Raw genomic sequence first — 121,896 nt, 5'->3', positions numbered from 1 at the left:
TTTCCAATCATTCTTCCCATCCCTCTGGGTGAGGGGGAGTGAGCAAGTGGCTGTGTGGGGCTGGGTTGCTGGCCAGGGTTAAACCATGACACCCTGGTATCCCTCATGAAGATTTATGATGCTGTGTCTCACTGCTAACTTTGGACAAAACAGTGTCTTTGGTTCTTGAATTGTTCTTTCTCCACAAATGTGCTGTGTTGTGATGGTAGATGGCTAAACCAAGAACACAATAAAATTAAATTTTCTATTAAGATAGAACATAAAAGAACAATGGTATTTATCCATATCATACAGATTTATTCCATTCTCCCAGACATGATGTAATGGTATGTAGCTGTAACTTTTCAGTCAGCTCAGCCTGTTCCAACCTTAAGCCCTGCACAATCTACAAACTTAAAGACAAACCCAAATATGAAACTTCTGGATGGAAAAGCAGAAGTCTATGCAAAGGGTACATTTGGGAAAAAAAAAAAAAAAGTGCAGATATAAAACATAAAACATCAGGGAGTACAAGATATATGTTGAAATACAGTGCTTTCTTTTTTGTCTGCATCAAATGTTGATGTCAGTTCACTGCTACAAAGCAGACTTTATGTATGCATGGTCTGAGTTGAAGTAGAAACACAAAATAATGACAGCCACAAAGAAGGTAATATTGCTTTATATTTCTTTACTAATGCTTACAGTGTGAACACATAGCAATGCTAAAGATTAGCTGCTGCTAGAGCATCATTTGAGATCAATCATAAGACATATAAAGGAATTTTTAATCAAAAACAGAAATGGAGGGAAATAAAATGAGCTGTCTTCTTACATCCTTGTTTCCTCCAATGGTCTGTTCATGAAATCTTGGATTGCCTGGTGTAGAGGTAACCACTTATTAATTGAAGCTTTCAAAGCTGTAATCCACCTAGAATAAATGAAAGAACAACAACCATCCCTGATCAAGTGTTATTCATGTGTTTTTATATTCTGTGAAACACACCTTTCATAAATGGTGTTTGTACAGCTCTGTTCTATGTATGCTGGTAGTAAGTGGAGAGACACAGGAGATGGAGGAGTTGACTTTAAGAATAATATACCCTAAGACCAATTTCCAACATATCAAAAAGATTTTCCCTTTGTTCATTACATTAAAACCCAAATCATGTAATTACTAGGCTTTAGATGAACTCCCACTGACAGCCATGGAGTTTGGCTGGATTTTGATGTGGGAATTCACCTTCAGAATGTGATTTCATAAGCCAATTTTCTTTTTTAATTCTAATGGTCATTGTTGGAAGTAAATAATTCTTTGGAATAAGGAGGTTATACTTTCCATTATCTCTAATGAGAAGTATAATAGCTTTTCTGTTTAGTGTAATCACCCACACGTCATTGTGAAAGATACCTTATCCAGGTTTCTTTCTGAACCTCCACACACCAGCTTTGCTGTCGTTCCAGCACTGACAATAGCAGAACTGATGATCACAGTGTTATGTTATACTGCAGTTTAACTAAAGCTACAATTACAGGGACATTTGGGGGAACAAGTGAAACAGAATTAAAAGTTGTCACTAGATCTTCCCAAGCTACAGTGTTCCCACTTTCCTAAAGTCTGGCAAATAAAACTGGAAAAGAAAGTTTGGTTTACCTTTTGTTTTCATTCACATTCTCTGCACATAAGTAGAAAGTTTTAAATTCTTCAGATGGAGGTTTGAGTTCAATTACAGATCTCTTGGAGCCCAAAGACTGTTCACTCACAATATAACCCTGCAGGTAAAGGCCACCTGGACAAAATAAAATAGCATGCATCATGTGTATTGCAGATACCATTTATGAAATCACTGCCAATCTCAAGCATACCAACAATTCTTGCAAGTTGGATTTTCAGATGCCTTGTGTTGGATGTTTCAACAGAGTTGTACAGAAATTACCTGTAAAATATTTAAAAATGTGAAAGTTCAGGGTTTTTTTTTCTGAAAATTGATTTGAAAATAGTGTAAAATATGCTTCCTGTCCAGCAAATGACCAGCAGTATAGTTTCATTTACCTTTTCATTAAATAAGAAGTGGCAAAATATTTTTTCTAGCTTTTGATGTTCTTTTCCTTCCTTTAAAAACTAAACGGATATAGATTTCAACATGAAAAAAATTCTAGCGTCAGCATTGGTTTCACTTGCTGCCATCAGTAGCTGGAATGTCATGGCAGGCCACACTGGCCAGCTGTGATAGAAAGACATTAGACAGAATTTGGTCTTCAGGACCAAATTTTCATATCAGCTGGCAGGTTTTTTGATTGTCTCCCCCTTTCTCCACACCTCAACCCCCACCCACCCCGACCTCACTTGGCTGCAACAATACATATGTTCACTTTATACATGCTGATGAGCCAAAAAGACTGTGGAGCTGATTAACTGCAGCTTCCTCTTACTGTCTGCAGGGTATGTATTTTTTTGGGTCTCACATTTAGTGACAACAGCATCAAATTCATGCTATAGCATTGAGAATTATATAAGAGGGTGAGAATCTGTAGTGAAATTGGAAAAAACAATAGTTGCAATAACGAGAGAGGAAACACTACTGTATACAAGACTTCGTATGTGGTAGGAAATTTAAACACCAAAGTGACATATTTAGCAGTAGAGGCATAGGCTTGGGTGTCATGAGCATATAATACTTAATTTTTGCCTTTCTGCTAACATATTGCTTAGCTCTGGGCAAGTCTTAGCTTCAGTTTCATGTAGAGAGGAAATCAGTGGTCATTTCATATGTATAGCCTTTAGCAGATGAAAAGTGCTATGTAAATGGTATGGACTATAAAGTGTAACACCTCTTGCATGATCATGAGACAAACAGCATTAACCCTAAGATAACAGTTTTCCCTTTTGATCTGAGAGCTGGCTTGTAAGTGAAAGTACAAACAGCATTTTATTTCTGATTCTTCTGACTGCCAGCTTCCTTAGCACAGGGAGAGTGCACTCACATGTCCTGACCCATCCCCTCTCCTTGGGCCACCAGTTATTTTTAAAATACTGACTTTCACAGAGCTATGTTTGCAGGCTCTCCTCAGTGCCTGAAACTTGGATCCTCTACTTGCAATTGGTCCTGGTAGCCTCACATTGCTGCTCTCAGAGAGTAGCCAGACACTCTCTTCTGGCATGGGGAGAGCTGCTAGATGACCATGGCTACACCCTCCGGAGCATCAGCCTCTGCTGGAGTGGGGAAGTTCTGCCTGTTGATGGATGATGTGAAAACCTGTTAGTGGCAGAGAAACCAGTCTGAGTTTATGATGTCCCTCCCTGCAAGGATGCTCGCCATCATGCAGGAGCTTTCAGCACACTGCCATCAGTGGGACTGTCTCAAGCCACTGTGAAGTGCTTTGGAGGGGTGGACCTTGTCGCTGATTCTTACTCCTGAGATAATGTGCACAGATCCTGACTAGCGCCATTCCAGAAAGAAAAAATCATACTGTGTGAGGAAGAGGAAAGAAGACGGAGGGGAATGAGATAGCTGTTTTATGAAAAGAGGCTGAGTCTGGTCTTCCTTCACTTGCTTTGACAGATACAGAGTGAGTTTGCTGATAAGAAACTCTCATTAATGGTAAAAGTTCTATTTGGAAACTGCAGTGAAACATTTCTGCTTTAACAATCAAAATCCAGCAGCTGCCCCTACCTTGGGCAGGTGTAGACCGGAGAGTGGCATAAAAGTACAAACAGCCATCCTTCAGAATGCAGTAGTGCTGAATCCAGATGTCTTTGCTTCTGTCCAGCTGGTGGAGAAGCCCCAGACATTCTGGGTTTTTGATAGCCAAGGGCGGAAGTGTAGTGTTATGCAGTGTTACATCTACCCACACATGGTTCTGTAAAGCAAGCATATAATGAAAAGTTCTGGTAAGAAATTAAGGAGAACTTGCTGGTATGAAAAGACACAAGCTGTAGTCCCCTACTAGGAAATTAGCTTTTGTTGCAAAAATAATTTGAAAAGTTGTGCTGATTTTGTCTGGGATAGAGTTAATTTTCTTCACAGTAACCAGTATAGGGCTATGTTTTGGATTTGTGCTGGGAACAGTGTTGATGATACAGAGATGTTTTTGTTATTGCTGAGCAGTGTTTTACACAGTCAAGGCCTTTTCTGCCCCTCACACCACCCCAGCGGTAAGTGGTCTGGGGCTGCACAAGAAGCTGGGAGGAGACATGGCCAGGACAGCTGACCCCAACTGACCAAAGGGATATTCCATAGCATATGATATCATGCTCAGCGTATAAAGCTGGGGGAAGAAGAAGGAAGAGGGGCACATTTGGAGTTACAGTGTTTGTCTTCCCAGGTATCTGTTATCTGTATCAGATGGCTGAACACCTGCCTGCCCATGGGAAGCGGTGAATGAATTCCTTGTTTTGCTTTGCTTGCGTGCATGGCTTTTGCTTTACCTATTAAACTGTCTTTATCTCAGCCCACAAGTTTTCTCACTTTTACTCTTCTGAGTCTCTCCCCCATCCCACTGTGGGGGAGTGAGCAAGCAGCTGTGTGGGGCTTAGTTGCTGGCCAGGGTTAAACTATGATAAAAGTCAACGCTGAACTTGAAATTAGAAAAACATATTTGATGGCAAATGACCAACTTCTACTTTCTTCTTACAATAATAACTTGTCTTTTCTGCATCTATTTTGGGTTTCAGTACAAGTTTTTCTGGTAGAAACAGGATTACTTCAAAGCTGTATGAAGAAGCTTTCTTTAAAAAATTGTCTTGCTGAATGCCTGACTTCAGCAGCCTTTACTGTGTGTATTCTGCAAGACAGGGTTCACTGTCTGCTCTCCAGGTTCCAGAGAAAATGTGGTGGTGTCTGAAGTCAGAACACAGTACTCAAACTTGGAAGGAAGCACCATGACACAGAATTTTTACAGATGCTTTCCCATTCCTTTCTGGAAAGCAGAGTCTTTTTCATTACTAAAATTATCCTATTGGAACTTACAAGTGAAGAAAAAGCTCAACCCATGAAACACTTTCATTGTATAGAGTATTTGTAAGATAAGAGAATCCAAGCAGAAATCCAGGAAAAAGTACACTGTTGTTTAATAAGAACAAGTTGTCTAATGTAACATTTCTTCTTCTCTTCTATATCTGAGAGTTGTGAGGTACTCAGCTCCTCCTAGTGTTTGTTACTTGTCTACAATATATATTTCAAACCCTGCATCAACCAGTGTCATTGTCATTGTCATTCCACAGGGGATTTCTTTTGCATTTATTTATGATATTTCTTTAGTATCCTTGACAAGGCTATGACAGAAAAAAGACCTGGCACATTATACCTAGCTGTATTCTTTGTTATGAATGGGAAATCTGCTGAGACTTACTGCAGGGAAGTGCAGAGGAGGATATTTCAGTAATCCTAGATGTACTCATAAAATGGTTATCCTTGTAGATTCATTAAGACAACATTGTGTCAGTATGTTGGTCTGTTAATTCACTGTGTTGTGAGCCATATTGTAACACACTGCCTATTGCAAAGCAGTATAGCAAACAAAAAAAAAAAGGAAAATACGAGCTTTTTCTGTTCAACTGAACTGATAGTTCAGTTAAAAGAAAGGAACAGGTATAGTGTTCATTAAAAGCACAAGTTAAGCAATGAAAGCAACATTTTAAATCAAACATTTCCTCTGAAAAGGATACTGTTTGCTCAAAAACAGAACTAAAAAAGATAAAGCAGTCAAAACCAAGATGCAGTAGCACAGAAAGGAGCCAACTTATTAATGGGTGCATGCATGAGATATAACATTGGAACTTTTTATCCAACAAGTTATTTTTGTGTGTTACAGTAAAGAATTACTTTTTTGACGTGTTTCTTTTTGCATATATGTGCCTTTATCCTCCTATTTGGCTTAGGCTATTTTTTGTTTCTTTTTGCTTGGGCACACACTTTAAATTGTTTGATTTATTTTTGCGGTTTTCAAGTATGTGGATTCCTTTGTATTACTTTAAGAAACACTGCCAGGTAGAATATACTTGGAAACAAATTTGGTTTTGCACTTGCAATCTCATCTGAAAGCTGAAGCCAAAAGAAATATATGTTTTGATCAATTTTAATTTGGTGGAAGAGTTTGGTAAAAATTAAAGCAACAGTAAATACCTCCTTTCACTGTTGGAAACCCATCTGTACACCTGTGTGCCCTGAGTTGAGAGAAGGAGGAAGATAAATGTGTTTTTCTTTTTTTCCAATGCATTAATACAGGTTATAATTTGTACCTTGCAATTTTCTCATTTTTTTAATTGACGATTTTATTTCATCTGCAAAAAAAAAAAGGCAGACGTTGATACTTACTCTGCATTTGAGCTGCACATTCTTTCTGCTAAAAACCAAGCTGGTTCAGTAGCTAAAACTTTTTAATAAGTATTTCACAGATCAACAGCACATTTTTACAAAGGTGGTCTTCCTGTAGGAGGAAAGAATAAGAATTGTGGGGCCAGGGAAGGGCAGGCTAAAGTGGCTTTGCCTCCTATGTTTTCAGCCCTGGAAGTACTGAAATTAGCTTTGCAGTTCCCAGTTCAGGGCTCAGCCAGGGACTGTTCATACAAAACTGGGCTGAGCAAGGCCTGTCTGTAGCAGCTCGAGATCAGTTTGTGGCTATGTTTCTTACAGCCATAGGTGCTAGCAGAGAGCACAGCTGTATGAAAAGATAGATAAGTCACAGTTCATCTGCTAACTTATCTCTTTCTTCATCTCTGAAAATACAGGAAAGAAGAACGCAGCAGCACCCCTCCGCCTTCCTAATACTCTGTCAGAAAAAGCAGGTAGCCTGCAACCAAGGCAGACTTGCAGGGAATCCTCAAGAAGACATTGTCCTCCTCTCCCTTTACTCCAAACAGTATTACCTGTTGGTAATTACTATTTGGTAGACAAAATGTGGTTTGGGGAGTTGTCTCTCCCTTCCTCCCTTCCAACACCCTCATTTTAGGTTATGGTTCTGAACCAGCTTAAAGCTGCTGACGTTCGGAGAGGAAGCACTCTGATGTATTCCAACATATGGCTGCAGAGCTTATTTGCTGAGTCACCATAATGTTTGTATATGGCTTTTAGACTGGAGCTGATTCATGTCCCAGTAGCCCAGAACAAAACTATGAAGCTTCCATGTTGCTGTCTGCACCTGACCATGTACAAATACATCTACTGTCTCTCAGGCTTCTGCACAATCTGGTATGCACGTGCTTCTAATATAAATAAAGGATTACCTGATGGACAGGATGCACTGCTTTATCCATAGCCTCCAGCCACCTGTAATATGACAGAAAAATGAGGATAGCTTAGTTTCGTAGACCAGAATAAATGTGCTTCACTGCCTCTTTTAACTCATGCTGACATAGACAGCATTTAAAATGATGTGCAATTTTCAGGACATATTCAAGGCTTCAAGGTAGAAAAGTGGTGGATTAATTCTAAATAAACATTGCTAACTCTCAGAGGAATAAGTCTCAAAGCTTGCTGTGTAACATATTGTAATAATTTCAGGCAATACTACAGACAAGGGATTCTACATATTTTGAATTTTGTTCAACATGTCAGGCTAAATGATCACTCTTCACGTGTCTTTCTTATAACGCAGATAAGGAATTTTTGGGAAACATAAAGAATCCTGAAATTGGAAACTACAGAATAAAGCAAGCTGTTTGTTAGCAATGTTATTCTTTTTGCACTGTGAATGGTATAGAATATGGAAGTGGAAAATACTCTGATACTACAATGGTGGGTGTTATATTAAGTAGAAAGATGTTATAAAAAGATTGGTGGATGAATACCAGTTATCATCCTACTTCATAGCCTTATGTTTTTAATAATTCACAATAAAACAAAGAGGAAAATAAGATTAGCTTTCAGTACATTCTGAAATTAAAGCCTTACAAGTTTGTTACTTGTCTTTTGGGTAATTTTAGTCTCTTTGTTTTGTCATCTATAGTCTTTGGGAAATGCAAAAAGTATATTTCTAACTATTATTCAAACCCAAACTCACTGCCTTTTACCAGAACCAATATGCTTTTGTGGTGCACTTGCATTTTAAAGTACTAAAATGATAATATGACAGAATGACAGAAAAGGAAATGGAAGATAAGATTGTATTTATTGCTAGCACTGTCCTGGTTGGGTAGAAGAGAAATAATTCATGTGAAATGACTGATAAGCAACTTTACATCCACAGGAAGATTTACACTTCCATTTGATATAACAGTGGGGGAGAAGGCATGAGAATATAGGTGAAGATTTTTTTCTGGAGGTATATCAGAATTTCAGGGGGATCTTGAACAAAGAACAAACATTAAAGACTTTATGAAAAAAGAGTGTCATCAAAAAAACTGTGAAGCTGAAAAACAGGTTTTGAAACTTTTGCAAATGAAAACTAGAATCAGCATCTTCCTATAAGTAGCTGACAGATTTTTTACTTTTTTTTCCTGCTGATCAAAGCAAGTATGTAAACACCCTCCAAAAATTCTGACTCCCTCTAACCAAACTGACACTGTAAAATGAAAGATCACTTACCTCTTCATTTCTTGGTTGGAAGTTGCACAGAAGTAGAAAATCCTGTTTCCACTTTGAGGTATGCATTTAAACGCAAATGGTTTACCCAGGCTGGTGTCAACACCAATTTCCGCTCCTTCCAGCTTTGTCACTTCCAGGGGTCTGCACTTCCCTTCATCCTGCAATTAGAAAGAAAGGGTGCCAAAGTTCAGAACTAATATGAAACCGATTCCTGTGAGATGGGGATAATCTCAGGGACTATTCAAAGTTGTAGAAATTAGTGACATGCTCTTACGCTTTTGAACCATCATATGGTTTTAATGATCAGCAGCCCCAGAGAATACAGTGCAGTCACAAAAGACAAACTAGTCAAACACCCTCTAAATTTGCATCTCTGTTTATCTCTCTTAATTGTTTTTTGCTCATCAGAAGTCATACATGCATGCGGAAACCTCACTAGGTATTTGTAAATATTCCAACTTTTTAGGCTGCAGCTGAGTGAGAGTGGGAAGCATGCATCTCTTCACGAAGCAATGCTGCTTGCAGTCTGGGTTTATGCTGAAAACCTCAACTTACATGTGCAGATAGAGGGAACAAAGGTTTAAGTTCAGAAAATAGTGAGCATAGTCTGAAAGGCTGTATTTCAGTTCCTTTGCAAAGTTGCCCTAAATATCGTTATGTTCATAACCCTTCCCATTCACTTCAGACAGCTTTCAATGGTAAGCATTTCAAAACCCCTTTGCCTGTTCCTGATTGAGTTAAAGCTCTTTGAGACTGAAGGGCATTGTCAGCGTCTTTCTCTGTGGTTAGTTGCAAGAAGCCATTAAGCTTCTTAATGTAAGTAGGTAGGCGAAGCAGTTCCTCCCCCTACTTTCCCAGCTCAGCTCCCCCCAGGTACATGTCTCAACTTAAAAAAAAAAGTGCACACATCTGGATAGTGAACTCCAGCTGTGTTTTAATCAATATTCTTAGACCCTTGGCTTTGAAGAGCTGTGACTGGAGCTCTAACAATTGCATCAGATTTGGCAGCAATAAAATGGAAAACATGAGTTAATGCTGGGACATATGAGGAGCTTTACTGTCATTTGCAAAAGTCACAGATGGTAGAATCTCACAGAATAAAATCAGTTGGTTATTGGGAGTTAATTAAATGTTGTCAGTAGGAGCTGAATTGCAAATGCCCCATGTAATTTTTTTATTAGCCTGAAAATAAATATACATATTCTTCCACAAACAAAATATGCACCTGTGGGTATTAGATAGTTAAATACTTGCTTATATGCTCATTGGCACATGTAATTATCCCTTTGTTATACATGAATTTTCTGTAGGAACAAAATAACCCATAATATTGAAAAAGTGTAAATAAACATTCATGAATGTATTTCCTACATTCTGCTTTTTTCTTCTTCTTTGTTTGTTTGTTTGTTTTTATTTGCAACCCTGAAGTCAGTACAGAAGATGAAGGGAATCCTGAAAGTCATCAGTGCTATGTGACCTACTTTGCTTATAACGCCTTCAGACACAAAACTACATTGCAAAGACAGCATAACCAAAATACGTGTTTAGGACCCAAATTCCATTCCTAGTGTAAAGAATAATGAGCTCTAGGTTGATGAAGTGTTATTCAGCAGGATTCTGTCCATGGTCTGGGTTCTGCTGACTGTCTTAGCCTGAAGGTGACAGTCACTGCAGACACTGAAATGGCTGTGTGACCACGATTATTGCACATATCTATAAACTCCTTTTCTAAACACTTTCTGTGCTGTCTAGAATGAATGCAGATAGAGCTCTGTGGCATCAAGAATGATTTATGTCATCTCCATTTCAAATGAATACATCTAGGTAAGGAATAAGATGGATTTGAGACATTCAAAGAGAGACCAAATGTCCTTCATCAACTAATAGGCAGCCATGCTCCCCTAATTCTGATAAGCCAGATGTAAGGGGCGTTTCTTTTTACTCATGTGGCTTTCATGAGTAGTAATTTGAGAGCATTGCTTTGACACATATCCCTTTGCTACAAAAAGTGCCAAAGGTATATTACTGAAAAAATAATTATAAAAGTATTTCTTATGTCTCTGACTGGAGAGTAACCCACTGGCAATACTGCCACTCTGGAACGTAATATAACTATGTGATGTTGCTTGAGTTGATGATATGCATATGTATGTAAATGAACTAACTTAGATTTTAGCTACTACTGTTCCATTCTGCACTTAAGTAAAAGAGATTTTTTTGTTCTCTTAAGGTTGCTATCAGCTATTTCATGGATTCTTGGCAGTCTGTGGTATCTAATATGGATGAAGTTCTCCAGATAGACTGCAGAAAGTGAATGCTTTTTGGTAAATGTTATTCTAAAAATATTAGAAACATCTGAAGTAACCCTTTCCCTTGCTGCTAGTTTTCTTAAGATGGCCTGTGTTTTAAGGGAAATGTTTCTGGGGAAAAAAAGAAAAAAGGAAAGGAAAGGAAAGGAAAGGAAAGGAAAGGAAAGGAAAGGAAAGGAAAGGAAAGGAAAGGAAAGGAAAGGAAAGGAAAGGAAAGGAAAGGAAAGGAAAGGAAAGGAAAGGAAAGGAAAGGAAAGGAAAGGAAAGGAAAGGAAAAAGAAAAGAAAAAAGAAAAGAAAAGAAAAGAAAAGAAAAGAAAAGAAAAGAAAAGAAAAGAAAAGAAAAAAGAAAAGAAAAGAAAAGAAAAGAAAAGAAAAGAAAAGAAAAGAAAAGAAAAAAGAAAAGAAAAGAAAAGAAAAGAAAAGAAAAGAAAAAAGAAAAGGTTAAGCAATGTATAACTATGAGAGACTGAAATAAGGGAGAAATAAGAATAGAAAAGTAGGCAACTCCTTCATTTATTGTTTGAAATGGTCATTGAAGTACTGTATGTAGCCTGGGGGTGTGTCACAAATCAGCCTTATTTAATTTGGTGTAAATACTTCCAGAAAATAAATGACATTCACAGCATTTCCTGAATGAGTCACTCTGTTAAAAAAATTTTGTTTGAGCAGAGTTATATTTACTATTCTAGTTAAGCCTCTTTGTCTTTTAGAAGGGAGAAGCTGAAAAGATATATGAACTTTTCATGCTATTTGCAGTGAAAGAAATCAAAACCATCAAGAATAACTATGAAAAGAGATTAAAATTAAGCTACACAAGAGACTGCAAGTGCTAGGAAAATGGAATAAAAGTAACTTTATAGAAAACAAAGATCAAATCCTTGAAGAGATAATAGAAAAAACTAAAACACAAAGTGAAAACTGAGCATTGCTAGAATGCAGAAGTAAAAGACTGGTTAGCTCAGGAGACTGGCAGTGGGAAGCATAAGACACACCTTCAGGTCACTGGTTCAGATTGGTTTCAGGTCAGTAGTGACATGATGAAATTTCTGATTGTCTTTCATAAATGTCTTCCTGGATGTGTCCCTGTGTTCTTAAACTAGACATCTTTTAAATGAAACAAGAAAATGAACTCCTTTTTCTTTTCGCGTCTTATTTCTCATTTGCCTAACTTTATCACAGCTGATGTGGCCACAAATGTGGCCACAACCCTCCCTGGCACTCGGGCTTCCAGCATTTTCACTACCTGTTATTTTCTGGTTTTCTCTGACCAGCTTCTCCCTGAGGTTTGGTGCTGCTTGCTTAGTAGTACCTCTAAAATCTTCCCCTCCCTGTCTCCTTCCCCCATCCCCACCCCCCAATCATTGTGCTTGGTGGTAGGCTCATTGTTCAGATATTTACAAAATTATAGCTATAACCCATTTGCATTTCTTCTTTGGGCTGGGGACATTGGTGCAGAGGAGAGACTAAGGCTTTTAAATCTTTTTTCCCCTACATCTTTTTCCTTTCCCCTTGAGTAAAGGACTTGTATATATCAGCAGAGAGCTTTAGACTCCAAAACTGTTTGTATGGCATTTTCCACCAGTAGAACTGAATTAATTTAGTTTTTAATTTTGTTTTTGCTTTAAGCAATTTAAATCTGAAGTAGAGAGAGTAGAAACATACTGAAGAGCAAGACAATAGGGGAAAAAAGATGTAAAAGCTCTTCTGATTTGAAGAAACTAATTATCCTACACCCAACTGTATTGGCTATCAGACAAAAAAGTACAATCAGGTGGTCTTGGATATGATTAATCTTCACCTTCCAACTGGGTCTTTTGTTGAGGTTGAAGAATTTGCTGCAATTAATTGCACAAAAGGTAATGCACAGTTTGCAGGGCTAAGCCCCACAGGAAGAACTACTGATTGTCTTAAAACTTTGAACAACTTAAATCAGGTCAAATAATACATGTGATTATGACTCTTTGCCTGGGTCAGGGTATGCAATCTGTTAGTAGGCCAAAATTAATTTGTGTATCCTATCAGCCAGTGTTATTTCTCATTTATTAATAGAAATAATACAATGGAAGTACTGGAAACCTTGGATTCAGCAGATTCTTAAATGTAAATTGAAAATTATATCCTGCAGCCACGGGAGTCATAGAAAATGTAGAGAAGAAATCAGGTGGTATACCAGCTCTAAATAACGTGGCAGCTCCAGACTATGATGATAAAGCTCCAAGCAAGAATGAAGAACAAATAGAAACTGTATCTTTATAAGCAATGGCTCAGACCTAAATCTATTTATAGCTAAGCCTTTTATGTAAAGTGCTTAGGCTTAGCGATGAACACACAGAGGCTTGCTCAAAAGAACAAAGGACTGAATGTTTGCCATAGATTGAAATGATGTGAAGGGTCCACACATGGGAGGCAGGGGATTTCTTTCTTTATAATAATTGGACTCTGTATATACCATAGAAAAAGAATAATTTAAAGTATTATTTTCCTCTCTATACTGTCCCACTGGGAACAGTCTTAAGGGTGCACACAAGCAAACAGAAGCATGCACTGTAGTGTCTGAGTCACACAATAAATATACTTTCTGTAAAATGCCCTGTTTCCATGTAAAGAGAAGACAACTGCAGAAAGAAAAGGGAACATTAAAGTCTGCATTCAAATTTCTTCTCTGCATTTAGGAAGGGCTTTCACTTGTTCCCTGAGGTATGGGTGCAAAGTGATGTGTCTTGTTATGAATAAAGGGTAAATGGAAGACTGGTATCCAGCTGGTTATATGAGGTGTGTAAATGTTACTGTTGAATCTTATTTGGAATAAAAAGAAATAGTAAATCGTGGTACAGTTTCCAGGTGTTCTGGATAAGGCAGGAGGTGAGCATGGAATGATTTACACACACAAATATACCCTAATAGAGACAAATAAAGAATAGCAATTTTCTTTACAGAGACACTGCTAATTAAAGAATATACAATGAGGAAAGCATTCTGCTATTGAGAAAAAGTGAAGGTTATTGACCTCTTTGAATGTAAATAGCACTGTATAATTATCTGAGCAATACTTAATTACCAGTGTGCTGGCTGCATTGAACTGCAATAAACAGAGAAGGCAAGATTTGGTTGAGCTATTGAAATGGACTAGTTTCATATTGGAAACAGGAATATGACCTAACATCTGATAAATTAGGTGATATCATAATTGCCTACCAGGCTGGGGTCTAACTGCTTTTGGATGTTAAGAAATGCACATCTTTGTTCCCACTGCCCTTACCTCAGCCTTGAGCAGCTTTGCCTTAGTCACTCACACGGTGCCTGAGGGCTTCCTAGAGGCATTAAACTTTTGAGCTTAAGAAATGCAAACCATAATTACTTTTTAACCTGACATTGTTATATATAATCACAATGAAGACTGACAAAAAGCACATCCATCCCCTTTAACGCTGTCACCACCATGTTCAGTGAGAGTACTTCCCCAGAGTAGGTGTTCCAGTTTTCTCACAGCATGTTTCAGAGCATTATAGCTATGAACTGTCATGAAGGCCATTTCTCTGAGGCCTGGGTGGCACATGAAGGTTAATTCACTCCTTATTTACAGTTCCACCTCTTTCTACGTCTGAATCTCTAAATCTCTGAATGCTCTTTTCTACTGTCAGGACAGTGATATCCAACCTAACTACTGTTTCCAACTTAAGTGCTCCTAATTCCTGTTAGTTTCTTCCTTTGACTTTCCTACTTTGAGTCCGTACAGAATGCTGGCAACAGACTCATACTCTTTAGGCATTTATTCCTAATTGCTGTTGTTCCATGTCACTCCTAGTTGAGGGAATTAGAGAAAGAAATGGAATAAATGGCAAATATAACAAAAGGACTTGACAGACAGAGCTGATTTGACTAGAATACATAGGTCTCTGATTTCTGGAAAGGAAGATAGATTGATGACTTTTTGGACAGATTTCTGTTTGGAGCCAGTAGTCCTTATAGCTTATCCTAAACCACAACCTGAATGATATTTACTTCGTATTTTCCTTTGCAGGGACTAGATTGGTTATTTGTCTCACTGACCTCTTTCCCAGGGTCTATTTATGGCAAAGAGACAGGAAATAGTTCCTAGGAACATGGCAAGACACAAACCAGAGAGGAGCTAGGGCATTGTTGCAAACATGATCTTTTGTTAATTCTTATAATTTTATCAACTCTACCTTTGTTTTTTCTTCTTTGACCCACAAAATCACTAGTTATACATGCTTTTTAAACTACTCTTACATAGCAAGAAAGCAATGATAAACTGAAACTAGGAAATTCTGGCTTTGGCTGGCATTTTTAGTGGATTTGTACATCCCAGCATTTAATTAGCTGCATTCTTTACATGATGAATATTTGTAATGAGGAATTTTGGGAAACATGTTTGGAAACACTAATGCTTTCTTTATCCTTGTGCTTTCCTATTGATCCTAAACCACTGTTTGCTCTCTAGGAGCTATGTCCTCATGACAGAAGAATGCATGCTCCACAGACTTCAAACCCCTTATTGGCCCATTTGTTCCTGGGTCCCAGGAATTATATTCCTTCTTTTTAATGGGTTTGAGAGACATAGTATTTTTTTTATCATGAAGGCTGCAGCATGTTGTAAAGAAGTTAGCTGTCAGGTTCTGAAAGATCTGAGTGAACTTATGGCTAGATTGCTTTTGTTATTTTACTGGTCTCATGTTAAGCTGATAAAAGTTTCTCTGTCTGACTCTGAAGTCTTCACCATAGACATTTTGTGGTGACTTTGCAGTCACTTTACTGTGCTGAGCAGCAAAGGCTAGTTCTACAGGAGCAGACATTGGTAAAGAAAGGATCAGTGCTTGACTAAGCTGATGTGCTTTCAATACATCACTGTCTATCTCCACACAGTGTCCAGATAGCTTTCCTTTAGCAGAAAAACTGAGCACATTGGCAAAGAAGGAAATAGCATGTTTGAGAAGGTCCAGTGATCTGGACAATGGGGGATCAGAACTGTGGAGTGTATAGTGGAACTCCACTGTTGCTAAGTGTAAGCAAAAATATTATAAATAGTTATACCTCCACTGATCTCAGTAATTTACGCAAATCAGTGTTCTAACCCAATGGGGGAAAACTACTTTGGGGAGGAATTAGAGAAGACTGGGACCTAACAGAAGCACAGTATTACAGAAAGCTTTTCAGGGTAAAATACAGCTGTTGCTTTCAGAACGGTTGGCACGCAGGGAATCTACACCACCACAGCTCCCCAGGCATCACACTGCCAGCTCAGCACCCTGATGGGAGTGACGGAGGCTGGAGCGGAGTGGAGACCCCGCGATCAGGCTCTGCTGTGCTCCCTGCAGGAGTGGGAATTCGATGGCAGCACACAGCTGGTAAGCCGTGTAACAGTTGTCACATGAAGGATCTATGAGATGTCCACAGCTGACCCAGCCACTGTGGTGAAATGACTTTCCTCAGATGAAGTAATGTCATTGTAATACTAACGCACGGCTCCCTCCAAAAGTTACCTGCCTCCAAGGTACCACCACACCTCACTGGGCACATGATACCAGTCAGTAACAGCAACACGTATGGCTGGAGTCGCTCAAGCACCACCTAAATGTGAAGGAAATGGACTGGACTTGGGCTGAAATAAGTCCAAAGAGGGGGGAACTGCTGTCTAAACTCCTGAAATACCACAGCCTGATTCAGTATTTCTATAAAGTGGTTACAAATGAAGGGACTTCTAATCGAAGGAGTCTGCCATGGGAAGGATAGGAAACAAAAAATGGATGGTGAAAAGAACACCATTATCTTAAATTGTGCAGAAAGAAGCCTCCAAATAAGGAAGTTCTGGCTGCAAGAGTAGACAAGTTGATAAGCTGTGGCAGTCCACAGAAAGTCGGTTGAAAATAGGACAAAGGTAATAGTGGTGGTGAGAGATCATGACCTCCAACTCAAATAGCCCCACCACAAGAGAGCAAACCCCCACGTGGAGAGCATGCGTAGTTAGTGAAGAACTTCAGCAGTGCTGTTTGAGGGTGTGCACTAATTTACAGTAGAAGTGAGAAACTTGCAACCTGTTCTGTGTATGATAAATGAACATGCAATGTGCTATGAAGTATTAAAAGTGGACAACTGAGAGAAGTTAGGGGAGACTCCATCATGACTTCTGGGATCAGTCGACGGGCTGAACCTGTCTTCTCCCCCATCCGGACGCCTATTGGGTAAGAACTTTATTCTACGACTACCTTATGTTAGCTGCTATTGTGTTGTTTTAAGCTTGTTTTGCAGTCAGTGTATTATCAGCAGTGATCCTTGAACCTTGCTCTGTCACAAACCTGTATTTTGTAGAATAAAAATCTTCAGCTGAACTTCATTTTGTGCAAGGCTCCAGAGATTTGAGTAGTTGTTGTCAGGGATTTGACTCAGTGACTCTGTCAGGAGGGTCCCTGCCCAGGTTATCACCCTCCGATACGGTGGGCTGTCAGAATGCAGGGAGCGGGCAGAGTGGTTGGGCACAAGCGTCTCGTCTTTCATGGGAAACTGACAGCCTGATCAAATATAAAGGGTTAGAGGAAACTCCCCCTTTTTAATGTGACATCCAATGTGCCCAATATTTCTGTTACGAGGTGGCAAACATGGCTATGTCCACTGAGGTGAAAAATATGTTGAAGTTACATATATGGATGGTAGAGTCAAGGCCAGTGGTGGCACCTCTTTCAGGGAAAATGAAATGACCTTGTATTAAAGTGACTGAATCTGTTGCAACAGTGATCGCTTCACCAACATGTGACTGGACAGAGATGAGTCTAAACCAGCAGCAATGAGTTAATATGTAAAAATCTCTTTCTTAGTATAGGTAGGAAAAGGAAAGCTCAGGATGGATAATTTCTGCCTGTAAATACCAATGATAAGGAAATGTAGCTCCTTCTGTTTGTTGATATGGTCTAAAGCATGTGAAACACCCTTCCCTTTCTCCATGACAAAACATTATATGCACCCTTTCAGGCATAAATAAAAGGCCTGGTTGTCTTCTTACATAGGCGGAAATCAGGCGTGACTTCGCCAGAGTCACTGGAATTACATCAGTGTAAATTGTTGTTAACATCAGAATAATGACCTGAAAAATTATGACTCTTGTTAGTTCATTGGATACTGACGTGCAAATTGCTCTGAATTGTTTTTGTCTCCCTGAGTTATTCTTGCCTTCAATGAACAGTTTCAAAAAACATACTATATCCACCAAGTGGAAAAACCTTTCCTCCTGAGAGAGGCAAGACCTGGAACATAATGTTTCTAACTTCATAATGCTGCTGACATGTTACGTAAATACTGTGTTAAACTCAGAATATAGTTTGAGATTCCCTTAGAAAAGAAAGTGGTATGAGCACCATCTGTGTGCATTGTTCTTCTTATGCCCTGATAGAATTCACACCCAAAAAAAAAAAAGTGCCGACATGTCCATTTGAGCTCCCTTTTACTTCATTTGTGCATTGGATCTTTAAGTAGTGAAGAAGCATATTTGTATGTAAGATCTGTCTTTCTGTTTTACTAAATGACACTGCAGGGTACACTGTGGGCACACAAGGCAGTGAAAAAGGTCCTTGTGCTTTCTGTTGCTAAGATAGTACTGCAGTATTTCAGTATATTCTTTGGAGTCCAGAGACAGAGAGAGAGCAGCTAGCAAAAATATAGTATGAAATAATTTAAAAAGTGGTTGAATGGCACTAGTCTTGGATACTGCAAGAAAATAAGTAATATTTATTACTATAAAATGTTTATGCAGTGCTTTAAATTTATTTACTCTTCTTAGGCCAAAACAAATGCATGCTTTTAGTGGCTAAACATCCTACTATCAAAACATAAGGTTTGTATAATTCAATAATATATTGATAATTAATTATTAATTAATGTAAGATTATGGGGCACCTTCTAATCCTCAATCCAATTTATCTAACACTCTTTGTCTTCAGAGGTACTGGAAAGATTGGAAAGTGGAGAGTGTTCAAAAGACATAACTAGTTTTTTGTTTACATTTCAGGAATTTGGTGAAAGACTTGACTGGGATAAAATAAAAACGTCTCTCCAAACAAAACTTCCTATCCTTTGTATCCTTTTTAGTGTTTGATTTGTTTGTTTATTTGTTTTTGTTTTTAGACCAGGACAGGCAGTGTTGAAATAATGACCATGGAAAGCCAGACTGCTTTGTTGTATACCCAGTGGTTCTACAACACAGCCCTGATTAGATGGTTAGTATGTATGTCATGGCACATGCAGGGAAATAAGCCTCCTAGATTTTCTGCTGGAAATGTCAGGTGGCTACAGAATCGTAGAAAAGCAAGCTCTTTCTATGATTTTTCATTACTTTTCACAAAATGTTTTTTTCCCATAGAAGTGCTTGGTTTTGATCAGGAAGGTTAAATGCTAAAAACTTAATTAATTTCAGTTTGGATATGAAACTGTGCAGTGCCTCATGTGAATACATTTCTTCATCTTAACAGTATTGTCCATGAAAAACTATGCTTAGGATCACCAGGAGGAGGGATCAGAATGCATTGTTGTTAAATTGCATCAAGATCTTTCAGGTAAAAATAATTTGGTTTCTAGTTTCTAGTCTTCTTTTACTAAAAAGGAGAAATTTTCAAGTGAGGATTTTACTGGAGTGGCTCTACTATTCATGGGAAAATGACCAAACAGGCTAATATATATGAGCAAAAAATGAAATACAGAGATGGGAGATTGATGTACGAAATGGAGATGACAGTAGGGAAAAATCAATCTGAAGGTTCATTCATGATCAGGAGCAAAGCTACTAGTATCAGCTTCCCTATTGTTTTCTGTTGTTTGAACTTCCTTGACACCATCTTGTTGTCTACATTGTATCCATGTTTATTGCAAAATTGTGCTGGTATGTCTACATATGTATGTGTATACATGTACATCTACATCCTTCATATGCTGAGTTGACCAAAAGGTGTGTGACCCTGCTAGCAAAGGTAAAAACTATTTACAGGGCAAGGACTTGGTGCTATGCTTAGGTTTTCATGTGTTTTTTGAATAAGGGTGGACACGGGTGTATTTCACTGGTATGTGTTCAACTTGTGTGTTAGAGACAAACCCATTTCTACCTGTTTCTAGCCAGGTGATATTTCCACTGGTGCCTTTCCTAGGTTAGCTAGGAGATACCCTGGAAGCTGCATGGGCTGCTTCTAGTGATAAATCCCTCACCAAGGCAAATTTTCTCAGCTTCATTAAGTTTTCTTGAAATCAGGTTAAAATGTATGCTAAGTGAACCTTTTCTACAAGCTGTAAAATGTTTTACCCTAAAAAGCCCTGAACAGACTACAGTCTTGGAAATCAACCTGATTTTATAGATGTAAATTTATCAGTGAATAACTTCATCATGAAACTACACAGGGGAAGGGATTAGTAACTTGTAATTACATGCAGCACCTGCTGACTCACAGACTACAGTAAAACACGATTGTAGGGCAGGTGAACTCACCGGCTCCGCTGTGGCTGGGGCTGTGAGCCGTGCCCACTGCCTGCTGCTGCCGTCTGTGCCCCCCACACCTAGAGATACTCACTTGAATAACTCAAGGGATTTTTTTTCCCTCTTTTTTAGTATCTTGTCTTTATTTATTAGTTTATTTAGTGGTGAGTAACTGAGAATACTGAAAAGTTTGTAGCTGAGGTAACTGTGAAGCCACTGATTTAGGGCCACTAAGACTCACTATACAACTAGAGGGCTGTAAATTATGCCATACCAAAATGGAGCCTCAGGATAAAGCCTAGTAAAGTATTTCTCTTCATGAAGTACCTGTTTTACTCCTTTTTTGGATGTCTACTGTTAGATGAAGTCAAAGAAGTAGTAAGTACTATACAGGTTCCTGCTCACATGACAGTGAATGAAGCGCTAAGCAATGCTACTCTGAAGAAACTGAGCCTTCCCAGTACTCTGTGCAGGTCTATAGCTTATTCACACACACAAAGAAATATCATGGTCATACCTGTTTAAGAAAATATATATAATGGTAGACGGAATACAGAGCTCCTACACATCTAAAGCTACTTCATCTCATCAAAAACCTCCTAGAGCCTATTCAGTTCATAGACTTCTTGATGATCAGAACTAAGAGATTAAATGTAAATCCATAAAAGCCTGACAGGGTCTATGCCTATGACTAGGATATAGGAAGGCAGAACTACTCAACAAGCCTCTTTTATATACTGCATACAAAAACATCTTCAGTGCTGCTGTTATTCTGTAAATACAAGTCAAGATAACGATCTGAAAATCTTGAGCACAGCAGTGCTGCACTTAACGGTTCAGGACACAGGTTGTTTCCTCACCAGCCTCTATCCTTACCTTCTTGTGTTTGTAATAATGCAGGTAGCCATTATGTTTCAGCACAAACCACCTCTTTCTCCAGCCCTTCAGTATCGCTGACTGTGTTCGTTTATGCAAATATCCTCTGCAGGTAGGTCTGGGGGTGTTGGGGTAACGGCTGATATCTGATCCCACCACCATAGTCAGGATATCAGGACCTAAAATATTACATAAAGAATGTGAAAACATAGGTCAAAACAATAGTCCAGTCTGTCAATATTTTTGGATACCCCTATAGGGTAGGGAGGAGGAAGGCAGTATCCTGTCCTGTGCCCTTCTCCCAGTGTAGCTTCTGGAAGCAGCAAGGAGCAAAGCAGCCTAGGAAATGATGAATTATATCAAGTGATATCTGGCCTTCTTTCAACAGAAATTCAGGAATGAAACTAATTTTTTGTTAAGGACTAGTAATGGAGCCAGCTTTCTGAAGATACCTCTTAAAACAGTTTTTGTGACCCACCTTTGCATAGGTGCTTGCATATTTTATCAGTTTAGAGAAGTGGTTGGATTTCATTGCTCAAATGTGCGTACATAAATTGGAGTTTGTACAAAAGTTGCTGAGAATGCTCTTAGGGGCACCTTCAGCCTCTGTTATCTTACTCATGCTCTTGAAAGTTCTTTCTTTTCTATGTCTTCAAGTCTACTAACATTTTCTGCTAACTGTACCCCTCACTAAGGGGGACTTGCTGTTGGAGGCTAACCTATTGTGGTGGTGCCTCTTGTCCCCTCCCCTGGGACACTCTATGATCTCAGGAACTGACATTACGTCTTCACTTCTGTGTAGTGAGTTGGGTGGTTAAACATCCCATGACCACACTAGCAACAACTCTTGCATGACTGAGGTGGGAAACTGCAGTGGCTGTACTAGCAGCTTTCCTTATCTGAGCACCACCACCACCTGACAGCCATGAACATCCCTAAACAAGCCTGGGAACACTCTTCATTGCGACTCTGAGTAGTACGATACCACCACCACCAGTGGAATTTTTAAAAATTTCCATTAATTACTGAATCTGATATCAGCCAGGATGGCTAAAGCCAATAATCTCCAAACCTATAAACAGTGGGGCTAAGTGAGGCCATTTGAGCTCTTCTGGACTACAGTGTGAGGTGAAGAGCATCTCCCCCTGAGTAGGGTGCCTCTCAGAGCCTGCAAACTCCCAAGTCTGCGATACCAAGGGTACCATTGCTGAAACCTGACAATGGGGCCTGGGCTGATTTTCCGGCTTCTCAGGGCTCAACCCTTCACGCGATGAGAAATGCAAAAGCATTCAATGTCAGTATTTCACTGAACTTGAGGGGAACTTTTAACAGGTATACCTTTGTACATGTATCTATACTTCTGTTCCTTTGTGTCTGTGTCTGTGTTCCTGTGTGTGAATTGATTTTATAACTTCATAATAAGTATAGTACAAGTATTAACATTTTTAATTAATAGTTAAGCCACTTTTATAATTTAAGTAAATCGTATTTGAATTACCTTGTAAATGATAAATTCGTCAATGACTAAGTGCTGCTAAAATCCTATGATCAGCCTTAAACTGGATACTCCTTACATCATTTAGAAACTAACTATTGATCAGGTCCAAGACTAGGATTGGATCTAGCCACACCTAAACTCTATGAAGAGTTTAGAAAGCAAGAGGGTCCACTCTGAACCTTGGACTCAATGGGAGGGTCTCCCTAACTCTTTTACATTTTTAGTCTCTGTGTAAATCATTCCAGCTTAATTTTAATATTATTTTTCTTTGTGTGATTTATCTGTGTAGTAAGTAATAGATAACCTTGGCATTGAACTTTTTGAAGTTGCACTCTAATGAATTCCTATTAAAACTTTTTTGCTCATACCTTTGATGGTGACTCTTTGAGTGACTTAACCTAAACCACTCATTTGTGACACCTGTGCTGAAGTGCCTACTTACCATTTGCAAAAGCTAAGTGCTCAAAGGATGTTAGGTTGTAAGATTGTTTAGAAATGTGTTATTGTCATCAACAATGAGGTACAATTTCATAAAATTCACTTATGTTATCTATCAATACATCTATGGTTTTGACACTAAAGGCCTGAAATTCTGATTATATCAGATACATCAGAGTAGATGGCAACACCTTAAAGAGGACTGAGAAATGTGACTGTGACACATTCTTATTTGCAAAACATTTGCTGGATTACTCTTTTGGGGACATTTGGCTTTGGGAATGCTGTCAGTGTGCCAAGATTTAGGCCAGGGGGTGTTCTCTGAGGAGTTAAAATACTCAGTAATCAAGGATTTATCTGCTAAAAGACTCGACATACTCAAATATAACAGCGTGAATGGCACCTCTATAATTAAAGAACTTGGTATGTGTCAAGTTAAATTTGTTACAGCCTTGAAAAAGCATTTTAATTTATTGAATTTCCCGTGAGCCCTTGTCAAAACCATATTTGGGATAAATGAAAGAAAGGCAGTAGATTAACTTTCAGCATGCAAACATGGGTATCTTTGGGCTTTAGTCATCACAGTTCTAGGAAGAATATGCATGATTAATATTGCTGACTCCTTGTTACTGTGGTGCTGCAACAGGATGCCTCATGAAGTAACCTGTCTGCTCTCCTGATCAGACTTCAGGTCTTGGTGACACAGAAATAACTACTGGGTGCACTGAACCGAGCTGTGAATTCTTTCCCTGAGGAAGCATAAGGCATAAATAAGGTATTGGTGTCTCTGCAGTTGCTTTCAGAACTTTCTCAGTCACTTTCTTTAGGGAAGGAGAGCCAAAAGCCTTACTGTCATGTGTGCACTTTGGGAAATACTTTGTATGTCCTTTTTCTTCTGTGTTCCTAGCAAGATCTAGATAAAAAAGTGATTTAGGCAATACTACTGTTTTAAATACTAATGCATTAAACAATTAAGATTTCTATTGCATCTGCCACCCAACTTGTCTGGATGTATTTGGAGCATTGCACAGCAATCCTGACCATCTGAATAATTTATTGTGATCTCACACTTACCTTTCCTTGCCAGATTGGCAGCTTCTGAATGTGGCATGCTGGTGACATCAGTTCCATTGACTGCTATCAGGATATCCCCAACCTGAAGCCCTGCTTCTTCAGCTGCACTGTCTGGAATTAAAATAAACCAAATACTTTATTCAGAGTTAAGACATCAAACATGCCTATGTGATCAAACTCTTCTAGTAAAGCAGGTATCTGTCTAACCAGTCAAGAATTATGATTTGGGGCCTTTGTGATGTCAGCTTAGAAGTAGAGCAAGTTTTTCTGAGCAACTTGTTAGCTGTCTGTAAGTGAAACTTCAGGATTTAGATACTGATTCAACACTATATAATCACTGACAGCGGAGAAATTTCATTAAAAACACTTTAAGATGCAAATAGGCATTTCAGTATCTAAGCGTTTTGGCCTAAAGTACAAACAAAGACCTGGTGCAATGTTTACTAAAGTCAGTAGAAAAAACATCTATTCTTCTGGTGAGCTTCAGATTTAAAACCAAAAGCCTGCTTTCTCTGCTGATATTTCTACTGCTGGTTAAAAGAATTTGGCTATAGTATTTTATGGGGTTTGTCTTTAGGAGGAAATAACATAGTAAGTTAACAAAGGGTCAATGAAGGAGGGACTGAATCAGATTTGTTAATATATCAACCTTTTGTTTATTTGCTAACTGTTGCAAAGCACGTGCAGTCCTATAGGGCTCAGGCAGATGCCAGTGAGGAATGGAGGCAAATCAGGGAAGTGACACATATGGTCCATTCATGGGCATCAATATGCAGTTACTTAAATCCCAGTTACAAATTTCTTGGAGTTTTTTCCTTCTCCTTTAGAATTAAGCATTCCTAATGCACTGTGAAAAAATTGGTTTTGGAAAATACTGTTCCATGTCCATACTATTTCATGTATATTTTTAAAGATTTTGTACCCTATCATGTAGTAAATGTGATCATTCAGTGTATTTCCGAGGATGCTTAGAAGTTGTAGGGAAAAGATTTGTAAAAGCTTAATAATAAATAGGCACAAAAAAGCCATGGTTCACTCTGATCTTTATTACAAATCATTCACAAATGCCAGCACATTTTGGTTTGCACTGGCTTTCAGGATCTCATACAAGAATTTATGATCATAAGCAGTCTCCAAAATATTAATAATGTCTCAGAGTGCAAACAAAAAAGGGATACAAATGCAATTTTAAAATTTGTTTTAATGAAATTAGTCATATTTTGAGAAAACAGAATTTTACTAGAAGTTTGCCTGTAAAAAAGAATTTTTTTTTTTGTGGTTGCTTTTTTAAAGCAACTGCGTTTGAAAACAAGACATACAAATAAACAAGAGAAGTGATATACAATGTGAGTAGCTATGTTTAATTTTCATTAGTAAGTTACAGAGTTAAATTGGTATGAATTAGGGCTCATGTTGCATAAATGATCTATGGTTTATTTATATTTAGCTAAAAAACTTTCCCACGTTCTAATTTGAAAAACATCTTTAGAGGTTATCTTCTTTGATGAAAGAACTCTAAAGGAATCTGTATGTTTACAGATGGGAAACCATCTGAAACTTTTAATGCTAGAAAGAAGAAACATTTTATTGCAACAGAGATAATTTCATATCAACAGGTACAGGAATTTCCAGCAATTTGATAAAACCAGCTAGTTGTCCAAGCACAGACACATGGACACAGTTGTGCTATTTGGACAAATGATGGCTGAGCCCAGTAATGTTCTTTTCCTTAAAATAATCAGCAACGAAAAATACTAATCTTTAACCTTGTAGTCAAAAGTTACATTCTAATAAGATGAGCAGAACAATTTTTTTCATTCAAAATTACTTTCTCAGATTCACAGTAAATCATTTTTCACAGAAGTTATACTGTGAAGATTATTAGGCACAAGGAGTACAAAAAAATGTTCTGGAACAAAACTAGGTAGCTGTTTCAGGATGAAGAACATTACACAGCCACTTTAGCCACAATTTAATGTTACTAATTCTTTTGTAAGTATTTTTATAGTATTTTTTCTTTCATATATATATAAAAAATATATCTTTTTATAGTATTCTGCAGGCAAAGTTTTTTAAATATACATTATTGGCAAAGCTTCAATTGATAATGGAAATTCCTAATTATATTCAGACATGTAAAAATAAAATGATGTCTAGGATCCCATGTCAAAAATTGTTTATTTTCATGTAGTTTACATAGAATCATAGAATGATAGAATTATTTAGGTTGGAAAAGACCTTTGAGATCATCAAGTCCAACATTAACGGAGGACTGTCAAGCCCATCACTAAACCATGTCCCCAGGCACTGCATCTATGCATTTCTTAAATACCTCCAGGGATGGTGATTCCACAACCTCCTTGGGCAGCCTGTTCCAATGCTTCACCACCCTTTCTCCAATCTAAGCCTTGAGGTAACTTGAAAATGTTTCATCTTGTCCTGTCACTTGTCTTGGAGAAGAGACCTACACCCACCTGCTTACAGCCTCCTCTCAGGTTGCTGTAGAAAACAATAAGGTCTCCCTCAAGCCTAGCTCCTCTCCAGACAAAACAACCCCAGTTCCCTCAGCTGCTCCTCATAAGACTTGTGCTCCAGACCCTTCACCACCTTCTTTGTCCATCTCTGGACATGCTCCAGCACCTCTACAACCCTCTTGATCTGAGGGGCCTGAAACTGAACACAGGGTTCGAGGAGCGGCCTCACCAGTGCCCAGGGCAGGGGGACGATCACTGCCCTGGTCCTGCTGGCCACACTGCTGGGGACACAGGCCAGGGTGCTGCTGGCCGCCTGGGCCCCCTGGGCACACTGCTGGCTCCTGCCCAGCCGGCTGTCACCCAGCACCCCCAGGCCCTTTCCCACCAGGCCCTTTCCAGCCGCTCTGCCCCAGCCTGTAGCGCTGCGTGGGGCTGGTGTGACCCAAGGGCAGGACCCGGCACTGAGCCCTGCTGAACCTCTTACAACTGGCCTTGGCCCATTGCTACAGCCAGTCCAGATCCCTCTGCAGAGCCAGCCTGCCCTCAGGCAGATCAACTCACCTCCCAGCTTGGTGTGGTCAGCAAACTCACTGAGGGTGCACTTGATCCCCTCATCCAGATCATCAATAAAGACATATTAAACAGAACTGGCCCCAGTACTGAGCCCTGGGGAACTCCACTTGTGACTGGTCACCAACTGGATGTGACTCCATTCACCACCACTCTTTGGACTTGGCCGTCCTGCCAGCATTTTACCCAGCATAAAGTATACCCATCTAAGCCACCATGGGAGATGGTGTCAAAGGGTTTGCTAAGGTCGAGATATACAACATCCATAGCGTTTTCCTCATCTTCTATGTGGGTCATCTTGTCATAGAAGATCAGGTTTGTCAAGCTCAACCTGCCTTTCATAAACCCATGTTGGCTGGGCCTGATTCCCTGGTTGTCCTGTGTGTGCAGCATGAAGGTGCTCAGGATGATCTGCTCCATAACCTTTCCTGGTATCGACGTCAAGCTGACAGGCCTGCAGTTCCCCAGATCCTCCTTCCTGCCCCTCTTGTAGATAGGCATCACACTGGCTAGCCTCCAGTCTTCTGGGACCTCTCCAGTTAGCCAGCATTGTTGAAAACTGATGGAAAGTGGCTTGGAGAGCTCCTCCATCAGGTCCTTCAGTACCTTCAGTACCCCCAGTCCCTCAGTACTGTTCGACTCCATAGACTTGTGTGTGTCTAGGTGGAGCAGCAGGTCACTAACTGTTTCGTCCTGGACTGTGGGGACTTCATTCTTCTCCTCCTCATCCCTGTCTTCCAGCTCAGGGCACTAAGTACCCTGAAATTAACTGCTCTTACTATTAAAGACTGAGGCAAAGAAGGCATTAAGTACCTCAGCCTGTTCCTCATCCCTTGTGGCAGTGTTCCCCACCACATCCAATAAAGGATGCAGGTTATCCTTGGCCCTCCTTTTATTTCTAATGTATTTGTTAAAACTTTTATTATCTTTTATGGCAGTGGCCAGCCCAAATTCTAGCTGGGCTTTCGTCTCTTTGACAACATCCTTGTGGTCCTCCAGGGCTGCCTGCCCCTTCTTCCAAAGGTGGGAAACTCTCCTTTTTCCCCTGAGTTCCAGCCAAAGCTCTCTGTTCAGCCAGGCCAGTCTCTTCTCCTCCATGGGCTCATCTTTTGGCACATGGGGACGGCCTGCTCCTGTGCCTTTGAGACTGCCTTCTTGAAGAATTTCCAGCCTTTCTGCACCCCTTTGGCCCTCCAAGACTGTCTGCCAAGGGACTCTGTCAACCAGGCTCTTAAATAGGCCAAAGTCAGCACTCTGGAAGGTCAACATAGCGGTTCTACTGACCCCCCTCCTTACTTCTCCAGGAATCAAAAAATCTATCATCTCATGATCGCTCTGCCCAAGACGTCCTCTGACCACCATGTCACCCACCAGTCCTTCCCTGTTTGTAAGCACCAGGCCCAGTGGGGCATCTCCTGTGGTTGGGGCACTGACCAGCTGTGTCGGGAAGCTGTCTCCCACACACTCCAGAAACCTCCTAGACTGTTCCCTCTCCACTGTGTTCTATTTCCAGGAGATATCCAGTATGTTGAAGTCCCCCATGAGAACAAGGGCTAGCAATTTTAACAGTAAAAGATTACAAGATCCTTTGATGAACAATAGGTATAGCTATACAGAAAGTAAAGGAATCACTTCCAACATTTGCTCTTATTTCTTTTGAATAGGTCTGTCCTTTGCCTGAGTTCTTCTTTTAGACTGAAGGCTTTATTTTTAGTGCTTAATAAGTAGAACATTTGCTCTGAGGCCACAAGTTAGAACTACTTTTAGAACTGAACAGCAGTATCATGTAAAAAGCATGACTGAAGTATAAATCTATGTTCAGATCTTAAGGGAATTCATGGGTTTCTAATACCAGTCTCAGTAATGCAAGTGTAAGGAAGGTGTTGACCTTTTCAGGTATGTAATTTTTTTTTTTCTCTGCATGTTGCTCCCTTACTCAGATTTCTGGCTTTTCTGATCTTCTCTAGTGGAGTTTAATGATGACCCTATTTAGTAGCTCAGAAGTCAGATTTTAAAACGATGGGTTCAGCTAACAGATTCATAGACCTCTGAATTCACAGCCTTTCCCAGCATTGTCAGGAAGCTGGACCAGATAATACGTAAGGCTGGTAAGGTAACAGACGTATTCTTAGATGCCTTGCTAGAGGACATGCACTGGCATACTTGGTCTAGGATGAGATTTTTCATTATATCTGCCTTTGGTAGTAGAAATCTGTCAGAGACTCCTGTATCTTATGCTCCTTCTCTAATTCTGCTGTGTCCATCCTAAGATACAGACAGCAGTACAGCAACCAGTACTCTAGATTTGGGTGAACTAAGCTTTTAGGTAGCAGCAAAATGACTCTGGCTGCCTGTGTCTCATTCTTACTGCTATCACTGATGGAGCAAGCTTTCAGCCAGATTTCTAAGCTGCTACTGCACACAGAGTTGATGATTTCAAAGGCCCTTCAGTGGCGACTCCCAAGATCTCATTTCTGAGCATAAATGCCAATACCATGTTCCCCATCATGTAGGCATGGTATAATTTCTCTCTAGAGGCATTATCTTACACTTCATCTTTGTTGAAATTCATCTGCCATTTTTTTGCTCATTCACTCAGTTATATGAGTTTCTTCTAGAGTTCCTCACAATCATTGAAATATCCTGCAGAAGTTAACAGCACACTGTTGAGATTTATAGGTGGCTCAATGGAAGCCCATCCAAGCAGAAGTGTCCCTGGCTAATAAGACTTTAGGAAATGTTGTTATGAGGATCACTGCATCCTCCATTTCATTCTTAAAGGCCTGTTGTCATTATGGATATCAGTCTCCAGAAGTTCTAGACTTCACATTTGGAGAGAGACTGGATGTAGGCACTTGCAGGAGGTATCAACTGGCTTCGAAGGACACAGAACAGTGAAGTCCACAGTTTACTTACAGGCATAATGGGGCCCTAAGGTAGTTTGTCATGGGCAATTCAAACACATGTTATTAAACACTTTACACAGACTAATTATGGAAATTATTTATGTACATCTATATTATATATTATTATTGAAAGATGTTATATATTATGTAGATAATATTTACTAATATTATACTATTAGTATATTAATATTAGTAAATATTATATATTTATTTTTATACATTTTCATAAGAAAAGTTAACTTGTACAAATATAACTTACTTGTGTCAACTTCAGTCACAAGGATAGGCTTTGAGAACTGGATCCTGAAACCCCAAGGGTAATTGCCAGTTCCTTTAGCAATCTTCACTGTTCTTTCACGAACTGCAGAATGGGAAAAAAGACATACCTTTTTCTCTACAAGTTAAGTTCAATTTAAAAAGCAGCAGCTTTTAAAACTCTTTATCTATAGACACTGACAGTTACTGATTCTGCAAAAGACTGGGATGTTTTCAGTACCAATCCTAGCTATTTGGTGCTGCTCCACTGCCACTGTGTATCCTGCTCATGCCACGATTGATCAAGTACGATTCATGTTAGGGAAAAGACAGAGAGCATCTATGAAGTGTACTATCATCAGAAGTTTAAGTGCCTGTATTTTGTAATGAAGAGGTGGAGAATCATTGAGATATTCCACTCTATTGACAGTTTTCTGTCAATAAATGTGCTCAAGAAAAGTGCTCCTGTGCTCTGTGTCAAACTTCTAAGCTGCAAATGCAAAATACACTCTAAATTATCAAATGAGCTTAAATCTGGTTTTTGCAGTTTCATTCTTTTTATGTTTTAGAAGGTCTCTAACTTTTGGATAACAGTTGTTTCTTTCCCTTCATCTACACTTCCCTGTCCACTCTCCACTCCCACTGCCTCCCAGCTCTCTAGTCTAACCCCCAGCCACACTGCCATCTCCTGCCACTAGTGGCTGTTCCCACGTGAAGTGTCTTAAGTCAGCACAAGTTAATCAGCCTCAGTAAAAAGCAATATCAGGGTCTAACTGACTGCTTTGAACCTTCTCTCAGAGTCTAGTATTATGTGTGTCAAATGATCTGGCTTGTTAGTAAATCTTATACTCATGAAGGATTTAAGTGTAAATTTGAATTCTCAGTGTCTGATTTTTATAATTTGACTGCCTTACTGTGTTTGTTTAATGGAGGCCAATTTAATAATAATTTATGACAGCTGTTTTGTCTTCAAATTGTGTAATATTTGGAAGGTAGAAATTACTTTAAAGGTTACTTCACTAGCAGGCCAATTGATGTTACCTGTCTTTTTAAAAGAGCATAGATACTTCAATACCCACTTTAATTATCTTCCTGAACTTCTGAACTGTCCCCTGGGAAAAGAGACAACCAAAATGGCTCTGCAGAATATTCTCACATATTTTAAGGGAGATTTTTCATATCTGGAGATGTATAGAGGACATTTGTTTTCTTTTACATTGTGAATGATTTATGAGCTCCAGCAAAGAACTATCACATAGAAGGCTACATAGGTGTTCCAGTTTGTCTTAGTTCTTTGAACTGTGCTACTTTTCAGTAATTTAACATTTGAAGAGTGAAGGAGGACATCCTATCCCCCTGCAAAAGTTATTCATCATATGTGTTTGCATGACAAGGTTTAAACTACAAACAGAACAACGCTTCATACAGCAAATGGTTCTTTCTGAATCTACTATATTTGAAAGTTTGATGGAGATCAGATTTTATGATTATTATAACACTTTATGTCTGTAAATAGTTCTCTATGATTTTTTCATGCTTGAAGAAGTTATGAAATTACATTGCTTCTGCCCTTATCCTGTAGCAAGAGAAAAGGTTTAATTATGACCTTTTACCAGTATCAGTTTTGTCAAGTAATTATGACATTTTGCGAGACAGTAGCTAAATAAGAACTACTTTACGTTTTTTTATAACCTCTGTCTTCAGTGTGAATGTCTTCTCCAAAATGTTGACCCCTGGAATCTTCAGAGTGCCCCAAATAAATAAATTTTAATGACATTTATTACCTGTTGCTTTAGCTAACTTACTTGCCACTGGTCTAGGCCTTTTGCTGAGACATCTAGGACTATTATCCGGAGAGACATCATCTCCTCTGAAAACCCAGGAAGCAGAATGAAAGATTTCTGTATAAAAACCTCTGTCCTCATTTTCAGAATGTAGTCCCAGCTCTACTGACCGAGCGTCCTCTGAATTTACTGTCATGATGATAAAACAGGTAAAAGTAATGTCAGTAGGGAAAATGCATGAAGAATAACAGACCCCAGCCAGTCAGCATGAAAGAAGTGCCACAAGCTTCTTAATTAACTGTTTGTAATATCTGTTCTTAGTTCTGCAATTTTGCTGGTGTTAAAAGGGCAGTTTGCAAACACATCCAAATATGAGAACACAATATTGGATGCTATTGGATGTTGAATTTGCATGCCAAGTGAAGTCTTAATGCAAATGGTCAAAACAGGAGCTGCACCTCTTTAAAAGAAGTCTGGCTTTAGGCAATTGTTAACCTTTCCTGTGCAGCCTATTTGATTAGGAAACCAAACACATTTTCTAGAAATTGAGTATGAGTTCAGTGCGTATGGAAAGACAAAAGGGAAGCTGAAAAGTAACTGGCACAACTGAGGTAATGATGACCATATTTGCTCTTCGCTTAATTTTAGCTTTTCCAGATGTGTATATTTAGTTTTATTAAAAAGGAGGTGAGGAAAGAATAGTTTTGGGTGTTTGTTTTGTTTTGGCTTGGTTTTAAATATAGAACTTCTGGCTTGTCCTAGGCTCCTGAATATTTGTATGATGTTACATGTGTTATGAAGATTTTGAGATTTACATTTTATATTAATGTACAATTATGGTGTTTTGCACTCAGTCCACTGACTCAAACCATGCCACATAACATGGAGTTGGAGGAGAGCTCTAATTCTCTGCTAAAGGAAAAAGCAGTAACATTCAGGTTGTCAAGGAGATGGGGCATCAGGCCGCTGATCGTGTGACAGGCAGGCTGCAAACAGCAGTTACTGTGGAGAAAAAGGCTATGCAATGGTATGTCAATTTCTGAAGCAGACCAGGAGACAAAACTTCAAAGTTAAAACTGTGGATGGTGAAAGATATATAAAAGTATAGACCATCAGAGACTGTGCTGACAGATAGACTGAAAAAATGCTTTAGTATAAAGCATTGTCTGAGAAGGAAAAATAAAATCATGTTTCTTTCAGTACAAAATGCCTGGTATAACGCAGCTAGATTTAATGAAGCTGGAGAAAGGATCTGTTTGCTTTGTTTATTCTGTGCTTGATGTGGCAACTATGCAGAATGATTTTCAGTTTAAAAACAGATACAATAAAAATTAACCTTTATTTAGCTTTGTTCTAGAAGTTACTTCCTGATTTCATCTAAATGGTGGTCTTTATTCACTTTTACAGTTTGTTTAATGGTGTCTATTTAGACAAAAGCTCCACATCCACTGGCTTCTCACTTACTGTGCAGGCAGTATGAGGTAACATGATTAACTGCATAAAAAATACTAGTAAATAAACAAAAATGAAGACATAAATAAATTCTACTGGACTGCTATGTTTAAAGCACATCTTAGCATGCTACCATGAACCTAGACAACCTAGACTAACACCAAACAATTCATTACAGCACAGTATTTTGCTGGTTTAATATTGAATTGTTATAACTGTAGTACAGCCTAAAATGTGACAAATAGGCAAAACCAGAGAAATAAATGCTGCCATGCTAGCATTATGGAGTTACGCCAAGACATTTCTTGAATGTCTTCACCTTTCCCCTCCTTGAGCTTTCGGCACAAATGTCAAACTGAGCAGTTTTTGAGTGTCAGGAACAAGCTGCAATTAGCTGCTTCTCAGCTCCTGGAAGTAAGCATGTAAGGAGCTGCTGCTTCCAAGTATTGATTAGAGCTGTCCCCAAGTCTGCAAACAACAGGGAACAGCCTAGCTACCAAAAGAAAAGGGACTGAAGTCTCAGGCCTGTAGCATACTATTCAAAATACTAGGATTTGTGACAGAATTTCCTGCTTTCTCACCTTTTCTGGAGGCAACTTCATGTTCATGCTATGTGCTACCAAAAGCTTTGTCACAAAGAAAGCAATTCTACATCTTGCAGCTTGGTCTTTTTTGATTAATTTGTTTGGTTTGGTGGCTTTAAAAATTTATTTATTTATCTATTGTATATGTTCTCTACGAAACCAGCATGTGCCTGATAAAGTAAAAATTATTGTCGAGCTTTATATTCAAAAGACATCACTGTTGAAATCAATGAACAATTTATCTTGGTGTATGTATCTCCTGACAGGTTTGGTTTTTGAGCTCTGGTGGTTTGACACAGTGGCTTTCTAAGGTCCTTGCTGTGGACTTAGGATAGTGCTACAAATAAATAGCTTTTTCATTTTCATGTGAAATGACAGTCATCCGTGCTGTTTTTAACAAGCATTAGAAACTTTGGGATTGACTCAGCTATGTGAACACAGGTGTCTAGTACCATGTTACATGCCTTAGGGTTTCTCACCTGCCATCCAGTTACTGCTTCAGAAAGGCATGGGTCCCCTTTAGGTCACATACCCCAGAACGCAATTGGTGTTCCCACTGGTGACTGACACCTATGTTTAGGCAGTGAATCAAGACCCTGCTGATGGTGTAGGGCTTAATTCTGTAGTACAGGGATAGAACATGTTTACTGTTTATCTTGTATTGGACCCTCACTGAAGTCTTACAGCTGCCAGTCTTCTGAAGGCTTGCATTTAACATTTTCCAAAAAGGAGGTTATACATCTACAAATGAAATTTCCCATACCAAAAGTAACCATTATAGCACAACATATTTCCACAGGGAAGTGCACATTTCTTCATCTGCACAAAGTCCTTCTTACATTACTAAAATAGCAAAACAGGAGGCAAAGGCAGTGTGAAGTAAGAAGTACGACAAATGTTCTCTCCTAGACTGTGCAATCCTTTCTTGGGGACTCCATCTGCATGAAATGTAAATTTATTAAGCAGTTCAACTTTAAAATGCCTTCCCATGTGATTTAAGCTGATGAGTTTGGTATAGGCTCAAGCATATGGCAAGGTGACAGATTGCTTAATGAGACAGTTACAGGACTAACTGCTTCAGTAACTGGAGGGACAGTGAAGGACAATCTAGGCAACAAGCCTGAAGATAAAAGGTGGAGTAGGTGGTTATCTTAGCGAGGAGAGAAGGACTCTCAGCTCAACATGGCTTTGGCATAAGCAAAGTAGGCATCAGGATTATGATTTCTGTTATACCCTCAAAGCTGCTGCCATAAGTGATTACCTGTCTGTCTACACTTAGAGCTCATCTTAATGTTAGTTGCATATGAACAAGGATGGTACGATTATTTCAGTCAGATTGTTAACTTGATTGTATGAACAGAGAATACTAACTCCCATAGTGAGGAATAGTTCAATTGAATAAAACATGCTTGCTCATGATAATGAAGACAGAGACTCAGGTTATGAACTGAAGATCAGTTTCCTCAGCTGAAAACCCTGTCAGAATGTCAATCACATGAAGAAGAAAGAATACAAGCATAAGACTGAAATACTCACTTGATCCCTCAGTGATTGTGCTGTTTATGGAGCTTCCTCCAGTTGAACTGCATTTTTTGCTGTCTTTGAACTGTTTGCGTCTCCTGGCCCACTGGTCTATTGCTTCTTCCTGGGAACTATCGCTTGCTCTGGTGTCTTTCATCAAAGGTAGCTTTCTGGTTTTATTCATTTCTGACTTCAAGTCTAAATTACAACCAGACACTGTTTGTGAGGAATGCGGAAGACACCTTTAACAACTACACTGTTTAAAATTTCCACATTCTAAATACAAGAATAACCTAACCAAACACAGAAAAGAAAATACTAAGTAGTACTGAAAATATTAATAAAGTATGTATTTTAGACTAGTTGAGGTCTTCATGCAGAGAAAAGTACATGTAATTACCTTGTGGTAGTGGCATCTGTCGTACCTACGTAGCCATTTGTATAGCACCAGTTTTATGCAGAAACATGTAACTTGCTCATGGATTGTATTACAAGTGCTCATACATTTTTGAAGTGGTCAGCATGTAGATATAAAAAGTGCTATTTAAATATTAAAAATCTTGCAAAACACACATGCAGATAAAAAGAGGATATACCTTTCTACTTTAGGTTTCTTTCCAGGTAGGGCCATATAAATCTATTTGTTGTATTACTATTTCAGATAAAACAACAATTGGAAAACAGACTTTGTGTTAGATTCTGTTCTGAAAATGCAACTGTACCCACTGGCAAGGGCAGATAGGGAGAAAGTGAGCCTAGCCTCAGCAGGCTCCCTAGAGGACTGTGTCAGTACTCTCTTGGCTCAATAACCTCTTTCTGTCTTCAGTTAGATCTTCATCACAGACCTGTGTCACTGAGCTCCTTTTCCAAGGCAGTTGGCTAAAGTTGACATTCAGGAAACTTATTTCTTGTAGTGCTCTTGTACTGCTCTTTGCATAAGTCCTTGCCCCTCTGATAATAATTAAGTTGCCACAACACCAGAAGACTTGTAGATTGCCTGGATTCCCCTGTCCTGTTTACGACATATGCATCTGTACTAGATGCTCTCACTCTGTTGAAATAAGCTACGTGTCCTTTCCAGCATCACTGAGCACAGGAAGTCCCACATCACCCCTTGTGCCCAATATCTTGACTGAGTAGGTCAGTATTGCCACATTACAAGTGGACTTTGTTTCATATTAACGAGTTTTAAAACAAGGTAGGACCTCCACAGTGTTGCTAAGAATAATAACACAGATGAAAAATCAAAATACAAACATAGACCAAAAGGGGGCCAAAATTACCAACCAGGTGAAGTGATAGGTAAGAGAAAGAACACACATAGGTAATTCTTAGCAAGGGGTAAAAGGAAAGAGGAGAGAATAAAATACAAATCCAAGAAATAGCTACACCTCACTTGTGTGCTGTGTGTCTAACCCCTGAGGTCTGAAGTGTAAGCCAAGACTTTTGAGCATGCAGGCTTCCTTGAGTGTCTTCTTTCTATATCTTGTTCTAAAGAGATTTCCATTTAATTAATTCTCTATGTATTTTAGTATCTTAGATATTGATCTATATAGCAATATCTAGCAATATAGTATATATAGATTTCAGGCATTTTTGAAATTTCCAGTGCCAAACAAGATGACCTTGGAGAGATACCAGTATTTTCTGCAGATGTTGTGAACTAGAAAGATTATTAAAAACTTCCTGATGTTTTTTATAATGATTCTTAAGTACATTTTCCCATGGTAAGGAAGTATGTATTTTTCAATAGTATAAACCTCCTAACCTCCAAACCTGCTGGAACTATTTTCTTCTGGAAAGGATGCTCTGAGTTGTATTTGCATATAATTTAACATTAAAAAAAAATAATTAAAATTAAAGTGTTTGGAGTGATATTTCAAACGCACACACACACATATGTACATATTCACGATGTAAAAAACTTACATTGTAGTGTGCAGTGTCCCAGCATGTTTTTACATTTTTATGATTCAAAACACTTCTTTTAAATGACTGGTTATAGATATGGGTAGGTAGATTACAGAAGGGAAGACAGGAAATTTTCTAAAAGACTAGCTATCAAAAATCTTGTTTGTCTGTAGTTTTCTTAACTACATGAAGAGAGGGGAAGAGAAGGTTAAATGATCCACTATGGTCATTCCACGACATGTAAAAGCTCAGCCAGAATTAGGACCAAGATGTACTTAGTATTATTTGCTTAGATCACATGGATTCCAGAAACAGATTTATGTGGTTTAAAACACTGACTAGAGCTCTGAGTTCATGCCACATGGCAACTGCAAATTCCCCTTCCTGTTTTGGTGTTTGTTTCTTTCATGAAGTGCATAGGATGGGCTGACTGTTTAATGTTAGAAACCCACTTCTTGAGCAAAGCTGCATTAAAATTTTCTTTATTTTTTGTATTTAAATTACTTGGCTCTACAAGATGGCTCCAGGGATCCTCAGCACAATAACTGCATATTATAACCAAATGACCAAGCATACCAATATAATCTCTTTGTAAAAGTTTTAATATACTTTTCCCATAAAAGATGTCACTAAAGCACTAAACCACCTGTGCAAAAGGTGTGTAACTGATATTAACTTCAAAAGTCTTATATAAAACACCTACCTTTCTGACTAATCTGTTTTACTGATGATGGGGGTATATCTGGATTCTGATGAAAATCTTCTTTCATTTCAATCTTTTTCTCAACTTCATAAGAGTTGGATTTGGCTAACAGAGGTAGTTGATGTGTTCCAGGCTCTCCCCTTAAGCTATCATCTGTTGGCTCTTTACTGCAAAAGTTCTTTGGTCTTTCATTGACATCTGAATGTTCTGCCAGATTCTCTTTCCTTTCAGTGTAGGCTAAAAAGGTAGATGATATGGCAGCCTGTGCTGAATCATTATGACCATTTGATTCAACATGGATATGGCCAGATTTATCTTGTGTCTCAGGAAAGCTTTCTGATTCATTATTTGTGTCGTGCTCCTTGGGATCAAATAGCGAGGATGACAGCAAGGATTTTTCTTGTATACTACAGGGAAGCTTAGACTCTTTTTTCACTACAGAGCCAAAAGAATCAGCTATTAATTTAGTGTCACCTTGTATGAGTCTTCGTTCTAGTTCTCCAGTTATCACAGTCATCACTGACCCTCTCCTTTTCTTTGTTACCTCAGGCTCTGCAGGGCGTGGGTAAACCTTTTGCTGTAAAGCTGAAAACTGGTTTGGGGCACTTTCTGTAGATGCATAATTAGTACTTTCCTTGTCATTAGTAAGTACATCTGAATGGCTTCTAGAATGTGGAGATATCTGTAGCAACTGAGCTTTGTTCTGCATTTCAACGTGTTTTTCTAGGTGGTTGTACTCTGTTGTTCCTTCATCTAAAGCATCTTCGGTAGACTCAGAGTCTTCCTCCCATATAGCTACGTTTCTCAGAGGCTCCTCATGCCTGTTTTCTTTTTTCTCATTTATAGTACCACTGGAATGAAGACTCTCCATTAATGTTTCTTCTGTTCCTTCACCTTGCCCCACATAGTCTGCATAGTCATTCAGTAAACAAGTGTCATCTAGACTTTCTTCAGGCTCAGATGGATAAATGGTAGTATTATGATCAAATGACATGAAAGCATACTGATATGAAGACTTAAGGACCCTCAGACTTCTCAGTGAGGAGGTCAAGTCAGGACACTTAGAAAGTTCTGTACAGCTGGTATGAACATATGAGTTCCTGTTATAGACATCTCCCGCTTTGGTCTCCTTAGGCAATACTTTTAAGGATGGCAATGAATAAAAGCCAGAATCCCTTCTGGGGTGAACTGGTGATGGTACATCAAGGGTAGTGTCTGGGAAAGACTTTCTTCTTGCTGGTTTTTGCCCTGTGCCTTTGCATTTGTCACAGTTGTTTCTCTCTTGACCTAATATGTTGCTCTTATTGATATGCTCCTTCCCAATGTTTGGGTTATTCAGGGTATTACTAGCTACAGGACAATTTGTATTATTTATTTTTGAGAAAAGTATTCTATCTTTTGAAAAATCATCCTTTTCATTGATGTGGTCTTCATAGTCCTTTTTGTTATGTTTCCAGAAATAATCTTCTTCTCCCCAAATACTCAAGGCTGTAGAGACGCTGTCAGATTCCTTACTGTCATTAACAGGGTACAAAGATCCCCCCTCTGCAATTGTATCCAAATGCATTTTGTCACAGTCAGCAAATTCTTTAGGTGGAGGGAGAAGCATACATCCATCTGCAAATGCACAGTCTGCTTTTTCATGAAAGCTAAAAGATGACTCACAATCTGTATTGCAAGGTGCTTCTGCTACAGAATAATCTATTTCACTCCAATACATATCTTCATGTTCTGTGTTGCCAGTTTTGCACTGTGCCTGATCACCAGGTTTGATGTTAAGCTTTAGATTTTTCTTTCTGCTGATACATTCCACTCTAATTTCCTTTGCTTCAATGTTCATTTTCAACGAGGCATTTTCGTTGATGGCACTTTGAGTTTTATGTTTATGCCCTTTATATTTCCCATTGTGTTCTGCTGAACAGCCAGTCGAAGAACACTGGTACTTTGAACATTTTGAACACTGGCTTTTCTGATATTGTCTTTCATCACAATGTTTATTGTTCTTTGAACTTTTCCTTTTTTCAGTTACAAGCTTTTTTCCAGAATCAAACAAAGAAACATTCTTGATTTCTACTTTCACATTAAAAGAACCATATTTAACTTCTGCTATAATTTTTCCAGTAGCCAAGCTGATGGACTCTGCAGAGTCTGGCTTGCCCCACAGTGTAATTTTTCCTGTAGATGAGCCCTCTGATTCACCAAAAGTTACTGTAGCTAGGAGTTCATCTTGCTGAGGAGAGAACATCTGAGTAGGGTAGTTCTTTTCCTTCTTTTCTTCTTTTTCACTGTCTGATCCATTATCAAGGTCTCTGTCTTCAGATGCATCTGAGCTACTCCGATTCTTGTTTTCATGATCTTTTCTATCTTCTTTAGCACCCTTTACATCCAATGGCTCAGTGAAGTGAGCCAGAGCCTCATCTGCTTTATTGTCAAGGCTTCCTACATTTTGCTGGCACTTACAAATGGGTGACAAGTGTTCATCTGATTTAAGGTAAAAAAAAAAAGAAAACACATTTTCCCCATGATTTGGTAAGCAGTATCACAAATGTATGATTAACTTTGAGACACTTTCCATAGAAAGTGTCTATTATATCTTTAAGGTGCAGGGTATATTCCACAACATTATTTTTTCATTTCAATATTAAATTCTTTAGTCTTAATTATCCGGTAAGTACTGTGAGGTCAGGTAAACAGGGTAGGCCATGTTAACTCACTCTGACTGGAAAAAAATTATATATTAACACTTTTTCTTTCTCAAAAATTTTACAGTTGTTAGAGGATAAGATATTCTATTTGTATATAGAAGGATCCACCCTTTTTACTTCCATTACCCCTCTCAGTATTTACTTTGTTCCTGTGAACACACTGGGACAATCAATATCCCATTGCATATTTACAGTTTTGAGTAAATTACATGGAACTTGACTTTTATAATCCTTTTACAGGTGAGCAAACAAAGGGATTAATGAATGTCACAATCACACAGTAGATCATTGGCAGATTGCCAGGAGGTGTGAGCCATAGCTTGCTGTTCAAAGCAGAAGAAAATACTGTTTCCTGGCAGGGGCTGGACTAGGCAAGTTTTCATGGCAATCTTACAATTACATAAAATTCTCCCTTGTTTGGGCTTTTTTTAGAAGAGGTCATGTGCATTAAAGAGTAACAGTTTACAGTGACATCTACCTAAGCAGAACTAGAACAAGCCATTAAACTTGGACAACATTGACAAATGTACAGCAAGAATGCTGAAAATGTGAGGCAATTAAACACCAACAACTTTGGAAAGACTTTGCCAGAGATAGCTAAGATAGAAGCTCAACTAAAATAAAACAGCTAGCCTCATCAAGACATCACCTGTATGTACCACACTTGAGTGTAGACATTTCCAATTTGACAAACAGCTTTGGGCACAAAGATGGATTTCTGTCTTGATGAGTAAATGCAGAGTAACCTCCTATGTTTTTGATGTTTTTACGTCAAATTAAACATTTCTGTAAACTTACATTCTCTGGAATCAGAGCTCTTTCTGCCCTTGCAGCTTTTTCTTCTTTTTCTACTCATTTCTAAGAACTGAGGGCATCTGGGTTCCTCTCTTCTGTGTGGGAGGGAAAACATTGGATAATGAGAAAGTTTCTCTGGAATAATTTTGCTCTCTATCTCAGGCTTTCTAAGTTGGCTTTTCTCCTGTGTAAGAACTGACTGGTTACAATGAAAAATAGAAAAGTGCTAGGGGAGGTACTAATGAATCTGTTTTCATCTTTTGGTTATTTGGGACCACATTTGAAAAGTTTCCAAATAATAGCTTAAAATCAAGGTCTGATGATCTCAGCTATGGGGCCCAAACCAAAACTCTTCAAAGTCTTTGGGAGATTTGGGCAGTAGCTAAACTTTCCCAGCCTAAAATTTTATCTGATTCTGATTTTTAGAGATCATTATTTTGTTTTAAGCGTTCATTTTAAATTCAGTCTTATCTATATACATAATGAAATACTTAATAATAATTGTTCTTTCTCTGAGAAAAATTCAGACTTAATATAAGAGAATAAAAGGCCTCAGCTAGGACTAAGTGCATAGCTGAGCAGCATGCAGAGCAAAACAACATGCATCTCACAGTCTGGGTTGTCCCTTGCATTTCTTTGTGGGAAGAAGAAAATTGCCTTTTTTCATGTCACAGGGGAACTTGTTAAATGTAAGATTAACTGTTAATGCTGACTTAGTATTGAAGATCTATTCCAATTAAAATCAAATGGCAATGGAAAACATCTAATAATTAATTTAAAAACATTATTAGTTTCCCAAAATCAAGAAAACAGAAATTAAAAAGTCTGTGTTTCTCCACAGGCCTGTGGAAAATTTCATTGTCTGAATATAACAGACCTTAAGAAACGTGGTATCAAAGGAAGCTCAGCCCAAGGGAGACATTACAGATTATACTATTTGTCAGCTTTAATAATTCAAGACACATGAAGAATCCCTAAATCCCCAATGAGGATATGAGCTTTGCATCCATGTTTACTTAGTCATTTTCTTACAGGTGATCACTGAAGTGAGACCTTAAATTTATACTGAAGTGAGCAGAATAGCTGAAATCCAGAGTCATCTATCATTCCTATTGTGCAATGGGGCTGAATACTGGCTGAAGCCATGGTAGTGATGGAAAAGGTCTGTATCCTACAGAGCAGGGTTACTCTGTAGAAGATATCTAGCCAATTAGAATCGGCAGCATTTTCTGAGATTGATGTTTCCTTGGAAGATTGACCAAAACTCACAACCAGGTTGTTTTTTTGTTTGTTTGTTTGTTTTTACAGTATTAAAATATAATGAAAATACTCAACTTCCCAAAATAACTCAATGTGTTAAGATTTGCTTCTGTTTATTTAATCCAAAGATTTTCTATTGTATTCTGAATGACATCAGAATAGACAATTCACATTGTTTGAAATGAGAAGTATTCAAACTGCTAGTACATCATTAAGAGAGTCTTGAAAACCAGTAGAGTTATGTTGGGAAAAATCAACTGACTGCAAGTGCTACTAGTCATAATAATCTTTAAAGGATCATTCATCAGTACATCAAATATGTCATTGTGGAAAGAGCATGAATGTATTTTCCAGGCTGTGAACTTACCTGGTATAAAAGGGAAGTATGGATTTTGTTATAAAAATGAGGATTAGGATAAAGCCATTTAAATCATTGCATTGATGTTACAAGACTCATGTTACATGTCACTGCATGAAGTGACACATAGCTACCCAAACAGCTGGGAAGAAATTATTTCAAGACACAGTTATTGACTTCTACCTCTGAAAACTTTAATTTTGTGTGAGGCTAAACAACTGGATGTGCCAGAGCACTAACATATACATTAGCTGGTTGAAAAAATGCAAGCATTCTTCCCTGTTTTTTTGGAAGACACTCTGGTGTGAGAAAGTTTTGTATTTATTTCACAACAAACACTTTGGAATGTTAACACTGGCAATTCCCAGGATGAAACTGTATCTCTCTCTTTTCTCCAGGTGTTTTTAGACTTCCAGCTTGACAGCCAGGCAAACCTGCCAGCTGAGCTGTTTTCAGTGGGAAGAATGATTTTAAAGCCAAATACAAGGCTTTAAAGGACATGGAGGGCAAGAGCTGGGACTGATATTTATCTGCAGTTTTGGATATGGGGCAGTTTCAGTATCCTTTTGAAGAGTTACATATGCAAGTATGCTAAGAGTATCAAACTTGTGTTTAGAGGTTTCTTATGTAAGATCTGCAGAATGGTGCATATATTTATGACAGTAAGAACAACAGTCTAACAGAGCTCCATAATCTGACTGTGATACTTGAAATTTCAGTTATATTTCATTAAGTTCTAATTGCAAAAACATTTTTACTTCTAGGAACTACCTCAGTTCAACCTAACAAAGATGCTACACACTCAATTTCTTCCCCTTCCCCTTCCCCTTCTGGATCTTTTGATGCTCCCCAAGAATTTAACTTTCATGACTTTTTCCCTGGCCTATGGTCAGTAATGAAATGGTTAATCTTAATATAGGAAATGTGATTGCTAAGCTTCCTTGCTAAAATGCTGTTAAAATTATATGCAGACCAAGAATAGCTGCCTGTTTTACTCTACCCTCTCTTTACCTTTGGCTATTAATTGTACATCTGTATGCATTACAGTTTACTCTTTAATGAAAATCTGTATTTTACTGAATGCTGAACCCACCTTACAGGCCAGGAATAGATTTAGTACATGAAGTGTTTAAGGCCTTCTTTTAGGGAAGAATAATAGCCACAACTATAATTGCTTAGCAGTGGATTTGAATTATGTTGACTTTGGAGATAAGGTTAGCGTGGTTCAAGATGGATGGAGGAGTAGAAAAGTGAAAGAACATTGAACAATACCAAAAAGAAAAGAGAAAACACTCTAAGAAGGATGCTGGAATAATAAAGGAGATAGAAAGTATTGTGTTTTAATACAAATGAAAATCATATTCATTTAAGTTTCTCCTCATAGTTGTACATTTTGCCAGGTTTTGTCATGGCAAAACATCATAAAACTTTGCAGAATAAATTCTAGGTCTGAGGAGGTCACTAGTTCTACTACTATTCAAATAACATTTAGTGGCATAGTACAGTCTGAAAGTACTGAAGGTAGATAGTGTTGGTTCTCTGCATGCCAGGATTATGGAAGATGATTATAGCATCTTCTAAAACTGAGTAATTTGAGCACCAGTGTGAAATCATCAGTAGAGATAGCCAGAGGTTAAATTTGCTCATACCAGTAAGATTACAGATTTTGCTGGTCAAAATTGAGATGTAAGACCTAAGTGAACAGAATGATTAAGCTGTTTATGTTCAAAATTTTTTAAAATAATCATATATCCAGTGTGTTAAATTATTGGTGTCTTCAAGTAATTATCAAGTAAACATTGGAAAGAACCTTTATGATGCAAATCATAGAATCATTTAGGTTGAAAAAGACCTTTGAGATCAAGACCAACTCTTACATCCCAGCTGCCAAGTCCATCACTAAACCACATCCCTAAGCATCGCATTTACACCTTTTTTAAAGGCCTCCAGGGATGGTGATTCCACCATCTCCCTGGGCAGCCTGTTCCAGTGCTTCACCACCCTTTCAGTGAAGAAGTTTTTCCTAATATCCAATCTAAACCTCCCCTGGTGCAACTTGAGGCTGTTTCCTCTCATCCTGTTGCTAGTTACCTGGGAGAAGAGACCAACCCCATCTGCCTACAGCCTCCTGCCAGGGAGTTGTGGAGAGCAGTAAGGGCCCCCCTGAGCCTCCTCTTCTCCAGACTGAAGAACTCCAGTTTCCTCAGCTGCTCCTCAGAAGGGTTGTGCTCCAGATCCTTCACCTTGTAGCGAAGGGCCCGAAACTGAACACGGGGTTTGAGGTGCAGCCTCACCAGTGCCCAGTACAGGGGGGCGATCACTGCCCTGGTCCTGCTGGCCACACTGTGTCTGATACAGGCCAGGGTGCTGCTGGCCGCCTGGGCCCCCTGGGCACACTGCTGGCTCCTGCCCAGCCGGCCGTCACCCAGCACCCCCAGGCCCTTTCCCACCAGGCCCTTTCCAGCCGCTCTGCCCCAGCCTGTAGCGCTGCGTGGGGCTGGTGTGACCCAAGGGCAGGACCCGGCACTGAGCCCTGCTGAACCTCATACAACTGGCCTGGGCCCATCGCTCCAGCCTGCCCAGATCCCTCTGCAGAGCCTCCTGCCCTCAGGCAGATCAACTCACCTCCCAGCTTGGTGTGGTCAGCAAACTCACTGAGGGTGCACTTGATCCCCTCATCCAGATCATCAATAAAGACATATTAAACAGAACTGGCCCCAGTACTGAGCCCTGGGGAACTCCACTTGTAACCGACTACCAGCGGATGCAACTCCACTTACTATCACTCTTACAGTATTTTTGTTGTCTTTACTTCATTTCCGTATGTTAATTTATGCTTTCTCCTGTAAGCTTTATCACATCAAAAGAGGCACCATTTCTTTCCTTTTCACTCATCTTTTCTACGCCTTTTTTTCTTGCATTTTCTCAGTGTATTCTTGCTTTGTTGGTCCTACCACTGAGATACTCTCACAGGATTAGGAATTTCATCACCTTCAATCCTAGTCACGAGTAGACACATTGACTTGAGCAAGGATTAGATGTATGCATCAGGACTGCAGGGTAAAACCCTGCATTAGGGACTGTTCTGTCCACTGCTGGACACTGGATGAACACTAGTCCAATTAGTTTAGATAAGAACAGAGACACTCAGCAGTTCACTGGACGGAAGCCAGCATTCGCTGACAATGCTCTACATGACAGGTTATTCTTACTACAAGCAGCAGTGCTTGGGTAGCTCAGAATAGTAACTTCTTAATTTTGAGTGAAAAACCACTCTCCATCATAAATGTAGTTAAAGCTCTGTCTAGAATTTGTTAATTTTCACTGTGAATAACATCTGTAATAGAATTTCTTTATAATGCAAGTGATGACAAGCTTTGTGATAATAAAGGCAATCAAATATTTTTGTAACATATGCCTCTGGGATCATCTTGTTAGGCAGGAAAAGTTGTCTTAAAAATGCTTGTTGGACGTAAAATTGAAAATACAGGAGTTACTTTACTTCACTTTTATATATTTATATAATGGATATTTTATGTGAAAACATGAGTTCAGTTTTCTAAACAAGCATGTTCAGTGAACTTACACAGTAATGATGAGACACTGGCAGAAAAGACAAACTAAAAAAAGGAAAGGAAAATATGGAGAAAATATTTAACAATGTTGAATCAGAATGCTGTGGTGACACAATACATTTGCAAAATATTTAATGCTTTTTCAGGATAATATTAATTGCCCTTTCAGTCAGTCTCTTTCTTATAATTTCAGTATCTTATGTTGTAGAAGGCATGGCTATAAATATATTTGGCGGCAGCTCACTGTATGCTTCCCCACTAAATCCTATACTGTTCACAGACTGTAGAAGAATGATGTCACAGAATACCAAAACAATCCTTTCTGAAACAAGACCCTTCTACTGCTCTTTCTTTCTGAATTTCAAATGCATCAAAGCCTTCTGATTACCTTCCTCTGGATACAAAATCCTACTTTTTGTCCTCATTGCCTTACGTAACCTTAACTACACTGGATTTTGTTCTCATTGAGTTTCATTGTGTTTCTTCTTCTGTTTCTCTGTATTCATCCCTTCCATACTAATCTTTGCTCTGACTTTGTTCCTTGTTACCAACTACATTTGGCCGAGTCTCTCACTGCTTAGTTCCTCTCCTCCTCTAAGACTATTCTTAAAGCTTGATTTTTCCTTGTGAATTTTTTTTACTCTCCTTACTGATTGTGTTTTGTGGCATATTACCTATGTTAGCTTTTACGCATTGAGGCAGATGCCCCACAGATAATTTACTCTTAACAGAGATAATGTCATTAGAATGAGTTGTGAATGAGAGCCTAGTAGTTCCACAGAGAGCAAGCGAAAAGGGGTCATCATTGATTTACCTCTTATTTACCTCACTTCTTATTCACATACCTTCTGGCTATGCCTTTTTTTCTACAAAGATGCTCCAAATCTCTTTATCAAGCCCCTACTATTACCTTATTTGAATAATTTCTGAACACCCATTTTCACTGTACTGTTGCCAGAGAATGTATTCTACACCAAACACATGCCAGAAAAGCAATGTTATAAAAAATGCCGGTCTTAGTAGTGTTTGTTACTCTTTGCCTCAGCTGGTGTGAATCTTACTTCCATTTGTTTGTAGTTTCATCTATATATTTTCCAGAAAAGAATGGTCTTTAAAAAAACACAAGGACCAATGTTTGCAAAATGTCTAGAACAAGGGAAGCAGGCAGCCATTTACAGGGGCTGTAACAGGACCCTAAAGCATTTTACAAAATCAATTAAAGCATTCCATTCAAGTGAGACTCAGTACCTATCTAGCAGTATCCAATTAGCTACAAGAATATCACATCCAAATTAAAAACTTAGAAAAGCATGGGTAAGTGAAATTAATCTGCAGCAGGTATTGTACTAGGATCCAGTGATCAACCATTTTATTTCACGAAATGTGCTGTGGGACTTTTAATGAGCACACCAAATCAGAGCCTTGCTTTTTCAGATCATGAAAAGACAGCAACACTAGTCAATAATATATCTGCAGTTCTGATAGTCAAGGAAGATTACTGTCTAAGCAACTAGAATGTCACTTGTGTCTAAAATGAGCACATTCAGGAAATCCAAACCCCATGTAATAAGATTTTGCATTATTTTGGACTCTTCTATAAGCAAGAAGTGATACCAGACAAAGTGTTAAATGGGTTTTGACCTATCTTTTTTAAAGGAATAGTGGGCACACTGTTGTCACCATTAAGTTAAACATACCTCCCTGCAGGCAAGGTGCTCTTCACTTTACTTTTAAAAGAAGGCTAATAAAGTAGGAGTCAGTCAAATGTTTTCAAGATTATTTTAACTGAGAACTGAGAATGCAAGTGCCAGCAAATCCTTAGTAAAAAATAGTTCAGCTATCATGGGTCGTACATGCACAAGCATTTCTGCCTTTTTAGGGAGAAGTCAAGTTCTAGGTCCAGCATTCAGTTCTTAAACTCTGCAAGGCCACATTTAACACTTACTTTTTTAATAAAGCTTCTGCCTACTTACTAAGTTAAACATGCTGTTTAATTATGTTGAGCTCTTGCTACAACAAGAAGAAATTATGCATTAATAAAGGTAAAGCATTTATTTTATAATTTGGAGATATTTCATTTCCGCATCAGCACTATTTATCTCTACCTTCATTTAAAGATATACAGTATTCCACTGCAACAAAATGGAGAATGAGTAGGTAGCCACTGTGCTGTAAATGGACCATACACAGATCACATGACGATTTTAACACAATTACTATATAATGAGTATTTCAACTTACTGATCAGATTTTTCCAGTGTTATCAGTTTAATGCAATAGATGTTCATGTATTTGTTGTCATCTATGTAAAAGCATTTTAAAAATCTGACATAGAGAACATATTTTATTATGGACTACATCTATTATACTGGATAAAAGTCACTTTGTCTTCCAGAAAAATTTCTGAAAATACGTATTAAAAAAAATCCTAGGAACAGCCATTTCTGTTTCCATCGTTGAACTTCTGCTATTCCTGTTTTAGAGACCAAAGGAAAAACTGCTAATATGAGTGTTAGATGGATTAGCCCTTTTCTTGTAAATTTGTCATTCCAGTATTTAGTGTGCTATCTTGGATTTTAGTTGCTTTTTTTTCTGTGTTGGCATGTAATTCATGCTTTGTCAGTATCAAACACAACAGCAGGCAAGTGAAATACCTTTCAGGTGTGATGTGGCAATTGGTCATTTACTTAGTAGAAATCTCACTATAACACACAATCATTTCCAGTAATGAAAAATAATTTCTATAGTTGAAAATATTACTGTCAATGAAGTACTACAATTCTTCATCAAGTCAAATTATTCAACTTCTTTGAGCTTCAGAATTGTCCATCCATCATAACAGAAACAATGTAAATCCAGAATCTTTGATTATACTTGAAACTCAGCTCATCAATAGAAACCTGCACAACAGTTGTACACTATAAAAATTTTCAAAGAAAATGAGGTAGCTTTTTAGAGAATGTCTGTGACTACAAAATAGAAATTACAGTTCAGTGAGAAAAATCTTTCCTATCTCACAGAATGCAGTAAGGGCAAAAAACCACCCCTATCCTAGCTTGTTGGGAAACTTGGATATCTTTTCTGATTATGCAGTTTCCAGGGTCACTTTCTCCAGAAGACTGCAAAAAGTAGGAGTAATTTGGGTTTAAAATGATAAAAATGGGATGTTTAAAATTTCATAGGCTCTTGTTTAGTTTTAGCAGGTGTGTTGAGAAAAGCTCTGCATTTCTTCACTGAACTGGGAGAGTGCCAGTGTCAGAATGTTTCTCTCCTTCAACAGAAATAAGAAAGTACTTTACCAAAGAGAGTTTAGTTTGCAGGATGATGAAATGGTAGGAGGAAAAAACTCCTATCCAGGCTTATTTAAGCTCTGCAAACTTGTTTGTAAGTTCGTAAGCTTCTCTGCTCAACAGTATGTAATATTGCTTCTTGATCAATAATCCTGTAGTCTTCCTCACACTCCACATCTTAAATACTAGTTGCAGAAAGACAATACAATTAAACTAAAGTTCATTCAGGTGTGCCTTCACTTCTAAAATTGTATGCTGCTATACTTTTAGTCTCTATATGCTAAAAGTAAGATGACACATACAATCTTGGGAATCAAAAAGCTATTTTAGAAATCCCTATCATTTAGGAAAATATTCCTATTTACAATCAAAAACCTACCTGAAAAATCCCTTCTATTTAGGAAACTATCATTTGTATTTATTCACAAAACTAAACCATATACTGAGCTACAACTGAAATTCTTTAGTTGTATTATGTTATGTACTATGTAAAACACCTGCTGAAATCCCATTTTATAAAATCTATGATGAGCTACAACAATTACTATCTACTGCCTGACAGGGTGTCACTTAAAATTAAAAGAAGTTTACACTTACTGTTACTATGCACCAATATTCATTTTCCTCAGACGCTTGCTATTATTGACTCTCTGTGAATAGTTTGCTTTCCTAAGCTCATGAAGGAGGGGCTGGCTGCCTTGCCTTGCTAAGGCTTAATAGGATAACAAGTTCAAATTTTTTTTTCCGTTGGACTTACCCACTTCTCTACTGTCAACCCCAGTCAGCAATGATATGCCGTATACAAATATCCTTCCAACCACTGAAGCAATAAAGGACTACTAGTTATTGAACTATTAACAACTAAAGCATGTAAAAAAAATAACAACTCAATTTACTGGTGCTTTACAAAATGTCAGCTTTGTGTGAAAAGCCTTAAATCAATCAGATTACTTAATTCAAATTAAAGATAAAAGAGGGAGCAATGTTGTTCTCTGTCTTGCTCCACTTCCTTTTCTATTTCTGTCTCCTAAGCTCAGAATCTGATTAGTATATTTAATTCCGTGAAGCATCATGACTGGTCTACCTTTAATGAGCCCACTGACATCCACTCCTTCTTCCTTCACATGTTGTAGAATCCAAGATAATAATGTGACAATATTCCTATACAAACCACAAAATATAATGTTCATGCTATAATTATCAACATTGGAATTACTTTATTTTTCACATGTTTACACATAGTATAAAAGAAGTATTCTCATAGGGACCAATGCAAAGTTTGTAAAAATTTCAGAATTGGTATTGTAGTTACATGAGCTTACATAAGATGCCATTACATCACATGAGCCTATAGCTTGGTTAGTAGTATCAATTTTGTTTTACTTAAACATAAACCCATAATCTATTTTTCCCCATTATTACATTATATTTCTATTATTTGTAAATTATTATAATTTCAAAAACACATAAAATACAGAATATTTACAAATTATATATTGAATACAAGTTAATTCTCTGTAGTGTACATGCAAACTGGGAGAAAAGGCATCTCCAGAATTTTCTGCCTTGTAATGAGTACTCTGTAATGAGTAACTCTTTTTGCTCTGGTGCCATTGCAGAAGAAACAAAGATGACAGTGAGATCATTATTACAAACAGTGAACAAAACCTTTCTATCTTTAGTGGTTTAAGCAAAACTATTTTCTTAATGTACTGCATTAACTTAGTGGCAAGAAATTGCCTGCTTGCAAAGTTGCGCTCTTTTGGATAAGCCAAGCAACTCAAACCTTATGGAGGTTTTGCCCTGACCATATTCCAGTCAGAACCACTACACTCTGTGTTTAATTGTTGCTAAATTTAATTTGGCACTTCTCTAAATTGCTCTAATTGCTAAAAACCTACAGCATTTGCCTCTTAAATTGGGTATTTAATAAGTAATCTGCAAACAATAACTATCTTCTAGCAAGCTTCTATACACAGACATCTTCAAACCAAAACTCAATCCTAAGACCTACGAACACATCAAATTAAGCAATTAAAATCCAGGAAGAGTTTAAATAAAAAAAATTAAATTATCAAATTTGTATCCTTAAACAAGGGGTATTTTCACCTTCTTCGTGAATGGTTCATCTGCTGGGGAGGGAAAAAAGAAAAGAAAGCTTAAAAAGGACTGTTGGTTTAGCTTTTGAAAATGTGTGTGTATTTAAAATTGTTGCAACACCAGAAGATGTTAGAACTGAAAATCATTAAAATATCACTCTCAAACTGACAAGATTATTGAATATTCTTTTTCATATACTCCCTTTCTGCTTGTTTCACGCAGTAAAATGAAATTTCTCAAATTATTTATTAGTATGATAATTGCAGATATAGATTGTTTATACACATTCTCAATTAAAAAAAAAAAAAAGATTCTTAACATCAGTGTTTGTTATGGATACTTTCTTCTGAGTTTCACAGTTACAAAGCCACCCCTATAGCGACCCAACATAATTTCCTACATGAAAAACTAGTAATAGGATGGGTCTTACACATGTATTTTTAGTTACCTCATTGTGACAAATTATTTATCATGCTACCTATATTTGCTCTTTGCTTCACCTCCCTTCTATCTGCTTTTTATTTCTTCATTGTTCATCTTTTTTAATGTGTAATCATCATAGTACTACTTAAAAATTCTTTCCATTGCTTAGCCACCACCACTGTTTGCATACTATCCAATGTTTCTCCTTTACTTGTGTGAACACCCTGCAGCCAGGCTTCCTTCTGTCTCACAATATTTTTTAAAAGATTAATTACACTGATAACATGTAGTCCTCCCTCCTTCTCATTTTCAGATGGCTCCACAGATACCCTGATTTTATTAATTTGTAGGTATAGCTGAAACATGGGAGAGAATGAAGCAATGTAATGATTTGTCAGCTGTTCCAAGTTTGTCAGAAATGCTTCTTGCTTTAAAGTTTGATACGCACTGCCTTAAAATAAACACACACTGGATGTAAAAAAAAACCAACAAAAACTATCAGGATTTGTAAAACATTTTTATTGATTCGAGTTTGCAGAGAATTTTGAAACAAATCTGCTATCATTCACTGATTAAAAATATATTGTAATTACTCTGAACAAACAAATCACCATATGGTAACAGGTTAACACTTATGACTATCATTGTCTTTAGGTCATATGCATTTCTTTTTATATCACTGCAATGACCGCAAAAATCACAGACTACTGAACCATTACATAATGACATTAATGATAAACCCAGTACATTTTTATAACCTTCCATTTTGAAAAAAAACTAAGTTAACATTTATTTCAATAACACAGTAAATTAAGGCACAAATCTGAACTGCATCATTAAACATATATAAGTAAGTACTTTAATTCATATATGGCTTTCCCAGCCTTACAACTGGGGTTAAGACATCTCTTTCAACTGTAAAACCATTAATAGCAATAATCATAATAATAATTTTGTTTTTATCTTATATAATTAATAGCAATAAAGTAACAATCTTAATGTGTCCATTTTCATAAAAGAACTCTGTACATGTTTTGAGATATTATGTCATGTTTAATTGATCTACTTTTCTCCTTCTTTAAAAAGTTCCATTTCTAATTATCAGAGAATGAAATAACTCACTGCCTAGAGTCATTTATTATCTTATAAAAATATTTACTATTTAGGCATTCGGGGATGGTTCTCCAATACCTTTTTCACAGACAGAGTATTATGTTACACCTTTAAATTAAGGCTGATGTACAATTGTGCAAGTGCAGGCCAAATCAGACTGGAGAAATAAATACTCTGCTTAGAGGGCTATTAATGTAAAAGACAGAAATACTACATAGTCAACACTTAAGTATGCTATTAGCGTAAAAATAACTGTTGTTGATAAGACTTTCAGCACTGAGTATTTTTATACTAGGCAGAATTTAAAGAATGGAGACAGGAAAAAAAAATGAGAAAGAAACAATTAGGACAAAATCGGAGGATGTAGATACAGAGTTCAAACAGCAGTCAAGGTTAGGCCTCTTAGTAATGCTGCAATTCCTTCCAGTGGGGGACAGGAAAGACCAAATCAAACATTAAGAGCATAACAGCAAAAGGATAATAAATTGATTCTAAAACAAAAAAGCAGTTTGTGCACAACAAGGTACCAATTTTACCAATTTGCTTCTTTCTTGTTTGGGATAATCACTGGGTTGTTGTCCAGCTCTAACTCAGATCTGAAACAAATCTACAAACGTTTGTGTAGTTTAGCTCAGGCACCAAAGGTTCAAACCAAAAGCTCAAAAATTCATGTGACTCCACATTTACTAGATAAACAATTCTTTATAATTTATTCCTAATTTAGCATTCTCAAGAAGAAGTAACTTAACTTAAAGAAATCTATTATTTGAACTAAAGATTAGCATTCATTCCAATCCAATGTTTTATCAACTGGTGTGCAATAGCTTGACGTGGTGGTACAAAGAACACACGCTTGTTTCCTTTAATGAGACTTTCCACGACCTGCAATAAACAGATTTTTTTCTTTAGACCTTAATATTGTAAACTATATGGAATCTAACATTGCATTGATGCAGAAATTATCTTACTATGATAATCCTAAAATTACTGTAGCTAGTAAAAAGCCACTATCAGATTTTGCAAGACAGATGCAGAGAAAAAAACACACAAGATTCTGTGTGAATTCTGACATTTTTGAGCTCCAACGTGCCCCAAGGACTACTTTCCCTTTTAATAAAACTGTGGAGACCACCTGTTAATGTATTCAAGGGTTTTGTGTGGCCTCTTTAAGGCAATGACCACCAGGTGGTGCCCTCCACTGTTCCATAAACTGCTTCCCCCCCCAATTCCCCGCATTTAACACATTTCCTTCTGTGTTGCATGTGTTTTACTGGTTTTCTGAAGCAGCTGCAAGCAACGTGGGAGTACACTTTTAGTTTAGTCCATTTCTGAAGTATATTTATTTCCAACTCTAGACCAACCTGTATGCGACTAGCTATATTCAGAACTGAGATTCATTTAAAATAAAGCTCTCAGTGTTGCTGGGATTACACTGAGATTGTAGGTGACTAACCTTGCCTTCAGGTTGACTTACAGAGTCAAAACACTCACAACTGCTAGGCAGCAGTACAGTGTTACTAGAAGTGTAGCTCTAAGTAGCCTGTGGAAAAACCCAGGAAGACTATGTTGTGTAAGCAATCTTTCCTTCTTTCAGTCGTGAACTTCAATCTCTCTGTTAAAGTATTTTTTTCCTCTTTTATTTGACTTTTTTTTTAAATAGTGAGGAAAGGCAAGTGTAGAATTTCCTATAAATGCATAGTGAACTGCATTCAGTGCCACAGTATTAATACTGTACTGCATGGAAACAAAAATGTTGAAATCACTGAATTCCCAGAGTTTTTAACTAAACCTCCCTTCTCCCAGGAAATTTGTTAGCATGGTTGTCTGGAGAAACTCAGACTAGGAGTTCTACCAAATACTACTTCTGCCAAAATGAAAAGCACAGACTTGCTAAGGAAATGGGTTAAAATAACAGTAACAAGGATATTTGTCAAAAGGAAAAGGTGAAGGGCTAACTTGCAAAAACGTCAAAAAATGGGCTTGAAAGTGACTCAGAAATTACCATGAGTATCTGCCTTTCTCTGGTTGTGAGTAATCTACAATTAAAATATAACACAATTTTAGTATGATAAAATGGAGAGTATACATGGTCAACTTGCTGAAAAAAGCAAGTATCTATTGTATGCCAGAACCAATACAGTCACAGAATAATCAATACAAGAAGGAAATTAAATTGAACTTTACCTGTTCTTTAGTGAACCAGCGGGCATCCTCTATTTCATTCTTGTCAACTTTAATTTCTGTAGACACTGCAACAGCTAAGCAGCCAATCATCAGGGAGGAGGGCATTGGCCAAGGCTGACAAGAGACATACTGAACACGGCCAACTTTGACTCCAGCCTCCTCTTCTACTTCTCTTCGAACAGCATCTTCTATTGTTTCACCTAATCAAAAAGGGCAAAGAACAAGCAGCTGATGAAAATACTCCAAGCAATGATTACATCCTGTGCTTTGAAATGACTCAAAAGATGTGAAACTGCCCAAGACAATTGCCTATAGAGATCCAGTTCACAGATCAGGGCACAGATCTTAAGCACAAAATAGAGAAGTCTAACAAAGTAAAAAAAGCCAAAGCAAAATGGAACTTTGAAAATAAAGTATAATAATTTTTTCTCCATCATAATACTTCCTGAATTGATAATTTATCATAGATGCAGATTATTATTACCACACCTAAAACGTCAAAAATTGGGTAGGAAATACATTCATTGTTCCTTTAACTACTTTTGAAGTGCTGATCTGTTAATTTATAAATAGCATTGTGTCATTTTCAGTATGGTTGTAACAGCATGTAACACAATTTGAAAATCAGTATTTAAAATTACAATAGTAAGAAAATGGACACTTAGGAAGACTTGCACCCATTTCTGCACTGTATTATTCACTTTGCCTGACTCATTCTTCATTGTCTTAATAAATACAGACAATTCTCCAAACTTAAACTGCAATGAAAAGCTTTACTTCCACATTAATAGAAAACTGCTAGATGTATACATAGACTGTTGATGGTTATAGGCTTCCATATGCATGCTTGTACTGGGTTGTAACCACTGATTACAGGTTCATTAAAGCAGACAGTCCATGCATCAGACAGAAGTTTTAGTTCAGCTACATTCAGCTGATTAGAAGCTGATGATAAAATAAAGGACTCATAAATTTCAGTTTATGTACTTGAATTCGGTATCAGAAAGTAGTAAGGATGGCAGAAGAAAGAGTGAAGAAATAAACATCTTGAAGTCTTTCAAATGATACCCGAATAAATTTATTCATGCTGTCATGGTATTTCACCACAGTTACCGAATGTAGTTATATACTATAATTTCACTAGTGGTTAAGATGTATACCCAATACAAGAATGTTTCACAAATAGTTCTGCAACTACCAATAATTGTAACTAATTCCAACCATTATTGCTGAACACCGCTAGCAAAATATCTCTTTTACTTTTCTTTCTAAATGATCTAATTTCTGCTTATCTTCCACATAATCATTCAGGCCCTAGACACGTAAGCATAAAGTTAATGTAAAGTTAAGCCTAAGTTATACTTTAACTGTTATTTTTCCTATGGCTGAAGTTCCATGCTAAGCATCATCACAGAAGGGACCTTATATGTGTTTTAAAATATTTTTTCACTTAAATAGGTGATTTAAGAGTGCATGATGACAAAACTATGTTAAAATTATATTTACTTAAGTTGCTTTTTATCTTTTTTTATAAATTAGCTGCTGGAAAGTACAGGACAGGCATATTTATTATAACAACTTCCCTAACAGGAAGCAAAGATGTTTATTTATCATAACACTAAACATATTTCTATATTATTTTCAGTGTATAATACTGATAACTGAGAAAGACCATTTGGTAAGGGAAGATTAGATTACTCACCCGGTTCTACAAATCCAGCAAGACATGTAAACATTCCTGGGGGAAACCTCTTCTGCCTACCTAAAAGGCAGTGGTTTCCATCTGGATGGATGACTTGCATTATCACAACAGGATCTGTAAGGGACATGAATGGAATATATTTCCACATCCGAAAGACTAAAAACAGTAATAGATTTCAGCCTATTTGATACCAATGCATGTAAATACAAGTAAGATACCTTTAAGTGATGAAATCAGCATTGTGTAAGTGCCCAGAGCAAGTTGCTATTTTATTTCACTTTGGGCTTTTTTCCCTGCAGGATATCTGTTTATTTTGTTTTGCAACTGTGGTGGTTTAACTCCAGCCAGCAACTTCGTATCATGTGGCAGCTAGCTCACTGATTTCCCCTCCCTCCCACCCTTCTGGTGGGATCAGGGGAATCAGAGTAATAATAGTAATTGTAATGAAGAGGAGAGCGAGAGGAATAAAATCCAAAGGAAAACAAACCCAAGTGATTCACAGTGCAACTGCTCGCTACCCACTGACTGATACCCCTGAGCAGTGATCAGCAGCTCCTGGCCAACTACCCCCAGTTCATACACAGAGTATGACATTCTGTGGTATGGGATATCCCCTGGGCCAGGTGGGATCAGCTGTCCTGGCTCTGCTCCCTCCCAGCGTCTTGTGCACCCGTTCACTGGCACAGCATGGGAAACTGAAAAGCGCTTGACTTAGTAATGTTGATAACACAGAGATATTTTAGTTGTTAAGTAGTGCTTACTCTCTTATACTAAAACCAAACCACAAGCTACTAAGAAGAAAATTAACTTTATCCCAGCTGAAACCAGGACACAACACAGAAGCAGTTTACTAGCTAAGGCTTGAAATGCAGGACATAAATTACCTGCAACCACAGCACACAATTGGTTAAGACCATCAGAGCTGTTAAGAGTATCAATACTAACCTACCTATGCATCCAGCAGACAGCAGTAATTTCTGCAGCAAAACCAATTTACCATCACTTCCTCTACACACACAGGTCTGAACAATGTATTTTATGACTGAAGTAGCAAAAAGCCAAATACTCTAGTCACAATCTAACTATTGACTGAATTTTCCACTTCTGACTTTGATGACTGTTTGCTATCAATCTCTGATATGATGTTGCACTTTTATCTACCTTCTCACCTCTGGTCATTTTATGTAACTTTTTCCTTCTTGCTCAGTATTTCCTCCTACTCACATAATTCTTTTTGTCATGGCTTTCTGCACACTGTTAATCTACGATCTTTCCCCCTTTTTTATCATTACCTAGCTCTTGAGTATCTCAACATCTTTTTTTAAATCTACCTCTGCCTTTAAATATTTTTTCTCTTGCTATTGTTTTTCATGAGGTTTTTTTTGTCCAAAACACCTGCATTTTCTCTATGTGAAAAGACTTGATTCAGCCACCACTATAAACAACAACTTCAAAGATTGTCGTCCTGCTCAGATATCTGCCACATTTGTACATACAGTGTAGAACATGCAGTGTTGCCGTCTGTAAACTTTCTTCAGAAAAAGGCATCAGTAGTAAATGCCGATTCATCAATTTTTCCTATCTAATCCCATTCCTTCTCTGTTTGCTGTGTTCCAGACTATAAAGAAACGGCCACTAGTAGTTTAGCAAATTTCACTATAGTCCATAAGACAGAAGAATTTGGCAGAATTGCTTTGATTACTACAAAGATAGATCTACAGCATGTAAAAGAACATGAAATTCAAAACCACAACACAATACGACCTCCAGAAATACAACTGCAGAAGAGAGGACAGGGAAGGGGAAGAAAAGGTGATCAAAGAGTCACCAAATGGTCCAGGAAAAAAGGGTAAGTTTTTTTCTCCCCCTTCCTTGTTTTCCTATCAATAACGTAATACACTTCCTTTACAACACGTGAACAAAAGGAGCTATATAAACCTGTCTGTACAAGCTTGTATTCTGAGTAGAAATAGGCCTGGCAGTTAAGTGTCTGACAACAAATAGTGAAAGCCAGTGAAGACAGCCAATCAAAGTGGCCCTACAGGAAAATGAGCACTGCATCAGAAATTTGATACAGGGCCAAGCTATTTCAAGCTCTGACAGCTTGCAGAATCTAAGAGAACAATATGCAGGAGGTGTGTGGTGGTATTGTTAGTATCTCATTTATGTTGTTGGAACTTCTAATTGATATTGGTCCATTGCCATAAAGATTGGTATTGTCACAGTGACTTTGTTACATATTACTGCAAAAAATAGAAACCTCAAATGCTCAGTCCTAACCAGAGCTAAGACACACATACTCTGGGGAAAGACAAGTATGTAAAAGCTGGATCAGAACCAAGCAGCTGGAATAACTAAAAAGACTGATTTACATGTATATAACAGTATAAGCAAGCCACTTTTTATAAGTTTACCCTACAATATTCTCACCAACTCTTGGATATGAAGTGTTGTGAACACCCTGGAGACTGGGACAATCTTCTTTTAAGCAAGTTTTCTTGTAACCCCCTTCTTCAATCTTGGTTGCACTCCCACATGTTGGGCAGAATCGGTAGTGGATGTGCCATGCTAGAACAGATCTAGCCTGGGCTACTACCCCTTTAAAAGAATACATTGCAAATACACAAAATCAAATACTAACACATGTAAGCTTTTAACAGTAGAAAAAGCAACTAATAAAGTTTAACATACAAGTAAGACTATGGCTGAACTGTAATCTACAAGAGAAGTTGAGCAATGTGAGTTGTTCAGATCTTCTTTGTAGCACAGCACATACAACAGAACACAGTTCTGTACAGCTACAGACCAATTTATGCGTTCAGAAACAAATTTGTCTGGATCAGTATCTCCTGTTTCTCACAAAAGTTACTTTGTCTGGACAAAGTGCCAGATTATATATCACACCTTTATGACTCATTGTTCCATTTAAACTTCCAAGCGCAAGTTAAGTGTGCTCTTTATCTTTCTGTAAAAGCAAAAGTGTTACAACAGCAGTTGCTAACACCATGACCATAAAGACATTCATTCACTTTGGGATCCTGACTTTACAAAGCTTGCTCACACTGTTTCCTTCTCAGATAAGTATCCAACACATTCTTATTAAGGACTTAGTTTAATTTCTTGTAATGAAAACTCAGTAATATTTTTTTTGTTCATTTTGGAACATTAATGCACATCAATTAATATTTAAATAGTATTATTTAGAAAACCATGATGATCAATAGATTTTGCAGTCTAATAATTACCATTTCAGATGTTTGCCCTTTGCAACTGCATGTGTTCTTACATGCGAAATTCTTCACAAAACCACTGACAAGCTTTTAAAATAAAAATACTTGTAAATCCACTGAAAATACCCGACTCCTTAGCAGTGGTTTGTCCTTGCATTACATGTCAGTGAATCCCAAAGCATATCTTTCTGATTACACATTTGATAACTGCTGCATTTTATGCATCTTACCAGCTTCTTTTTCAGGCAGCTGCAGTAGTGCTGGCATTGGTGGGTCAAGAAAGTAACAGTCCTTATGCTTCTGTTTAATTTTCTCAGCAGACACAGAATCTATGCTAAGAGCAAACCAAGCAACTAAGCCATCCTCTTCACCTTCTTGTACAACTCTTCCATTGTAAGCAGCCAGCAGGTTCATGTGGACCTGAAGTTCAACTCCAAGAAAAATCAAGGTGCCTTCTTCAGATTGATTCATGCACTGCTCCACATCCTTGTGGTACAGCCTGCAGAGCTTTATCTCTGGCTGCTGGGAGCTCTCTGCTCCTCCATTCCAAGTAACCAAAGGACTTAGATTTGAGAAAAGGATGTACACTGTCATTGGATGGCTTTGTTTTTTGCTTAGCCACTTGGAATCTGTTCTTTTATCGCTCCTTCTGTCCAGAAGTGTCAAGCCAAAATAATTTTCATATTCTTTCACTCCATTTGAAAAAAAATCAGAGCTTTGCCCACCCTTCACATTAGCCAACAGATTAGCTATGTGCTTGTATCCCCAAAATTTAGCAATGTCCAGAGCTGTCTGCCTTGATTTATTAATAATGGACATGTCACACCTACAGAAACAGAAAGGAACAGTGGTTATCAGGGTAAATACATTTAGGAAGAGTCCTGATGCTGTTATTCTTACTCACAGCATACACACATAATACTGTTAAGGTGCAAAAACTTTTAGACACTGTCTCTACTGGGACACTGTTTAGCCTAAATACTTAGCATTATGGTATTGAAAAGTAATCATACTTCATTTTCTTTTGCTAAGGCTAGATTCCATATTTTTGTTGATGCACTCTAGATTATCACTTAACAAGGTTCATGCAGTACTACAACAGCAATGAAATAATTAAAATCCCACATTAAAAAAAAAAAAAAAAGCTCATTTACAGATAGAACTTTGAAAGCCAGGCTACAGGTAACTTCTGAATAACCAGTAACAAAAAAACCCACCACATTCAACTAGCATTACCTTCTGGAAGCTAGTGAAAGCAGCATCAAAACATTTAACATAAAATATTTACCACTGAGTAAGAATCAAGAACGCAGCCTCTGCTTAGTGAGAGAAGTAGCACCCTTACAACTGCAGCGCTGGTCCCTGTATGGATCTCTTTGTTACTGCAATGTTGCAAGATGACACAGATGAAGAAATATTGCCTCATGATATATATTTAAATATTAAACAACAATTAAATATAAAACAACAACAGAAATATCTGAAATAAATTGGGATTGACTGGGAGGTGAAAATGCACTTTTTTTGGGGTCAATTTTAACTCAAGTGGGTAAGTAAAACAGAAATTTCACTGTAAACTACAAATTGTACAGTAGATGTGGGGCCAGACTCACCAGTTTATAAAACGGAAGATGCCAGTATATTCATGCTGCTGATACACAGGTAACTAACTGTACTGCAGGCAAGACTACTCTGACTTGTGCTTTTTTATCAACCTCAGTAGTTTTTCAGAGAGTTTATTTCAGAAAAGCATTCAAAACTTAATTTATAAGTTTTTGTTGCTAAAGAAAATACTGTTGCCCATTTATCTTTAAAGATTAAGTCTACTTCAGTCAAAATCTTGCCTAATTTCCTACTTAATTCCCTACCTCAGCCATGAATTTTATTCTGATTTTGTCTTCCCTGTTCTACCTGCTCAGGTACATGCAGACTGTGATCAGGCTGCTGTTCAGTGTCCACAACAGTGGCCTTCACTCTTCTCTAAGACATTGTTCTCCAGTCTACAAACATCTCATGTACCTTGTCTCAAACATGGATGAATATAAATTGATTAGCTTTCCAGGACTAGTCTTTGGAATGTTACATAATATTACCTTCACAGATATTGATGCTTATGTATCCAGCAATTTTATTTGTCCAAATGATTACTATGACAAACATAAACTAGAATGAGACCAACAAGGCCACAGTATCACCTCAGGATAATTATATATATTAGGATTACCTAATATATATAATCCCTGAAGAGATTTACCTAAGAGAACAACCCTGAAAAGGGCGTTTACAAGCATATAGTCACTCTTTTTTTAGACCAAACATAACTTAAAAAAGCCTGTTATCTTACTTAGCGAACAGGTAAACTCCCCAAAATCTCAAAAGATTCCTCAATACACATATGATTTCAGCCCACAAAATCTGACACAGAGATCCTACTCTACATGCTGGAATGCACTGACTGATTACAATGCAAAACAATGGCTCATCTGATGCTCCATGCTGAGTCCCAGGAGAGGGCAGAGCACGTAGGTAGGACTGAAAAACAAACTAAACCACTTGTGGGATGTTCACTGGAGGTTCTGGAATGCTGTGCCTGAGGTTACTCATAACCACAGAATGCACTCAGCCTGCTTGGTTCTGTAATTAGCAATGCAAAAAGTAACAAACTGGGCTTGATTAATATAGAACTCAGTTGAACTGTAACACTTGACTCATCTTTTATACTGAAATGTTTTCCATTTGAAATATGGATCCTGACTTTATTTAGGCTTTGGAAAAATCTTCTTTGGGGTCTCAAGGAGAACATTGAAGCATTCTTTGCTTTTCTCAGTGCCTTGAAAAACTAGGACTACAACAGTTGACTTGAAGACAGACAAAAAATATGACAGCAAGTTTCTGACAAGCAATGAACATGCTTGGTGACGTGCTGACTGAAGAAAATGTGACAGCTCAAGGAGGAAGGGGGAAGTGAATTGTCCAAAAAATAAGACAAATTAAATTCATAGAATCATTTAGGTCGGAAAAGACCTCTGAGATCAAATCCAACTGCTAACCCCCAACTGCCAAGTCCATCACTAAACCACATCCCTAAGCATCGCATTTACACCTTTTTTAAAGGCCTCCAGGGATGGTGATTCCACCATCTCCCTGGGCAGCCTGTTCCAATGCTTCACCACCCTTTCAGTGAAGAAGTTTTTCCTAATATCCAATCTAAACCTCCCCTGGTGCAACTTGAGGCTGTTTCCTCTCATCCTGTTGCTAGTTACCTGGGAGAAGAGACCAACCCCATCTGCCTACAGCCTCCTGCCAGGGAGTTGTGGAGAGCAGTAAGGGCCCCCCTGAGCCTCCTCTTCTCCAGACAAAACAACCCCAGTTCCCTCAGCTGCTCCTCATAAAACTTGTTCTCCAGACCCTTCACCAGCTTTTTGCCCATCTCTGAACATGCTCCAGCACCTCTACAGCCCTCCTGAAGTGAGAGACCCAAAACTGAACACAGGATTTGAGGTGCAGCCTCACCAGTGCTCATCAATCAGTAACTTTGGTAAAGGTGTGCCTGTCATGTCGTACTTAACAGCCGGCACATCAGCAAACATTCTGCACTGTAATGTAGATACAAGTGGATTACAAATAAAGTTTAGAGAATAAGGCTAAGTGAAACAATCAGATGTACTATATTTATACTCAGTACAGTGGTTGGAATGGGATACAAAATTTCTTCTATTCTGCTGGTCTCTGTGAGAAGTGACAATGTATCCGTAAAGTCATATGAAAGGAATAATTTCAAAGATGCTCATAACTTCTGAAGAGTTTCTTAGCAAACATGGAAAGCATGATGCAGCAGCAGAACCCAGTTATAAACAGACACAAGATTATATCTTTCTGTGTTTTAACCCTGAAAATATTGACACTATCTGTCAGGTGAATTTACTTTTCTGAGATCAAGCTGAAACAGGCAGGAAATTATTCTGGTTAGAGCTCTTTCATGCGATCTGTGGAACAGCTTACCCTTTCTCTAGAAGAATCTGCACAACCTCAAGGTGTCCATTTCTGGCACCATACATCAGGGCTGTCCAGCCGTTATCTGCAGCTGCATTGATAAGTGTTGGGGAACGACTGAGCAATGCTTTCAGCTTGACCACATCGCCAACAGCAGCGAAGTCATGCAGCTGGGAAACCATGCTCTGTCGGAGGTCCTTGTCAAAGTCTGTCATTGTGTCAGCTAAGCGGAAAAGAGAAAACAAAAATGCCTGAAAACATATACACCATTTGCAAAAGGCATTAAGTAAGAGAATTAAGTTTAATGGTGTGCAGACAACCAACACTATCAAGGAAAGTACGGCCACAACAGCAAAATACTGGCAATTAGTGGAACATTGTTACTCCCAACTGAACCCTAGCCCCACAAGTCTCCAAACGCAGCTGAATTTTATCCGAACACCCAAGACTAATTTTAAAGAGGCTTATGCAGTGAAAAGGTTGTGCTAGGCACAGATGCTACTCTGAACGGGAAAACCACGCTCCAGGCTTTCAACGGCGACACACACAGGGCAGGACAGCGCGAAGCCCCGCTCCCCGAACGGGCTCCCGGGCGCTTCGGCAACAAGTAACCGCAGGAGGGCGAGTCCCCGGCGGCTACAAGCTACTTCAGCCACCACTGTCTCGTCGCCGGCGGCCGCCTACCCCCCGCCCCAGGCCAGGGCCGCCGGCACCGCCGCTGGCACCCGGCGCAGCGCAAGGGCTGCGAGCGCCCCTCACAGCCGGGCCCGCACCAAGCCGCTGCCTCGCGTGCGCACACCGCCCAGCCGGCGCGGCAGGCCCGCAGCCACCCGTCCGCGGGGCGCCGCGTCTGTGCGGGCAGCGGCGGGCACGGGCCGGGCCGCGCGCCTGGCCGGCGGCGCTGTGCCGGCTCCCCGGGGCGCCCCGTTACCTGAGCGGCCGCGGCCGACGCGCGGAGCCGCGCGCGCGTCAGGGGGTGTGTGCCGGCGCCGCTCCGCCCCGCGGCCGCCGCGGCCCGGCGTAGGGGGGCGGGACGCGAGCGGTGCGCGGGGCGAGCGGTACGCGGCGGGGGCGCCGGGCCGGGCCGGGCCTGCCGCGGGGCTGGGCTGCGCGCCGTGCGTAGCGCCCGGCCCTTGCGGTGACTGTCGGCCCACGAGCGGGCAGCGGCGAGCTACCGCCGGTGCGAATCGGCAGCCATTAGCTGGGCGCTGCTGCCGGCGCGGCCACCTTGCTGGACAGGTTCGGGGCAGGCGGCCATTTTGTTTTTCAGGCAGGAAACGGTGCGGTTCTAAAACCGGGTCAGACGGAGTGGTGGCTTGGCTTCGTTGCACGGGTGGGAGGCGGAGCCGGGCAGCGGTAGCAAATGCAGGTACTGGTGGGTAAAAGTGGAACAGAAGCGGCGTCGTGGCAGGGGAGAAGACTTAGCGCGGAAGCTGGAATGATTGTACGTGCCAGGAGGTAGTTCCAATAAAAGCGTGTTGGGCTAAGAAATGCTTGGGGAAGTCAAGGCCACACCTGCAAGTTAACGCGGGAGTGTTGTTCGGTGCACTTGCCTCTGGCGAGTACCTAACGAGATTTTTAACAAAAACTAAAAGATATTGCCCGTGGCTCAGTATGCAGTAAGTCAGTTTTCACACACTTGGGGAGACATTTCTTATTCATTTCAGGTTTCCACAAAGCTGGGGGCTAGGTGCTAGTCCACAATGCAAGCACTGCCCCCACCCCCACCTCCCCTGCCCCGTAAAGGACATTCGATGATACATTTATACAGAAAAACTGCAGGGTCTGTAAGTTTCCAAACCCATCCCCTTTACACTGCTTGGTTAGTAATTTGCATACAATTACAATATGGTTACACAACTATATCTGCTATCATGCATGCTTAGAGGAGTGGTTCTCACCTGAGTGAGGGTGTTTCTGACCTAGGGGTGTGATTTTTGGTATTGTAATGATGGTAGTACAGTTAAGGATGCATCAACCTTAAGTCGTCTTTGCCAAGCTGGCAATATGCACAGAACATCCTCAAAGTACTCTTACTAACTGTCCTTTTGAGGTCTTGTTGTTCCAGAGTGTCCTTGTTGAAAGAATGGCTGTGTACTTTTCTGCTTACAGCCTAAAACTTCTCAGTGTATACAAAGTACCTGTTGCACAAACAATCAGACCATTCTAAATTTTCTGTTATCCTTCAACACTGTCGTGGCAAACCTGAGTCCAGCACCAGTTAGTCTGAAGTCCTGGTGTCATCCTTGACCTTCCAGAGAACAAGAACACTATTCTTTTAAAAAACCTGTTGCTTGAAAATGTAAAATTATTTGGTTTCTTTTTTGTATTTTTTGTAATTTTTGATCTAGGAGGATTCACATTTTCAAATTTCTTCACTCATCTTCAAAGCCAGAAGAACTGGACAGCTTTTGTTCCTGCTGCTTTAAGGAAACGTAATATATTCCCACATCCATGTATTACCATAGAGCCATTTATTTCTGAGTGAAGGGTATGAAAGACATTGCGACTGGGTCCTGTCAGTCTCGGTAATGGCACATGTAGTTGCTATATCTTGTGTAGCCATTGATAGAAAACCTTAATTTTAAAAACTCATAATAACAAATCATAAGTTATTATATTTATATAAGTTTTAACTTATAAAGTTTGAGTAAGTTTTTTTTTGCAGCATGTGGGGTTCTAAATTTAGATAGTCACCGTTAAAAGCTTTCATACATCATAGTAAGTGGCTTGTTGAACATAATAGACAGTACAAAGTTTATGCGTATATTGTGTGGTCTTTATAACTCATTGGTAACCAAGCTTTCAATAATGTAGTTGGTGTTTTGTACTCTTATTAAAGCTTCCTCACCAGGGGGTCAGCCATGTTGAAGGAAACTCCCCTTAGAAACAGCGCAGATGCAGACCAGGGAATGTGCATGAAGAATTTGTAAGATTTTTTTCCAGATAGGAACAAATGAAAAAGTTAAGGGATGGGATTTTAATTTTATTCTCTCAGCCGGAAATTGGTCATATCCTCTGAGATGTGGGTCATGTACCCAGAAGCAATTATTTCTACCTGGTGAAGTGGTACCACCAGCCCTACACTAGCTAATGCGCCAGATAGTTGTTTTCTTTCTGTGATGATTCGTGGCTGAAGAGAAAACAGCTTTATTGCTGTAATAGGCAAAGGCACAGTTGTACTTACCTTCTTGGTAGTGTCTTAAATCTGCCATTCATGAAGTTGGGATAACTCAGCCTTACATCCTGATCTGTGTAATGAATTCCCTGATTTATTAGGTAGGCTCCGTAATCTTCGTGTTCTTTACTAACTCGTGGTGCCCTGTTAACAGTTCTGAAACTTGTTTTCCTTCTGTGTAAAACTCAAGAAAGCATTCTAAACCTAGAAAGCATACTAGGAAGGAGGCTAAGCTGTAAGATGAGTATTTTGGGATTGAAAAAGAAGTGTATCACTTGAAGCTTCTATAAAGCCAAGTATGTGCCATCTCTAACATTCATATTCAAGATAATGAGACCTGTGTAAGTTGCATATGTGTACAGAAAAAATCTGGTATTGTAGCACTGATCAGTAAGTTACTGTGTTCTGCTACACAGTGTCACAAATGCTATAGACTACAAGAACAGGTATGGTTTGGGGAGGCTTTTATTATCTTTGATGGTGGTTCTGGCAGGACCTTTATTATCTATGGCATGTACAATGCGAAATGGAGTTTCAGATGGGTATCTAACGTACCTGTGTCATACTCGAGTTTTTTATTACTTTATTAGGCTTTTTTCTTGTAATAAATTTTTTAAAGGCTAAAAAAAATCTGGTACTTTTTAATATTGCTGGAACGGTTATTGTTCTGCCTTAGAATTTTTCTACGTGTATATGAGTGTCAAGTTACCTCTTTTAGCATAACACTGACCTCAGTATCACCTATACCTATGGAAGATTCTTTCCTTCTTGAACAAAATGTGTGTAGACTTTGTATTGTATCCATAAGACATGTGAAGTCTTTTTTGTGCTATTGGGGTATTATTGCTATCAAAATGCTCCTGCCTCCCCTTTTCCCTTCTCCCTTAATTTGCCTTCTGGAAGTTTTGATCACACGAGTCCAATACGTATGATGGGTACATATTTGATGTCTGTATTATGGATTGTATGTTGGATTCTGCAGAAACTTCTGTTTCTGCCTCCCTGAAGGAAGAGTCACTTTCAAGGAACTGTCCTTGAACTTCCTTCAAAGTTTGGTAGTTTTTTTTCCTCCCTGTTTTCCAAATGTAAAGGGATTGTATCTGCCTTAGTATTGCTAAAGGGTTTCCCAATTTGCAAAATATGAAGGATGATTTTCTTCTTGAATGGTAAGCTGTTTAGACAGAAGCGTTCTTGTTCTTGATTTTCGCAGAGGTCTGTACCTATTCCAGAAGTGCAGTATAAGGTGACTAATGCAATTTTTTTTTAATGCTTCTTTTGTATCCATTGTTGAAGAAAAATCATGAGTTACAGCAGATTTTTTGTTCTTTAGAAAATGTGATTTATGTAATGAGTTCAAATTAATTGTTATACTAAAAGTTGTATAGGTTGTGGTTTTTTCATTGTTACCAACATGCTTTCATATATTAAATAAAAAATAAAAAAGAGAAAGTAGTATTTGAGAGGTCAGAATACAGTAGTGATACTGCTGCAGTAAAACCTTGCAAAACTGATTGCAGTTACTCCTGTTGGGACACATAGGTTAAGATAAATGCAGTTCTTCCATCTGTATTACATTTTCAGGGTTTTTTTGCATTTGTATTAAACAGGAATGACTCATAAGGATGTCTGTTTTAATGTTTTATTTGAATTCTTAACTATGTTTTCAAATACAAAATTAGCTTTTAGATGTGGATCTCAGAAGGTTTAATGTGCCATTCATCAGCTTCTTATGTTAGAAACAGAGCTTTAGCTGGAGATATATATATATATATATGTTTTAATCTTTTTTTAGAGCTGTTAGTAGGAAGGTCCTCTTTTCTGTGTACATGATTGAAATTATGTGAAAATATGGAAATAGTTGGAGGTTTTGATGCCTTTGAGCTATAAATTCTACTGTTAAATAACATTAGAGCCAAACTGTGTCCTGCCCGGTTCTCTGTGTGCTGATTTTTGTTACTGTGCAGTATTTTTCATAGTGAATATATATTAAAAAATATACATTACCTTGTCCTTCTAAATTTGATTTACTTGTAATGTCAACATACGTTCACCTGAAAGTCCACACCAGATAGGTGGTTCCTCACTGGATCAGTATTATGTGTGTTCTGTGTGATCTGCTATTATGGTCAGACTGTAGCTGGTGACTCTCCCAAATGTGGCCTTTGCAGGACACTTATTTTACTGGCATAGTGGTTGAGATTGCAAATTTTTTGTGTCCCCCCCTATCCGCCATGTGCCTTTTCCAAATTTGTGTAGTACATGAATAACAGTATTTTGAGTAACAGGAATTGTGCTGTGCTGCTTGTGTGTACTAATGTATCACTCAAGGGCAGTGTCATTTCTTACTCTTGAGGAGTATTGCAGGATGCTGGAAATGTATGATCAGAAATAGATAATGAAAGGAACCAATTCTTCTCTTGCTGATGGAATGGTACATTCTCTGTTTCTTGACATCATGTGAGCAGTTCCCAGCTTGCATGATTGAAAGTTACCTTAAGTGGAATTTGCACCATCTCCCAGTGCATCGTTGCAAAAATAACTTACTACTCCTTGTTTTAAATATCTGTACTATAATAAAAAAACTGATTGGGAATTTAAAATTATTTTAACATACCAACTCGTGAGTTTGAAAATGTTTTAGTTCTGCTAACAGGTTTAGTTACTGTGCTGGATAAAATGTTGCAAATTATTGTGAATATGCAAAACTTCATTTAATCACTGAGCTGAATTTTCTAAGAGCAATTTAAGGGTTCCTTAGAATTAAAATATGCAATGGTAACTCGCTTTAAAAACTTTTTTTACCTTTGATGTATTCAACATCTAAGTAAAGCTTACTGAGAAGGTCAAAGTAGTGCTGGACTTGGGTGTGCCATGATTATTGAATTTTGTAGTAAGTAAATAAATAACTGGCCAGTATAGTCTTTGATTTGACTGTGTCCATTAGCTCTTTAGTAGTGGGGAGCATTGTTGTAGAGGTGTATTTGTAAGGCATCGGGCGTTTGAGTGAGGTTGCCAGTGTGAGAATGGAAATGGATGCTACGCCACTAATTTACTGTGATCCTGAAAGAGCCTCTGGTGGCCGTGTATTGATAGTGACTAATGACAGTCTTTTCAAAGTGTGTGCTGATTACTGCAGCCAGCAAACAGGGAGTAATATCTGAATGCCCTGATGCCCTATTCATTTTGTGCTGCAGCCTGTAGAAAAAATTGCATGTGCTGTGAAGAATGTACCAAAGTGCCTTGGGAAGCACTGCAGTGTGTGGGCAAAACAGACTTGGAGTGCCTGCAAGAAGTGACACAGCACTGCTCCTGTTAGTCTAAAAGATGGCAAAATGGTACTACAAATGGGAGAGAAGCAGTCTGAAGAGATGTTGATCCCCAGTTGTTTCATAACCTTGCCTGCAAAAGCCTAGCAATATAGAGTTAATGTGAAAACAGGCTCTTAGTATTACTATGGAGAAGAGACCTCTCCAGGCCAGGAACTACTGTAAGTTTAGGTTGTACCAGAGCATGTAGCTTTTCAGGGATTCCAAATGCATGAAGAGTTAAAAAAAAAATAAAAATCTTAAAGAAACTTGGAAGACAATACTCTGAACTTCCTCTTGTTGTGGATGTGATGTGACATGGATATGATAAATGTAAGGAAAAATAACATCTGAATGTATGACTTGTGACCCTCCCCCACTGAACATTCTTAGAAGCAGTATCTCTGGGATGTTACTGTTTCAGACTCTCAAAACCTGTGTGTTTTTCCCAAATTAGTAGTTAGAAGATGACTGGAAAAATAAATAGCAAAATAGACTATTTTTATGGGATTCATTCATACTGTCACACCTCATGTACAAGCAGGAAGTGTTTTTCTATGGTGGGTCACTGTAGTCAGACCTCCTGGCTGTTGACTCTGAGGGTTTAGGTACCCAACAGTGCAGTGTTTTCAGGATTATGCACCTAGGGAGAGACAGCTCTGAGACTTGCAATGTGTTGTCCTTAAACATCCTTTAGCAAATGAGATCTTGGAGACCTGTCAATCAGAGATATATCACCTCCCGGTATGCAGGTGGCATTATGAAGACACTGCATCTGTAGAAGTCACAGGCAGTGTGGAAACCAACAGTACACAAGAGTGAGGAGATTGTTACTTACACCTGTGGTGTGACTTAAGTAGATTGGCCAGCCTTTTTAAGCCTAACGAGTCTTGGACTGGCTGACCATGTAACAAGCCCTATTCAGGTATCAGCTCTACCTGGGCAGCTAACATCTGTAAAGAAAGGGATCAATAATGCAATTCCAGGGAGGGAAAAAGTTTGTGGCTTTTTTTTTTTCTTTTATTTTTTTTTCCTGGGACTGAGTTGGAATAAAGGAAAGAATGTAGAAATGAGGTATCTGTATTTTGATCTGGTGTTATCAGGCAGTATAGCTCTGGTCTGAGCTACCTTTTCAAATCTTTTTATTTGAGTTACTAAACTGTGCTGAGGGAGATCTCTAGAAATGACTCTGGTAACCGTCAGTTCTTTCTGGACTAGGGAAAAAGGCTAGCTTGATTATTTAGGTTAAGATGTTTATTAAGACCAATGTAAAATCTCATGTTTATATTATTTAGATTCTTTAAAGTGAGAATCTTGATTGATCCTATTTTAATGTTGGAACTAGATTACACATGAGAATAATTTATTTAATGTTCTTCAGACTCAGTAAAACAGTAGCAGTATCATAGAAGGTTTGCTAGTTCTTTATTTGGGCCTGTACTTCATTCTTACCTCTCAATTTCAGCATGTTTTATGAAAGCTCTGTTTTTCCAAGAGTCACTGCGCTAGGTGAAGGTTAAAAGGCAACTCCGGTTTTAAGTTGCTCATTGGAATCAAAACAAAGTAGTGTAGTGGATGTGTGAAAGGAGTATGTTGCCAAACAGTTTATGTACAATGCATTATAATAGATTAACCTTTTAGCACAACTTGGCTTAAAAAAAAAAAATGCATCTTAGGGATTCAATGCTGTTATGAGGCAAGCAGAAGTCAGTATTATCTGATGAGGTTTCTTGAACTGGCACTGCAGCATTCCATAATAGTCTCCTTCGGTGTTTCCAACCAGGACTTTGGCACAATCTTAACTAGTCCCCCCAGCCCAGGCAGCTCCCTGATTAATTTCCAAGCAGTCCTCCTTGAGAACCAAGTGGACAAATGCTAAAGGCCTGATCTAGGGTCCATTGGTATAAATACGAGTCTTTTGGTGCTGAAGAGGTGGAACCAGTTTGGTGGGAGTTTTCACTTTCTTGTAGGAAAGAGCTGAAGCAAAGCTGTATGACTCATTATTATGAAAAAAGAAATGCATTTGCAGGTGTCGGTTAATTTCAGTTAAAAAATACCAAAATACTATCATGTGTTCTTAGTGTTATCTCTAGGCCTCAGCTGGCAGTCTACAGAATGGGGAAAGTAAGAGTTCTTTCAATGTAGAATGCTATCAGTCAGCTACACTGTCTTAACTGGAAGTTTCTGTCAGCCGTGGAATGTACAGCAATATATGCATTGCCTGACAAGAAAGACGGAATGCAGCAGTATTAATCTGCTCAGAATGTTCCTGAAAAGTGGATGGTTTGTGTTATGATGGTGAGTGAAGCAGATTTTCCCCAAATAATTAATCTAAGGGGAGTGAGGTGTAATGAGTGCAGAAACTTAGTAAATGTGCATGAGTTAAATTTGCAGGGATAGTATATGCAGCGTGGAGGCCTGGATGGCAGGAGCATGAGCATCGGGACTGTCAGCTGGGGAGGTGTTAGCCTTTCAGCAAGTGGCTGTGCAGAAGGGATCACTGCTCTGAAAGAGGCCCACCTGCCTCGTCTGTGAGATTGAATGCCTGACCATTGACACATTTTTCTCTCCTTTACCTTGCTTAACTTGCATAATGTTGATTCATTGTAGAGAGGCTGAAGGCAATAAAAATGTAACTGTTCAAAGATGTAACCCAAAGTGCCAACAGGAACATTTACAGTATAGTGATCTGCTGGACTCCTCAGAACCTGATGGACTGTGGTAAGGCTATGGAGAAAAGCTGTAGTATCCCAAGAGTGGGTATGGGGGGTAGGGTGTGGGTGAGATTTTTATGTGTGCTTTGTGGCTGACAGTTGGAGGGGTTTTAGTTTTCTCTAAATTATTCTTGTGTTTTCAATTTTCTCCCTATTCTAATTTGGTTCTGTTTGTAAAGCGCTTGTATTTTAACTGATTGCTTATGAATGTGGCAGCATGGCTCCCTGAGTACTAGACAGGGTAATTTAGTTTCTCAAGTTGCTCAGGTGGTGGCTAAGTTGGTGTTTGAATTGTTTAATAAGGGTTGATTAATAAGAGTGGTTTTAATAATCTGTTAGTGTCTGGCTTACAAATGCTTCCTCATGATTAGTGAAATCATATTTGCAGCAATTTTGAGCTGAAAGAACTGTTACTCCCCCTATTCTGTGGACTGCTAGCTGAGTCCCAGATTTAGTATTAAAACACCTAATGGTGCTTTGTGTTTTTATGTATTTTTTCTTTTAACTGAAATTAACTGTTACCTGCAAATGGATTTTTTTTTTGTCATAATTACCTTCATGCAGTTTGTTTTCAATACAAAGGATAATTCCTCTTAAATTAAAGGGGAGTTTTAAAATTAGGAAACTAGTTTTGTTATGGGAAAAAACAGGCTTTCTATGTGTCCATAGGAAATAGTGGAGCCAATACTAAAGCAGTTTTCATAAAACTGTTCCTTCTCTGCTTTAATTCTTCACCTTGATCACATCTACCATTACTTCCAAAATAAATGAGGCAGGAAACATGCAAATTCTTTTCTCTTTTTGAAACAAAACCTTGTTTTGTTCCCAGAACACAGAGAATGTACGTGCACTGGGACAAAGATACTACCATAGAAAATTTATGCGGTCATGTTGTGGGAGTCCTGTTATCATTAATTAAAAGTGGCATTAATTATGACATCTTCTAATTTTAGTGTTTTACTTTGCAAAATTCAAAATCTTATGACAGTTTTTTTTTTTGTTTCGTTTTCCTTGGGTTTGTGTATCTATGTGTGAATCTTGTGAAGTTCAGTTTACTACAGAAATACTTAATTTGTATTTGCAGCAGTAGAGTCGGCACCTTGAGATCCACCAGAAGGATTTTTGCTAGCTCAACTACTAGTGCAGGTGGAGGTGATCATGCAATGGACTGCTATCAGAAGGAAAAGAAAAGGAAAAGAAGCGATTTGTCACCGAGTACTCCCTGTAACCAGTGAAATAGTTCAACTGAATTTTGGGAGAGCTGTCTCATACAGCTGTTAAGTGATGTAGGGGGTGCGGCTGCCCCCTCCCGTCCGGGGCGGCTCCTGCCCGCCGCCGGGCCCGGCCCGCTGCCGGGGGTCCCTGCCCAGGCCGAGGGACGCGGGTGGCGTCACCCCGCTGGCAGGGCAGCCAGGAGTGGCGCCGAGTGACGTCGCGGTGACACCCCGGGGGCACACGCACACTGGGGGCACACGCACACTGGGGGCACACACACACCCCGGGGGCACACACACCCCGGGGGCACACACACACGCACAACCCCCCCACACACACCCCCCCCCCCACCACCGGGGGTGCGCGCGCACACACACCCCCACCCACCCCGGGCACACACACACACCCCCACACCCACCCACCCACCCCGGGGGCACACACCCCGCCACACACCCACACACCCCGGGGGCAAACACACCCACCCACCCCACATACCCCGAGGGTGCACACACACACACACACACACACAACCCACCCCCCGGGGGTGCACACACAGGGCACCCCCCCACACCCCCCCGCACGGAGGGCAGCGCCCCCGGCCCAGCCCCAGCCTGCAGGGGCTCACGCACACACGCGCACACACGCCCCGCCCCCCCCAACGGGCTGGGACCCGCCGTCCTGCCCCGGGCACCGGCCCGAGCCCCTCGCCTGCCTCGCTCGCGCCGGGGACCCCCAGCAGCCGGCGCGGGGACACGCGCCGCTCCTGCCCCACGGCCGCGGGTTGAAGCCCCCGCCGGCTCCGCCCGGCTCCCGCTGGGGTCCCCGCGCCGGCTCCGGGCTCTGACACCACAGGCCGGGGACACCCGCACCCCTAGCCTGACCCCGGTTGCGGGCAACGCGTTGCGCTCGCGCACACACGGGTCCCCCCAGGGACAGGCACCCGGTCCCTGCAGCGGGCACGGGGCAGAGGGGCAGCGCGCGCGGGTAGTTAAGGCAAGTGTTAACGGGTCGGTGCGAGAGGAGGGGCCGGGCTGTGCCGAGCAGGTGCGGGCTCGGCCGGGCGAACTCGCTGCCCGCGCTGTGCCACACGCGACGGGACCCGCTGTGCCCTGTTCTGTCCCCTCCCCCACGTCCCTCCCCCGCGCAGCCCCGTCGGTCCCGCACCCCTCGCAGCCGGGACCCCCGGGCTGGGGGCGGGGCAGCTGCACGGGGACGTGGGGCGTCCCCAAAGCGGCAGCTGCAGTTTCGTGGCAGCCCGGCAGCTGCCGCGACAGCGAGGCGCGCTCCTCGTCCTTGTCTGCGCGTCCGCGTTGTCAGCGGTGTGTGCCCTGGGCTGCTGCGGGTTGCGGCTTCCCCCTTTTCCCAGTTTCCCAGCCGAGCGGGTCAGCAACAAAGATAACCTGGCTGGAATAAACGTCCGTGCCTTCTTACATGACCCTACCAATTACTGTGACTGACCAGGTCTGGTTCTCATCACCACGTCCCTCACCATTTGTTGGTCAGGTTTGTATCCCTGTATGTTCCTGCTTATGGCTTCCTCCTTTTCTTACTTGCTGCATTCAAAAAGGTCCCTGACCAGATACCTTTAAAAAAGCTGATACTCACCTTCCATATACCCGTTCCTGTAGTCATTGCGGAACTTCATCTTGTATCCACCAGCTTAAACCCTTTGCCCATCTCCTGGATCTACTTACGTCTGCACTCTTGATTCCTACCATAGATTTGATGCTCATTATACTCCTTTCCTCTTTCTCACTATTCATTTTAACCCAATTGCTTTTCATATTTTTCTCCCACCTAATCACAGGTAAGTCTTTGATACTGTACTTGGTTGACCTCCTGTTGTAGTTTGTGTTTCCCATCTATTGCTGTTCTGATAGTTCGGCTTTTCTTGTTTTCAAGCTGGTCCTTGCTCAGTTTGTTTAGCCCAGGATGTCCTTGTCTGTCAGCCAAGCCCCTTGCTATCTTTCTACAATTCCTGGTCTGTATGAGGGAAGTAGTATGCCTAAGGGATTCTGTATAGTCAGCAGAGTGACCAGAAGAAGGAACTGCCAGAAAGAGTAGAAAGAAATCCTCAGTGTGATTGCTCAGATATGCACTGAAAGATTGTCAAGTTGCTTTCTCTCACAGTCCTGTATTTTTTTCTCTTCCAACAACTGAAGTGATGAATTTTTTCCTGGAATTCAGCTTTCAAGACCAGGTCCTGGAAAAGGAAAATTTCCCTTCCATCACAATATTCTGAGCAGCAGTATAAGCCAACCATCATGACAGCATGGCTAAGCTACTACTCCTGAAATGTAGTAATAGATACAGGACCATATTACATGCTTAAAATTGTATACATACACATCCAACATACAAATGTATAGATATAAAATCACACAAACCCACATACATAAAAACATATATAAAACTAAGGAATGTATGTGTACCAAGTCTGAATTTTAGAAATAAAAATATTCTTTAATTTGTCTGCATTTTTTGTATACAGGAACTTAGGATAGTTCCAAAGACAGTTGCAAAGGAGACATGTAATAGTTTCTGTTTCGTTGGATAATGGCCCCTTCAGATTAAATTCTCACCGTTCTGTCGATACCGTAAAGTTGAAGGCCTAACTTATAAATAATAAAGTTCCACAACACATTCAGTGGGTGTGCTTTCTACAGAACGGTAGAACTTGTTTCTTTAACGTGCCTGGAATTATTGTGCTAGGTTTGTTGTCTTTAAAAAATTAAATAATTTATGATTTTATTAGCTTTGTAATTAGTTGATTTACTCTTTAGTTCTTGTTCTGTTAAAACCCATTAAGATTCATATAGGATCCTTAACAAACACACCAAAGTAGACAGAAGGTCTTGCTGCTTTGTTGTGATTATTCTGTGTGCTTAAAAAGCATGAGAAGAAAATAATTATGCATCTGCTGCTGACAGAAAACTGTAACAATGAGTGGTATTTAAAATGTTTAAAAATCAATGTTGATTATATGTCTTTTTATAGACTATGTGAAATTAGCTGTACAAAATTGGTGTTTCAAAACTATTGAGCGGGAAACAAAATTAACATCAACAGCAGGTGGCAGTGCTATCAAGATCTGTTTCTGATGTGTGTCATCAGCCAGTGTTTGTATAGTGTCAGCTCTTCAGTAACAGTAAGTTAAATACCACAAAATCAGTGAAGTCTTGTGTTTTTGGGGTAAATAATGATGAGATATTGGTGACAGCCATGCTTCAAGAGGTTTCTCCTGCTGAAAATGTGAAGTGTAAGATGTTGTGGAGTTACTTTCTTCAGTAGGATTTTGTATTTTGTTGTATAAGATAGTAAGCTTATTCTGTGCTTGCTTTTAAATGGAATTTTGAGTAACTGTATACAATTTATATAAGAATAAATAGCAAAATTGACTGAAAGTGAAAACTGATAAAATAAATATGGTTACAAGATTTCAGACATGCCAGCATCACAGTTCCTGGTAATTCTGATGCCATTCTTAACAGGTTTGTCGTATCTTTTCTAACAGAATGCTCTTTGTCAAAGCTCACAGATCTGTTGATGTTTTAAAGAGCATTTAAAAAACCCTGCTGAAACAGTTTATCTTAAAGACCATATTTTTGGCTTCCCCCATATTGTGGTGCTAAATTACATTCATGCATTTAATTACAGAACAAATTGCTAAGCTTGTTTATTAATTTTTTACTTAATTGACCCTAGGTGCTATTTATGCTGTCTACTGCTATTTATGCAGCTCTAACTTCTGCCAACAGTTAGCATCTCACAAGGAGCTGCACAGCTAAAGATGATATTGCTGAGGTTCAGTGTGCTTATGTTTCTCCTGTTGGTTAGCCTAAAAATCATTCCAGCAGCAGAGAATCGCAGGATACTAGGTACAGAGAGCACAAGAGTGGTTATAGGTGATGACTGTCCCCAGGCACACTTCTCAAGCATCGCTCTGAGGTTTCTGCAGAAGTCTGCTGTATGTTGAAGTGTTCCCACTGTGCTTCTTAAAACAGAAAATTAGTGTCATTGGTGAAAAATTGAAAGGTAAGACAAATGGAGTTTACAATGTTACATTCAGAAGTTACAGGCCACCTTATGGCACCGATGCAGATTCAGAGTATGGTAATGGACTTTTTTGAGTGTAGTTTCATTGTAAGAAATTAATTAGGTCCTGTTGTTTCTGGTCTGTCCAATTACATGACTCCTCAATGTCATCAACTCTATGGACCACTAAGTCTGTCTTGATTTTGCCTTATCTAGTAAGAGGAAGAAGGCTGAAGAAATCAAGAGAAAAACCCCCAATCCCGATATAAAACTATTTTGTCTAAATTGCAATCTTTCAAGGTTTTAATAAGGTGTCAGCTGTTCCTTAATAGTCTGCTTTGAATTCAAGTTGTTTTACAAGTTTTCAGTAGATGACAGATTAGTATGGTTAGCAGTAAAAGTTAAACCAACTTCTAGTGGTTGATTTATTTATAGAAGAAAAAGAGAGATGTTAAGTAAGTATCTTGCAGATGATCAGTTTTTCAGTAAAACTTACCCACTGAAATACAGGACTTTATCAACTCTGGCCTTTGGTAATCTATGTATTAAATTAAAGCACAGCCCTTCAAATCAATATAGTGATTTGATTTGTATGCATTTCAAGCAAGGCTGCTTTTTTTTTTTTTTTTTTACTTTTGATATAATTTGCACTGCAGTTAAAGCATCTTTTCTGTATAATCAAATCTATATTTGTTGGCATCTTCACTAAGTTGAAACAGTTGAAAAGGCAAAAATGTAAGTGAAATCAGAATTACACAAATGTATTACTTTTAAAAAAAGATGCAGAGATACCCTTTTCTTGTATGAAATACAGTAGGGTATGCTGTGTTTTGATTTAAGCTATTTCAGTTTTTTTTCACTAAGTATCTGAAAAAGTTAATGTTGTATTTAAGGGATTTTGTGGGCAAATAGTATGCCTGTACTGCCTTCTAGTTATTCCCGATCTTTTAAAATAGCTGTCTCTGTTGTAGCAAACTCTTAATTGTAGCAGCAAAATCCAGCTAAGAGCTAGATTAAGCTGGCAGGTTATGGGTATGGCTCCAGTTAGACCACTAGTACCTGAACTAGCTTATGTAGAACTGGCAGTGTAACTGAACAACAGAGCACGTGATGGTACTTTGCCATGTGTGTTGCAATATGTATTGATGTTTGGGATGCACGAAAGATTTGGATGTTAGTACCTATTTGTGTCAAAGGAATCACGGCAAAAAATATTGTATATGAGTCAGTGGAAAAACTTAATGGTTAATCATGCAGTTTTGTCTGAGTGTGGACAGGTTTGGGGCGATGTTACGAACATGAATAATCGCTCACCATTGCACATTAGCAGCATGCTCTGAGGACCTCAGTCAATAGAGGGTGCTCGTGAGATACCAGTGTATCAGTCCGATTTCTCAAGAGCTTAAAGCAAACAAAAAGGTCATCCCAGATAAAAGAATTTCATGTGTAAACAAATCAGTTTTTAACGTTGTATGTCCTAGTTCAATTTTATAACGAAATACACGGTTTGCAATACAGAATCTAGGGAGTGGGTATTTATCTGTTTTTGTGGATATGTAAGGTAGTGCATATAAGTAAGTGTATATGCACAATAGATGCTTTTCTCATCCTACAAGGCATGTAAAATAGGCTGACAGACAGAAAAGCAATGTGTATATGTTTTTATCTGATATATGTGATATGTATTTGCTCTGGGTACATATATTAGTTCTGAATTTGTCATCTGTAGTTTAAAGTCACTATCTTAAACATGTACAGGATCTGTATAATACCTGATCTTGAGTATGATTTACTTTTGCCTTGCAAACACTAAATTATGTTTTGCTTCTGAAATGTCAGCTCAGATGGTTTGTTTAATTGAAATCTGACACAAAACAGTAGTTGCCAGGGAAAGCTTTTTATTATCATTATCTCTACGGAGAGCCATTTGCAAAAGATGAAGATGAAAAGTATCAGGATAAAACCAAGTTAATTTACCTTGTGAATATTCACATAATCTCCAGTTATGCTTAAAAAGCATGAAGAAATATTAAGTTAGGTATTTGCATTGATTACAAGAAGAACAGAAAAAGTTCCAAAGGAGGTGAAGTGTTTGTTTAAAAAAAAAAAAAAAAAAAGAAAAAAAGAAAAGCATAAGCGACTATTACTAAATGTTTACCAAAAAAGTGTTTATTTTAGAGAAAAAAAGTCATTTCAGCTAGCTGACAGACATTGGAACTAGAAAGATAGATATGAAAGGAGAGAATTTTACTCATGAGCCTGAGAGCTTATCTGCTAGATTTTCCTCATGTGTACAAGTTTAGAAATGTTACAACACACATAAGAGGAAAGTGATTACATCAGAAAATCCAGAAAAAATCATATTCAGTATTGTGAAAAATACATTAAAATTATGCTAAGCTAAAGGGGTATTGCAGTGTGTCCACAGCAGATGGACTGGGCTTTGAGATTTCAAGTGCCTAAGAGAGCCTTTTATTGATTATGCTTAAGCATCATGTTAATGTAGAGATGGTATGAGTGACCTTGATTACAACAGAATTCTCATGAAACCACATAATACCTGCCTGACAGTGATATTGTGACGGTCTGCTTGGGGTGTTAATACCTTAATTCATATAAATGTGTTCAGCTGTTGTGTAGCATGAAGTATGAAAGAACTGAAATACCAGAGAAAATTGGTAAAAATAACATTTAACTAAAGGTCTGTCTTGCATTGACAATAAAGCCAAGAAAAGGTTTGAATACTTAAAAACATGTGGTGTTTTGTCACTAGAGGGTGCACAATGCACAGGAATAGCAAAAAGTGGTGCAAAATCCTTTACAGTTTACATGCTGTACAAGAGCCCAGGAAAACATGTCTGAGGAACCTTGTATGTCTAATATTTCAAGGAGCACTCAGAGGTTCCCAGAGCATTTCTCTTGAGTGTCTGTGCCTGCAGTGAACTGTACTAAGTGTGGATTTAATGATAGCTTTCTTTGCTCACATGCTCTGAAAAACAAGTTGTTAGTGTTTATTCTTGAAAACCTAAATTATGCTTGAAACTCTTTTAAGAGTACTGGAAACAAAGAATAATTTCATGATAGTTTTAAGTATTATTCCCTTTTGTGCTCTGAAAGTTGTAGGCACTTTGCATGATATGGGACTAATCACTGAATTATTAGAGTTTACCTGTAGGAATCTTCTGTAGGAATCTCACTTTTACTAGGTATTGGAGTGCAGGTGTTGCATATCTGCAGTCAACATTTTGTAGAATGGAAAACAGAAGCATAATAGCAGGTGATACATAGGATTATGGACCAGAAAATTTTTAAGATCACTGAATAATTTGAATTATTGAATGTGGTTATTCTGATCGGTTTGATCCTTGCTCCTGATTTGTGTCCAAGTACATGTTATGTGGTGGTGGACTCTGAATGGTGTTGCTTTTAGTTGTGGATTCCAGAAACACATGATATAAGAAATTAGCAGTGGACCTGTCTAAAATGTTAACAGATTTTTTTTTTTTTTTTTGTCTTTACATTGGTTGATTTGTCTTTACACTGGTTGATGTGAGGCATTCCAGGCATTCTTAAATACTTCATTTTCTGTCTTTCAACTAATTGAAGGGTCTCTGGTGGAAGCAAGACATATGCCTAGAACCAGATGGAGGGTATGTGAAACGTATGGCTACATGGAGTGCTCATTTTCTTACGGTATTCTTAGAGGCCAATATCCTTGATCTGTGAACATCAGCTGTAAAGGATGTAATGTATCAGAACAATAGTATGATGTATGGTAGCAATAACAAGCCAAGGACTGAGATAGTCTTTGTGTATTGTCTTCTACAAAATTGTCAGGAAAGATAATTGTGAGGGACCTGTGGCCAGGTGGGTTGAGCACACACACGTTGTATTTGTATCTTCCACTTTGCTGGCACAGTCCAAGAGCAGGTCCTCTTTCTCCCTGTGTCTTGGCACCTTTGTTTTCCCGGAGCCAGCTATCAGGGCTGCCTTCTGGCAGTGTCTTTTGTAAAAAGAAGGTAGCACAATTAGAAAAAAAAGAAAAAAAGAATACTCTGACTAAACTGTGTTACATAGTTTCATTATTTCAGTGAAGGTAAAGGTTATTCCTTTCCCTCCCACTACATCCTCTGTGTAGTTAAACTCCCGACCATCTGGTACTATGAATATTCCTACTGTTAAACTTCACAGAGATCTCTGAGCAGCAGAAAAGAGTTAAGCAGTCATGGAAACGGTCCACATCCTTACCACTCTGCGTAAGGGCTTGCCATACCAAACACATCTTTGAGCACTGTGTAAGTTATGAGCTGAAGCACCTCTTCCAGGGCTAAAAGAGCAATTCGTTTCATAAAGCCCTGGCTCTGCAGCCATTCTTTGGAGACTGCCAACTCCTGTTAACCAGTGCCACATGTAGTGGGTTTCTCGATATGGAACAGATCACTGAGCACACCACATTTGTTTTATATAAAACTTTAGGACATAATTGCTTATGGTTTTCATCACTAGTATATTATGATACATTTTAATTTGTCTATGGAGTTGAAAGTTCTGTGTGCCCTTACCAATAATCTCGAATCATTCAGGCCACTTGTTTCAGGTTGTTTGAATTACTTTGTAAGCAGCTGCAGGTACAAACTACAGCACTGAAAGAAAAAAATATCAAAACAACAGTAAGTCCATTAAAAACGGTTAATGGTACGCACAATTTTATCATGAGAACAAAGCAAACATTGGGAAGAAGTAGAGACGAGAAAGTAGGAGGCACATTTTCAGTATGTTACAAAAATGACTGAACAAGTTTCAAGAAGATACTTTACTGCTATGCTTCCTTCCCTGTTTGGAGGGTAGAGGAAAAAAGTATTTCTTGGTCTCTTCTGAAAAGAGGCAGAGGTTGTCCTTTTGAAGATTTTCTGTACTATTTTAAAATGCTGACATTTGCATTAAATTGTTTTAGGAGGCACAAATTAGCAGGAAAGCAGAAAAATAGCTGCCAAAAAATAATGATTGAGGAAAAAGGAGAGAGGGAAGTAAATGCTGTCATACTCTTTTTACCTATTTGTATTCTTTTTTTTTAATATTTTCTTTTCCTTCCATCTTTCTGCTGTTCACAGCTGCTTCACACTCTCTTTTGCTTAGTTCTGCCATGATCATACATGATCACCCTGTATGCTGTTTTTCAGGTCTTAGTAAGTGGCTCATACACTGAGGGCACTTTAGAAAACTGGTCCAGGAGCTGAGTCAGACCTGTGAACAAGAGAGGTCATTCTTCTGATCTTTGTGTTGTGTGGCTGTTGGAGCTGAAAGGGTACAGGGGAGAGGAGTTGTTTCAGGGAATGAACTGTGCTGTGATTATGGAACTGATTTAGCTTTAGTGACCTCTTGACTGTCTTTCTAGGGAGACATGGTCTGGCATTCCTAAATAGTATGAGGTGTAAAAGGCATACAGTTTGCAAAATCTGAGGAGCTATAGTAACTACAATATCTAAATTAAATACAGTAGGCCATATGAATATATATCATCTATTCCATGCAGTTTGTCCATACACTTCGAAATCAGAGAGTCAAGAAAAGAAGGAGGCTGAAGACAGAATGAAAGGAGGGGTCTGCGTGGCTTCATGTTGTGTGGTCCATCAACACCATTGAGAGTCTGTTTGATATTAGAGCAATTCAAATGCGGTGCGAGCAAAGGCATCATAAGCTTTTTCCTGTGTGCTTTGCCTCTCAGAAAGCATAGCGCATAGTTTAGCACAAAGGATTGAGCTTGTTATAAATGAAGAACTTGTGCTTTTTCCCTCTTTGTAAGAAAAGAATAGATGTTTCAGGAGTTTCGTGCCAAATCCAGGCATGGAACAAAATTGAAGGTTGCTGTAAACTATACCCGAGGCAGGCAGGATAGCCTATTATTTAAAATGGCTAGTGACTGCTTTGTGGCTACAGTGGTGCTGCAAAGTGTCTACAGGATCACTGAGAATTATAACCTGTGCTTCTAGATTTATAAGAAACCTCATATTTTTGATAGATTTGGAATAGTTTTACAGACAGTTCTTTCCCTAGTGCTTTAATATTTTTTTACAGAAACAGCATGGCTTGTTGACCATATTTCTTGAGGTGTGTTGGGGATTTTACCCAATGCAAATCAGGATGGTTAAAGAATGTCATCTGTGGCATTCACGTGTTTTGTGTGGTGGATTCTATAATTAGCTGTGCCAAATGTATGCTTAGTGAAACTCTTTTTTTTGAAGTGCTTGCCAGAAGCATGTGACTTACTGTGTCTTTTATGGACCTACAGATATTGCCATGTGCTAGCAATTTGAGCTAGCATTTGCAAGTTGATGGCGTAACAGTTAAATTTCTAGTGTGATAATTGCACTAAGGGGTCTCAGAATGTAACAGTAACAAACACTATGGCTAAGTCATTTTACTAACCTGAAAAGGCCATCTGGCCAAATATGCGTTGTCTATATTGGTTCCAAATTTTTATGTTTTTAAGTCAATTTGTTCTGTAGTGAACCACATGTGTTTCTTGACCCCTTCTACGTAAACATGCGTGTTCTCTGAAGTCTTTTAATATCTAACTTTTTAAGATACTGAACAATTTACAACTGGATAATAGAGACTGCAGAGCGTGTGGTAGAAAAAGACCCCAAATGTTATTCTACTGAGACCTTTCAGTCAGCTATTGCATGTCACATCAGAAGATAAGGCATTTTGCTGATGGCTGAAGTGATACATATATAACCTTTTCCAAATTATGGGAACGTTGTCAGAATTAATTAGCTGACAATTTTTAAGATCTTTAGGTAAGATGCTGTATAAGTGACAGTTATTTTATGCTTGTAAGAAATTTTGGTCATAGTAAATGAATAAAAGATTATGGTGAGTCATTATGTAGCAATTCCATAAAATCATGATTAAGGTAGAAGATTTAAAAAGTATTTTTCCTTTAATTCAATTAATAACTTAAGATTATGATGATTGGTTTCAAGATGGACTATTGATGGTCCTTGAAATGACATCACAGTTACAAGTTTTACATAGGAAAACAAAAAGTGTTCTTTTTTGCTGCACACACCTGTTATCCATTTAATTTGAAAATGTAAATATTACAAAATTTATTTAAATTGGATCATTCCTGTAATTGCTAATATTGTTTTTATTAAGACTGCATATGTTCAGAGCATCTAAACTGCAATATGATTAATGAGGAGAGGCAGATGAATGTTTTTGACTTGTAGATCTCTTCACTGAAACTGCTTTTGCATTGAAGTACGCATTGCAAACTTGTTACAGGACAATCTAATGTAATACTATTATAAATGAGATAAACGAGCTCTGTGTTAGAAGTGGAACCTGGAAGAGAGCCATTCTGTCCTCATGCCAACTTTGTCATAATTTTTAGAGGGAGCCTGCCTTTTTCAGGCATAGAGTCTTCATAACCTCACTGAAAATATTAGTTACGGTCTTCTCTCTGCTGTGAGATTGGAGTTAGACATATGAGAACAGGCTTTATTGTTCAGACTTGCCTCCAGAAAGGAAAGGTGCTCATAAACATTCATCTTTTCTCTTTTCAGAAGAAAAACCTGTAAAATTCCCTACTGTGACTGTGAGGCTCGCTCTTTACACCTCACCTCCTAATTCTCTGACATAGAGATTGACTGTAACACATGCCCAGCGCAGTTCTGCAATATGTCTCTGGCTTTTGACTGTTTCTGAAGAGAAAGATGCCAGGTTATTGCACTACAGCCAGGCCTGTATCTCTCAGAGAGAAATCCAAGATCAGAGAAGGTTGATTGAGTGCGTATTTCCAAGGCATCAGGCTGGCAGTATGGTTCCTGTCCATCAGTTGACCTGTCTAGTCTGAAGGCATACCTGTTGTGTGACTGCACATATATACATGCCTGTCCTGTAGCTGTAGAACACCATATGCGTTTCCTGCAGCTTTTTTATCAGTCAAATGCTTGGATTCTTGTACATCAATGTTCAGGTAAGTTGGAAAGCCTTGGCAAGCAGGAAGTAGAATAGAACTCAATGAGAATACATCAGACTGTCTCTTGAAAAAAGCTTTAAAGCATACTTTGGAGTTTTTTACTCTTTGGAACAAAGTGTGCTGGATAATTGTCAGGCATAAATGGGTATAATTTGTGAACACAGAGAGATGCAAGCAAATTGGTTGACTCATTGCAGTAGTGAGACAAGTAATAATTTTAGTTAGATTGTAATGAAAATTAAGTGTCTTCCCCCCACCTCAGGCAAATTCATGGTCTCATGAGTCAAAAGGGATAAATAATTCCTTTACATTTGCATTCCTTTTTACTTACTAATATGGATGTTTCCATTGCTTCATACATAGAAAGATAGGAAACTGACTGATAACGAACTCACTGAGCATCTTTAACCATGAAGAGAACATTTTAAAACCAGAACACAGAGGCGGGTTCTGCACATGGAACAATCTGAATTTCTGATAAGAACAAAGGAATTGAGGTTGTGCAAACACAACTGGTTCCTTCTCAGTTCCAGTGGCCTTGTAGGAGGCTTAAGCTCTTTAATCCAACTGTGAATAGAATAGGTCATTTCTTTTTGTCTTTAGATTATCATTTTTTCCTATGCATGTTTCTGGCTATAAAGCCCTTTTTCATACCCAGGAGAAGGAAGTGAAGAGGTGTGTTTGCTTCTATATGCACACTCATTCCATATTGCATGGTATATGACGTAGCAGTATCCTGTAGGAAGAAGGGCAGGATTCAGAACTTCTGATCAAGAATATGTATTATACGTTCTAGAATGTGTTTGACCTGATACTACATATTTATTTATTTAATATACTGGGCATTTTATGCCTATAATATCTGTCTATTCCCTTTCTGAAGAAGGTTATAGAAGAAAGACTGGGAAGTGAGAAGGAAATTAAGTGCTCCATACTCACAGGCCCTTTCATAATCCCTACTTATGCTTTGTTATGATTTATTATTTATCAGCCAAGCATTTAAACACATCTTCAGTCCAGGCAAATTCTAAGGTTGTCGGTACAAGGCCACCCCAAAGCCAGTAACCTCTGATTTATAATAAAGTGAGATTGTGGCTGATGGTTTTAAATACAATGAAGATCTTGGTAGTGGGGGAAACACCTGACGATGTTCATCTTGAGAAGACTTGATTGTGGCCTGGCCTAAGAACAAAAAGAAACAAGAAATATTGGAGAGGCTATTACTATTATAATGAGTCATTCAGGCAATCCTATTTATTTTTTTTTGTTTTCTGTTATACTTGCAAATAACTTGCAAGCATACCATCCTTTTTTGTTCAGAGTCTCCAAACCGTACTTCATTAAATCTGATCCAGTTGCATTTCAAATAGTCCTGAATGTTTCTTGCATTGATTTATGTCAGTGGAATGCAGGGAACAGAACTGAAAAGAACTTTTTGTGTCATCACATCTGATGCACATCATATGATCCAGTTCATAATTTTCTAAATCTGTATTTTAAAAATAGGCTTATTCATTCTCCTGCATCTATAGGATGACTGTTCTGGAATGCTGTTCCAAGTTTGACTCTTCTGAAGGTCAGAGAGTATGAATTGGAGAAACTGCCTTTTTATCTGATATGAAACTATTAATACAACACATACAATCACTCTTAGAATATATATGTGTCCACAGATACCTAAGATTTGTTGAAGAGTTTTTTTAGTTTATTTGGAAAATTTGGTATTTTTCTGAACTTTTGAGATTCTGTGTCTGATACTTTTTTTTTAACAAGGAGGTAATAGTGGCTTTTTTTCCCCTCTGCTGACCTCTGATTCACTGATACACCTTCCCTCATAGCAATTTAAAGCACTGCCAACAAAAGATGCTTTGCCATGTGTTGAATCTGTCAAGCTTTTAACTAGTTTCTCCTCAGGTGTCCGTTGAAGATGAAGCAGGTTTTGAACAAATGTGTCTCGGGGACTGTTTGTTAGCTAATTTTTCATCTGAGTTTCCAGCTGCACCAGCAACCTGAGTAAGGAAAAAAGAAGGTGATTTTCAAGACAAATCCTCTCTGACACAGAATAAGCAATGCAGTGTTTGCTATTTGTCTTTTGAGATAAATTACTTTAACCAGTTACCTTCATCTGTTGCTTTGTTATCTCTGCGTTTAAGTCACCAGCAGTACAGAAGTTGACTTGAAATACAGGTGCAGATCTTCAAAGCACATTTTTCTAGTACTTCCTAAAAATTTATGCCAAGACTGCTATTTCTGCCATAGGGAATTTCTAATTTTGAAACAGTCTTGGGACAAAGGTAATTCATAAGGAGTTGGCAGTGTCTGATAAACTTGTAAGTAGTTATGTTTCATTATGGGATAATAAAGGTAATCAAATATTCTGTGTTTCAAGTGAGTATATACAGCGATAAAATGAGTAAGGTCATGTTCGGACTATCCCTGCTAATGCCTCCAGATGCTGTCCTTTCTCAGAATTATTAAATCAACATTTTCTTACCATACCCATTACACTGGCTAAAGGATTCCTGCAAATCACCCACATAGGACTAAAGTTCAGGGAAGGCTTGACATGAGTTGAAGTGATAAGTGTTAAAATATTTGCCATTCTCCTTGGCTGCAGGTGCTGCTTGCAGTATCCAATCTATAGCTTTTCTTATACGGATACTGAGGTATATGAGTTTTCTGTTTTACTGTGGAAGTTTTCAAACAGAGGTTGCTTGCTTTGTCATTTACTTTAAGGTAAGTGCCTTTGAGTAGTGCAGTAAATTCATTTGGCCTTACAGTTCTTTCCTCTGAGAATTCTGAGATGTCTAGTGGCTTTACTGAAAGTGAAGGTATTGGGGATATTTTCTTTTTTAATATTTAAGTGTCTGAGTTGTATTAAATAATAGGTTGGGCCACATGCACATTTAAAGTAAGTTGTCAGATGGCTAGTAAACCTAACACTACAGATCAACAGGCTAGGTTTTGGTATGCTCTTTTTATGGTCTTTGTTTATTGAATTATTGTTGATTAGACTTTTGTAGATTGATTCCCATTGTTTCTTTAAATTCATGTGAAAATTATCAATGTATTGTTCAGTAACCATCCTGCATTAAAAGTCATAATGACCTGTATTCCATGACGTTATTTAAGGTGTTGTTTTCTTCATGTTAATATCTTATATCAAAATAATAAACTTATATCAAAACCCTGAGTCTCAAAATAATGAGATCTTGCTATGTGTATAGAAGAATTTGGATACACAGGAAATTCTGCACTGCTGCTTTGCAAGCTGTATGTAATCTGTACAGTTTGTGTGAATGATTAATCTCCAGGGTTTCCTACAGCCTATTTCACAAAGGCTAAAAGTCAACTTTGAAAGCAAACACTTATTTACTTCTCAGGCATGCTAGCAGGTAACTTTGAATGTTTTGACTCTAATAAACTCAATGCTTCTTGTTCTTGTGAGTTTGGCTTTCTTTTTCAGTCAAAATACAAGTGAGATTTCAGCATTCTGTATCAGGTGTTCTTTTGTACATTAGAAAATAAGTTACAAAAGGAGAAGCAAACCAGTTTCAGGGATGCTGTATCACAAAGCTGTTAAGAAATCTTCTCTGAACTGAAGACCCGTGATTGTGAACCAACAGTTTCTCTCTTTAAGGTAATTTAAAAGCAGAGTTCATATGAACCTAGCTTTCAGTGATGTAGGAGACAGCATTGGATTGAATTAATATGTATGCAGGTGGTGTAGCGTACTCCATTCTAGATAAATAAAAATTAGTGGTAGTAAGTATAAATTTGAGAAGTAATTTAGAAGTAAGTCATATATTTAAAACTAGATATGTGCAGAAGTTCTGCCAGACAAGGAAATACATTCTTTTGATTTTCTAATTCTTCATAGCCTTCTGAATGACTGAGTTTATGGTTCAGTACAACATAAATTAATAATATCAAAAGATGTCTTACAGGACACTAATCTAAAAGTAGACGGCAGTGTGCTATTTCTAACTTTAAAATATTTAGTATGGAAATCTTGATAGAGATAATAAAGGCCCTGTATAATTCTGGAAAAGTGATGTAAACTGTGTAATCATTTCAGTAAGAAAATGTTTGTCATAGATTTGTATAACTGAGCAAAAAATAGGGTGAGTTCACCTGTATAGTAATTCTGTTGTTCAGTGTTTTCTTTGGATTAGTGGATGTCAGGAGTAAAATTATATGTAGGTTGCAAGTTATGTACTCCTGTTATAGATTTCATATTTGTATGATCCTTTATAGTTCCTATTCTTGTCTCTTTAATGGCTTTGATGGAAACAGTGGTCTCTACTGCTCTTGCTATGTGTGACAAACCTCTGGACAAAGGATTGGGAGGAACTGGTGGTTTTACAATTCCAATCCACTTTGCTGCTTATAAGGAGTTCAAGTTGAAACGAATTCACTTGTAAATACTGTCACCTGAAAATTAGAGAAACTGCTACAGTAAGCTTGGTTGGGTATCATAAGGGAAGTAGCTTCCTCGTATGCAACAAGTGTTTCTTGGACAGTAGTAGCATTCATTTTTGCAGCTTAATGAGTAAGAGACTTGGCTAATTTTAGCATCTGTATTATCCATCTGGAGATAAGTTGGTGCTAATGCTTTATGGATTGCAAAGATGAAGTGGAAGATATGAAAGGAATGAAGTTAAAATGGCGTTAATACCTGAAAATAAAGCAAGCTGGGAAAAATGCAGAAAATTTTCAAGCTTAAGCTAGGTGGTAGTCCCAAAAGCTGAACAGGCTTAAAGTCCTTTTCTGTTTTGAATCCTTACTACATGTAGAAATATCATACAGACAGGCTTTGGTTAAGTGTGCTTGTTGATGGAGTTGTTTTCAGAAGGAGGGTTGAATACTCTTTTTTTTCTTTCTTTTTTTGAACTGAGTGAGGTTGGAGGAAATACTATCTTAGCTTTTTCACTTCTGTGTAGGGTGTATGTGTGTAGGTTTCTGTAGCAGCAGCAGGTGATTGCAGAGGTACCCTCCAAGAGGAGAGGCCAGGACTGCTTGGTGCTGGACACAGCCAGGTCCAGCTGGCTCTAACGGACCCACTGCAGGGCACAGCTGAGCCCCTCAGCCAGGGTGGTAGCACCTTTGTGGAGGTATATTTTAAGCAAGTGTAAAAACTACTGTGCAGCAGTGTGTGAGAGAGAGCGAGAAAAAATGTTCGAGAAACAGCCCTACAGACACAAAGGTCAGAGAATGAGGAGAGGGAATAGATACTCTTGGTGCTGGAGCAGGTGTTTCCCTGCAGTCCATGGAGGACCATGCCAGAGCAGGTACTCCATGCAGATACCCATTGGAAGGCCCAGTGCTGGAGCAGATGGAGAGGCCCTGAAGGAAGCTACAGCCCATGGAGACCCCATGCTGGAGCAGGTTCTTTTGACAGGAAATGTGGCCTGTGGAGAAGACCCCATGCATGAGCAGGTTTATCCTGAAGGACTCTTGAATATCTTGAATGCGGTAATAGAATATCATTCCCAAGAAAAAGGGCAATGTTTTCACTAAGGAATTTGAAGCCTGCTAAATCACTGTTAAAATTTTATATCTTAAGATGCAAAACTGCCATATTATGAAGATAACAGAAACAAAAGGTTAAATATGTACTTAATTTGCATTTCAAGACATAATGTAAACATGCACTTACATAATAAACATATGGGGATTCATCTTTTCTCCCCTGACTTGCACTGTAGTTTGCATACTGTTCTAGGGACAAATCCTCAGCAGGTGTAAACTGTATTTGCCCTGACATCAAGAGATCTATGGCAGCATAGAGTAGTGAAAAAATGCTGCTGAGCTGTTTCTATGTATTTCTTGTGCTCTTCCTGACATATTCCGTCTCATAGACAATGGATAGGAACTGTTTGTCCATCCAGCTCACTTCAAAATAGCACTCCTAGTATTCTTTTTCATTAAACATAAACTTTCTCATTAAACATTCTTTATGTATAGCTTATAGCACTTAAATATTTTTTTTTTACTATTACTGGAAAATAATCTGAAACATTTTATAATTCACACATTGAGTAAACAGCACTGGTAGACTGGTGACTCCTTGGGACAGATCAGTTGTAAGGACAAGCTGAAACTCTGCATGGGGATTTTGTATGCAGAATGCAAAGATACCATATAGTTGTAGGAAAAATTTGTGGGTTTTGTATGCCTTAATTCCAAACACCTTTCCTTTTGGTGGAGAGATACACGGTTTTGTGGGTTGTTTTTTTTTGTTTGTTTGTTTGGGTTTTTTTCCCCTGTGTGTTTATGAATAACCTTTAAAGTCAATTGTTTTTACCATTTAAACACTCAGTCCAGATGTGGAAAAACAATTTCATAATTACTGACTCATGACAATGCCTATTAGCTTGTGCATAGCCTAGATCTGATCATAAAATTGTCCTGGCAAACAAGTGAAGATGACTTCTGGGTTATGTATTTAGTCCTTAGTGGCTGTCTGTCCACAGAGCCACAATACAAGATAACTTCTGTCAGTCCCTGCACAGGAGAGGTCCAGATCAAGAATAGCAGGGGTGTTACAGGTCAGGACTGAAATGCATTCGCAGAGCTCTGCAGGGAAGCTTGTGTAGCATCTGCTAATACTATGTCTGGCATTTTTAACCACTGGTATGAATGCCTTACTTGAACAAAGGCACTAGAAATTTACCCCAAACCTCAGAAAACCTTCTCAATCAATCCACTGAAAAGAAACTGAAATCCAACAGCAAAGTTAAAAACTTACATTTCAGTTACAGAAGCAGAGGTGCTGATGGAGAGGAAAGAAAAAAAAAAGTCTATGGGATTGAACACACTTAATATATAGCTGGTGCAGTTGCAGCTTTTCATTATCGTAAAGTGTAGGTTTTAATTTAAAAAGTGAGAAGTGTAGGTGTAAAAAATGCAGATAAGTTTTGCATTTTCATTGGTGTTTACAGGAATAACACTTGCAAATGGGTTTTGCAAATGGATTAGTTTGCCTAATACATTATGTGTATCTTGGGGTCTGTTTTCCAAATGTAGTCGTCATTTTGAAAGTCATTGAAAGATGAAATATCTGAAAGGATTACGCAGTACTGCATATGGGAGTGAGAAGTTTGGAAAAGGGATTGTGATTATAGGTGAGGAAAACCACGGTGGTGTTATAGCATTATGTGCATCTTAATTGCAAAAATCTATTTTGGGAAGGAAAGAGATGAAGATAGAAGTATCTCTATCTTTCTTCCACCTCTCCTTTTGAACTGCACCAGGAACATTATGAGCTCTACTTTTTTTTTGAACTGTGGCCAATTCAAATCTAGAATTTGAAAGGAACATTGAAGATTGCAGTAGTGTAATAAGAAAGCTCATTTTTACATGACTTCCATGGTTTTATGTAATGTGCTTTTTTACCTTCATGTCAGTCGGTCATTGAAAACTGAAGTTCACTTGAGCTATCTTCTTTATGGATGGCTATGATTTCCTATGTTCATATGAATAGGGATGCACAGTTATCTTTCATTCTAGTCAAAACCAGTATTGTATCTTAGAGGATTTTTTTTCTTAGGCAAAGTGAAGACAGAAACAACAGACATGCTAGTGAGTGCAGAACTGAGAACTAGGAGTAGAACTGGTCCAGACAGAAATATTCTGAGAATGACTGGTAATGTATATAACCTTCTGCATTCACACATGTAATCTAGTACAATAACTAACAAATTTTGAAATGCTATTACTGTCTGATGCAAGGAAAGTAAAGCTGACTGAAATATCTTGTGAAATATTCTAGTCCTATGGAGTTACAAAACCTCCATAGGACTAGATAAACAAAAATAATTAAAAAAAAAAGAGAATAGAGTTCTTGTTAACTTGCATTTTCCCTAGAGGGCTACAAGAGAAAATTATGGATACATTTGTACTAGTGTTTGTGTTCATTATTTAAAGGCTTGTAGCTTTGTTTTAATTAGATGATCAGTTCTTTATTCTTGGCAGGGGGGTGGAGGTTTAATATTCATTCCAGACCTCTGAGAGTAAGTTCCATTTTCAGGTGCATCATCATAGCAATACTGTGTGGTAGCATGTATAAAAGCAACAGGTCCTGTAGCAGGCTTTTGTGTTTATGAAAACCATTTATGATGGGCCTTGTTAACTTATCATTATAACAAACCTTTTGCTCAGAAGGCGTGTTAAAAATGCTTGCAGCCTAAGTGTTATAGATGTGGAAAAATAACAAAGGGCTACCAAATTAATACAAGGACTTAGGAATTCTGTGTATAGATATGTTCCAAAAGTAAACATGCAATCATTTGAGACAAGATGATTACAAGTATATCTCAAGGAGGTACAAGATATAAGTTCTAAAATTTTAATGGGCTGTTTTTCCCAGGGCTTGGAACAAGGCCATGCAAGCTTAAATTAAGGATGTCAGGCACCTAAAAGATCAAATCCCTTTGTTCTGTCTTTGTTGAACACAGAAAAAACTATCAAGAGCAATATTACAAACAGCTAGTACCAAGAAGCTACAGATATTGAATAGTGAGTTATTTAAGCAAAATAAAACAGCTTTTGTAACTTTGTCAGAAATTCATAATCCACTCTGATAATCTGCAGAGTGATTAATGTTTTGGAAGTGGCAGATGCTGAAGACAAAGCTAAACTTAACAAAAACAATTACACATATGATTTTTATCCGACAGCTGTTATCTTTACTTACGTTGTATGATAAAAATATAAACTCAGTGAATTCCACAGGTTTTTTATGTATGTCATGTGTAACAGAGTTTTTATCCTTCAACAAACTTGTGTACTGTTCTAGAAAGACATTTAAGAAAGATTAGTTTATAAATCAGTTTGTATTTAATGGGCTCAGTTTTCTGGAATATGTTTTTAAACAAAATTTCTTACCAGAATTTTCAGGACATGTTCAAATATCAAAAGTAAAGTAGAGGTAAAAGGTAGCACAATCAATAACTTTCAAAGAACATGTGTATCGGTTTTGTAGAATATAAACTATAGCACTGATTTTCTGTTGTTGAAAGGAACATAGCCACCAGCAAGGGTAGATTGTATCACAGATGTCAATGTTAGTTTTTAAGAACTGTTTGCAGGCATTTCTTTCCTTTCCTTTTCCTTTCAGTAGAATTTGGCAGCCTTATGCTATCTGCTGGTAAAAGCCTTGCTACATACCTCTGCTATCAACTTTGATCTGTCTGAGAAGGGAAAAGCCTGTATGCCTTCATGCCTGTGCAGAATTCTCTGAAGTCTGAGAGGTTTGTTCCCTGAAGCCTGCAGGTGTATGTGTGAGAAGGCTTTTACCTTCTGGAGACTGTATAGAAATTAATGTTTTGCCTTCTCTGCTGCGCCTTCAGTTCTGTGACTCACAATCCCTAGGTCCAAAGCTTACTGGAGAACAGCTTATTATATTAATTCTGGTTTAGAATTTGGTATCTTTTCTGTCTATCACTTATTTGTAGGCCTGGAAAAGCTAGCTGTTCCCTGCCTGTTTAGTTGGGTAGTTAAGAAGTGCATAAAAAAGAAAAGTAGAGCTATTTTCTTACCTGTGAACAAGCTATGATTTTTTAAGTAAGGAGACTTTAGTTAGACTATGGTTTCAATTTGTGTATTCCCAGCATTGAGTTCTCACTTAAAGTTGTTTTCTAGAAGCATGAGAATGACAGCTTTTGAGTATTTGTAAAGGCCCAGAGGTGCTATTCCTCTCCAGTTTTTAACTGCATAACAATTCTGTAGTTATCTTTGTTCTACATTTTGCATATTTCTGCCATTCTGAGTTGTAAAGGTCTAAGCCATACCTTTCAACTCTCTGGTTGAAGGAAGAGTTATGTAATTTTGAGAGTGCAGGAGTTCAAAAAAGTAAAAAGAGTAAACTCATGACATAGAAATGGCATTCTTACATTACACTTCAGCCTAAGAACTAAAAGTCCCAAACCAAAACAAACCCTATTAATAATGGGCTAGTTTTTTGCTATGTTCCATACCATAGGCATGGTTTCTTATTTCTGAGTTTTATTTCATTTGGAAAGCCTTGTATTAATGGTCAGCTTGAAAAAGCAGAGCAAAGCTTTTAGGGGAATATGAACTGATGACACTCATTTGCAGAATTTGTGGTCAGCTGGGTAAATAAAGATTTAGGTCCTTTTTTGAAAGAACATATTTACTCTGTAGACTATAATGCTTTAAGAAAAAAACTCATTACAGTCTATCAACTATATATGCATTTTAGGCACTTTTTAAAGTGACTGAGATGGCTTTTTTTGAGTAATAAAAAGGTCTCAAATCTAATGAGTGCATACAAAAGGAAAGATTGGAATGCATTCAAGTGGCAGTAAAACATTATTTTCTGCCACTTAGAATAAGACCTTTAGTATTTTAATCTACCATTGATTTATTCACAGTCACTAATCTCAAAAGTCCAGCTGTTATTTACAGTTTTAGAACTATGTCACTATTCACTTTGAACTTTTTTGTAACCTCTGTGTTGCAATATGAATCTATAATGTTGATTTACTTTAACATAGAGGCACTAAGATTTTCAGTGTGCTCTGTTCAAGAATATCACTAAACCATGCTTTAATTAATAGTTGTAGACACTAAACAGAACTGGTGTGGATTCAGGTACCATTCATGGGAACAGGGGTGGAATCCTTTCTGTGAAAAGAGTTTTTGCAACTTTGTTGACCTGGGTGGTATATAAAGCAGTATGCAAACAGATTGTACTGGTTCCTTTGAGTTTCTTCAGGATGAAAAACCAAAAAGTTATGAAGAAATACTGATTTTTGATAATTTAAAACCTTCGTCTCTAAGAATGCAAAGCATAAATGGAACAGTAATTAACCTTAGACAACAGTTTCTAACCCTTGGAGGTAGGACTGACGAGGCTTTTGATTCTGAGGAATGCAGTGGAAGCAAGGCTCTAGTCAGGTTTCTGGTGAAAACTTATCAGTTTATGAATCACATATTATGCAGTTGTTTACAATTACAAAGCACTGGTTTTGATGACTTAGGTTTTCTTCTACTTCTGAGCAAGACAATTTGCATTACAGCGACAAATTATAGCCCATTGCTTTGCAAAGATAATCAATTACCTAGTCCTGCACCTTTGACTTCTCTTTCCAAAAAATGAACAGAAAGATATATTTGCGTCTTGAATTTTTAAAAATCCATTCCTACATTGAGAAGAAAAATATAAATGTTATCTCTTAAATCAGAATGCATCAGTAGATAAGAGTGAGACTTGCAAACTCAGAGCCTCTACCAGGAGAAATCAAGATACAAAAGCCATGAAAGAGAGAATCTGTGAGTAAGCAGTATAATTATATAAACATTAACTGTAAAAACCCTTGAATCTTTGTGTGCAATGAACCAAACTATACAAATCTAGGGAGGAAGTCTGGAATGTTAGGACTTTGAAATTATATGAGGAAACAGGAGAACATGCATAGGTGTAGGCCTAAGTTACGCGTGTGTCATGGTTGTCTCTATGGAAGTGGCTCTGCATGTGCCCTTAATGTTTTCTGGTACTGGCACGCATTCGCCAGTGTGAATAAACAATTAGAATGTTTCTTGGCATGAATTTGGCCTGTACCAACCAAAGACCTCCACAGCGCCCTCCCTGGGTACGATTTGGCAGCTAAAATGCTCTCAATTAGTAGAATAGATAAGGCTGTGCTGCTTTGGCATGCTCCTTTCTGGCATGGCTCTTTAGGATCATCCCAGCAGGCTTCAAGCCATGCCCCAGGCCTTGGCAGATGCACCTTTGGCATGCTGCACTAATGCCATTCTTATGAAGTGAAGTAATTGCTGATTTTTTGGTTGAACAGCAAAAAACAGTGTCTGGGTATTGAGGAAGCCGTGAGATGACCACTTTTATAGTCTGCAAGCTGAGTGGGAAATGGTGTTCAGATCTGGTCAGATCATTCTTCTTCATCCATCGCTTCCCATCCCAAGATTGGCTTGCCCTCTCTGCCGTGACTGATGATCAGATACTTCCATGCACTAGGCCGGGACAGGCTACAGAGCACTGACATATGATCAAAAAATAAAAATGTCTGCCACGACATTATTTTTGTGTAGCTCAGCGCACGTGCCTTCACTATTCTGAGATGCTTGGGATCTTCAATGGGGAGACCTCCCCAGACCCCCTGGGCTATGATCTTAGGATGTTCCATCTTCCAAAGCACCATGCCAGTCCTGGATATAGGACCTGAGAGAGGTCCTGTCCTTCTGCTTTTCTCAATGTCATGTACCCTATTGGCACAATCTGGCCTGGAAACCTCAATGTGAGTGAAAATTACACTTGTTGCTTATAATGTAAGGAGCTGCATTTTGGGATCTGACCAATGGAGACACTGTCTCAGGGCCTGGAATAGCCAGCAGTATGGATTATGATTTATGGGAGAGAGAAGCTGTTAACAGCTCCTCAGATAAGTCTCCCTTGTCCACTTTTGTGTAGCTGACAGCATCAGCTATGGAGCATTTCTGCTAGAAGTCATCCACAGCAGGACCTCGTCTCCAGACAAGGTGTGGAGATTTTCTATTAAAGAGGGTATCCAAGGAGGCCTGAGAAGACAAGGCATCTACCCACACAACAAAATCAGGAGTAACAAAGCCTTGACAAATTTAAATTTTTGATGCAGCAGTAGCTGCAGGACACATTTAGTGCTCTGTACCCAACAGAGGTGACAAAACTTGATAGGGTTTGGCATGGGATGCTTTATTAAATAAGCATGGGTTAGACTGATGTGTGGCTTTTATGAAAACTTGAGGGGAGTTTGACATACACATGGTGCTGAAGAGGTGTATGGCTAGGTACAAAGGCTGTGGTGTGTTTATGGTAGGTCCTTGTGGCGGTGTGCTCCCCACCCCTACCACCCCCCATCCTGCCCTAACAATGACCAACTGTATCCAGCTCTAGGTGGAGCAGGGACCTGGGCTTGAGCAGCGTGTCTATCTCACAAAGCAGGTAAAGGATGCGGTCTAATATGCAGACCAGCTGAATGATGCTGGGGGTGAGGCAAGGGTTTCACAGCCTGGTGTTGCTTCAGCAAAGGCCAGGAAGACCCCTGCACATCTATAACCGTAAATTTGTATCTGTACCAGCTCCATGCTGAAACAGTGGGCCCAACTGACCTTCCCAAATTGACACGTGGTTAAGAGCCAGCTGGCAGGCAATAATTGACTTAGTGCCACCTCTCCACAACTATAAAATCTGGCATTTTAGAATCTTTTTTTTTTGAGGATGAAAACTCTAACTACAGGATGGATGACAGGCCTGGACCTCTCTCCTCCTCAAGCAGGGACACCTCTTTGGTAAGATTTGCGCCTCTGACTACATTTGGGACAATATTATGGACAAAAGCATTGTACTCTTGAGCTTGATTTTTGCAGTAGGTGTATTTATCAATGGCAATTCTGAATTTGTTACATCTGTTAACCTTAATAAATCATCTGGTTTTCTGTTTTTTCAACTTTGCAAAACTGTTTCAGTGAAAACACTGTTCCTTTAATAGGGCTCTGACAGGCAGATGTTGACTCTGATGAGTATCTGTATATATATAATCCTTTAGACTCAAGTGTTGATCAAGTCTGAGACTGGGATTGGATCTAGCTGCCCATTGACTCCTCTCTGAGAAGGAGTTTAGAAAGCAAAGGGGTCCTTTCCAAACCTTGTGACTCAGTGGGAGGGCTCTGTCCCCCGGCCATTCATCAGACCCTTAATGTGATAGTCCTTTTTCAAGTAGGTTGTTTCTTTTAAGAAATTTCACTAGTTGTAGATATGGTTTGTTCAATGTTAGCTGGTCTTGGTGACCAGAGACCATTCCTTGCTGCCTTTAATTTACAGCTGTAAAGCATGGGTCCTGTGTTCTTCCAGCTTGAAGACAGGGTCACTGCTGTTCTGTGTTGGGATTTACCTGCACATTGCAAGGAGCTCTGTGCTGCTGTGTCAGCTGACCCAAGAGCTGACCCAAGGACTCTGTATGCTATGCGAAATGCAGAAGACTGTGATGATCATTGTGGCATTGGGATGCTGATGTCAAGCCTGTCCCTCCGTATCTACTGCTTGAAGTTCTGTGAGTCTTTGTTGTTTAAACTGCCTGTATTTTACCCTATAGTACAGGGAGTATAGATGGCAGGGAAGGAGGAATTGAGGCCCAAAGTTTTACACTGATGCAACATGGATAAGTGTGCTGATGGGTGTTCAGAGCAGAAAAATTATTTTCCATAGTTTCTTTGAAGTTTCTTTCATTTTAGTTTATTGGAATGGGTACCAGCGGTGTGTTTGAGACAGGCAAGTTGGAAGGGGATTGTATGCTGAAAGGTGTGTGATGGGGAGATACACAGAAGCATAGCTGACTGTTGAACTCAGAAGAGTCCTGCTGAAATGAGGTATGGATGTAACCCAAAAGAGCGCTGAGGCACACTGTTTCAGTTCTACAAAGAAAAAGCAGGACTTCCATCTTATATACTTGTTTGTTGTCTTCAGAGCAAATTTGGATCATAAGACAATTAGCTTTCTGTATTTTCTGATTCATAGTAAACTACGAAACTATAAACTGCCAAGATCAATATTTTATCTAAAAATACATGCTTTACCTCTTTAATTTCTTCAAATGAAGAAAAATTACTAAGGACATTTTTCAGGAGATTGAGTCAGTGGTGTTTTTTTTTTTTTCCCTTGGTCCTAGCTGTGATGAGGCCTGCATATAAGAAATTTAACAGTATTGGTGAGATTTAAGCAATAGTTCTTTAAAAAAATGCAGTGAATATAATAAATGGAAATGAAATGCTAATACTAATGGCATGAAGTCTAAAGAAATGTTATAAGGTAATGTTTAAAGACAAAAAGATAACATATATTTATCTTTTTCTCCTAAGCTGAATATTTAAACTCTATGTAAACAGATTAGTACTGAAATACAGCTGAATAATGCACATTTTTTCAGTAGCTTATGAGAATAATACTTTTTGGAACTAAATACAGAAAGTCAGTGTAATAAAACTTGTTTTTCTGTGTTCAGTTTAATATCTTTCTCTGACCTTGTATTCAGATGAAAAATAGAATATAATGAAGGCCACATAGACAGGTTGCCAGCTGGCTTTTAAATGGTAAAAAAATGGGAATAATGCAGGAATAATAAAAACAGAAAACACTTATTAGCCAGTTTTGATACTGGTTCTCCCATAGATTTGGAATGTTACCACATATCCACAACTTGCAGTGCAACACCACGCTAAAAATCTGTAGCTCAGCACCAAGTGGACAGTTCAGTCAAATATCATGTTGATAACTAGTTTAGCCCCTGTGCAGCAATATTATGATACTAATTATTTCTGCCTCTCAGCAGGTTAATTATCTTGGGAAGGGCACAGTGCTTATACCTTTAATCTCTGAAATTACTTTGTTCAAACTTGGTTTGGCTATTTCTGTGCAGCACTTTCATTATAATACATGGCTGTATCCTTGACGCTGCTGTTTCCCTGATTTTCCATCCTTAATTTGGGTTAAATTCCTTTAAAGTTACCAGGAAAACACTTAGATATAACAATCTTGAAAGAATTCTACAGATTACGTGTGGTCTGTCCCCCATGCTCTGGGCATTTTTGAAAATATCAAATGTTGGTTGGACAATGTTTCTGCTGGCCTGTGTACATTGTTTAAAAGAATCTCATTAGACATATCTCTTTTGAAAATTTGGCACCTGGAAGCTGCTAGGTTCTATTGACTTTGTCACATATTTACATGAATGCATTTCATGATGTTTTTTCATTTTTCCTAAATGAAGGCCCTAATTTTTAAGATATTTCATTATTAGATATAAAGTTAATTATTAACATTTAAATAATATTGTAGCTGAGAGTAGATGGGGCTATACATTTCTCTGTGAACTTAGTTTTGTTCTCGGTAAGCAATACTTACTGAACAGGCTTGGTGACTAGTGAAAATCCCACATGCATATTTGAAGTAACCTGCTTAATTTGGATCCCCAGTGATTAAGAAAACAGTGAAGTTTCCCATCAACAACCCAAATTGTATAGATCTATAAATCAATGATTTATATTGTGACCATATTTAGACAAAACAACAGATGAACCAAGGCAGGTGTATTACTAGACTTCTTTAATGATAGACACTAGTTTCATAGGTAATACAAATGTGAATGATAATCAGTGCTTATACTAGCAAATAGATGAATAATTACTTTAAAGAATAGAGACATAATAATGTTTAACATAGAATAGAAGTAATAAGGTTAAGATGATTAAGTGTTAGCACTTTTAAAATATTAGAAGACAGGGAATGGGTATCAGTATCCTGGACAGATTTATTTAAATATTTCATAGGTGGTATTACTGATTGGTATTATTCCCAAGAAAATAATTCAGGGAGATTTACATATGAGTAGATGTTTATAAACCTAGCAAGTGAGTTTATGGTGGCACCTGTTTATTGTTTCACTAACATCTGTGTTCATTCCAAGTAAAATTCGAGTTTCCAGGGGACTAGCCATTGCTACTTAGTTGTATCTCACAGAAATCTGTCATTTTTTCATCCTTGTATCCCAAATTGTATACTCAAAGAACAGAGATCTTATTTAACTCAGGATTCATAGAAAAAGAAATCAATTCCAACACAGGGGTTAGGAGATAAATCTGTGAAATATTCTAAAAGATAGTGAAATGAAGAGCAGGAATGAAGACTTTGTTGGAAGAATTAAACAGAAGACATTTTTCCTAACAATAAAAAATCTCTAAGGACAGTTCAGATAGAAAAATATCATAATGATGAAGTTAAGAGATGTCCTGTACCAGAGCACTCTTATTGTTGTGGTTCTGTGTGGAGTGTTCCCTGGAGATGATTTATCATCCTTTATTATGATATGTGAAGAAGTGAACACTGAGTAGTGAAATCCTGTCCTTCTTGTGTTCTCCCTACCTCCTATGACTGATCTGTCTGCTGTATTCTTGGTTCACTTGGTATTCTTATGTGTATTGCAGCGAGAAGCTGTGCAGATGAAGTATATGGAAACATTCCTTTTAACTGATATCATCAATTATATCTGGTGCATTTGAAAGCATGCCCAAATATACAATGATGTACTAGTTTTGTAGACTTAGAAAAAAATTTCTCTGTCATCTTTGGATTTGTACTGTTACCGACAGGTTCTTGGTTTTGGCAGTGAAAGCTTTTCTCTTTCAAAAATTGTGAGCCTTCAGAATGACACTCCTGAAACAATTGCACAGACTCCAGTGAGCTTTAGGAATGGTATTAGAACTTGTTTTTGTTAAATTAGCGTGGAAGATAATAGCAAGCTAATGCAGTCTTTCAGATAGCTGTCTGGTTAGTTTGTCTTGGAAATGTCTGCTGTGATGCACCTATGTATTTAGTTTTCTGCTGTCTTATGTTTATTGAAAGTGCTGAGGGTGGGTTGCTTTGGGTAAAACACCAGATGTGCTGAATTTCTGTTACTTGCAACTTGCCATCATGAAAATGGATATCCTTTTGTTCACTATGTGAATATTTTCACCTCAACTTGATGTGTCAGCTTTTTTACTGCAGTCATTTTGTTAACTGTCACAAGTGAGATTTTTCCCACCTCTGGGCTCTTCAACATCCATATTTATGTCATAGGGAAGGGGATGGCATTCTCTTTAATATTCACCAGAATGTCCATTTTGAACATCCTAGACTTCACAGGGACATTCCAACCTCAGAGATGTTCCTTGGGAATGAAACAAAAGAAGAAAGGAATTTCTGGAACTGCAGTGAGCCATTACATTTCATAAAACAATTTGCAATGCAAAAACTGGCATATCTTAGTGAATCCTAGCCATGTTGGTGTATCCTGCTCATGTTCCCTTTCTGGAACAACAAATTTTGGGTGTCAGCTTGGAATCAGAGAGATATAAATAATTTCTAACAAGTTAAGATACTCTTCTAGCTGTGAAGGTGCTTTGAAAAGCATGTAAAAATTGCCAGCTACTGTTAGTAGACGGAAGCCATTACAGCAAGAAATTAATTCAAAGAATGCTTCTCCTGGGCATGTCAGAAGAATCTTCTGTCTGGTATATGCACTTTGCTTATTAGAATAAAATTAACTCTCAGTACTTCTCCACCAGTGTTGGATTGGTACCCTCACTCCTTAACATTGTCAACATGTTCTCATTATTATAACCTTGAATTTTAATAGTGTGCATAAGGGTAAAATGCAAGAATGTGCTTGGCAGAAAAGGCTTTTAAATGTGTGTCTAATAAAGCGGGTATACCCTAGTGCACTGCTAATGAATTTAGGGAAGAAAGACTTATAAAGAAAAAAGGCAGTCATTATACAGGCTTATATGTGAACTGAGCAACAAGAGGCTAGGAGCTAATGTTGTCATAATCAATAACAAAAGATAAACCTAGCAATTATCAGGATTACCAACAAAGAAGAAAGCAGTGGCTTCTCTTTAAAGGTCAGCCTAAACTGCAAGTTGTAATGCATTGTCTTTCAGTAAAGCACCAGTTCCTGCTGGAGCTTTGCCCAGACGCATTGTCCCAGACCCACGACGAGCCCTGGGCTCAGCCTACGTCCCAGCCTGTGGATGTGTGGGGTTATCCCTGGCTAAGGGCCAAGCACCCCCCCAGCTGCTTCCCCTCCTCTGCAAGACAGGAGGGAAAACTAGGATGAGAAAACTTACATGTCCAGATAAAAGACAGAGAAACCTCCTCACAATTATTGGTGCAGGCAAACCAGACTTGACCTAGGGAAAATTATTTTAGTTCATTGGCATTTCAATAGTTTCAGGTAGTGGGAAACAAGAAGACAAACATTAGAACAACACATTTCAGCCCCCCTTTCCCAGGCTCAGCTTCATTCCTTCAACCCCAGCTCCTCTATCCATCCCCCAGCATGGCACGGGGCGGGGTGTGGGGAGGGGACTATATTCAGTACTTGGCGGTTTCTCTCTGCTGCTTCTCCTCACATCTTTCCCCTGCTCCAGGGTGGGTTCCTTCAGGAAACAAATCTACCCCACTGTGGTGTCCTCAGCGAGCTGCAGGAAAATCCCTGCTGTGGCGGAGCACTTCCTCCCTTTCTTTCTTCTCTGACCTGCTGGTTCTCACTTTCCCCCTCACCCCACCTGTCTGTCGTTTATTCCTCTGTCTTAAATACACGTCAACAGGGGCACAACCATCCTGGCCTTGCAGTGGGTCTATTTGAGCTAGGTGGGATTGGCGGTGTCCAGCACAGAGCAACCCTGGCCCCTCCTTACCGATGGCACACCTGCAACCCTGTTTGGAGAGATTGGGTACCAGCTCATATTATTTACTTAAGTACTGCTAAATTCTGGAGACAATGATCTCATCAAGGGTGAAGGAGGTGGACCTTTCAGGCAAGCAAGAGGTACAAGTGTATTTATTGACGCTGGTGCTAATGGCCTGCTTTGGTTGTGTGTCTGGGTAGCTGTACACATGTAATGAAAACATGAGGGCTCACTTATGGTATTAATCTCAGCCTTCAGTATTGGATATAACTAAAGATTTTAGAGTAACCAACCTATCATGCCAGAGTGAATCTTCACTCTTCTGTTCTACTCCTTCTTGTTTGTGCAGCTGGCCAAGTGCAACCTGTTCTCCCGGGGAGTGCAAGTCTTCCACAAATTTTCTCTTTTGCTTCTTAGAAAGCCACCACTACCATACCACCTGGTGATTTCTCAGGCAGTACAAGACAGCACATCTCATGTGCAGCAAGAATCAAAGCTACTAATGAAAACAACATATTGATTATCTAACTTCCCTCTGGCAGTGCCTTTCTAATGCCTTTTCCAGTTTTTCAGCCCTCCCAAGAAAGAAGGCTTACATGCCTTTATGCATATAAAACCCCAAGAAGTATGCTACCTATTTTTGAGTAGCATCTACTGTAATCTTGCATATTTTGAACTGCTCACAGCTATGCGGATTATACAGAACTCCAAGTCAGCATGAAAAGAAGGAGGTATCTATAAGCTAACTTCTCAAACTCCATTTTTATTTTGGTGTGCTTGTTAGTTAAGGACAAACCGGTGCAGTATCCAAACATCCTCTGTGCTGTAACATCCTCTTCTTTGAAGTAACATATTTACAGAGAAGGTAACAAGAGAACTGCTTTTGGCCTGTGTTAGCCATTTCAGCAATGCTGAAGCTGTTTTGTAGACAGCTGTCCTTCTGTAGTCACTGCTAAAAAAAATAATAAACAAATGTCTCTCCTCTGGGCTTAGAGGTGCATCAACTTTTTCTGGAAGTACCTGAGTGAGCAGCAGGATGCTTTTCTGCAGTGCTGACAGGTACTGCTGCTGCAATATGTTCCAGATTCTCTACATGATGGGAACCTTCCTCAGAGGCATACGGCTGCAGCAAATGTGCAGCAAATGTGCACTCCAGGTTAGTAGTGCACCACATGTCCATATGTTAACTGAACACAATTGAACCTCAACATACTGTGAACATAGCACACTGCATCAATCTGTGTCAAGTCATTCTTTGATCAGTTCATATGAAAGCTGTCAAAGCCTCTGACACATGATTTTCTTTTTGATGTATTCCGTTCTTGCTGGAAAATGGTGCAATACAGAATCCAAGAGCCATATGAACTACTGAACCTTATGCCATATTTTTATCCTCTTTGTAGAAGAAAAGCAAAGGCTTCTTTTCTGCTAGCAGGTTGCAGTAGTCCTGTAAACTGTATTCCTGTAATGATGCCCTGAAAATATACCTTCAGAGAAGTAATATGAATTATTTCTGTTACAGAAGAACTTGTGCCTGGATGCCCTGAGTGAAGAAAACTGAGTAATTTCTAACAGCTTACAATCTTTTAACAATCTTTTAAAAATCTGCTCCCCCCTACCCTGCCACCCTGAGGGACTACAATAAAGCACTTTTATGTGAACTGTGTAGAAACAGGGCAGATTTTGACCCGAGGTAAATTACCGTGTCTCTGTTGTCATACATGGTGGGGGTATATTTGAATTGCATTTTTTTTCAGCAATAACTACTTGAACAGAAATGAAACTTAGAAGGATCTTGAAAAATGATGTTATGATACGATAATCACCAACAAAACCTTAGTTTCAAGGAGACGGGACAGAGTTGTGAGGTTGGTCTGAGAAGTCTGGCTTCACCCTTTTTTGTATTGCTCAAGGGATGGAAAGACAGCCATAGCACAGCTGCCAAGTTGTTTCCTCTTCTTTTCAGAATAGGGTTAGCAGCCATTTTCAAAAGCAGTGGCACAGCTCTGCACCATTGCTTATTCAATGTTTGAAAGCAATGGAATGATAATCACATATACAGGTGATGCACTTCACTTTTTTTTGCAGTTGTGGTGGATGGGAATGAGAGAGAAAGAGTGAGAACAAGACAGTAAACATTACTGCATTCGTAACTGAAGAACTTAGGCTGCCTCCGCCTTGCTATTATCTAGCCATTACCTGGATCATAGCTAGTTTTCTGTAAATGTTAGCTGCTGGAGTCAGTTGTTAAACTCAGCAGTGGTACCTATGCTAAGGGAGCTTAGATTTGTTGGAATTTAATTTTGTCATCTGAAATGAGTTGAAATTGTGTTGTGGAGAAGAATGATTATACTTAATAAAATGCTACACCACAAATATCCATATAATGGCTAATTTATTATGTACATAGGCTCTGTAAACAATACCTACTTCATAGCACAAAAAAATACAGTGGTTATATTTTGCAACCACTTGCCTAACTGGTAGTAATTTGGTGATTTAAAAATGTACTAATGTATACTGCCATGTTAAATGGGTGGTACTGGTAAGACTAAGAAGCTATCAATATGTATTGAAGAGTGACTGTAAATAAACTAATAATGGTAACTGAATTTGTCAGTGAGGGAAACAAATAAATTCTTAAGACTGATTTAAACATATGATTAACCTGTTGCTGAATGTTTTTGTAATTGAGATAATTGATGCAAAATAGACCAATCACAAAAGCAGAAAACATGGGAGATGGAGTGATTAGTACATGAGTATAATGTGCCATCTTGAAAAAAGTTATTTCCTAAAATGTCTGTGGAACTGTACAATACTTTTTGGCACATAAAGCATGAAAATGAGAATAATCCCTAGTAACCCTGTAAAGAAGAAAAGTAGAGAGATTCTGAACATTTTCTGGTTGTTTGGTTTTGGGTTTTTTTGTGTTTGGGTTTTTTTTGTTTGTTTGTTTTTGTTTTTGTTTTTCCTGACAAAATGCTATAAGAAAGCAACTGGAAGGGGGCTAAAATGAGAAGTTACCTTCTAAAAAACTACTGTGCAAATAAATAACTGTATTGGGGTAAGTGTATGACATAAATCCCAGTACATAGTCCCTTCCAGCTCAGTTTAATGTGTAGGTCAACATTCTTCTGCTGATGATGAGGAAGATTCATCCAGATTTTGGATAGCCACCAACCCTACTGTAATACCCTTGAGTAAGGATAATGTTTTTGTTAGCCATTAGAGTATCGTTATAGATCTACTAATAGTATTGAATATATTCAGTGATTCAATGCATTAAATTACTTGCCACAGCAGTGAAAGAAAGCTGTTATAGCAATTCTGTTTACTCCATTTTTCCAAAATGGTGTATCTGGTTTGCATGCCCATTCAGGAAAAATACAGATAATGGTAAGATATGAAAACAGTGAAGGGAAAAAAGCAGAAATAAGGCTTATCCTCTCAGTCTCCAGTGTCCTCATCCTTTTAGTTCTTATCAGCTTTCCCCTTATCTCAGCTGCTTAGCTTTAAAGCAGAAGCCTGATCACCAAAAGACATGACATGCTTTTTATTGTGAAATACTATATGCAGTTTAGCCAGACACAGTACATTCTCTGTCAAGAAAAGTGTTTAAAAAAGAGGCTGTACCAAAGCTTTAGCACGTTCTTGAATATAATGGGTATCATATCATGTAGATTGATAAAATGCAGGGCTATATGAAGGGAAATCATTTAACAGATAACTAATTCCTTTCTGGGCCCTGAGGAGGTAAACTTCTCTATTGAATGTTTACATATGCTGTCTTAATTATTTTGCGAACACACTAGAAACTGAGATTTTTTTGGTGTAGATGTCAGCAAGTGTTCCGCTACCAATTTGAAAGGCAACCTTACCCCATACAACTATTCTGTAACATTGCACTGGGAACTTTGCTTTCATCAAGCAGCAGATTTTATCTGTCATCTAAAAAGCAGCTGACATGATAGGGGTAGGTATTTTGTCTTGACTGTGTTTTCTGTGAATGTGTCTTTTATTTAGCTGTTGAAGCTTCAGGGAAACTGAACGGAATTGTTTTAGCTGTGAGAACCTCCTCTAGTTTTACAGGCAAATTTCTATGTTAACAGAGCTTTACATAAAAATGTTTTAAAGATTTATGAGAAAGCAGTGGCCCTGCCTAAGAGACATTAGATGTGTATTGTATTCAGAATTTCTGGGAATCTTGTTTCTTATTTCATAATTATTTTGAGTAGCTGTCGGCAGCCACTGGTGGTATCTGAAGGGTTTGTCCAAGGACATTTAGAATGATATGCAGTGTGGTTTATTGTGGAGTCGTAGCCATTTCTTCATTAATAGAAGGTTGTAGAAAGTCAGTGGTTTATCTGTCCTTAATTCTACTTATGCTATTAAAAATGAAGAATTCCTCAGACAGCCACATTTTCACTAGTTTCACTGGCAAGCAAGTTGTGTTACGTAGCTTTTGGCTAGTGTGTAGCCATTGATGCATGGACTGAGACAACACTAGGCTAAGACTGTGCTGATATGCAAAAGAAATATTATTCTTTGTGCCTAAATTTAAGTCTAAATGTAAATATAAAGCAGACAAAAAAAAGTATATCCCAGATACAGTGCACAGATACACTGAGAGGGAAGATGGTGATACAACAATATGGGTCAGACAGGGGAGCAGTAATCATGTCACAAGTGCCAACATAAAACATAAGATTAGCTTTGTGTGAGCACAGAACTGAATTCTAGTAATAAGGTGTTTTTGTTGATGGCATACAGGAAATGGTACCATGGTGAAAACCAGTAATGGTTAAAGATGAAAGACTTTTATTTGAAAATACAGAAAAAGCAGTGCAAGTTGGCACCATAGACCAGTGTTTACATGCTAAATTGGAAACAATGATTAGGTTGTAATGGTGCTGTGAAGGTTTTGTATATTAGAAATTATTGAATGAACTTGGTACTTTTACCGCTATTCTTTGTTTTAATTCCCTTTAAGAAAACCTGTATGACAACATGAACTCTGGAAGGTTTTTCAGTTCTTTATAACTTCATGAATGCCTTGCTTGTGTACAAGTAATAAAACATACTGCATGATATCTTACTCTTGTCTTCTCATCCGCAAAACTAAGCATGTGAAAGTAACCATGGTGTTTGGCACCTATACTGGATTAAAGAAACCAATTTGTCATAACTGTTGGAAACATACTCCAATATTTATTTTGCCAGAGAAGGGCAGAGCTTTCTTTTAACTGTGGTTACTGTGACTTTTTTTTTTTTTCCCCTTTTGCTCTGCCATGAAAACGCTATATTGCTGAAGAACTTTGTTTCTCTGTTGCAAATCTTGTCTCCTTTGGGAGGAGATGCTTGCAGGAGTGCTGCATATATGGCAATGTACATTGCATCAAAAATCTGAAAATAAGTTAATTTTTTTTCATACAAATTTGAAAAAGGGCATCAAACCTTCACAACTGACAAAACACAGACCAGCTTACGGGAGTGCAGTAGCTTTACTGGTTGTTGACTGCCTCTAACAATACAGTTTTCTTTTGGAGTATTAGCTTGTTCTGTACTTGAGGTCTTTCCAAAACAATTCTAAGGAGTGACAAGTTGTAGAAGGTATCTCTACCAAAAATGATGTAAAAAAAAATAAAGGCCATCTTTGTAGATGTGTTGTGAGATGAGAAGGAATAATATTAATGATTAGCATCCCGTTGCTGGCACCACGAGCTATGGGAGCAGCCAAGCATATGCAGCCTGGGAGTGTTTGTTAAACTGTAAGTGCAACGTTGACTATGTGTGACTTGTTTCAGGCTAAAAATATGAAGGACATTGTCAGGTATCACGCAACACTGAAATTTCACAGCTAATAATAATGTATTATTGTAATGTGTAATAATAAAATAATGTGTTATTTCACTGTTTGACAGGAACAAAAGGAAAATGCTGCCAAAAGATGAAACAAGTCTATTAAAGAATATTTCTGTATGTGGTGGTAAGAAAATATTATCAGGATCATTAATAGCAAATATGCTTTTGATGAAAACATATGCAGGAATGGTAGCAGCACTTTTTAGCTTTACTTAGAACTCATTTATGGCCCAAATACTTACTACTTCATTTAAATAAGGAGTATCTGGAAATTACTATATTATAAAGAACATCTAGTCTTCAAAAATGGTGCAGAAATCATTATGAAGTTGCATAAATGCCAAAAACTTCATGTGGGCTGTGGGCATGTGTCGCTGCAGACTTTTGTCTGTGCTTATGTCAGTGCTGGGAGAGGGAGCTTGAAGTACAGGCTCAATGAGTGTTTACATCCCTCTGTAAAAAGCTGAAGTTCCACTTAAATGAATTTCATTGCTACTGGTGTTAACAGTTCAGATTAAGGCTCCTTCCTGGGAGTAGCTGTTTTATCATTCCGATATTCTGTCATTCAGATAGAATGGCTTTCATTGTATCAAGTAGGGACCAATACTGTGCTGACTAACTTGTAACTGTGGCGTGCATGTGCGGTACTGTGTTTGTGGTTTCTGTGTTAAACACATTTGAAGCAGAAAAAAAATTCAAGAGTAATACATTTTTCTCCACTCACACATTTTGGTGCTCAAAATATTTTGTGTTGTGTAAAATCTGAACAGACCTTACTGCACATATGATATTACCTTACTTCAATGGAAAAACAAGTTTTACTTTTGAGGCATATATTTTAAATGCCAGCTTCCTCTATTTTGCCTCTTCCCTCCATCCATTGGTTTCAGAATAACCTTCAATGACTTCTTCTGTAGTGGATTTCAAAGCTAGGAGTAGTAATTGAGCATCAGTTCTTGGCTGTGACATTTTTGTCCTTTCAATTTGTCACTTCTAACAAAAAAAAGCTTTTCCCAATATTGCTTTCAAACACATAGAATGGCAAGCTTTGAGAAGAAGAACTTAGGCTTTCAGGATTCCACTATGAAATATTTCCTGTAATCAAATGCTTGACATCTGATTCCCTCTAGTTATACCAGTTAGCTTATTTCCCAGACTTTCCTGAATGCTGAAGTTTGCCACCTTCAGATGTATTCCAGACCATTGTTTTATGTAAGCTTGGTGGTACCAGTCCTAGTCCAGGCATCTGGACTTGGTCTGGGAGAGATATTGGCAGAAATCTTGAACTGTAATCTTTATTGCAAATTCCACATACTCTGATACTTAAGTTGAGTAAATGAGCTGGAAGAAGTGCCCTCCTTCCCACTGCTGTCATCACTTTTTAGTAAAATGGTCTGAAATGCATCAGAGGTGGACTTCTAGACACAGCACAATGGGAAACAGTCTTAGGCCCTCAGGAGTGGCATACATACAGACTTTGGAAAGCAATAAAGCCAATTCATCATATATATACATATACAATCATAGATATATATATATACACATCAGTGTTCTTACTTGAAGGGTCTTTAAAATAAAATTCTTAAGATGACAATCTGTAGACATCTGCTACATGTGTAGCACTGGTGTCACAGCTAGCGTTTACTATGATCTACATGTTAACAGCAAAAGGACATATTGGCAATTTGGTTTTCTGCATAATAGGCAGACAATGCAAAGCACAAAGCTGGAATTCTGTATTGTGGTAGAAATGCTGAATGTCACTAGAGCTATTGACTTTTCCCACCTGTCTTGCAGGCATTTGGAGAGATTTAAAATATGTGCCATATTGTAAAATGTGGACTTAATGAAGACACAGGCATTATGTTATACCAAATTTAACAATAGACGTGATGGCAAGCTACTTAAGAACATGTCATGATGTTTTTCTAGTAACTGATTTGCCTTTGGCAATGTTATGAGGAAGAATGAAGACATTTAATTTCCAGTCCAAGAATAAATAACAATATTCCTCATGTACCACTGTGTTTATTTTAAATAGCTATGTCAATATTTTTGCTTAAAGAAAGTGGTGGCATTTTTTGGTTTTGATTTTCTTTTCCCTATGTATTTCATTAAAGAATTCAGTGACTGTTCTTTATTTGACTTTGATTAAACCTTTGTTATTTTCTGGAGACTTCTATTGAACCATTTCTTTCAGATCTCAACTGCACAGTTGTTGCAGAAATGTTCTGCATAAAATTAAAAAAAAAGAATAAAAAAAATTCCTTCATTAAAGTGCAAATTAAATTAATTAATGACCTTGTATAACCTTGAAGTGCTGTGAAATTAAGCCTTAATACCACAAAGTCTTAAGAACATGAATAATATTACTGGTCATCCAGATTACTGCAGGTTTTATTGTTTAACACGGGATTGTAATGGAGAATAAAATCAGTATATTCTGCTTTTGCTGGTGACCCTCAAAGGAGAAAGAATGGTGTTCAGGATAGGTCACTGGGTCAGTAGCCCAGTTTTTCCGTCCTTTGATTCAGACTTGTTTTGGAATCTGGAAAATGCATGTTGCTTAAACATAAAGTAAAACACTTCAAGTAGCCCTTCTTTTTTTTTTATTTTTTATTTATTTTTTTTTTAACCTGGCAGCAATTCTGTGTTATCCAAAGCAAGCATATTAGCAGCACCCCTTTCTGTGGAAATATTTCAGAATGTTGTTATCATTAATCCACTAGAATCTTTTTTTTTGTAGATTCTGAGGGAAAGATTGGATACACCTTATGTCAAAGGAATGTTATGTTCTGAAGCTTCTTGTTAGTGGTTACTTGTGTGCAAGCTATAAAAACCTGACAACCAGTACATAACAACCGACAACCTCTCCCTTTGCTTTGGTACGCTATGTAGACTAACTATATAACGGCAGACTAATGTATGCCCAGTGAGGTATAGGTCACTTTTTGCTGATGAAGTGGGGATGGTGTGAAACCATTTACAGAAGTGGTGGAAGCCTGCTAGTATTTTCCTGATCTAAAGATGAAGAGCTTGCCACTATTGCAGCATTTGTAGAAGCACAGTCATATGTCTTCTTCAAAGCCAGTCCTACTCTGTAGCCCATGTGTAGCTGGGACAAAGGGTTTCCTTACTGTAGCTTCTTTGGAGTGTTATTTCCCTGATGAAGAAGAGGAAGAATGAAGTGCTTTATGCAATTCTTGTTAAACTTTGCATTACCCATGTGAAGTGCCTGTATTCTGTCTAAGGCCTTTCAGGTCAGCAGAAACGTTTTTATATGCAGCCACTGTCTTTTATTCAGGTCTTTGCTACATAAAAATGCAAGGTCCATGGAGAATCTGATTGAGGGGGGCTGGCATCAAAATTCAGACAATTACAATATGCATTGCCCCAAGAAAATCTATAAGCCTATTTCCTGATCTGCTTAGACTGTCTATAAGCAGTCAAGCAGTTCTTCTCATGAATTAAGGCAATTCTTAATTCCAAGCACATTTTTGCTATACAATTTAAACACACTTTTTTATAATAGTAGTATAACACAATACATATCATCCATAGCAATAAGGCTAACAAAAAAATCACTGTATTCATAAATTAAATTGACATTTTGAAAGGTTAACACAAAAGCTGCTTTGCTGTCTGTAATCAATAAAAAAAGGATTCCAAGTAATTAAAATCTCTGATGTGGACATTCCTTATTTGGTGCCTGTCGGAAAGAACAAAACAGAGTAGCTATAGACAGGAGATAAGTATAGATAAAACAAGCCTTGCTCCTAGGAGTTCTTATCTACAAGAGGAATTACTGGTGCACAAGTCTTTCCTGGTTCAGACTGTAAATGGATTAAGAACATAGCAAGCATTGCTGATGAATTTGCAAGTTGGTAAAGGAAGAGAAAAAACAAGATACATGACAATATTATCTTATGAACAATATATAAGCAATAACTGTTAAGTAATACTAGCTGCTCTACATATCTGATACATAGACATGTTTTTTAGATTCAGTTGTTTTAAAAAATATTTAAAATATGCATAGTTCCCTGTTATTTATGCTTATAGAATGGGATGAAGTCTCTCTCTCTTCTTAAATATCCTTGTAAAATAGGAACAACAACAATAAAAAGCATTTCGACACAATCCTTAGTTGTTTTGTGAATTTGTTGTTACACTTTCTTGTAGGCACTGTTGATTACTGATAAATGTTTTGCTATTTGTAACCAAACCAGAAATGATAGGACAATAACCTGGCTTCACATCTATCTGTAGAAAAATGTTTTCTGTGATTAGTGGCAGTGTGATTAGCGGAGCCTTGTTAAGAAAATTCAGGATTGTCATTGATGTGGCTCTAGGAGAAGGAGCAAGGAAGGTTGTTGGCTCAAGAGTCTCTGATCCATCATTTTTGTAATTTTTGCATGGCTTTTGCTTTCTGATTAGGTGCACACAAATTTTATTGAGAAGGAGCTGGTAGGATGTTTTTAAATTCTTCTGGAGGAGTGAAAGGAGTAGTTTATGGAGTTACATGCTAGGTTTGGAAGAATGGGAATGTTGGCAAGCTGTAAATCTAAGTTTCCTAAGGTATTTGATTCAGGTCAGTCTTGCTTGAGACATCACCTTTAGAAATGTTAGATTATTGAAGCATCCTTAGAATGAGGGCATGTTTAAAATACTATTATGTAATTTATTCACAGGAAGCAATGATACATGGTGTTTTCTTCAATAGCTCTAGCTGAAAAGAATACATCCAGACCCATGTCTAATTTAGTAGCTTCTGTGTATGAGACCTCTGGTCCCATATGTTTGCTCAAATGGTACAGTTGCATAGCTTTGTCTTTGATGATTAACAGTGTAATTAACTGAGCAGGGAGAACTTTAAACTAGAAACCACTTGGGAGGGAGTGATTCCTCAGAAAATAACTAAGGAGGTTGTGAATAGAGTAGGAAAGCCAAGGGCCTGAGGAGATGGGAGCAGAAGAGACAGAGTAACCAACAAAATAGAGCTCAAGAGCAATCTCGGAGCATGGGCATGTGAGCTTGTACTGGGGAACTGGCATGCTTTGGTGCCTCTCTGAAGTGCCTCTGCATGAATTAGAAGCCCGTGTGCAGTCACAGGGCTATGAACTCACTGGGATCAAGGAAGTGTGGTGGGAGGGCTTGCACAGCTGCAGTGCTGTGCTGGATGGATGCAGGCTCCTTAGGAAGGACAGAACAGGAGTGCAGAGAGGAGGAGTTGCCCTTTGGCTTGTCCTTTCTGCGAGAGAGCAGCTGGAGTGCGTGGAGCTCTGCCAGGGGATGGGGAAGGAGCCAGCTGAGAGCCTGTGGGTGAAGGTTAGCAGTCAGACCAACATGGCTGCTGTTGCAGTGGGTATCTGCTATAGACCTCCTGACCAGAAAGAAGCAGTTAGCTGAGGCCTTCTTCAGATGACTGGAAGGAATATCACATTCCCAGGCCCAAGTCCTCACGGGGGACTTGAACCACCCTGATAACTGCTGGAGGGACAATACAGAATGGTTCAGGCAATCTGGGAGATTTTCTAGAGCACATTGATGGCAAGTTCCTGACATGGGTGACTGAGAGGCTAACAGGGAAGGGTGCTCTGCTGGACCTGCTGGACAACAAGCAAGGAAGAACTGGTCGTGGATATGAAAGCCAGGTTCAACTTTGGCAGTAGTGACCGTAAGATATTGGGTTTCATGGTCCTACAAGGAGAGAGCAGGGCAAAAAGGTAGACCATGGTGCTGGGTTTCATGAAAGCAAGCTTTGGCCTCTTCTGGGATCTTTTTGGAAGAATACCATGGGATATGTCCTGGGGAAGGGGAAGAGTCCAGGAAAGTCGATTGATTTTCAAGGATCACCTCCTCCAAGCTCAAGAAAGGTCTATCCTGACAAGCAGGCAATCAGGCAAAGGCAGAAGTAAGAAAAGTGTGGGCCCACTCTGAATGGGGCAGGGGTACTGGTGACAAATGACGTAGAGAAAGTTGAGTAACTGAATGCCAAATTTTTCTCAGTCTTTACTGGCAAGACCAGCCATCTGGAATCCCAGACCCCAGAGATCAGAAAGTCTGAAGCATGGAAGACATCCTCCCAGTGGAGAGGGACCAGGCTAGAGGGCACTTAAAGAAACCAGACATACTAAGTCCATGGGGCCTGATGGTTTGCACCCACACGTTCTGAAGTAGAAATGTCTCTGATGCCGTTGCAAGGCCAGTCTTGATTACCTTTGAAAGGTCATGGCATTAGGGAGAGGCTCCTGAAGACTAGAAGAGAGCAATTGTCACTCTTCAAGAAGGACAAGAATAAGCATCCAGGGAACTAACCAGTTGGCCTCCCCTCCTGTCCTTGGGAAGGTAAGGGAGAAAATATGCTTCTTAGACCATTTGCATGGTGATGATACTAAGGGAAATCAAAGGATACAGTGCTGTGAGGCACCTCTAAACAGCATGATTTTTTATTTTTTCCTCAGGGCATAATAGGCAATGACTGTACCCTTTTTAATTTGCATATTCTAGGATTCTTCGCAGAATATTCTGGAGGAGATGGTATTGCTGCTGATTAAAATCTGAAGTGACCCCGTTAACCTTTGCTATCCCTGAAGCTGTTCATTCCCAGGTCAAGGGGAAAATTCTTTGCCTGTGTCCTCAGCACTAAACATGTAAAGTATCCTCTTTATGTTTTCTTCGGTCTTTTCCTTTATATACACATGTCCATCTTGCAAGACTTGTCTTCTTCAGCTATTGGGTTTTTTTGGTCTTCTCTGTGCTTCTGACAGGCAGCATATTTTTGTCCCTGCCTAAAACTAGAACGTATTTGCATTTGGGGGACATGGTGGGAAGGAATTGACCTTTTTACAATGATTCAAATTAACCTAAGCTAATCATGACTCCAGAGATGTGGGTCTAACTCTATAGTGACATGTGCCTCTAATTCCTCATGCTTTTCTGGTAGAAGCATTAGCAATGACAGTATGTGCGACTACACTGTGTTTTATCGTATTCATTGTTATTTGTCTAAAGATGATCAAAACAGAAACTTTGACCCTTTCGGATATGATCTTCTCACTGTTGTCACAGGTGCTTTAAAGAGGTGGGAAAAGAATGGAGAGGGACAAAAAATAATGCAGATAATATGTTCTTGAACTCTTGACTTCCAGCAGCTGCATTTTAAAAACTGTCATTCCATTTTGCTGGTATGTCTGCAAGGCCTCTCCATTATGTGTGCAAACACAATCTGGTTAGTATTTTTTATAAGCTTGTCTTGTCTGCTTTTATTACAGACATCACCTTCAGATGTGGGGCCACCACAGCCATTAAATCAAGAATATTTAGCTATTATTTGTAATAAATGTCAGCAGGACTGAATTGAAGCCAGCAGGAAATGTTCAGGGCAGAAAACACACTGACATTCATTCATGCAAATTTGTACCACTAGTAGAATTAATCATAAAGAGGGAGGGTAGAACATACATTGCATTTATATTACTGCTTTGTCCAATTGTGATTCATCATGAAAATGAGGGCTATAATGGGTAAGCAGCGTCCTAGTGACAAAGAGCCACATGCAAAGTATAATTAGGTGAGTATAACTTCCAAGATAAGACATTTAAGGACTCTTTTTAAGTTACAAAGGGTCAATGTGTAAGATATAAGGGAAATGAGAACTGTGCCTCCTGACATTTTAACTGGTAATTTCAATCAGAATTAAAAAGTAAACAAATAGGCAGCTTTTGATATTTTTCTCTTTTCTGGCTTTTTTCATAACGTGGAAAGATCTGTTCTTAACACCGTTTGACCAGAAAACAGTAACGTTAGAAAGTTTTTAAAGACAAAATTCATAAGGCTTTTTAAATTCCAATGTTGTATACTCTAGGAAACTTACTAGATGTATCCTATCCAGAATATAGGATGGGAATTCTTGTATTTTAACAGGAACATGTTTCTTTGCAGGTATTACTGCAGTATGGGAATGTTTTCCTAGACTGTAGCTGGAGATGCCCACCAGAATATTTATGTTGGTGAAAAAGCAGGAGGATGTCTAGTGTTGGGGAAGTTAGAGGTCCAGAAGCTGCTGAGAGGAAAGAGTCCACCTTTTACTGGTTTTGAACCTGCAGCCTGCAGACCTGACATGAGCAGAAATTGCTTTAGGAGTCCAGCTATTTAGTGCTGCTAGACTGATGCAGACTGGGAAATGAATTCCAGTGACTAGTGAATTCAGCTCTTGGAAGCGGAGATTTCCTCTTGAAAAATATAAACAAAGTGCTCCCTTCCCCACCCCTGTTCTTGAAATTCCAATAGAGAAAACAAACTTAATTGCAAGTATATTAAATATTTAGCATTTGAAAAAGATATGAGGATATGTATTTTTCAGTAATTGCATCCCTTTGCACTCATTCTATAAAAGTAAAAAGAGACTAATGTTAGATTTAGTTGTCACTAGGTCAGAATCTGGTGGACAGCCTATTAGGAAAGCATTACTTGATAGAAATAAAAAACCTCCACATTTTAAACCCATTTAAATGTGTCTCAGTGCAATATTGGTTGGAGCCTACACACCTGAATAATTTGTAGAAAAACTGTAATTACTCTTTTCTTGCATAAGATGCAGTTCTTTGCAGCAAGCCCTAAGGAAGATTATAATGTGAATCTGTAAGTGATAAAACTCAGAAAAGAATTAATATTGTATTTTATTATTCCTGAAACATGAGAAACTAGAGGATGAAAGCATATATTTTTTTATCCCTTTCTGTTATCTTGATACAAAAAAAAAAAAAAGTCTTAAACCTTTTCCTGAAGAGATTAAAAAATAAGCCAGCTGAATGGAGTTGACAAAAAAATGTTAGGGGAATTTAGAGACAATAACTATTCTCATAGTTCTTCAGTTGTAGAATTTAAACAATGAGTCAGAGCATGAAGCTGAAATATGATTCATAAAATTAAAATACAGAAGACTTTTCTTTTCATATGATGTTCTCTGAGCCAAATGTAATTTTCAGTGTAGTGAATTTCCTGAAATGCCAAGGAATTAAACACAAAACAAATATTCTGAAAAAATTTTCCAGTCTTACTGTTCATAATTATTGCATAGGGTGCTATCTTGCAGGCTGGGAGGATATGTAAACAAAGCCACCTTTCAAAGTGCCAGGAGCAGCTGGTTTAAATTGTTTCCTTCGGGTTTTGTTTTTAATTGCTGAAGTTGGGGAAAAGGCCTGATTTGGTCGAGGGGAAATGAATGTTTCCTGTTAGGTGAAATATTTCACTTAACTCTTCACATACTTCACTCTTCATTAATTCATAAAT

General features: G+C 38.6%; 2 protein-coding genes and 1 long non-coding RNA gene across 5 annotated transcripts; 1 reads left to right on the top strand and 2 right to left on the bottom strand.

Moving 5' to 3' along the window:
• Positions 1-288: 288 nt before the first annotated feature.
• LOC101918407 (uncharacterized) lies at positions 289-51,049 on the bottom strand. Of its 2 annotated transcripts, none has more exons than XM_027791201.2 (13): positions 50,911-51,049; positions 41,834-41,925; positions 38,331-40,811; positions 35,732-35,914; positions 32,181-32,348; positions 30,380-30,481; positions 24,171-24,281; positions 21,161-21,339; positions 8,505-8,662; positions 7,205-7,247; positions 3,654-3,840; positions 1,634-1,769; positions 289-940 (listed from the first exon to the last, which is right to left on the bottom strand). In XM_027791201.2, the coding sequence occupies exons 2-13, from the start codon at positions 41,889-41,891 to the stop codon at positions 811-813; spliced, it is 3,936 nt and encodes a 1,311-aa protein (XP_027647002.1). In that variant the 5' UTR covers positions 41,892-41,925; positions 50,911-51,049; the 3' UTR covers positions 289-810. The 2 variants fall into 2 exon arrangements, with proteins under 2 accessions (XP_027647002.1, XP_027647003.1); XM_027791202.2 differs by having other exon boundaries at positions 291-910; positions 50,911-51,044.
• Positions 51,050-53,334: 2,285 nt separating this feature from the next.
• Positions 53,335-66,120, bottom strand: NUDT12 (nudix hydrolase 12). 2 transcript variants are annotated; one of them, XM_055791187.1, is made up of 7 exons: positions 65,990-66,120; positions 65,068-65,281; positions 61,296-61,891; positions 60,266-60,433; positions 57,836-57,949; positions 56,134-56,333; positions 53,335-54,831 (listed from the first exon to the last, which is right to left on the bottom strand). In XM_055791187.1, exons 2-7 carry the CDS (start codon positions 65,271-65,273, stop codon positions 54,721-54,723), a joined length of 1,395 nt encoding a protein of 464 aa, XP_055647162.1. In that variant the 5' UTR covers positions 65,274-65,281; positions 65,990-66,120; the 3' UTR covers positions 53,335-54,720. The 2 variants fall into 2 exon arrangements, with proteins under 2 accessions (XP_055647162.1, XP_013157165.1); XM_013301711.3 differs by lacking the exon at positions 65,990-66,120 and having other exon boundaries at positions 53,335-54,556.
• On the top strand, positions 65,144-75,524 carry LOC114013012 (uncharacterized). Its single transcript, XR_003555838.2, has 4 exons — positions 65,144-65,274; positions 66,253-73,839; positions 74,152-74,262; positions 75,340-75,524. It is a non-coding gene; the product is annotated as an uncharacterized LOC114013012 (long non-coding RNA).
• The last annotated feature ends 46,372 nt before the right edge of the window (positions 75,525-121,896 follow it).

This window comes from Falco peregrinus, chromosome Z (assembly GCF_023634155.1).
Source record: "Falco peregrinus isolate bFalPer1 chromosome Z, bFalPer1.pri, whole genome shotgun sequence".
NCBI lineage: Eukaryota > Metazoa > Chordata > Aves > Falconiformes > Falconidae > Falco > Falco peregrinus.
Note: the sequence above shows the minus strand (reverse complement) of the source record. Positions and strands in the feature narration are given on the sequence as shown.

Excerpts from the sequence above, each read along its gene's own strand:
- LOC101918407 (XM_027791201.2), bottom strand. The coding sequence starts at position 41,891 with ATGAGTAGAAAAAGAAGAAAAAGCTGCAAGGGCAGAAAGAGCTCTGAT. Across the intron at positions 32,349-35,731 it reads CACAATCACTGAGGGATCAA|TAAATTCAGAGGACGCTCGG; the intron begins GTGAGTATTTCA and ends TCATCATGACAG. Across the intron at positions 8,663-21,160 it reads ATTATTACAAACACAAGAAG|GATGAAGGGAAGTGCAGACC; the intron begins GTAAGGATAGAG and ends TTCTAATTGCAG.
- NUDT12 (XM_055791187.1), bottom strand. The coding sequence starts at position 65,273 with ATGACAGACTTTGACAAGGACCTCCGACAGAGCATGGTTTCCCAGCTG. Across the intron at positions 57,950-60,265 it reads CACTTCATATCCAAGAGTTG|ATCCTGTTGTGATAATGCAA; the intron begins GTGAGAATATTG and ends TGTCCCTTACAG. Across the intron at positions 54,832-56,133 it reads GCTGGTTCACTAAAGAACAG|GTCGTGGAAAGTCTCATTAA; the intron begins GTAAAGTTCAAT and ends TGTTTATTGCAG.